We start from the raw sequence: 144,179 nt of genomic DNA on the forward strand, positions 1-144,179 counted from the left end.
CCTAGAAATGGGCTAATAACAACCCTCCAGAATGTGGCACTATCATGTATATTGCACATGCTCCTTTATTGCTCACAGGCCTCATCCTTTAAGGACTCTTTCCTTTCTTCAGTAGCTGTCTTACACTGTCTACGTAAAAGTCTCACCCCCACTCCATTTCTAGGGATAAATTAAAGAGCCTTCTTTAAATCTTTAAATCACAATGGGCTTTACAGCATGCCTAATCAAAGCAATGCTCTACCCTGGGGTGGTATGATCTCTACTGGGGGCAGTAAGGACATCCCTCACAGCTGCAGGTCAGTAAATGCCTTCAGCACATCTTTGGGCTTGGAGTCAAAGCTTAAACATGCATTCCAACTCACTACTCTGCTGACAACACTAGGTTCTAAGAAATTCCTCTGGGATTACTTTTGACCATTTCAGCCACCTACCTTGATCAGTGGGGTGAGATGTCAAGAGGCAGGCGCTTGTAATGGCCGCTTCTGGTGTTAAACTCTTTTCAATCAACCATTTGTAGAGTGCGCTACATACCCGTGAGGGTCTCAAGGCGCTGGGGGGGGAGGGGGGGCTGCTACTGGTCGAAAAGCCAGATTTTGAGAAGTCTTCTGAAGGCCAGCAGGTCCTGGGTCTGTCGTAGGCCGATAGGGAGAGTGTTCCAGGTCTTAGCGGCGAGGTAGGAGAAGGATCTGCCGCCGCCGGTGGTTTTCCTGATGCGTGGAAGTTTGGCGAGGGTGAGGTTGGCTGAGCGGAGGCTGAGGGTGGGGGTGTATAAGCTGAGTTGACCGCTGAGGTATGCATGTCCGACGTTGTGTAGGGCTTTGTGTGCGTGGATGAGGAGTTTGAAGGTGATCCTCTTGTTTACGGGGAGCCAATGCAGGCCTCTCAGGTGGGGTGTGATGTGGCTGCGTCGGGAGAATGTCGAGGACCAATTGTGCCGAGGGGTTCTGGATGCGTTGCAGCCGTCTCAGGAGCTTGGTTGTTGTTCCTGCATAGAGGCGTTCCCGTAGTCCAGTCTGCTGGTGACGAGGGCCTGGGTGATGGTTTTTCTCGTGTCAGAGGGGATCCACTTGAAGATCCTGTGGAGCATTTGGAGGGTGTTGCAGCAGGAAGTGGAGACGGCGTTGACCTGCTTGGTCATGGAGAGGGCGGAGTCCAGGATGACCCCCAGGTTGCGTGCGTGGTCGGTGGGTTCTGGGGCTGTTCCTAGCAATGTTGGCCACCTAGAGTCATCCCAGGCTGAGGGGGTGGAGCTGAGGATGAGGACCTCCTTCTTGTCTGAATTCAGCTTCAACCTGCTGTCCTTCATCCATTCGGCAACGGCCTTCATTCCTCTGTGGAGGTTGGCTTTGGCGGTGCGGGGGTCTTCGGCAGGGCCGGGCTGAGAACCAAATTCCGCCCTGGCAAAGTGCTCGGTTTGCCCCCTGGGGGTGCGACCGAGCTCTTTGCTGGGGCTGGTTTTCGGCCGATTTTGTTACAGGGCCGATTTTGCAGCTGTGCTGCAGAAATGGCCCTGTAATAAAAAAGGCCCCCAGGGCCCAAAACCTACCCGCACCCTTGCGGCGCACCGGGGTATAGCCCGGTGCCCGCAACGGCCAGTCCGTGGAGCATGTACGCAAAAGGACGGAGACTTGAGAGACTCACTTTTCAGCCACCTTGGTATTACAGGGCAGTCTTACCAGAGATGATAATACTGTACCCAAACTGGAGGCCAAGGGAGGTGGTCTTGCCTCTTCCTGGTGCTTACAGGCACGTCCTTTCCCGGCTTTCACCAGAGCACGGCCTGCGAGCGTCCCGCGCAGCGGGCAGTGTTAGTGCTTTATATCTTCTCCAGGGGAGGGTGGCAATCTCCTCTCCTGCTTCAGGTGCAAGCGGGTTTGGCCTTTGGGCACTCAGTGGCTCCATAACACAAGTTTTTACATTTTAACTGCAATGATTTTTGATAATCAAGCAATAAAGAATTAATCACTTGATAACAGTGATTTATGCCCCTAAGACAGAGGGGCTGTGTGGGTGCTTTATATGGCTGAAGGGGCATGTGGCAATATCCTCCCCGTGCTTCCGGTGAAAGGTATTTTGGGACTCGAAGTCACCCGCAGCACTAGGCAACTCCAAAATAGTGATTTTTCATGTAAGTGGTCATGGTTATAGTAGTATTTTACTAATCGTTTCAAGGTAGTGTACTTCTTGGTTGGTTGGAAAGAGTAGGAATTTGGTAGCTAAGACCACATACATTTGGTCAGTTTGTTCAATGTGTAATTGTTGTACAAGGGCTTGCTTTTCGCACAGCTCATGGTAGCTACAGCCTTTTAAAAAATGTCCCTGATTTGGTGTAGAGTAGAGTTGCTCTTCCAAGAGTGCCTCTGTAGTACCTCAAACTCTCAGGGAAATCACTACAGGTTGACGGTGGAGTGCCTCTGGCAAGATGGAAGCTCTGTGTCTGACTGGACACAACATTCTGTAACGTGTTGATGTGAAGCATGTAACATACTTTTTGTCTATCTCTTCTACACAGTCTCAGGTGAGCCTTTGCTGCTGTCTTCCTCACAAATGTGACAAAGTGACTTTTCCGAAGCCTTCTCAGCACTGTAGGTGTCTTTTTATAAGTTCTAAAGCTGTGTTTCATCACTCTCCTTTGTTCCATGCTGTATGAAATTGCAATTACCCTTTCTCCCTGTTTGTTTAATCCTGTATAAATTGTTGTTATGTATTAGTTTTTATCGCGACCTTAAAATAAAGTAAAACATTTTTAAAGAAAAGAAATTGCAATTACCTGCTGTACGCAATGCCGGTGGAGTAGGTTGAGGCTGGTGGGTGCAGGCCTGTTTCCTGGAGACCAACCATTGTCTACTTGATAACTAGTATAACAAATAATGTATAGCTGATTTCATCCTCCTCGGGATCCTCCAGTTCATATGCTCTGAATCCAAATGGAACACCAAATAGCGCTGAGAAGCCTTGTGATATGCCTCTACTGTTTGCAGTGGGTGGTCAGCGAACTAGACTTCTGATGATGGTCAATCAGCAGCTCAGCCAGAGAGCCCCTCCTGCTGCTATTCTTCTTGCAGATTCCCGAAAGATTCTGAGTAGGGTGACTTTTGCACCTCCACTCACTAATCCTCTACCCCATTTGGGTGAGCCAAAGGTTGGGAATCAAGGAATTCTGGATAGAGGGATTGCGACCAAACTTTGCATTCGTTGTCGACATGATTCATGGAAGAACGGATATTTGGTTGATTAAATTAATGAAAGAAAGCAGGATTAATGAATTAACGAAGGATTGCATGAATGACAGAGCTGGTTGATGCATAGATGGTGAACAGGTGTGTGGTTAATGAATGAATGACTTGATAGGTGCCTTGCTGGTTGTATGAATCAATTACATGCTGGTTGGATGGTGGCCTGAATAAATTAATTGATATCAAGTTTGTCAGCGCTTATACATTGCACAAGGCTCATCAATTACTTGGCCGCTTGACACTTTTGTTTCTTTACCTGCAGGCTGGAGGGCGCAATTTGTGACTGATGGAAGAAGCGTCGGGTGGGTACATGCAATTGAGCATGATATGACTGGTGCTGATGAATGAAGGAATCAAAAGAAAAATATTCCTCGTCTAGAGGTTCTTTTTGACTGAAAGTGTAGATTGAGTTTTAATAAAATCCTTATTTTGAGGTTGATTTCAGCGCAGATGTTACAAAAAGAGACCACTACGTAGCTGATGGCAAACATCTGCTGGTGGAATATTTCTGGGTCACTTCAAGGCTTCTCTATATGTGTGTGGGGTGTAGTACTGTTAGAAATGGGGGTCTCTAGTTGGCAATGGTTTGCAGCTTTGTCCAAATAGGGACCCTTGCTTCTAGCTTCCCCTGGGCTGCAGTAAGGAACAGGTGCGCCACCTCCCCCGAAGCAAAGAACTGATGCTTCGCCTTCCCTGCACTACACTTCTAAAATGACCCCTGCTTACCCCCTTGGTAGCTTGGCACAAGCAGACAGGCCTATCTCAGAGGCAGTGTGTAAAGCATTTGTGAACACATACAGTAACACAGTGAAAACACTACAAAAGGACACCACACCAGTTTAGAAACATAAATAATCTTTATCTAAACAAGACCAAACGGCATAAATCCACAATACAGTATCAAAAATAGGCTCTTCAATGGTAGAAATAATTCAGTTCAATGCAAGTTGTAAATGCAACACTTTTCCAACAAAATACCTTATATGCGTCACGCATAACAAACAAAAGGGTCGCAGGGAAGGCGAAGCCTCAGTTCTTTGCTTCGGGGGAGGCGGCACACCTGTTCCTTACTGCAGCCTAGGGAGTCGATGCTTCAGTTCCTTACCGGAGAGGAGGGGATGAGTCAGTTTCTTACTGCGTTCTGGTTACAATGTGACAAGATAGCACCTCGAGGTGATGCGACGATTCAGTGTGATGCGATAAAATAGTGACTTGGTGCAATGCAACGATACAGTCCGATGCATGAACTTTTGCAGCTGCATGGCAGCCGCTGCAACAATGTTCTCTGTGATGCGTCGGGACTCAGTGTAGATGCGGCACACTTCTTCCCCAAGGCTCGGCGATGCGTTGGGTCTCGGTGCAGATGCATCACACTTCTGCGTTGTTGCATCGGGCTTCCAGCTCCTAGCAACAAATAGTCTCTGGAGGTCCTGAACAGCAGCAGGCACCTCTCTACAGGTTAGAATACCCAGCAAGAAAATTCAGGGGAGCTGGTGGTGAAGTCTTTGTGTTCCTGTGACTTCAGACAGTAGGTAAGCTCAATTTCAAGCTCTTGGAGATCTCCCTCAAGATGACAAAGCAAACAGCAAAGTCCTTTTCTCCTTTCCTTGGCAACAAGTAACCACTGCAGGCCAACCCCCATTCAGCACAGGGGCAGCAATCTTCCTTCAGCTTCTCCGGTTTCTTATCCTTGGCAAAGGTTCCGCTTGCTTTCCCAAAAGTGATCTAAAGTTCTAGGGTCTGGGTCCCCCTTTATATACACACAAATCCTTTGTCTCTGAAGGCAGAGAGTGTCTGTACCCAGCCCAAACCAGTTCTGTCCTCACTGGTGCAGCTTCCTGGCAGGAGGTGGAGACAGCAGTGTTGAACGCAGACCTGGCCCAGGCAGGTGAAAGGAAATTTCCTCCACTACTCTTAATTCAACCCAGGTCCCATTCAGCCCATCCCTGACTCATCAGACTGCTGGAGCTGCAGCCCTCTCACAGATCCTGTCACTCACAAGCCAGACATGCAATACACAAACCTAGCAGAGGTATACTGGATGGTTAGGCAAGAAAATACCTACTTTCTAAAAAAGGTATTTTCAAACACAGAATGTTAACATCACCCACACGAAAAAATTCATTTTAAAGTTCAGGCATACTAAACTTTATTTTCCTATCTGGTTCCCTGGGTCAGTTATGTTTATAAGATGTTATAATCAAACTGCCCATTCTGGCCTATGGAAACTGATAGCCTTGCAATAGTGAAAAACGAAATTGGCAGTATTTCACTATCGGACATGCCACACACATCAGGGCATGTCCTACCTTTCACATACAATGCACCCTGCTCACAGGGGTACCTTGGACCTACCTTAGGGGTGACTAACATGCAGAAAAGGGAAGGTTTAAGAACTGGCAAGTGTGTCGACATGGCAGTCCCAGACTGCACACAGGCTCTACAATGGCAGGCTTGAGCCACATTTTACAAGCTGCTTCTGTGGGTGGCACAATCAGTACTGCAAGCCCACCAGCAGCATTTGATTTACAGGCTCTTGGCACACATGGTGCACTGTACTAGGGTCTGACAAGTAAATCAAATAACCAATCATGGAATCACTCATCCATACAACAATTTACAATAGGGAGCACTTGCACTTTGGCATTGAAAAGCAGTGGCAAAGTGCGCAAAGCATCTAGACCAGCAAAAACAGCGGCGGCAACAGCAAAAAGTGGAAGGGAGACTCACGCCAATGGTGCCAAGTCTAACACTTACTTATGGCTTCTTTATGGGACACATTGTAGGCTTTGTTATCTCATGGTGAGAAGCAGAGAAAAGCATATGAAATGAGCTCCGAATTGCTGCGAGACCTGCACTTCATCGCTACTGTGGGGTATGAGCAGTGAAGAAACCAAGCCAGGGTGTCTTGGAGCTGTGACAGGAAGCAGGGGTGATGCTGAGCAGTACAGAGACAGCACAGCAAACCCACGCAGCCTCTAGATTAGTCTGACCCTATGGCGCCCTTCCCAAGTGAGGCAGGTGTGGCAGAACCAGGGCAATGCTGCAGCAGAGAAATAGACCGGAAATGAAAGGAAAACAAATATAATCTACTGACATTCGGACAACATGAATATCTGTGTCGTCATATTGCTCACACATTGCAGACATGCATAATGGTGCAAAGAACAGGCTCCTTTGTATTTTATGGTCCTTGGCCTAATAACTCGAATCTTCTCTTTCTTGCCATAGGCCACCCCCAAGAGACTACTGGTATTTGCACTCACTGGGATTAGTCAACCAGTCCTGAAAGCACTGGCCTGCAAACACCTTTCAAAGCACACTTAATACAGACAACTCTGGCAGCCAGGGATTAGTGGCTGGTCAGAGATATGCTACAACATCGGAAAAAAGCCACTGCCATGCTTGGCTCCAGGTCCATGGATTGTAAGTTAACCACATGGATGTCCCCTCTCCACAAGAGAGAGGCGTGTGGTATGCATGTGATGATGAGGCCTCATCTGAGCCTTTCTACAGCAAAGGTATCAAACATAATAACCTCATTATTCAAGTAATCTTCCTCTAAGAGCAGGAGATGCAGAAGAGAAAAGAGTGATGCATTTTTAGGTATACCTGCATTTAAAATGCATGTGTTAAACCTAGCATCCTTGGCATGGTACTCCAGCAAACCGTTTGAGTTCACTTGGCTTGTTTTTATTGGCATTAGGACTCTGTGCACTTTATCCCTGATAACCGGTGCTAAATTGTTTGTGTCTCTCTTTAATACATGGTAAAAATGGACTACACCTAGTGAATGGTAATACATGTACTCAGGGCCTGTAAATTTAATGCTGCTTCTGGGTTGCAGCACTCATTGTGCCACCCACCTAAGTACCCTTTTAAAACATCTCCGGCCTACCACTGTAGTGCAGTTTTAAACTGCCATTTCAACACGGCTAAATAAATCTTTTGCAAGGCCTAAACCTCCATTTTCATTACTTATAAGCTGCCCTTAAAGTAGGCCCTTACGGCTCATAAGGCAGGGTGCATGATATATAAAATGTTGGACATGTGTAGTTAAGTTTTCCTTATCCTGACAGTGAAAAGCTCCTAAAGTTGCTTTTCACTTTTTTAAAGCCACAGATTAACACTGGTTTACCTTATTTCAGTTAATAATTGCTAACTTCAGATTGGGGCAAAAAGAACAGTTGATGGACGGAATGCCAAACAATGTCAACCATTCACCCCAGTGCAGAGAGTTGGGCCTAAAGTCATCGTTTTTTTGCTCACCACGCCACACAGTTTAGACCAGCCATATGCAAATCAGTCTTGACCCTGCTCTCGACAGTCCAGCCTGAACTGACAGGCCAGGTCCTCCCTGGACTGGAAGCAAGCATCCTAGGATTGGTTTCAGGATATCACCTCTCATGATAGCTTGGCTCCATTGGCATGGCAAGCACAGGACCCATGTCTGGGCACAACGATCCCACTTAGGGAGACAAATGGAAAAAGAGCTAAATCTGTTATCTAAATATCTGATGTCACTTTGAAGCGTGGGTTCTGTGTTCCTAAGAATGTTTTTATACAAATCTGTATCCCTACCGTGCCCGACCCCTTAATGGTTTGCAGGGTGAAGACAGAGGGCCTGATTCTGATGCGGTTGGGAATGGTTTCCAACCGAATCGGATTGGGAGAGTCCAACTGACTGAGTACGATGCATCCGGATGCTTCCAGATACGATTTGGTTGGATTCCCATTGACTTCAATGGGAGCCTATGTTCCTAACCGCATCATAATCGGAACCTATGTGGGAATGCTTTCCTAACTGCATCGTAATCGGGCACTTGGTTGGAAAGACACGTTCCCGATCCAATTTGGATGGAGCAAATACCGTTAGGAGGCCTTCCTAACCGAATCGGAATCAGACCCAGAGTCTTTTTTCAGCTTTTGGCAACTACACAGGTCGTGTCTGAGAGATACCTTCTCCACAAGGCTTGATAGCTGGAAATATTCCTCCCCCACCATTTGGCCATGGGGTAGACATATGCCAAGTTGAGGTCTAACCTGATTGGCAAGTAGTTGTAGTAGCAGTCGGATAATGATTATCTCAACTCATAATTTCGCCTCAGTGTGATACACTGTGAAATTGTTGTTACAAACAGAATGTTGAAAGAAACACAGAAAACAATTGATGCCCCTTTCTGGCATGATACTAGTTGCTCTATCCAACTGGTTGACTGGACCCTAACTACACTGCATCAGTAACATGGCTTAAAACACAATGCAATTTAAGAACCACTTTATAGAGACCTATTGTTTTGGCATCAGAGAACTAACTGGTGCAATTTAAACACGTTGGCTGTTACTTAATAATACTTGGATGATTAGGGTGATGTTCTCGATACAGAATTAGTAAAATAACACTGCCAATTTCTACACAGCTACATTGTGCTGTCATTTTACATGTTGCTTAAGTAGAAGTAAATAGAACACAATTTGCCATACCTGTTTCCACCCAGAATCCCCAGTTACTTTCCACATCACACCAATAAATCACATATTTCAATCTAAGTGAGATAACTTATTTGCTGAGTTCCTGCTGACAGTGAGTGAAAAGAGTGACAGGCGCAGATGATATTGGCTAGGGGATAATAGACATTAAAAAGTATAGAAGATACAGAGGAACCCTATGGAAAGTTTGGGCACACACAGGCGATTGTACAGGATTTAGACACAACTAGACATAACGCCAGAGTTTGGCTTTCCCCCCGAGAGAAAGGAGCTGAACGACTGCCTGAACCCAACAAACCTGCTAACAGATCAATAAAAAAGGAGTTATTCAATTGTAGCTCTTAGCTTTTCAAATTCAATAAAATACTGACCAAAAATAGCTTCTAAAACACTGATTTTTTTTCAAGAGTGTATTTGTTATTCCATTTTCCCCAAGTAGGAGAATGTTGCTCATGCATGACAAGATCAGCAAGCAGTAATCTCTCATGGAATGGAGGGAGTGTATATCTATTGGTACAGGAGACACGTGCACATGTGCTGACATAAGTGCTGCTGATATAGAAGGAAGATTTGGGATATTCATGTTTAGCAAAGCACACAGCTTGTTTTAACAACCTTACCATCAATTGCCAGGATGGTGTTTCCGTACATGCTGGGGAAACCCAGGTCCAAAACACTGGAGATGCAAATGGCCTTAGCGGAGATGAATTAGATGTCCTCATTTTACATCCTAAAACTGAGTGGTTTGCCCTCCATATTGTATTAGAATATATGTATTTGGGAACTGGGCAAGAAATCAAAGAACACTAGCTTAGTTCAACAAAAGATAGGTTTTCACTACTTTCTAAAGTAGAAGAATAGGTTCTCGGCAAATTGTTCTGAGAAGCCCATTCCACAGGCTCGCCATTGCCCAAGAAAGATCCTTACCTCCAGCAATTCATTTCTTGAAATGAGGTAACTTGAGCGCCATTGAATTTATAGCTCTTAAGCAAGTAGATTAAAAATGCTTTGGGCGACAGCTAAGCTCACATCCATCTGGTCAGCTAATGTGCATGTATGGGGCTCTGTTGCCTTGACATACACATCCCAATTTGGTCAACATCACAACACCGCATACTTTCTAAATATTTCATTTTAGCACAATTTCAAAACTCTTCAAAAAGTATTGTAATTACAAACTAGAATGCTTTTCAATATTACAGCAATTTAAACAACAAAAACACTACACAAGCTCTAACTCCTGTAGCCTTCGCTGGTCTCCAACTAGAAAATTATGACAGCTCAAAATTCAAGTCCACTAAAACCTCCATGTAACTGCCCAAAATACATTCACAATAGTGCAAATCCACAGCCAGCAGTAGCACATTATAAACTAGATAAGAGTTGGGTCAGCAAAAGGTAAGGGCCTTGCGGTTATAACCTGTACAATGAAATATTTCAATCATTAGGACTTTAAGCAAGCATATAAGATACCCCAAATATTACTGAACATCCATTATCTAAGAATAGCATCGAGACCTCCAGTTGTGAACATGCACTCTACATATGTGCCTGTTACGATCTGTTATAAGACATGCAAACAAAGCTTCAACTCAGAAAAGTCTTGAAAACATGTCTATCTGTAGTATACTGGTATTTAGTGTATTGCACTTTTTCTGCTTCTCTGCCTTGCTGCTCAGCCAGTGTGGATGTTTTTGGAATGTTGGTATGTGTGGTGAGGTAATAGAATGCTGGTATGACTGTGTGTGGAGTGTCAGTTGAGAGGATGGGCTGAGCAGCAAGGAAACTGCTCCTGGGGGTGCTCGCTCTGTAGAGAAGACATACTCTACATCTAATTCTGTACTACTCCATGTTGTGACTCCGGATCTACAATATCTGCAATACACCTACATGGAAATCCAACTGGTCTCAGTTCCATTCACTTATTACATTTGGCGACATTCCGGAAAGAACCTGCCTTGCCACCTGATGGTCTACAAAATTTTTGAAAACCAGGAATCAACTCTAAGGTATGAGTTTCCTACAACTACGCATTTAAAAGGCATACTGGCACCCGGTGAGCCCCACCAGTGACCTTCCATCGGTCGCCCTCAATCTTAGGATGCCAGTTCCTGCCTGCACACAACTGAAGTGTGCCAGTTCCTGCCTGCAGACAACTGAAGTGTGCCAGTTCTTGCCTGCACACAACTGAAGTGTGACAGTTCCTGTCTGCACACAACTGAAGTGTGACAGTTCCTGCCTTCCTCTACTTTAATCTACCTGTTTACTCTGCTGCCTACTTGCCCTGTATCGGTCTGTTCAATCTACATTACGCTTCTCCGTGCCTGCTGTAACCTGCCCGGGGAGAGTACAACCCATTTCCGTGGGAATAGCGTCAAGAGTTAATACAATTTATGAGCTTCTTCTCTTGAAGTTTGAAGCCCATAACTCTACAGTGCCAGGCTTCCTCCTTTTCTGTTTTTTTCCTGTTATTACACTATCCTAACACATAGTGCAACAACTCACCCACCAAAAACCTTCAGCCATTAACAAATCACGCTTTGCCTCCATGCTGTCTAAGAAACAACACACCTGGTAGATCGTTCTCAACATCCAACTAGCAAAGCCTTATTAAACTTTGGTAAAAAGGTGCTGCACAATAATTCTGAATGAATGATAACATACGTTCCTATAGTAAACCTACTTTCATGCAGTATTGGCTTCTGAGTCACGAATATTCAGTCTGTTACCCCGTTCATTCAATTGGAAGTCATTTAGGCTCCATGAAACAGCTGGTTATAAGATTTGTCTCTCTGTGCTTGGCAGTGTAGTTCTCACTTGAATTCAGAAGGCTTGCTAGTACTTACACTGTGCACACATGGTGTATCACTCAGTTATAAAGCACCACCGGAGTCTCTGAGTGCACCCTGTACCTTGGGGAGAGGGTGGCGAGGGATCATTCGAGCACAGTATCTCTCTAGGACAAAACATCATCTAAGCTGATAATTATTTTGAAAGTTGTTTTATTTAACAAAGCAGTGTAAATATTGATAAAGTACATGCTTATTTATATTTTATTCCGCATATGTTGTATTTAAAGAAGAAATCCTGATACCAGGGATTGAATCACGATATATATATTGTCAGGTGTGGGAGTTTTAGCCCCTTCCATTGTTGTATTCTTTTGTTCTTCTATCTCCATCACCCCCACATCCTACATACACGTGTTAGAGTTTACCTAAAAACCATAAACAAACTGGTTATCTTGCTTGGTTTGTGTACATTCATTTGACAGGCGTCTTGTGGATAAGTGACATCTAGTCTGCCTAACTTCCGGCAGAGAGTAGATTAGCATACCATGATTGTCACTAAAATCGTCCCCTACCCACTAGGAGAATAATCTCAGCACATGTTTTTGGAAAACATATTAGATCCCCACTTCGGTAGACAATCTTTAAAATGTCATAACACTTTCTCATGGGCTGGCTGTCGCTGTTTATTTGTCTATATAATCAAGAGGGGGGAGAAAGAAGAAACTGTGATCCTTTCAGCTTCCTTTTTATTGTACCAAAAAATCAAGTGGGAAATGGATCACTTGTCCTGCGTAACCAGGGTTTTCTTACGTTTTTGGTGTAGTATACTGATAAAAAACCCTCATTCACGTACAGAGGATGGTGGCGGAGAACCAAGATATACCGCCACCACTATCCTCTGTACGTGAATGAGGGTTTTTTTATCGGTATACAACACCAAAAACTTAAGAAAACCCTGGTTACGCAGGACAAGTGATCCATTCCCCTCTTGATTTTGTGGCTGTTTATTTGTCACCAAAGCAACTTCTGACATGTTCTAGTGTAGGAGTCTCTCATTTCTCAGTGTCAAAGTTTTACTTTCCCTATTGTTTAAGGGTGTCGCTACACAGCTCTCAATTTTCCCATTCCCAGTGTGGACCACTCTCCTGTTCCAGTGCTGATTTCTGCCTGTCGCAGTGTTGTACTACTTTCTGAAGGGCATCTGTTTCATCTATTCCAACATAGGTGCTTCCTGACCCCGTTGTCACTGATTTTCTACCCAAGCAGCAGCTCACGATCGCCAGCTTACCATTGGCGAGTGCAAGTGGGGAAAAAACTCCACTGCACTATGCGATGCGTAGTTTTCTGCACTCCACGAGCTCCATGGAGTGTGAAGTGCAAAAAACTCTGCAAACTCTGCGAATCGAGAGGAGTTCACTGCCCAGGCCCAGTGCAAATAGTGTAAGACCTGAATGCGCCTGCAAGTAAATATCATTAGTTGAGACTAATGAAAGAGTCCCATTCAACATCTTTTTGTATTTTCTCATTGTATGCATCTCCCTGTCCCAATGTGATTTTTAGTCTGCTCCAGTGTTCTTCCGGGCCCCAGTCTCAAAGTCTACCCTGTACCAGTAAGATGGCCTTGCATGTCCCAGGAATGGAGTCTCACCTGTTCAATTGCAAGGAAACTAAGAGACTTTTTGTGGTGTCTAATTCATTTGTTGGCGAAACTCCCAATAGTTTGTCCTAAGAGTTAAGCAGAATTCCAAAGTTGCTGTTTAATTTATTTTCTGAGGTACACATTTTTGATTTTCTGGGCATCAAGGTGGTCTCAAAATAAACAAGATAAATTAAGTTAGGTGGTGTCATGCTCAGGGTCTAGTAAGCCCTGATCAGACCCGAATTTTACAAATAGGTCATGTCAATTACAAAGAGTGTGAATCTGATTGCTCAATGGAGATGATAGCCATGCTGTCCGACATTACATATTTTTAGAGTTTTGCTCTCTAAGGTATGGAGATCGGACTTACCTGAGGTAGCATAATATCACAACCCCAACTGCATGACTCGATTTTCTTTCTGCATCTATTTTTGGAGTGGCTATATTTCATCTACATCATGGGCAGGGTGACGTTGTGCCATACTTCAGTGTGTTAGTGCATTCACAAGTGAATCAGTTGCCACACGGCTTCCATGAGCAACAATGTCCTGTATGGACACGAACGGCCGCTCCCCTTGCCTCCTCCTGCGCAGACGTGGTATTGTAGCGCCTGACTCTGCTGCCCTTTCACCATCACGCTGATTTTGTAGCGCCTGTCTCTGCAATTCGGATCGTAGCGCTTGCATGCAAACTATCTCACCGCTAGCAGCGATTGTGTGCTCTGCGTGTAAAAACTGATATTGCCTGCATTGTGCTCTGTGTGTACAAATTGATATTGCCTGCATAGTCATAGTCCTTGAGATCGCTAGCGCGCACTTCCTGGTTGTGCTTGCTACAGAGTTGAAATATTAAAAGCGCCTCCGTTTACTCTGCTGCATACCTTGTTGTTGTTTCTGCCATTTTGTGTAGCAGCCCCTGGCCCTTCCCCCACCTCGCTCCCGCCTCCCGGCTGACCCTCCCACCCACGGAAACCACAAGCCAACCTCGCACCCTCCTTGGAGCTGTGACCGTCCTGTCCTGGACACGAACGGCCGCTCCCCTTGCCTCCTCCTGCGCAGACGTGGTATTGTAGCGCCTGACTCTGCTGCCCTTTCACCATCACGCTGATTTTGTAGCGCCTGTCTCTGCAATTCGGATCGTAGCACTTGCATGCAAACTATCTCACCGCTAGCAGCGATTGTGTGCTCTGCGTGTAAAAACTGATATTGCCTGCATTGTGCTCTGTGTGTACAAATTGATATTGCCTGCATAGTCATAGTCCTTGAGATCGCTAGCGCGCACTTCCTGGTTGTGCTTGCTACAGAGTTGAAATATTAAAAGCGCCTCCGTTTACTCTGCTGCATACCTTGTTGTTGTTTCTGCCATTTTGTGTAGCAGCCCCTGGCCCTTCCCCCACCTCACTCCCGCCTCCCGGCTGACCCTCCCACGCTCCGCCCCCCCTTCACTCTCCATTTATGTTGGATGTCCCAACGCGCAGCGTCCATGCGCTACGGCCGCGCCAAAGGTAAGCCCGTCTACGCCCGTCCGCGCCAAGCCCGCGCCCAGCGCCAGACCCCCTGGCTCCCGCAATGCCCAGCCCACTCGCATCACCTACGATGCCACCACCCTCCTAGCCCTTAACCCCGGCCGTTCCCCCAACTGCGTCCAAGCCGCTCCTGAACACACCCATGGACCCTTCTCTTGCAACTCCTGCAAGTTCGACGGCACCAAAACCAACTCCTCATCCACCAACACCAAACAGAGACCTGACACCAACCACCTAAAATGCATCCTGCTCAACACCCGCTCGATCCACAGACATGCCATCGACCTATGGAATCTACTAGACACCATCTCACCGGACGTCGCCTTCCTAACAGAAACATGGATGAATGCCTCTTCAGCCCCAGACATCACCATTGCCATCCCGGAAGGATACAAGATCATCCGTAAGGACCGCATCAAGCAAACAGGAGGAGGCATCGCGATCGTCCATAAGAACTCCATCCACATCTCAACCAGCTCAGACGTCAACCTCGCCAGCGCCGAACACCTCCACTTCCAGATCCACACCGACCCCAAGACCACACTCAGAGGCACCCTCCTCTACCGGCCTCCAGGACCCCGTGCACAATTCAGTGACGACATCACTGACTTTATCACCCCACACGCCCTCCCCTCCGAGGACTACATTCTATTGGGAGACCTCAATTTTCACCTAGAAAAGAGCAATGACAGCAGCACCACCACCCTTCTGGACAATCTCGCCAACCTCGGACTCAAACAACTTGTCACTACCCCCACCCACATTGCAGGTCACACACTCGACCCTATCTTCACCTCCAGCAAACATGTCTCATTCAGTCACACCACAGCTCTTCATTGGACGGACCACAGCTGCGTTCACTTTATCTACAATAAGACCACAATCCACAACCATCCTCAACTCACCCTGCGAAGAAACTGGAACAAAATCACCATCGACCAGATCTCCTCATCGCTTCTTCTAAACCCCCCCGCCCACTCCTCAAACCCCGACCAAGCAGCCATTAACCTCACCCAATGGCTATCCAACAGCGCCGACATCCTAGCACCGTTGAAAAAACGTCAAAACAAACTAGGCAGTAAAAACGCCTCCTGGTTCAACGATGATCTTAGGAAATCGAAGAAACTCTGTCGCTCCCTCGAGAAGGCCTGGAAAAAAGACCCAAACACCAGCACCAGGGACGCCTTCAAAAACGCCACCCGCATACACCACCAACTAATCCGGTCTGCCAAGAAAGCCGCATTCAAAGACCGACTAGATAACAACGCCCACAACAGCAAGGAATTATTCAACATCGTCAAAGAATTTACTAACCCATCAGCCAACTCCAACGACATCACCCCCTCCCAAGCCCTCTGCGACTACCTAGCTTCCTTCTTCCACAACAAAATCACAGACATCTGAAGGACTGGGTTCTTTTGGACCCAGCGGTGCCAGGGCACAACACCTGAAACCTTCGTGGGTAACCTGCTCCGGCGTACAAGTCACAGAGACACGGGACACTTCCTTCGGCGTCAAAGAGTCAAGGTTTATTTACTGCAGGGAACACAGGAATCACGACAAGCACACCACGTGTAACTTGGGGAGACTGCTTCAAATTGGTTTTGTGGATCGCTCCTTTTATACAGTTTTTACCCATAGGCTAACATTAAACACAAAGGTTTACAACTCAGTTCCCACATCGAGCTCCCAGAGGGGTCGCTTTGAAACATACAAGGTCCGGAACATAAGTGCGGAAACATTTGGCGGTTCCCAACTGTAAAAACCCATCTTCCCACCATTAGCAAATTCCAATCAGCAATAAAGTGGATTGAAACAGGAACGAAGACAGGTGCAGAGGAAGACGGAGACAGTGGGGAGATCGGAAAGGGTGTAAAAGGGGGGGTGCCGGGAAGCACGAGATACAGGCATCAAAGGGACGTGCCTAATGAGATGCACGGCTGAGACAATAAGTCCGTGTGGCAAGATGAGCCTCAAGCGGCGCCACCTGCCTTACAGTAGCAACCCCCTCGTCATAAAGACACTTTCAAAGGACATGTGTCTTCCGCAAATATCTTGGGAGTCCCAGGGTCGCGAAGCGGACAGCGTCCGTTCGCTGACTACTTGAGGGCAAGAGACAAAATGGATGCCGTATCTAAGATGGAACCCGTGGGTACAGATGAAAAGCCCACATAACAAACGAACGGCTTAAGTTAGCACAGCGAAACTGCGCACACTTACTAAACTCGTCATTTGCGGTTCATAGATACTAGACTCGACCATATTCGTGCGAGTCGAAAACACCACTTACAATTGTCACGGAACCTCAGACGCTCCTTTTGCCCTCATGTAGGCAAGCACTAGTCGGAATCATATTCGATATTCATCAGACCATCAAGATGTCGTTGTAGCATAGATCTGTCCGACCGAGTCCCCTTGGTAACAGGTGGTTGTCTCATACACGTTGTAGCACAGAGGCCACATAAGGCAGGACCACACTGCACACAAAGGCAACACGTGAACAGGAACACTACCACAACCCCGATGATCGTCAGAATCTTCCAACCCCAAGTCGACATCAGGCCCCAAAACCAACCGAGTAGCGTCCAATCCCCTACATCCACGTGTATGGATTCGGAGATCTTATGCAACTTCGAGATGGCTTGATAGACAGTAGGAGCATTATCAGGTATGAAAATGCAACAGCTCGAATGGATCACTTTACATACCCCACCACGATCTGCCAAGACGACATCTAAAACCATACGGTTTTGTAACGTCATAAGTCTCTCCGCCTGAAGTTCTGTGGTGATATTACCAAGGGCACTGGCAGTAACATTAGCTGTCGATTCCACCACTCGAGTCAAATGTCTCAGGTTCCTACTATTAACCATAGGTCCCCAAAACGGGAGGAAACCCTTGAAAAAGTCTCCTGCCTCTTGACCGGCAGTATCCTCTTCGCTAATTACGCCTCGTACAACTCTAGTCTTATGGTAATCGGCATCTACAGTAAACGTCGGAGGCAACAGATTTGCAACAAAACATGAGCCCATAAAGTCTGAGGGCAACCATGTATATGCACGATCATGACAGATGAAGTACGTACCCTTGGCAGCCAGAAGCACAGGGATCGGGGACATTGACAGAACGTAACTTTCAGTGCAAGCACTTACTCCAAGTGAGGCTTGCGAACCACGACCCACGATACAAAAATTACCAGTGTGGGGTACGACCCATATCGGAGGCGAGCTTTTAAGCTGCTTTTCATTAGTGAACGTACTATATTCCCCTCTATCCGGTGCCCTATAGGCTTGTACCTCTGCCTTAGGGATGAGAAAAGCATCATAGATCTCATCTTCCAAATCCTGTATTATCATCGATACCACCCACTGCCACGAGGTAGGACCCGGTTTGGGGGAACGTTCTGGAGAGGGGTGGAAACCTAGTGCGCTTCGAAGCATTGTTTGGTATGCTCGAGCTGACCCTTGGGAACTATACGGTAACACCAGATATGGAATTCCCTTACCCGTAGTATGTGGCATCAACCCACACACCCAACAATTAGTAGTGTTAACCACTAACTGATGCTGATGGAGGAGCTGGATAAAGGAATTGTTGCGGAATTCTACACGTCTAGCCTGTTCGTGTTCCGGTAGAATATGAAAGGAATGGGGAGAAGCAGTAGTAGCAGTAGAAGTAACGTTAGAGCAAGGAATAGGAGCAGGGGTAGGAAGTAAAAAGTAAGACATAGCATAATACACCCCACCCGCCAAGAATGCAGAAGCAGTTAAAAACAGTACAAACAACTGGAATACAAAACATTTAGTACGACTAAGTTTCTGCAGTTTGACTCTATACGCCTGAGCTCCTTCCAAATCGTTCAGCTTCGAAAATGCCATTTCCCTACGACCGTCCGCAACGTTTCTTGACGCACTTCGTTCTGTGCAGCAATAGTCAATCCCCAGGAGTTCCTAGGAACCGACGGCCTTTAACCTAGCGTCAAGACCTACTGTCCAGAAGGAAGTACGCGCGCGGCCCTACGGCCCTCAATACACAATATGTATTTATTTAGCACAAAAAAATCAGCTGTGGAAGGAGAAAGATACAAAAATCTCAATATATGTACAAACAATTTTCAATCATACGAAATGTTCAAAGTTGATCAGGGGAAACGAGGATATTGCAGTTATCAGTTTCAGCAAAGCAAGAAAACAATTTTATTTGTCCTTAGTATGAGAACGCAAAGAATATCGATGTTTCCCGGGACGTGTCTGCTCGTCAAATAAAGGATCCGTTGAAGAGACAGCGTCCTGCTGATCAGTTTGTTGATTTGGTCTCGAGTCTTTTGCTGACAATGTTCCAACAGTGGCTTTCTGCTGCGCCGAGTGTTCACCAACAAGTTGTGCGTCGCTAAAAGGTACAAACGCCGGCAATGTCTCTGCTTCTGTTGACGCAATGCCTTTCCTCACCCACGGGTCTGCCGGCAAAGGAATAGGGACTCGCTTACAATGGGTAGCATGTACCCAGTTCTTCCGTCCCTCAAGACGAACGGCAGTCCTCGTGGCCAAGAGCACCTGGTGAGGTCCAACAAAGCGGGGGTCCAGATTCTTCTTGCGCGAAAAATTACGGGTGACAACCCAATCACCGGGCTGGAGCTGGTGGCCTGGACCCTCCGTCTGCGTCGGCAAGGCGTCGTAAACCTGTTGATGAATTAACCTCAGTTTAGCAGTCAAGTCATGTAAGTAGTCAATCAACATCGGATACTCAAGATCAACGAATATACCTGGCCTAGGAACCCCCCACACATTCGCAGGACGGCCGAACACTATTTCATAGGGACTAAGCCCTATTCGGGAGTGTACAGTCGCCCTAGTTGACAGTAATGCTAGAGGCAAAGCGTCAGGCCACGAAAGTCCAGTCGTAGCCTGAATCTTCGCTAATTTTAGCTTAAGGGTACCATTGTAACCTTCAACCAATCCAGCTGACTGGGGATGATTGGCGCTATGGAATTTTTGATTAATTCCAAGGCCCTTACACACACTCTTCATCACACTTCCAACAAACTCACTTCCGTTATCTGACCACACGACTCTAGGCATTCCATACCGAGGAAAGTATTCCTTCAGTAGGATTTTCGCAGTAGACAAAGCAGTGTTTTCTTTGAGGGGATAGGCCTCAATCCATCGGGAGAATGCGCAAACCACAACCAAAACGTATTTCAGGTTATTGCATCGCTCCATATGGATGAAGTCCAATTGGATCACCTCAAAGGGATACGAAGGAGGAGCAAAACTGCCAGGGGGAGTTGGGGTTCCTTTGCCAGGGTTGTACATTATACACACCATACAATTCTTCACCAGACGTTCAGCACACCTCGTAATACCATCATTCTTCCACACATCAGCCAACAACTTGCAAATGCCTTTCGCGCTAATATGTGCTAGCCCATGTGCCATTGTCACAACGGCTAGTACATACGCATCCGGCAACATCCATCTTTTCTGATCCGACAAATCAATCCAGCAACCATTCGCATCCAACCTTCCCGTACTTTCTTTCCATTTCGTTTTTTCAGTGTCGGTGGCCTCATTCTGTATTGCTTTCACGCTCTCTATAGTATTCTCACACATACTCGATTCTGTAGGCCACCTAACCGAACTCGTCACATACATTCGAGTGCTAAGGTTCCGGGCAGTCTCCTTAGCAATTTCATCTGCAAACGCGTTACCACGACCAACATCATCCGTCACCTTGCGATGCGCACTACACTTAACAATTGCAACTTGAGCAGGCAAAGTCAATGCATCCAAAAGATCGTTCACGAGCTGGCCATGCTGTATTTTCGTGCCATGCGACGTGAAGAAACCACGCTCTCGCCACAACCGTCCAAAGCTATGCGCTACACCGAAAGCATACTGACTATCGGTGTACACATTCACACGTTTATCTTTTGCTAATACACATGCTCTAGTAAGAGCAATCAGCTCTGCAGCTTGGGCAGAATTCTGATTCAATCTCGCAGTCTCAACAACAGTATTCAACGTCACAACAGCATAAGCAGTAGTCACATCGCCATTCGGCAATTTAAAACATGACCCATCCACATACAGGGTGCCGTCAGGGTCTTCCAATGGGGTGTTTTTAAGGTCCACTCGACCTTTTGTTTCCTCCTCTGTACGCAAGTAACAGTCATGTTCTGCTACTTCATCTGACTCTGCACTAATTGGTAACAAAGTTGCCGGATTTAGGACATTACAACGTTTTATCTGAATGTGGCTTGCCAAGAGCGTCAATTCGTACCCAGACAACCTTGCACTCGTCAAGTGCTGAGTTTTCGTTCGATTCAAAAGAGTATCGACTGCATGCGGAACCATCACCGTAAGCATATTATCCATGACCAATCCTGCTGATTGTCGGATGGAGACCGCAGCTGCCGCAGTTGCTCTCAAACAACTCGGCAATGCTCTAGCTACTGGGTCTAAGGTCGAGGAAAAATATGCACATGGACGTTGCTTACCACCAAAAGGTTGCGTTAAGACACTCAACGCACAACCTTCCCTCTCGTGAACATATAACGTGAACGGCTTGCTGTAATCAGGGGTGCCTAACACAGGAGCCGAACACAATGAATCACGTAATTCAGAAAAACTTTTCTGACATTCTTCCGTCCATGGTAAAGGAGTTGGAACATCCTTGCACGTAAGAGCCACCAATGGTTTCGCTAGCAATGAAAAATTTGGAATCCACTGCCTACAGTACGACGTGATACCTAGAAAGGCACGCACATCTCTTTGGGTTTGTGGCACAGCCATTCGCGCAATTGCTGCAATTCTCTCTGGGGTCAATCTCCTTCCCTCCTTTGACAATAAGTGACCCAGATAGGTTACTTCTTGACAACAATATTGGAGTTTAGAAGGTGACACCTTGTGATTTAAGTCACAGAGATGTTGCAGCAACGATACCGTAGCAAGTTTGCAAATGTCCTGAGTATCAGCAGCCACCAATAAGTCGTCGACATATTGGATTAAAGCCGCACCAGCCGGCAACCTAAACGCATCCAGTTGACCCTTCAAAGCTTGACTGTAAATCGATGGACTTTCACAGTAGCCCTGAGGAGCACGTTTGAACCGGAAGCTACGTCCACCAAGAGAGAAACCGAAAAGGTCTCTGCTCTCTTCGGCAATCGGGATGCTGAAAAACGCATTTTTCAAATCAATCACCGAAAACCATGAAGCAGTAGCTGGAATCAGAGTCAGTAGCGCCGTGATGTCAGGCACAACAGGGAATTGAGGAACCACAATTTTATTTACCTCCCGTAAATCGATAACAAAACGATAAACAGGCGGTTTGGTAGGATCAGTACGTTTAAGAATGGGCAGTACAGGGCTGTTGCACACGTTTCCCCGAGTCTCCTCAATAACATCTTTCTCGATCAAATCATAGATGATCGCTAACAAAGCTCGTTCACCATCAAGGGAGATACGGTACTGGGGAATACGTGGCAATCGCACATTCGATTTCAACTGAACAACATAAGGGGAGATATCAAGTAGGCCCACATCGTTTGGACCCGTCGCCCACAAAGACGCAGGAAGAGAATCCAATTCCGGTGGAAGCTTTTCGAGGGACAAATACATGGGAGAGACTACTTTCTCTCCGAACGTAAGCTTTACACCCGCAGGAGAACAATACAAAGTTGCATACAAACGTTTAAGCAAATCCAGACCCAAAAGATTTTCACCACAACCAGTGGTTAAAATCAACGGAGCTTCGAGCTCACGAGGCCCAATTTTAAGGGGCAAAGGGCGCGAAACTGGATTGCTAACAGGGGCGCCAGAGAATCCAACGGATACATTTGTTAAGCCAGACAAAGGTGCGCCAGGGAGTTTCGAATGCATGATAGAACTTTTCGCTGCACCAGTGTCCAACAGAAAAGGCTCAACGACGCCCGATGCAGCAACTGCGACGTAAGGCCCTCTCTGATCAACCGGAACTGATACCACTCCCTCTCCTTGTCTTTGGCTGTCCTAGTAATTACTGTCGTCAGTTCCCTGATCGACGTAATAATCGTCTACATTGTACTGCGCAGATCGTCCTTGCGATGATCCACGTTGATCGAAACAATTATTAGAATTTGATGAGTTGTCAGAGCGGTCGTTCTGAGCACCACGACCTCTACCACGTGATGCATTCTGCGAACCACCTCGGCCTCCTCTAGACGAATTACCACTATTACGATCATTTAAAGCAGGACAATCAAATTTAATGTGTCCCTCCTGTCTACAATAAGCACATTGATTGTACCCTAATGAAGATCTTTGGAAAGAGGAATCATTACGCGACTGTGATCGATTCGATTGCGACTGTGATCTATTCTGCTGAGACGCATTCTGATTAGAACGCGGCGGATATGCTTGTTGTAACAACACTTTAGTTTTCAGCTCTTTCGTCTTTTTATCAGCACGGTCAGTTTCCTCTTTTTCTCTATTTTCGTAATATTGTGCCGTAGCCAGAATCTGAGCTGAGGTAGAAACGGCCCACGCACTTTCTGAATTCTTCAATTTATTGCACAAGTCGGGCAATAAGTTCGATACAAATTTATCCACAAACAGCCTTTGTCCACCCTCAGTACCCATATCCTGTCCACTATGATCAACGAATGTTTCCTCAAACCTCGTAAAGAAGTCTGAAACACTCTCATCTTTCTTTTGCTTACAGGCCGACAACTTATCCCAATTTACCTTCATAGCTGGCATAAGCGTCTTCATTAATGTAATGATTCGCTGGGGAAGAAGTTCAATCAACTGATCGGGTTTAGTAGCAGCCGCTTGTCCAGCGTCTGCCGCTGTAATAGCATTCCAATCACCACCTAATTCATTTACGTGATCTTGGTGACGAATCTTAGCCCATACCGGTTGCGGTACGACATTGCCAAACAACATGTCGATATCGGCAAGATTCATTACCGTAGCATCTACGAGCTGCGACAATTCCTTATAATACCCAGCAGGATTTTTGCGAGGGTCGGGCAAAGTTTGTTTCACCTGAAGTACTTCCGATCGTTTCCAAGGGAGATGTATCCATATTCTCTGGAAATGCGCCGCTATTGGGTTATTAACATCGGTATTATCAGCAGGTACCCAAACCGGCGGAACTTCACGCATAGGATATTGGCCAGACTCAGCTTGTTGGCGTTCAAGATCCTCTACAAACAGTGCGTGAGGAATGGGAGCTAGACGGAAAGACAGCAACTGCTCGATAGCACGTCGGACATTAGTATCGACAATCAGTCCAGTTGCGAACTGAAGCCGAAGATTAGACAGGGCGGTCAGCACCTCGTCAGGCGCAACAGCCGCTATCTGATCATGTAAAAGTTTACACATTTCGTCAAACACATACCTCTGAGTCGGTATGTTGAATTGACTAAATGTTTCAAGAACAACACGGGGTGGATTTCTCTGCGGGTTGTCCATCCAACCCATCGCCATATTGTACAGTGCAGCGCGTTCTCTATTAGCAGGAAGCTGGCTACGTCTCTGAGGACCATCGGAACCAGCAGACCCAAAAACAGGTCCGAGCGACTGAAAGAAGCTAGCCGCAATGGGAGAATTACGATTACGAGTAGAGGGACAAGAGTAAGACACAGGACTAACAAGAGAAGGAGTAGAAACATTAGCAACGACAGGGGTTAACAACACAGGAGCAGTAGTGTGAGCAGGAGTATGTGGAAGCGGAGGAGCAGTAGGAATAGACACAGGCACAGGAGCAGGAACAGCCGGAAGAGCGGGTGCAGGTTGAGGAATAGGTGGAGGAATAACAAGTGGGAGAACAGGTACGGCAGGGACCACAGGAGCTGCGGCACCCTGTACGTACGGAGGTGGCGACTTCATAAGATAGGACATTAAAGGGTCCTCAACTGCCTCTTCCTTCTTATCCGACTCCGTAGGCAAAGCAGGATAGCATTTATCTATGGTCATACGTTGCAGCCTCTCAAACACTTCCCTATCCTTCTCCTCCCTATCACGCTGAAACTGCTCAGCTTTCTTTACAATAGTAGCAACATTATCTCGCTCACTACGTTTATTCTGTCTGATCTCTTTCTGTCGGGCTTCTTTGCGCCACAACCGAAAGGCATCAAACATGGCCGGCCTAGATTTACGTTCGAACAACTTAATTTCCAAATTATCTAAGATCGACGCTTCGAAGCTACCATGAGGTGGCCAACGAAGATCGCCGTCTTTCTTTGTATATTTTATCCAATAATCGTTAAAAGCAATCGGGCCTAGCCCATGTTTGCTATATAAGTCATAAGTAGGAGTTCCTACCGGAGGTATCGGACACGAGTCCTCCAGCAGGGAATCCGCACCACAAGGTCTAAAGCAACTGAACAAAGTACTGCGACCAGGCATCTTGCACGCTAGCCGAGTTTCACAAACTTCAAGGGTTACGGGATTTACCAAGTCCCAGCAAGAACAAAACCCTCGGTCTTTGGCGGCTGCAGTCGTCAAACAAATACAACAACAAAGGTACGCTAGCAAAGTGTCACCGACAAAAACACTCACACAGCGTGTACAACAACAACAAACCACTAGTGTTTACAACAAAGACACTCGCTAAAGTGTCTACAACCAAGGATTCTGGGAGCGACCCACAAATACTTAACTCAAAGATCAATGGCGTCCTCAGGAAGGCCCGTCAATCGTCTCGCTATACCAAGGTCTACGCCAGGCGCCAAAACAGGTCTACAGTCAGGGCAGCAGTCCGTCGCAGCCGTTAGGAGGCGGGAATCTTCGCGGGAAAAGTCTTCGGGCCACTTATTTCGACAACAGGATCGATGAAGCGGGGTGCACCTTCCCTCGGAGATTTCACACGAAGTTCCTCACGATCGTCGGGCTTGGACCGGTACCACTGATGAAGCCCCACGTTGGGCGCCAACTGAAGGACTGGGTTCTTTTGGACCCAGCGGTGCCAGGGCACAACACCTGAAACCTTCGTGGGTAACCTGCTCCGGCGTACAAGTCACAGAGACACGGGACACTTCCTTCGGCGTCAAAGAGTCAAGGTTTATTTACTGCAGGGAACACAGGAATCACGACAAGCACACCACGTGTAACTTGGGGAGACTGCTTCAAATTGGTTTTGTGGATCGCTCCTTTTATACAGTTTTTACCCATAGGCTAACATTAAACACAAAGGTTTACAACTCAGTTCCCACATCGAGCTCCCAGAGGGGTCGCTTTGAAACATACAAGGTCCGGAACATAAGTGCGGAAACATTTGGCGGTTCCCAACTGTAAAAACCCATCTTCCCACCATTAGCAAATTCCAATCAGCAATAAAGTGGATTGAAACAGGAACGAAGACAGGTGCAGAGGAAGACGGAGACAGTGGGGAGATCGGAAAGGGTGTAAAAGGGGGGGTGCCGGGAAGCACGAGATACAGGCATCAAAGGGACGTGCCTAATGAGATGCACGGCTGAGACAATAAGTCCGTGTGGCAAGATGAGCCTCAAGCGGCGCCACCTGCCTTACAGTAGCAACCCCCTCGTCATAAAGACACTTTCAAAGGACATGTGTCTTCCGCAAATATCTTGGGAGTCCCAGGGTCGCGAAGCGGACAGCGTCCGTTCGCTGACTACTTGAGGGCAAGAGACAAAATGGATGCCGTATCTAAGATGGAACCCGTGGGTACAGATGAAAAGCCCACATAACAAACGAACGGCTTAAGTTAGCACAGCGAAACTGCGCACACTTACTAAACTCGTCATTTGCGGTTCATAGATACTAGACTCGACCATATTCGTGCGAGTCGAAAACACCACTTACAATTGTCACGGAACCTCACATCCACAACAGCTTCGACAACCGACCCGGAGACCAACCCACCCAACCTTCTGCAGGACCTTCACCCCCCTTGAACATCCTTAACGACTGGAACCCAATCTCCACTGAGGACACCATCCGCCTGATGAACTCCATCCACTCAGGATCCCCAACTGACCCATGCCCTCACCACATCTTCAACAAAGCAGACTCCATCATAGCACCACACCTCCGAGATGTCATCAACTGCTTCCTCAACTCCGCCACCTTCCCGGAAAGCTGGAAACACGCAGAACTCAGCGCCCTTCTGAAAAAACCCACAGCCGACCCCACCAAACTCAAAAACTACCGCCCCATCTCGCTTCTTCCATTCCCGGCCAAAGTCATCGAGAAAGCTGTCAACAACCAACTCGCCACCTTCCTCGAAACCAACAAATCCCTCGACTCCTCACAGTCCGGCTTCCGAGCCAAACACAGCACTGAGACCGCACTTATCGCAGCAACAGACGACATTCGAACTCTACTGGACAACGGAGACACAGTCGCCCTCATCCTCCTCGACCTATCCGCTGCCTTCGACACAGTCTGTCATAGCACCCTTCTACAGCGCCTCAGAAACGTTGGAATCCAAGGAAAAGCACTGGAATGGATCACCTCGTTCCTCACCGGAAGAACCCAGAGAGTCCGCCTCCCACCATTCAAGTCAGAGGCCTCTGAAGTCATCTGCGGCGTGCCACAAGGATCGTCACTCAGCCCCACCCTCTTCAACGTATACATGAGCCCCCTTGCGGCCATCGCTCGCCAACACAATCTCAACATCATCTCCTACGCTGACGACACTCAACTGATCCTCTCACTCACCAAAGACCCTAACACCGCCAAAACCAACTTACACGAAGGAATGAAAGAAGTAGCCGAGTGGATGAAGCACAGCCGTCTGAAACTGAACTCAGACAAAACAGAAGTCCTCATCTTAGGCACCTCCCCCTTCGCCTGGGATGACTCTTGGTGGCCAGAGGCCCTTGGAAAAGCACCCATCCCGACGGACCACGCACGGAACCTGGGCGTCATCCTGGACTCCTCACTCTCGATGACCAGACAAGTCAACGCCGTTTCATCATCTTGCTTCAACATCCTTCGCATGCTCAAAAAAACATTTCGCTGGATCCCCACCGAAACTAGAAAAACGGTCACCCACGCACTGGTCACGAGCCGCCTGGACTACGGAAACACCCTATACGACGGTACCACCGCAAAACTCCAGAAAAAACTCCAACGCATCCAGAACGCTTCAGCCAGGCTCGTTCTAGACATCCCGCGTAAAGAACACATCTCCGGTCACCTGAAAAACCTCCACTGGCTCCCCGTAAATAAGAGGATTACTTTCCGCCTCCTAACCCACGCACACAAAGCACTTTACGAACTTGGACCCGAATGCCTCAACACTCGACTGCCCTTCTACACCCCCTCCCGTCAGCTACGATCCTCCAACCAAGCCCTTGCCACTGTACCCCGCATCAACAAAACCACCATGGGAGGTAGATCCTTCTCCTACCTGGCAGCTAAAACTTGGAACTCACTTCCCACTCACCTTCGCCTTACTCAGAACCACCTAGCATTCAGAAAGCAACTTAAAACTTGGATATTCGACAAGTAATTCCCCACCCTTCCTCAAGCGCCTTGAGACCCTATGGGTATGTAGCGCGCTATATAAATCTCTTGACTTGACTTGACCTGCTTTACGGTGATACGGTGAGGTGGTGTCATTGGAGGTAGTATAGTATATCCAAGTGTAGCAAGTTGTAATATTCTGTTATGTGCTGGGATGGGTTGGCTGGGATAGTCTAGTTAGAAGGAGGGTCAAAGGTTTTGCCTATAGGTCCTTCGAGGGCCTGATAGGAGTCATCAAGTATTTTTGCCTTTAGATTTTTGGTCACTTGCTTTGATACCTAATTAGGAATACACAGAAGTGGTTTCCTAAAAGGAAGGTTATGTAATTTGATATGTATGTGGTCATCTAACTGTGATGGGCCAACATGAGGCCAGTAAGAGCTGCATTTGTGGAATTTGAGGTAGAGCGAATACAGAGGGAAGAGTGAGCAGGTCATACTATGGGGACCCCAGAGTCAATGTCCATTCGAGGAAGTAAAGGAGAACAAAAAAGGATAGAAAGAGGAGGTAATAATATCAAAATGAGTTATCCTCAAAATGGGGCCGGTGATTAACTCAAGCTCAAGTCTGTTGAGGACAGAAAAAGATTAAAGAAAGTCTAAAAAAAGGAAGTATTTCTTTATCTGGATACAAGAGCATGTATATGATATTGACCTAAATATCACTAATGTTCAGAGAAGAGGCCATTGAAAGCATTAGGGGCTTGGGAAAATAGGGAATGAGTAGGGCAAAGCAATTGAGTTGAGTCCTGTGACTACCTCTAAATCATAGTAACGAGAAAAAAAACTCTACTGCAGAGAAAGCAGACCCTGTACGTGAAAGTGGAACCATCTCCCACTGACAGAGACAAGAGAGCAAAAAAAAGAAATTGATAAAGAGATTGAAAAAGGTAGGGCTGGCAATTGAATCTATCTTTAAGGTGGGGGAATGGGACGAATCAAACTAACAGGTTGAGGAAAAGAAGAACAGCAAAATAAAAGTTGAAAGGATAAGAGTGTTAAAGCGAGGTTCCTCCAACATCTTCCCAAAATAAACTGATTAACATCAAATTCAAACTGCATCACCTCCATGAAATTTAGCAAAGTCTGCAAACCATTCGCTCCATCTTTCTGCCATAAGCACCCTAACTGGAGAACCACTCTCTTAACCATTAGTACACCTTACATACCACACATACTCCAGAAGAGCACAAGACACATACCAAATTAAATTTTTAGAAGTATTCCTCCATCCACATTCCTCTAGATTATGCCACACTCCCAAAGAGTTATCAGGAATTCTCGAGGAACTATCTAAAGAAATCGCGGAGGTATCTACAGAGTTGGCTAATATGATGACAGAAGATGAATTATCAAAAACACTAGAAGATATCAAAGATCAAATGGACAGACATTCGAAAGACATCAATGATAGAAAGATACGAAAATACAAGAGAGACACTCTTGATTATAAACTTGGGGAGGTTTATACCTGGGCCGAAATTTATGCCCAAAAAAGAAGAAATCGTCCATACTCTCAACATACGGACACATCATCGTCCGGGAGTGAAACTTCATCAAGACCACGAAGAACCCAACCAACTACAGACACTCGAGATACTTCGCAAAATGAGCAACCAACCACCAGTGTAACCTCAGAGAAAACTCCTTTTTTAAACCAAGGCCAAGCCCAAAAAGGAGTCCCAGGCGGGGAAAAGGCAAAAGAAAAAGAGAAGGACAGAGAAGAACCGAACACCAGGAGCACAACCATGCCAAAAAAGGACAAAGAACCGAAGAAGAAAGTAGTACAGAACAATTAGTAATCAACATCAGCGAATATGAACTAAGCACATATGAAAGGGACCTCTTACAAAGAGGGACATCATTTGTACCAACAACCACTACTGATGCATTGGAACTGGAGGTACGTTTTTTTAAACTCATGCGGAAACTCAAGTTAAGACACTTCTTTGAGAATGTTCTACCAAAAAGTGACACCCAAGCACCAGATCAATTGTTGGGTTTGAGAACAACTAGTACTTTTCAAGCACCTAATAGCCATAAGACTTTGGATTTGTTTGAAAAACTTATAAAACAAGATCTATCAAAATTTAAATATGGGACACATACCAAAAAAAAACATCACACAAAAAGATTTGGACACTCTAAGAAAATTAGCGGCTAATGAGGGGATCGTATGCACAAAAGCAGATAAAGGCGGCGCGCTAGTTATTATGGATACCAAAATGTATGAAGAAAAAGTTCAAGAACATATATCGGACAAAAATACATATATGAAGTTGGATAACAATCTAACAATGGAATACATGAGAATCCTAAAAGAGATCATTGAGAAAGCGTAGAAATGGGAACAATTAATGACAAAACAAAAAACTTTCTAACAAAAAGCAACCCGAGGAGTCCGGTACTTTATATGACACCAAAAATCCATAAAGACTTGTGGAATCCACCTCTACGTCCAATTGTCTCCACGTGTGGGAGTCTGCATGAACCAGTTGGTCAACTACTAGATAGATATCTACAGCCAATAGTCAAAAATATGAAGACGTATGTCAAAGATACCACAGACTTGTTACTAAAATTGGAATACGTCTTCATAGAACCAGGTGAAAAACTGATTTTGTGCACTGCGGATGTGCGTTCACTTTATACATCAATACCGCATATTCTAGGAATTGAAGCAATTGAAAAAGCTTTACTCAACTCAGACTTAGATCCACCCTTTCAAATGTTCCTTATGGAATTGATGTTGTTTACGCTGTACCACAGCTACTTTCGGTATAAAGATGACTGGTATCAACAAATGATTGGAACTGTCATGGGCAATTCAGCGGCACCTGTATACGCGAATATGTTAATGTAGGAATATGAAGAGACACACATTTTCTCAAAAGTAGAATGGCAAGAAAATTTGAAACTCTTTATAAGATATATAGATGATATACTCATCATTTGGAAAAATTCAAAAGAGAATCCGCTGGAAAAACTTATTGAATTCAATAAAGCTGATGAATGCATACAACTAACATGGGACATTTCGGAAACAGAGGTTACATTTTTGGATGTAAAAATCTCATTTACCGGCGAGGGTTTTGAGACAGATATTTTCAAGAAAAACACGGATAGAAACAACATGTTACACTTTCAAAGTTTTCATAACCAAAGTTTAAAAAAACATCTACCGTTCTCTCAAATGGCTAGAGTCAAAAGGATTACTTCAGATGAATCTAAATTACAACTCAGAATAGATGAAATAGCAATGAGATTTTCAAAAAGAGGTTATCCAGATCACATCATTGAGGAATCTAAAGAACGAGTAAACTCAATTCAAAGACGTGAACTACTAAAAACCAAAAAAAAGACTGAAGAAACAAGAATTGTTGCAGTCTCAAAATTTTCCACATTAAGCGAACGTTTCAAAAAAACCATCATGAGACACTGGCCAGTTCTAAATCTTGAACCCGATTTCAATGGAATCTTTGAAAGAGTCCCGTTATTTGCATACACCAGAGCTAGGAATATAGGTGAAATGTTAAAAGAAAAACCTTCAAAAGAGGAAATATTCAGAGGAACGAAACCTTGTTTAAATTGCGGGAATTGCAATAGTATCATCAAGGGTAACAAAATCAACCATCCTATGAAAGATCATGAAATTGAACTCAGAACTAATGCCACCTGTGATTTAACTAATGTAATCTATGCACTAAAATATCCTTGTGGTAAAATGTATGTTGGAAAGACGGAAAGACGCATAAAGACTAGACTAATTGAACATAAGTCGAATATTCTAACAAAAAACATGAAATCTACAATAGCAGCGCATTTTGTGGAGGCGCAACATAACATTTCACAGTTACAATTCATTGTATTGGAAACGGTGATCAAAAAAGAGGGAAGAGATAACACGAAACATCTCCTACAAAGAGAAAACTTTTGGATGCAGAAATGATGTACTCTAAAGCCAAATGGGCTTAATGACCGCATAGAACTATCTTGCTACTTATGAAAAGATGAACATACCTTGGTGCTAACAATTTACTCTTGTGCTTCAGATAATTATTGTTGTGATTATGTTTCATGTACGATCTGTACTTAGTTTATGAAATCTTAGTTTCTAATATCCTTGTTTATAGCTCAGTTGTTAAGGTGTCCGAGAGACCTGTTTTGATACCACAGGGTTCGCGCCCCTTAGCTGCCGTTTTTTTCGTTCTAGTACCTATTTTGTTAGATAATTTCTGAAATGTACTACATTTTAATTAGAATATGTGTAATTATGATGAACCATATCGTGGAGATAAGGACTTATACATTCCATGCTCAATGAAGTTCGAATATTAAGTATGTTTTTCATTCTTTCATCACGTGATCGGAACTAAGACCAATGAGGGTGTTTTTGCATATAATTAAGATGGCCGCTAGGGAGAGGTTTAGGAAACTTGGTTTCTACACTCGAGTAAGCTCCATACGAGCGAGCGGAATACAGGTTAGTGGCGTCTTAGCATTTACAGCGACTAGTACGACGTGGTGGAAATGTAATTGCCACCAGCAGAACCTAGCTCTTTTAACGTTCTGGTAACGCGGTTGTTTTTCACTTTGTACAGTTTGTTACTCACTAGACGTAGATATACAGATGCGGCAGAACCGACATGTGAGTGGGCTATATAGCCGCCTTTATGTATTTGAATTGCACGTGGTATATAAGGTAACAGCGGGTGACAGATACAATCCACGACCTCGACATTTTTTTGGAGAGTATAATATCAGCAACTTTTAGTTTTAACATCACACTGTTTGCCTATAAGGGGAGATTATAAGTTTCATTACAGCATTTAATGATATGTAGAGTGAACAGATCGTACTATGTTTTGGTTTTGATTTTCTTTCATATTTCCTTTCTTTATAGTATTGTTCCCTGATGAAGGGCATGTTGTAATGCCCGAAATGCATTGGATGGATTAAAAATAATGTTGCATATTGTGAAATGAAATGAATGGATTACAAATGAACTATAACAGAACTTTATTTTGACTAAAAATACAAAAGACTTATGAACTAAAAATGACTGAATAAAAGTTTGAAAAACATTGAATAAATATTTTGATAAGAATCCTCATGTCACAGTGAGGAGTGTGAGGTGTGCCCCCAGTGATGTTTCTAGTGTCCCACTAGAAACACGTACTTTTTCTTGCTCAACTAAGCGCCTCAGGACGTCAGACGCCTCCTACGGAGCACCAAAATAAACAACAAAACATTCTCATGAGATTTATATAAGACTCAAGCAGTGCACGTGCCACAAATAGTTTCATTCAAAAACGTATTCAACATCGTTTGCAGCACGAGAGTTAACCCATTGTATCCATCTCGGATGTTAAGCCTTAGCCTTGGCAGGTGTAACGATCATTATGCGTTTTCCCTGCGCGAGAGCTCTCTCCTTTTGGTACTGCAGTTTGAACCGCTGTCAGAATTTTCTCTGTAGAAGGAAATTTCATTTCAGCTTGTGTGTACAAGTGTGATTTGTATGCTATTGGTACCTTTTCACCTTCATTAAAGGTTCGGTATGTGAATCTGCATCTCCCTGGGATGATTCGGATCACAAGGTTGCGCCCGTTTTAGCGTGTCTGTAATTGTGTTTTTGCTAACATGTCTGTTTGCACTGAATGCAAAATTTCTGTGTGATTTTGAGTCCAATTAGTTGGTTTGAAATCAGGTTTGATTAGTTTGTAGAGAGGTCTAACCCTTTCTGCGTAACTTAGAACATAAGTTCTACCGAAATTCAGGAAACCCAGAATTGACTGTACGTTTTTCAGCGTCTTTGGAGGTTGAAGCAGCGCACATTTTTCTAGAAAGTTGGCTGCCAGGCTTTTTCCTTCACTTGATAACTCGTATCCTAAGAATAGGACATTGAGGTGGGCTATTCGTGATTTCTGAAAATTTATTTTGTACCCTTCAGAAGCGAACCCAAGTATTATGGTGTTCACTCTTTTCAGGTGTACGTCCAAATCGTCATCTGTAAGATAGATGTCATCGACATAGATAATGCCTCATCATCATACGTTTGTATTAACTCTGTTACTCTGGCTGAAAATAAACCTGGACTATTCTTGAATCCCTGGGGGAGACAGCAAAATTGTCGCTGTGTCCCCATAATTGAGAAAGCGGTCATATACCTGCTTTCTGGTGAAATGTTTTGACAGAAAACATTTGAAATATCTAATGTGGTTTTATACTTTTTACGCACAATGTTATCCATCAGTGCTGCACTGTCTGCATTTTGCACTGCAAAAGTTTTGCAACAAGACTTTAGATGTCTGTAGTCCAAAACTAGACAATATGTATTGTCTGGCTTTGAGACAGGAAACAAAGGATTGCTCATAGATGAGGTGCATGTTTCAATCACCCCTTGGTATTCAAGTTGATCTAAGCTCTCCCTGACCTGTCGTTTAGCTTCTTGCTTAACTGGATACTGCTTTTGTGCAGTAGGTTGATTTGTTTTACTGGATTTTATGATAAGGAGAGTCCTCATCCCATCCTACATGATTTTTATATAATGCTGGAGCTTAGGCAACAGCCCATTTTCTGGCATAGGTATATTTTTTATTTTTATGAATTGGAATGTGATTTGAGAAGGCTAGTATAAATATTTCTTCGCCATGTGGACACTCCCTGACAAATTAAGGTGGCCAGTCTTGTCCAGTTAGAAGAATATCATAACCCTTAGATAGCTTCTCCCAAAAGAGTGCTTTTATTTTCCTCAGTATTTCCCCCTCCATTCGGAGAGTTATTTCATATAACTTGTGGGTACACTAATCCTGGTGTCGGCAGTTTCCACTTGAAGTCCACTGTCTCCAGATGATCCAACAAGATCTTGCGAGCTATGATTACCTCTGCTGCTCTGTCTAGCATTGTCTGTGCCCACTCCCCGTTCTTGAGTTGTCCTCAAGATCCTCGGCTTGTCTGATCTTTAGACTTGTTACCTTCTTTTTTGGAAATTGGCTTTTCTTATTTTTTGGAATGTGCTGTTCGTCTTTGGACTTCATGCGTTCTTCTATCTATTCTGATCGTCCTCTTCTTTTGGATTTCTGCGAGGAAGTCTGAAAGGTACAAGAGGAACGCGTATCAATGTCTTGATATCTATCAGGTTTTCTCAAATTATCCCCATTTCTAAGGTTATATCTTTTTTCAGAGGACTCCGGTTGAGGAGACCTTCCTCTGGACTGAGAGTGCTTCTCTCTAGGAAGCGTTTATTTGCTATTTTCCCACTTCTTTTTAGGAGTAGTGAGATTATTTTTAATAAAAACTTTTTCAGGATTTTCAGTTAGTTGGAGCTTTACTGGTTTCCCACCCAAACTATCTCTACCTAGTTCTTCATACAATTTTTCAATAATTCTGGCAAGCTCATATGGTTGCTCAGTAATATCTGTTTCTTTTAGCTTCTGGTGGATTGCCACAGATGCCGTTTCACCTTTAATGTTGGCTAACAATATAGCTGAGACATGTTTGAAATATTTCAGTAGCTTCATACCAAGATTTAAAGCAGGTTCTGGACCGTATTCATTTTGAATCTGTCTTAGAACGTCTGGTATTACCATCATAGATGGAACACCATGTGTTTTTGTGTAGATTGAAGCAAAGACTGTACCCCAAGTGTCACAGTCCTTCACATGTGGTGCTATCTCCATTGGTAAACAGATTGTCAGAATTCTGTGTTTCTTATGAGGTGTACTATCAGGGAATACTGCCTCTATTTGAGTAATTTTTTGGGCTAACCAGAATGGAATTCGTTCCCGTTTTGCAGGTAATTTACCAATGACTGACTGTATAGTCTGTGGTGTGATTTTGTTTGTGTTCCCCTGATGAGGGGTGTGCTGTGGAATCCTTACAGCTGGTTGGGCTGTTAAAGTCCACATGACATATTGAACCAATTGTCTCTTTATTTTAATTGTTTCAGCTGAGCTAACAGTTTTGGCCATGACATTCTGTCAATGTCAGGATATGGCGTATAGCTGGCTAATACTGGCCATGTTGCTCCTGGTCTACTTAGTGAACCCAACCTGGTAATGTGATTTTGATGTTGTAGGGCGCCATTAAACCACAGCTGATGCTCCGGGTAGGTTACTGGAATTTCAACGTCCTCGAAAGGAACGTATTCTACTGGAGGTTCCTCTAATTTGTAGTAGTGGAACCCGTGTGTTACTGGATTTGCTGTAGGAAACAGAATCCATGAATAGAATACCTCTGTCTGCCGATATTCATGTGCCTCTATTACGAAGATTACTTTACCTTCTCTCGATGATACTCCATTTGCTATAAGTTTTATAGTTGTGGTTTTCCTTATATTTACCGGGATGGGTACAGCATCGGGGTCATTTCGTTGGAGATTTGTGTCATCGAATACTGCCTGAGCTGCTGCTGTAGCTCTCTCCCTCTCGTCGTCACTCATTTTGTTGACCGAGAAATTGCAGAGCAATTTTCAAGGAAACAAAGATTAGCTGCACAATATTTTGGAACCCTGTATCCTTCAACGTTGAACAAAACAAAAACGAATACATAGGATTTTCGTCCTAGTCAGTTTTGGTGGATATTATCCTTTCACCCACTCCAGACGTCTATTGGAGTTTTCTACAGGAAAAGGGGTCTGTGTGAAAAGAACGACTGAGTTACTCTAGTATCTAGTGTTAAATTATCGCCTTACCAAACGTTGGGTGCCACGTAGTGTAGTTCCTATATTCCCAATAGGCTCTGCGCATTGGAATAATATATACTATAGATTTGACGTAGGACTGAGGTCTACTAGGTCTCGATTGAATATACTAGACTAAATTGTGAATGCCAGCTAGCTCAGAGGTCACTAGAAATGTTCTCGAATAAACAAGAAGGGATTAGTTTCTGACAACTGCCTAAACATGAATTGGGAGGTCCCCCTTCCGGGAGGAGAACAATCCGATGCACTGCGTAAAGACCGTGGTCTAATTCAATACACCAAATAATCCAGAATCTGTGAGTGTGTATTAACACTTTTAATCTTCATCAAGTAAATATTCAGGCATATTCAACTATATATCAACCAATCCAAAGTTTGTTGTTCAAACATGGTAATCCATTAACACAAGCTTCCCGATGCATTTCGGGCCTGAGCCCTTTGTCAAGGGAATGCTCTACAAGAAAAACAAACGTAACCACAATAAATACAGAGTAATCTAAGTCAAAAACCGATCGAATGCAGGGAAACATGAATCGTCTTTAAGGTGGCTAAACGGAAAGTGATAACAAGTAGCAGTATCTGAAGGTAATGGGACCAGGGATCCCGGGGGAGGTCACCGTGTGATGAGAGAAACTCTCAGTGCAAAGGATATGTAACGTCTAAAACCCTCGTGGACTAGAAAAGAAAATAGAAAGACACGCGAGCGTGCCACAATGCTAAGGAAAGTGCTCCCGGACTGACTAACGTAAAAAAGTTTCTAGTGAACATAAATTAAATCTAAAGATACGCGAGCATGCCACAATGTTACAAAAGGTGCTCCCGAACTAACTCACGTGAAATGGTTTCTCAGGTGCCTCACGGCGTGCCGGAGTGTTGATACGAGGACAGACAGGTTCGACATGAATATACAAACAAGTATCCAAAACAAAAGACGGGCTCAGTGTGTATGAATAATGAAAAGTGTGAAAGGACTACGGTTGTGAGAAATGAACGACAGAAAGAAACAGTGAAAACGGTCGCCATATTGAAAGAGATGAAAATAAAGTATAAGGGTGATAAAAAGGACAAGTATGAGGTATAGGGGTGATAAACAGGAGATAAAGACATGTGAAAACAAAACATGTTAAAGGTAACACAGAAATTCCATTCGATCGTTCAGCCCGTTGGGCGCCATCGTGGATAGGAGTCGGATCCAGTAGTTTTCACGTTTCAGTAAGGTGTTCTTATTGTTATGTGTTGTTGGTACTTGTTCCAAGATCTGGAACTTTAGTTGAGCCACAGTGTGTCTAGATTCGGCAAAGTGCGAAGCCACAGTGGATTTTAGATTGATGGTACAAATGTTACTTTTATGTTCTAAAATCCGTGTGCGGATTTTTCTTTCAGTGTGCCCCACATAGCATTTGCCGCACGGACATTTCAAAAGATAAATGACGTTGTTCGAGTTACATGTGGCGTTCACTTTGAGTTTAATAGGATACCCTTTCATGGGGTGGCTGATGACATTGCCAGTAATGCAGTTGTTGCAGTTAGAACAATTATAACAAGGTCTCAAACCTTTGTAGACCGTCTGCGTGTCTACTTTGTAAGGTTTAGAGATGATTTCTTTTAGGTTCTTACCCCGTGTAAATGCAAAGATGGGAGGTCTGTTGAACAAGCCCCTGAAGTCAGGTTCCAGGGTAAGTATGGACCAGTGTTTTCTAATGATAGCCTGGAAGCGATTAGATGTTTTGGAATATTTTGATACAACAATCAAACGTTCAGAACTGTCTTTAGGTTTATGTTGCAGCAATACCGATCTGCTTGTTTTGTCGCATCTTGTCTTGGCTAGATCTAGTATAGGGATAGGGTATCCTCTGGCTTTAAGTCTGTCAAGGGTGTTTTGGATTTGCCTCTTGCATTCATCTTTGTCAGAAACAATTCGTTTTATCCGCAAAAGTTGTGCATACGGTAAATTGTTTTTAAGGTTTGGACGATGGAAACTGCTGTAATGCAAAGTGGAATTTCTGTCTGTGGGCTTTCTGTACACAGTGGTGGACCATTCCCCTTGGTTCCTATGAATTTCCACATCCAAGTAGTGGATGAGTCTCTCATTATGTTCCCAAGTGAACTGAATTCTGTCATTGAATCGATTCCAGGATTCCAAAAAAGTATTCAAAGTGTCCGTGTTGCCTTCCCATAGAAGGAAGATGTCGTCGATGAACCGTAAGTACAGTCGACCGTGTGTTTGCCAACTGGGTTGGCACAAGAAGTGCATTTCCTCAAATTGCCGCATATAGATGTTAGCATAGCAAGGCGCTGCCGAATTTCCCATGGCGGTGCCATTCAGTTGAAGGATCCATTTGTCATTGATTGAAAAATAACTGTGGTATAATGTAAAGATTGTTAATTGCATCAAAAATAATTTGAAGTCTGTATCTAGATCAGATGAGGCCAGCGCCTCTTCAATAGATTCGATGCCTCCATCGTGAGGAATGGAGGTGTAAAGTGAACATACGTCCACCGTACACATGATGATCTGAGTATCTTTAAGCTCGTTCATGATGGGTTCAATTTTTTGTAAAAAATCAGTGGTATCTTTTACGTGTGATCTGGTGGCCAGAACAAAAGGTTGCAAATATTTATCCAAAAATTTGCCCACATTTTCATGTAGGCTACCTCTGGTCGACACGATAGGTCGGAAAGGAGGCTGTGTTGGATGCTTGTGCATCTTGGGAAGCATGTACAAGATAGGTGGTCTGGGATTATCAGGTGTCAAAAATCTTCGTGTCTTGTCGTTGATGGTCCCTTGATCAAATGCTCTCTTGACGATGGATGTCAGATCTTGCGAGTATTCCTTGGTAGGATCTCCAGCTAATACATCATAGGTGTTTTTGTCACTGATATGTAAGTTGACTTGTTGATTATAAAAAGTAGTGTCCATGACGACTAAAGCGCCGCCTTTGTCAGCATTCTGACAAGTGATAGTCGGGTCTTCGGCCAATTTCAGTAGGATGTTTCTTTCCTTCCGGTTGAGGTTTCCACGTTTGATCTTTGTCTGAAAAGGTAAATTCAATATTTCTTGCTTTATGAGATTTTCAAAAGCGTCGATGATCTTATGGCTTTGTGGTGCCATGAAAGTGCTGTGGGGTCTCAATCCCTTGAGCATGTCCTCTTCCGGTGATAACACTGGATTGATGTTGGAAAAGTAATGTTTTAAGCGTATGTTACGCATCAATTTGAAAACACTGACTTCCAGTTCCAAGGAATTGGTAGCGGTGGTGGGAACGAAAGATTGACCCTTTTGCAAGGTATTGATTTGATCTCGAGTTAAAGCCATGGAAGAAATGTTGATGACCAAATTTTCTGTAGGGTTCAACGTCTGCCCTTGGGTTTCTTCTTGGTTTGTGGAGGTGTTTTTTCTGCATCCTCTGCGGGTTTTTCCCCGCCGGGGTCTTTCTGTTGGTCCTGGCCCGACTCTAAAAAATGAACCGTGGAGTCTGTGGAGGTGCTTGGTGTCTGTGGGTCAACGGTAGATGTAGTTCGGGTTGGTCTGGATCTGTTGTCATCGTCAGAAGATGATGTCTCTGTGGTTGAGGCTGGATTATAGGGTTTATTAGAGCGTCGGCGGGCATACACCTCTGCCCAGGTGTATACCTCGCCGAGCTTGTAGTCAATGGTGTCCCTCTTAAACTTGCGCAGTTTCCTTTCTTTGGTCTCCCTGGTATGCTTCTCAAGTTGGACATTGATATCTTCCAACATTTTGTTCAGGTCCTCTGCTGTTAGGGTATCGGACAGCTCCTTTTTGATGTTGGTAATTTCCACTGTTAGTTCATCCAAAGATTTGGAAAGTTCCTCGACGATCAGCAAGATCAAGTCGAGGGAACACTTATTGAGTATGGCATACCAACGTTCAACAAACTTAACATTGTTTTTACATAAGAGTGGTTTAAGTGGGACACGGAGGCCCCGAGGGATCCGTTGTACACGATGGTACCTTATCAGGGTACTTGCATGTAATTTTTGGTTAGACTCCTTTTTCAGAATGTAGAGCAACTGTTTAAGATTACTTTCCGCGCTGCGGGTGTTGCCAGCAGCGGTAATTTCTTCTTGGATCAGACCGTAGATTTTATCAGCGTCTTCAGTGGTGTAGGCGAAGGTGGAAGCCTTTTGGTCAGTCATCCCTGAGACTGTATCGAAATTCATTGTTAATCGCGTGCTGAGGTCCGGGGGTAGAGAGGAATGAGAATCTATGTTGAGTGGGAACTCGCACAGCGTAGATGATCAATTTGTTAAATAATGGTAATGATTTGTAGCGTGCAATCGGATGATACACTGTCTAGCCCAACAGTGAGTGCACGAGGCTAATGAATTGGGAGGTCCCCCTTCCGGGAGAAGAACAATCCGATGCACTGCGTAAAGACCGTGGTCTAATTCAATACACCAAATAATCCAGAATCTGTGAGTGTGTATTAACACTTTTAATCTTCATCAAGTAAATATTCAGGCATATTCAACTATATATCAACCAATCCAAAGTTTGTTGTTCAAACATGGTAATCCATTAACACAAGCTTCCCGATGCATTTCGGGCCTGAGCCCTTTGTCAAGGGAATGCTCTACAAGAAAAACAAACGTAACCACAATAAATACAGAGTAATCTAAGTCAAAAACCGATCGAATGCAGGGAAACATGAATCGTCTTTAAGGTGGCTAAACGGAAAGTGATAACAAGTAGCAGTATCTGAAGGTAATGGGACCAGGGATCCCGGGGGAGGTCACCGTGTGATGAGAGAAACTCTCAGTGCAAAGGATATGTAACGTCTAAAACCCTTGTGGACTAGAAAAGAAAATAGAAAGACACGCGAGCGTGCCACAATGCTAAGGAAAGTGCTCCCGGACTGACTAACGTAAAAAAGTTTCTAGTGAACATAAATTAAATCTAAAGATACGCGAGCATGCCACAATGTTACAAAAGGTGCTCCCGAACTAACTCACGTGAAATGGTTTCTCAGGTGCCTCACGGCGTGCCGGAGTGTTGATACGAGGACAGACAGGTTCGACATGAATATACAAACAAGTATCCAAAACAAAAGACGGGCTCAGTGTGTATGAATAATGAAAAGTGTGAAAGGACTACGGTTGTGAGAAATGAACGACAGAAAGAAACAGTGAAAACGGTCGCCATATTGAAAGAGATGAAAATAAAGTATAAGGGTGATAAAAAGGACAAGTATGAGGTATAGGGGTGATAAACAGGAGATAAAGACATGTGAAAACAAAACATGTTAAAGGTAACACAGAAATTCCATTCGATCGTTCAGCCCGTTGGGCGCCATCGTGGATAGGAGTCGGATCCAGTAGTTTTCACGTTTCAGTAAGGTGTTCTTATTGTTATGTGTTGTTGGTACTTGTTCCAAGATCTGGAACTTTAGTTGAGCCACAGTGTGTCTAGATTCGGCAAAGTGCGAAGCCACAGTGGATTTTAGATTGATGGTACGAATGTTACTTTTATGTTCTAAAATCCGTGTGCGGATTTTTCTTTCAGTGTGCCCCACATAGCATTTGCCGCACGGACATTTCAAAAGATAAATGACGTTGTTCGAGTTACATGTGGCGTTCACTTTGAGTTTAATAGGATACCCTTTCATGGGGTGGCTGATGACATTTCCAGTAATGCAGTTGTTGCAGTTAGAACAATTATAACAAGGTCTCAAACCTTTGTAGACCGTCTGCGTGTCTTCTTTGTAAGGTTTAGAGATGATTTCTTTTAGGTTCTTACCCCGTGTAAATGCAAAGATGGGAGGTCTGTTGAACAAGCCCCTGAAGTCAGGTTCCAGGGTAAGTATGGACCAGTGTTTTCTAATGATAGCCTGGAAGCGATTAGATGTTTTGGAATATTTTGATACAACAATCAAACGTTCAGAACTGTCTTTAGGTTTATGTTGCAGCAATACCGATCTGCTTGTTTTGTCGCATCTTGTCTTGGCTAGATCTAGTATAGGGATAGGGTATCCTCTGGCTTTAAGTCTGTCAAGGGTGTTTTGGATTTGCCTCTTGCATTCATCTTTGTCAGAAACAATTCGTTTTATCCGCAAAAGTTGTGCATACGGTAAATTGTTTTTAAGGTTTGGACGATGGAAACTGCTGTAATGCAAAGTGGAATTTCTGTCTGTGGGCTTTCTGTACACAGTGGTGGACCATTCCCCTTGGTTCCTATGAATTTCCACATCCAAGTAGTGGATGAGTCTCTCATTATGTTCCCAAGTGAACTGAATTCTGTCATTGAATCGATTCCAAAAAAGTATTCAAAGTGTCCGTGTTGCCTTCCCATAGAAGGAAGATGTCGTCGATGAACCGTAAGTACAGTCGACCGTGTGTTTGCCAACTGGGTTGGCACAAGATGTGCATTTCCTCAAATTGCCGCATATAGATGTTAGCATAGCAAGGCGCTGCCGAATTTCCCATGGCGGTGCCATTCAGTTGAAGGATCCATTTGTCATTGATTGAAAAATAACTGTGGTATAATGTAAAGATTGTTAATTGCATCAAAAATAATTTGAAGTCTGTATCTAGATCAGATGAGGCCAGCGCCTCTTCAATAGATTCGATGCCTCCATCGTGAGGAATGGAGGTGTAAAGTGAACATACGTCCACCGTACACATGATGATCTGAGTATCTTTAAGCTCGTTCATGATGGGTTCAATTTTTTGTAAAAAATCAGTGGTATCTTTTACGTGTGATCTGGTGGCCAGAACAAATCCGAATCTAGACACACTGTGGCTCAACTAAAGTTCCAGATCTTGGAACAAGTACCAACAACACATAACAATAAGAACACCTTACTGAAACGTGAAAACTACTGGATCCGACTCCTATCCACGATGGCGCCCAACGGGCTGAACGATCGAATGGAATTTCTGTGTTACCTTTAACATGTTTTGTTTTCACATGTCTTTATCTCCTGTTTATCACCCCTATACCTCATACTTGTCCTTTTTATCACCCTTATACTTTATTTTCATCTCTTTCAATATGGCGACCGTTTTCACTGTTTCTTTCTGTCGTTCATTTCTCACAACCGTAGTCCTTTCACACTTTTCATTATTCATACACACTGAGCCCGTCTTTTGTTTTGGATACTTGTTTGTATATTCATGTCGAACCTGTCTGTCCTCGTATCAACACTCCGGCACGCCGTGAGGCACCTGAGAAACCATTTCACGTGAGTTAGTTCGGGAGCACCTTTTGTAACATTGTGGCATGCTCGCGTATCTTTAGATTTAATTTATGTTCACTAGAAACTTTTTTACGTTAGTCAGTCCGGGAGCACTTTCCTTAGCATTGTGGCACGCTCGCGTGTCTTTCTATTTTCTTTTCTAGTCCACGAGGGTTTTAGACGTTACATATCCTTTGCACTGAGAGTTTCTCTCATCACACGGTGACCTCCCCCGGGATCCCTGGTCCCATTACCTTCAGATACTGCTACTTGTTATCACTTTCCGTTTAGCCACCTTAAAGACGATTCATGTTTCCCTGCATTCGATCGGTTTTTGACTTAGATTACTCTGTATTTATTGTGGTTACGTTTGTTTTTCTTGTAGAGCATTCCCTTGACAAAGGGCTCAGGCCCGAAATGCATCGGGAAGCTTGTGGTAATGGATTACCATGTTTGAACAACAAACTTTGGATTGGTTGATATATAGTTGAATATGCCTGAATATTTACTTGATGAAGATTAAAAGTGTTAATACACACTCACAGATTCTGGATTATTTGGTGTATTGAATTAGACCACGGTCTTTACGCAGTGCATCGGATTGTTCTCCTCCCGGAAGGGGGACCTCCCAATTCATTAGCCTCGTGCACTCACTGTTGGGCTAGACAGTGTATCATCCGATTGCACGCTACAAATCATTACCATTATTTAACAAATTGATCATCTACGCTGTGCGAGTTCCCACTCAACATAAACTGCCTAAACATGACAACTTTGTTTCCCAAGAATAAGAAATCAATATCTAGAGTCGCGGAAACAATAGACAGTTATTTCACTCAGTCAATCGTGCATGCTTCGTTTCGCCAGAGGTGCAGAGAAATAGGGAGATGGGCATTTTCAATAAAAGGGTATTTATTGAACAGTCTTCTTTCTCAAGCATAAGAAATGAACTGCTACAATCGTAATACTGGTTTTAAAGTACAATGCGTACAGTACGAAGAGTATTATAAAATAATACTGTAAAAGTATGATATGGTTTCTAAGCCATAAAATACATACAAATACATACTAAAGACTAAAAGTACTCAACTGGTGCTTCTAAAATATGGCTACCCCGGTGTACCTTACCTAGGTCTAGTACAAGGGAAGAAATAAGTGAGGTGTAGCTTAAGTTTAGTATTCTTTTTGCCAAGAATCTGTTCAAAGAATTCTCTAAGGGTTTAATCAGCTCCGTACTTTGGTTTAGAATGAAGGAGGTCTTGTATCTCTCTCTCAGGACTCGATTTCCCAGCAACCTGCAAGGGCAGCCTGGAAACACTGGAGCTGGATTTCTCGGCAAGAGAAAAGACAGCGTCTCTCTCAGTGCGTCAGCTGAAGGGTCGGCTTCCTTCAGAACTTGCTGCAGCGGGGCGTCGGGCAACTAGATAGTCGAACTACTCCAAACCATCGTGTGCTTGCCTGAGCAAGTGTGAGCATATTTATACCTTGAAGGGGCCTTCTTTGACGTAAGGTTGGACATAATAATGTCATCAAAGACTCAGTTCTTTGAAAACTCCATGAGTTCTTGGATAAATCAATATTCAAGCAAGGGGAAGTCCCTGACTGCTGAAGGCGGGTTTTTCCAAGAAATCGTTGTGGATTTTCAGAACTAGTGGAAGTAGCCATGCCGTATTTGGACTGCATAGGCTAAGTCTAAATATAGTTAGGATTTCCATGCCTATGTAAGGATAGGGTGATTTATACCTATATATGGGCATGAATCTGGAAAATTACACTAGGGTCCTAAAACTACTACACAGCACTGCTCACTCTCTACTACTCTCTACTCTCTGCTACTCTCTACTACTCACTCTCTACTACTCTCTACTCCTCACTCTCTATTACTCTCTACTACTCACTCTCTACTTCTCACTCTCTACTACTTTCTACTCTCTGCTCTCTACTACACTCTACTCTCTACTACTCACTCTCTACTCCTCACTCTCTATTACTCTCTAGTACTCTCTACTACTCACTAGTACTCTCTACTACTCACTCTCTACTACTCACTGTCTACTATTTACTCTCTACTACTCTCTACTCTCTACTACTCACTCTCCACTACTCACTCTCTACTACTCACTATCTACTACTCTCTACTCTCCACTACTTACTCTTTACTACTCTCTACTCTCTACTACTCACTCTCTACTACTCTCCACTCTCTACTACTCTCTACTACTCACTCTCTACTACTCACTCGCTACTACTCACTACTCTCTACTACTCTCTACTACTTACTCTCTACTACTCACTCTCTACTACTCTACTACTCTCTACTACTCTCTCTCTACTACTCACTCTCTACTACTCTCTACTACTCACTCTCTACTACTCACGCTCTACTACTCTCTACTACTCTCTCTCCACAACTCTCTACTACTCACTCTCTACTACTCTCTACTACTCAAGGGAAGTTTCTAATATCAATAAACCCACAGTTGTAACCTCCTCCCCCGCCTTTGTCCCTGCTGCCCTCCTCAATGCGTCCACAGGCATTCTATACCTAAGCGCTGCAGAAGGAATATATACTGTTACTACGCATGCGAATACCTCGTATGCTATTATAACACACTCGTTAGAATGACCGCCTTGTTACCACGTATAAAATCACATCACAAGTCATTACTACAATTTGCTGTAGGATGTGCCCTGGACTTAGGAATAGTATTACTTACTATTTCTACTCCAGTTTGTGCAACAGTAGGGAAGGTGTTGGATTCTAAATCCAACACCATTGCGTCCCCTACAGCAAGTCGTAGTAATTACTTGTGATGTGAATGTATGCGTGGTAACAACGGGGTCATTGTAACGACAGCGTTGTAATGGTACCGCGTTGTGAAGATAGCATTGTAAACGCTGTTTCCCCTGCAGAACAGGGGGCACAATGTCATTTAGTTAAATTCACATATATTGACTAAAACTGAGCCCATTAAATGACACCCCAAAAAAGGTACTGACAAAAGTTCGCTGCATTTCAAAAAACGCCCATTCAGTCCTGGTCTGAATTGCATACATTAATAACCCTGATAATTTTGTTTAGCCAACCTTGAAACAGGGTGCTTTAAGATTTCCAATAATATGTAATTAGTGACTTGGCCACAGTCATAGATTAACTTAAAACCATTTGCTTTCCTAATGGTATTGTATAGCAAAGCAAATGGCTTTAACTTAATGAAAGACAAGACCTATTGAATTTTCAATGCTTGTTTTTTCAGGCCCTTATGTTTCTGCCGCTTACCTCTAAAATGCATTAATGTATACTATTAATTCCTTATTTCCCTGCTTTAATTCTAGCAGTTCTCGGTCGGCTGAAAAGGAAGCACCCCTACGGTCGAGCACGGTTTCAAATTCCTTCCTGAACTCATCCCAGTCATACACGAGGGGGTCATCACGGAGTACGAAGGGTACAGCCCACTGAGCAGCATCCCCCGTCAGGTATGAAATCATAAAGGCTACCTTTGCCTGAGTTGTAGGAAAGTCCTTAGGTCTACAGGAAAAATATAACAAGATCTGGGCCGTTAAGACCAGTACCTTGGAGGCGTTCCTGTGGAATCGTTCAGGGGCTGCCAAGGGTATAGGTGTGAGTACTTCTACAGTAAGGGGTGTTGGAAAAGAGGAACTCCCAAACTGCCATGGGCTCCCTCCTCCACTTCGTCCAGGCTGGACATCAAAAGTTTTTTTTTTTAAGCCTATCTACTGTGTCTTGTAAAGCTGCTGTTTCTGCCCTAGATGCGCCATCCTCCTGCTGTAAAGCAACTACAGTTGTTAACACATCTTCTGGAGTGGCCATGGTCACAACAAACCGACCAGGAGAGGTATATTATAAATTAGGCAGATTATTCTGTCATGTGTCCTTCGAAGGCCTCTCAGGATCGGCTCGTTGCTCAAATGGGTCCACCTATTGACAACCTCAATTCCGAAAATGCTGTCATGGCACAGAAGATTAAGGGGGTCAATCTGGGGAAGGAAAGGATGGGAACAGCGGAGAAGGAGATATGTAAAGAGAGAGCACAATTTATATAAATACTCTTCAGTAAACACCTTAACACTTCTGTACACTACACTGGGATTACTGTCTACTGATATGATATACCTGTAAAATAAGATAACAAGATCTTGTAAAGGTTCATTTAAAGGATGATTAGGTTTTCATCAAGGGCCTTCGAAGAGATACCATCACATCTGTGATTATGGTTGGCTTAACCCCAGGTTTTTAGACATAAGATACTGCGAAATGGAAACATATACTTATGCCATGTACAATAACATACACACCCTTAAACATGGTTCTCTTTTTGTTTTTTGAGTACTTACTACCCACCAATATTGATGTGAACTCACACTTCACAAGGGAGGAAGGGTAGTCTTAGGCAGCAACCTCTCTCTGTTACCCCTGCTATAAACGAACGAAGGACACATGAGTTTCAACACACATATGGCTGTGTCATTCGGGCACAATGGACATCCTCCCAAAAGAAAATGCGGGTTAAACAACACCCTGTACATAGGGGTATGTCCACTGTAAAGTTCTCCGAAACACAAGGAAATGTTTGGTCAGATTATATAACACCTATGCGCTATAAACACAACGCTTCTGTATTCAGTACTGTGCTGTGCTATTTAGGACAGGTTCGTAACCCCACATACAATCAGGGTCTTTGGTTTAGCAGAAAAGGCAAGATGCGGTAAATACCAGATTTAAGTTGTGACTGCAAAAGAACAGGAGCGGTAGTGCCAAAGACACCCTACCCCACCGGATACTATAGATACACGATCCTCCGTCCTGGCATATATGAACTCCAAACTGGAATAATTTGTGGCATCTTCTCGTCAAGAACTGACTTTTCAAGCCTTCTGGGAACTCTACTCATGCCACATCCGGTGTGCGCGTGACGCACCGCACGGGCTCATGGGTGTAGTAGTTCCGGAGACTGCTGTGATGGTTCACGTTCCAGGCATCGCAGGACATGGGATTCTCTGATTGCATCCGTGTACAAGCCGCTTGCAAAACCCGATAAACTGAGGTGCCCTGCTCCCAAAACACCTTCTGCCCCATCTGGCTTGGTGAGTAATGAGCGGTCGGTTCCTAACATGAAACACCTTGAGCTTCAGCCTGGTCAGAAAGTTTGGGTCATGGCCCCAGTGGAGCCTTGTGCACTCCAAGATAAGATGACCAGACCATTTGAGGTGGTGGCTGCAAAAGTGATGTCACCTACTTGGTGTACTTGCGATATCCCAGGAACCCTTTGCGGGTCCTTCATGTCAATGGCCTAAAGCCCCACTTATAAAAGGTCCGAAGTGGGCATGCTCCTAGCGACAGATGCTGGAATGGAGGAGGAGACTGAGCCTTTTCCTGACCTCCTGTCTGCAACAGAACAAGATGGGTCAGTGGATGGAGTGACCCTCTCTTCCACCCTGACCCCTGAGCAGCAGGGTGATTGTCACCAACTGTTAGGACAATTCCCAGATTTTTCCCTGGTTCCTGGTGTCACTGAGTGGTTCATCCATGATGTAGACACTGGAGAAAGTCCTCCTGTTAAGCACAAGGCTTACAGAGTGACTGACACGGTCAGAGCTTACATCAAGGAGGAGGTCTCCAAGAAGTTTGCCTTAGGGGTGATTGAGTCCTCTAACAGCCCTTGGGCCAGCCCAGTGGTCTTGGTCTCAAAGGCTGCCACGCCTGGTGCCACACCCGAACTCTGGTTCTGTCTGGACTACCAAGGATCAATTCAGTCACCAAGGGTGGCGTGCACCCCATCCCCAGAGCTGATAAGCTCATTGATCGGTTAGGTGCTGCACCGTACCTCAGCACGTTTGATTTGACATCTGGGTACTGGCAGATCGCCTTTACTGATGGGGCCAAAGAGAGGTCAAATGAAAGAATGGGTGGTGCACTGCGTAGATTCAATGAGAAGTGTTAGTTTTTAAACAAAGTTCTGGGTGCGCTGCCAGGGTGGTGTTATCCGTCCAAACACCGTTCTGTCATGAGATGGGTAGTGTATGCAGGAGTCTGCCAATACATCCCCTGATTAGGCACTCCGGGGGCGATCAATAATTTGATTCATAACATGATTGAACGTTTGATGCTTTTATTCAGCAAATGTATTCAGTTTGATATTAGTTGCATATCAAATGACGGCGTAGATCCATACAGGTAATTCTATGAACATTAATCTCCAATGCATTTCGGGCGGGGATGCCCTTGGTCACGGAGCGCTGTGGAGGAAGGCAGAGTGGACTGGGTCAGCGAGTGTGCAACGAGTCGGAGTTCCAGTCTTAATAGTGCTATAAGTGAGGTAGTGTGACACCGGGTAGTACAGGTGAAGTAACTAGTGCTCGGTATGCTACGTGAGGGTGGGGGTTGTGAACCACCTCTATTTGCTCACACCAGAAGTAGGAATATCAAAGAGATCCTCTCTAAACCAACGGAAACTACCACACAACATCGTGGAACTCAACCTTGTCTCAATTGCAACCATTGCAATAGTGTCATCAAAGGCAATAATATCCAGCATCCTATGAAAGGCCATAATATAAAGCTTCAAGTTGACGCTACCTGCGATTCCATGAACTTGATTTACGCACTGAAATGTCCCTGCGGGAAGTTGTACATTGGTAAAACTGAACGCAAAATAAAAACTCGCCTCAACGAGCATAAGTCCAACATCAGGTTGAAAGTTGAGAAATCCAATGTCGCTATGCATTTTGCTGAGTCACGCCATACTATTGCACAACTGAAATTCATTGTACTTGAAATCCTAACTAAACGTGAAGGCATTGACAATCACAAACTTTTGTTAAAAAGAGAATTAGAATGGATCTATCGGTTACAGACTTTGAAGCCACACGGCCTTAATGACCGTATTGAATATAGTTGTTACCTGTAACGCCTATAAATGACTTATTGTTTTGATTATACTTCTGTTTAAGTAATGCAGTAACTGTTTTTTACTATTTGCTCCCCTCCATTTAACCCTTGCTATATTCCGCGCGTCACTTTCACCACACTCCAAGATGGCCACCCCTGTACCGTCCCGGTATTAATCCCTTGTCTATTTTTAGTGATCTATCCCGCGTCATACCAACGCGTTACATTAACCAGCTCTCACTCACTCACACTCCCTGCAGCGTCTTCTATTACCGCATGGACGGCAAGCTTTGCCACCCGATACTATGAAGTAAGTCCCCGCTCTTGCGCCTTCACCCAACCTAGCTCGCTGCTGAGATGCGCGTCACTTGTAACCGCACACGTTAATTTTCCATTCACAACCCCCACCCTCACGTAGCATACCGAGCACTAGTTACTTCACCTGTACTACCCGGTGTCACACTACCTCACTTATAGCACTATTAAGACTGGAACTCCGACTCGTTGCACACTCGCTGACCTAGTCCACTCTGCCTTCCTCCACAGCGCTCCGTGACCAAGGGCATCCCCGCCCGAAATGCATTGGAGATTAATGTTCATAGAATTACCCGTATGGATCTACGCCGTCATTTGATATGCAACTAATATCAAACTGAATACATTTGCTGAATAAAAGCATCAAACGTTCAATCATGTTATGAATCAAATTATTGATCGCCCCCGGAGTGCCTAATCAGGGGATGTATTGGCAGACTCCTGCATACACTACCCATCTCATGACAGAACGGTGTTTGGACGGATAACACCACCCTGGCAGCGCACCCAGAACTTTGTTTAAAAACTAACACTTCTCATTGAATCTACGCAGTGCACCACCCATTCTTTCATTTGCGTCTACTATTCTCCGCCCCCAGGTGGATTGCACGCCTTGAAACATGCAATTTGAGGAAATTAGTAAAAGCACGGAAGCCAGAGCCCACACATTGGCTTATGATGAATCTGAAAACCAACGCATTTATTCGCTGATTGAGGAAGACATCACCCCCACCACCACCAGTCGCAATAAGGAGCAATGCATTAAACAGTTACTTTACTTATCCAAACGTCACATCAACCAAAAGCTCCATGCGAGCACATTACTTCGATACCACCGGGCACTCAGAATCCCACGTGGATTACGCATAGCGTTGAAGCCGTCTCTCTGCAAAAATTCGAAAACTTTTCTTGAAAAATGGAACGGAATATTGAACAAATGTAGTCTTGACCTAATATTATTGACCGTTGAAGAACTGGCTGGAATACTTAACCCTTTCGATGCTGATGACGAGCTCAGCTCGTCATCACCCACGGGTGTCGTGTGCTGATGACGAGCTGAGCTCGTCATGGTGCCACTAAAATGGCATTTTCCAGCACAGGGGGGGGGGAAACGCCCAGCAGCCATGTGGTTAAAGATTTGGAAGTTGAGATCAAAGAAATTGATAACGAAATGAAAAAGTTGCTCACACCTGAGGAAATGACTTCAACCCTAGATGATATCAAAAACACACTCGACAGACATCAAAAAGAAATCAATGAGCGCAAAATTAGAAAGTTCCGTCGGGACACGCTTGACTACAAGCTTGATGAAGTTTATTCCTGGGCTGATGTCTACGCCCAAAGACGACGCAACAAACCATTCAACACCCAGACTGACACATCGTCTTCAGACTCCGACACTACCAGCCGCACATCTAGAAAACCCACCACTGGTACTAGACCAACACCCAATACTGAAAGAGCCAGTACGCCAGCAACCAGCCAAGAACAAACCCCAACGAGTCATTTTTTAGAGGTGAACATGGACGAACTCGAAGACTCAGGCGGAGCCAGGCAAAAAAAAAAAGAAAAGAGCCCACCCAACACCCGGAGCACGGTCGCCAAGAAGGACCTGAAACCAAAAAAGACAGTCTAGTGATTAATATTTCAGACACTCACATCTCTACCTACGAAATGAACCTACTTGAACGAGGCACATCGTTCATCCCGACTACCACCACTAACTTGTTGGAACTCGAAGTTAGCACTTTCAAGTTCACTAGAAAGTTAAGACTACGGCATTTCTTTGACAACGTATTACCCGTCACAACCAGCACAAGAGAGGATGAACTCAAAGGTTTACGACCTCCCAGCTCTTATCAAGATCCGAGCAGCCACACATGTATTGACCTTTTCGAAACCCTAGTGCGCAATGACTTACAGAAGATCAACTATAAAGCACCAAGGAGAGCCTTCAACCTTACCAACAAAGATCGTGATACGCTCAAATCTCTGGCTAACAACCCAAAAATAAAATGTGCCAAGGCCGATAAGGGAGGCGCGTTAGTAATTTTGAACGCTAGTATGTACACACAAAAACTATTGGAACACATACAGGACACCACAACCTATATGGCACTTGACAAAAATCCCACTTTGGAGTTTCAGAACATCCTCAAAGAGATTGTCAATCGAGCTCACCAAGCTGGTACTATCGAAGAACGAACCAAAAACTACCTGCTATTTTAACATCCAAGAAGCCCCACTATTCACATGTGTCCCAAGATACATAAGAACCTTATGGACCCACCCTTTAGACCGATCGTGTCTACGAAGGGATCAATACACGAGACCACAGGCAAATTGCTTGATAAGTATCTGCAACCTCTCATTGTCAAAACAGCAAGCTATATCAAAGACACCACTGAATTCCTAGTGAAACTATCAGCCATTGAAGTCCACAATTCACAACCATTGATTCTCTGCACCGCAGACGTGAGCTCACTCTACACGTCGATACCACACCTTGGTGGCATTGAAGCTATTGAACAGATCCTGCTCAACAGCGAGATAAACACACCCATGCAGGCCTTTCTTATGGAACTTATGATTTTCATTCTCTACCACAGTTACTTTAAGCTAGACAACCAATGGTTCTTACAGCTATCCGGAATGGCGATGGGAAACTGCGCTGCCCCAACGTATGCGAATGTATACATGGAGAACTTTGAAAAACAATACGTATACACCAATTCCAAGTTTAAAGACCATGCCAAAATGTACGTCAGGTACATAGATGATCTGTTCTTTATGTGGTCCGACACTAAAGATTCACTGAACCAACTACTTACAGAAGTCAACACGAAGGATCCACGAATAAAACTCACATGGCAAATCAGCGACACTGAGATTTCTTTTCTTGATGTCCACATTAAGATCACACCAGAGGGGCTAATTACTGATCTACACAGGAAAAGCACAGATCGCAATAATACCTTGCACTTTTCTGGCTTCCACCAAGGGTCCTTGAAGCAACACCTGCCATTTTCACAAATGCTGCGTGTTAAACGCATTGTCTCTGATGAACTTACATATGCTATGCGCATTAATGAAATGCGTGAACGATTCCACAACAGAGGATATCCTGAGCACACCTTGTGTGAAGCCCAAACCCGAGTTGATCAAATCACCAGAAAAGACAGCCTTTTGAAATCAGATAAGGAGAAAGAACAACGTATGGTGTTAATCTCCAAATTCTCCACTGCTAGCCCTGCATACAAAAAGATCATATGGAGACACTGGCCCATCTTACAAATGGAACCTGATTTCCGGGGTATCTTTGAAAAACCACCTCTATTTGCTCACACCAGAAGTAGGAATATCAAAGAGATCCTCTCTAAACCAACGGAAACTACCACACAACATCGTGGAACTCAACCTTGTCTCAATTGCAACCATTGCAATAGTGTCATCAAAGGCAATAATATCCAGCATCCTATGAAAGGCCATAATATAAAGCTTCAAGTTGACGCTACCTGCGATTCCATGAACTTGATTTACGCACTGAAATGTCCCTGCGGGAAGTTGTACATTGGTAAAACTGAACGCAAAATAAAAACTCGCCTCAACGAGCATAAGTCCAACATCAGGTTGAAAGTTGAGAAATCCAATGTCGCTATGCATTTTGCTGAGTCACGCCATACTATTGCACAACTGAAATTCATTGTACTTGAAATCCTAACTAAACGTGAAGGCATTGACAATCACAAACTTTTGTTAAAAAGAGAATTAGAATGGATCTATCGGTTACAGACTTTGAAGCCACACGGCCTTAATGACAGTATTGAATATAGTTGTTACCTGTAACGCCTATAAATGACTTATTGTTTTGATTATACTTCTGTTTAAGTAATGCAGTAACTGTTTTTTACTATTTGCTCCCCTCCATTTAACCCTTGCTATATTCCGCGCGTCACTTTCACCACACTCCAAGATGGCCGCCCCTGTACCGTCCCGGTATTAGTCCCTTGTCTATTTTTAGTGATCTATCCCGCGTCATACCAACGCGTTACATTAACCAGCTCTCACTCACTCACACTCCCTGCAGCGTCTTCTATTACCGCATGGACGGCAAGCTTTGCCACCCGATACTATGAAGTAAGTCCCCGCTCTTGCGCCTTCACCCAACCTAGCTCGCTGCTGAGATGCGCGTCACTTGTAACCGCACACGTTAATTTTCCATTCACAACCCCCACCCTCACGTAGCATACCGAGCACTAGTTACTTCACCTGTACTACCCGGTGTCACACTACCTCACTTATAGCACTATTAAGACTGGAACTCCGATTCGTTGCACACTCGCTGACCCAGTCCACTCTGCCTTCCTCCACAGCGCTCCGTGACCAAGCGCATCCCCGCCCGAAATGCATTGGAGATTAATGTTCATAGAATTACCTGTATGGATCTACGCCGTCATTTGATATGCAACTAATATCAAACTGAATACATTTGCTGAATAAAAGCATCAAACGTTCAATCATGTTATGAATCAAATTATTGATCGCCCCCGGAGTGCCAAAGAGAGGTCAGCATTTTTCGCTCTAGATGGGCACTACCAATTCCGGGTTATGTCCTTTGGGACGAAGAATGCCCCTGCCACTTTTCAGAGGTTGGGCAATCAGGTGTTGGCTGGACTAGAAGATTTCAGTGCCACCTACATGGATGACATTGCAGTGTTCAGTGCCAGTTGGGAAGAACATGTGCACCACCTCTGAGAAGTGTTGATGGCACTGCGCAGAGTATGCCTCACAATCAAGGTAAATGTCAGATCGGGCAGGGATCCGTGGTGTACTTGGGGCACCAGGTAGAAAGCAGGCAGGTGGAGCCCCTACAACCCAAGATTGATACCATCCTGGCATTGGAACCCCCAAACCCCAGACACTGGTGAGAGTCTTTTTAGGACTCACAGGGTACTACAGGAGGTTTTGTCAAGAGGTATGGCAATATTGTTGCACCCTTGACGGAGCTGACTTCGAGGAAGCAGCCCAAGAAAGTGAACTGTCAGAAATCTTTTGATGCCCTGAAGACTGCCATGTGCACAGCACCCGTGCTTCGTGCTTCAAAGGAATTCATTGTCCAAACAGTCTCTTCAGAGCATGGTGTGGTTTATGTTCTTTCACAGCTAAATGAGGAGGGCCTAGATGAACCTGTAGCCTTCATCAGTAGGAGGTTACTTCCATGTGAACAGAGGTGGAGTGCAATTGAGCGTGAGGCATTTGCTGTGGTCTGGGCACTGAAGAAGGTGGGACCATACTTGTTTGGGACTCACTTCCGGGTTCAGGCAGACCACAGGCCCCTCAGATGGTTGATGCAGATGAGGGGTGAGAATCCAAAATTGTTGAGGTGGTCCATTTCCCTACGGGGGATGGACATCACGGTGGAACACCGCCCTGGTACAGGACACGCCAATGCTGATGTTCTGTCCAGAATTTTCTGCCTTAGTGAAGAGGACTCCCAAGAAGTTGGGTAGTTCTCCCCTCATTTCATTTGGACGGGACTCGTGTTAGACCTGGTACCATTGGTGTGAGTCTCCATTCCGTTTTTCGCTGTTGTCTCCTCTGTTTTTTATATATGTTTTTGCTGGTTAGATGCTTTGGGCACTGTGCCACTGCCATTCAGTGCCACACTGCAAGTGCTCCCTATTATAAATTACTTAATGGATTAGTGACTCCATGATTGGCTTATTTGATTTACTTGTCAGACCCTAGTACAGTGCACCATGTGTGCCCAGGGCCTGTAGATCAAATGCTGTTAGTGGGCTTGCAGCACTGATTGTGCCACCCACAGAAGCAGCTTGTAAAGTGTGTCTCAGGACTGCCATTGCAGAGCCTGTGTTCAGTCTAGTACTGCCATTTCGGCTTGGTACGTGCACCTTCTTCCCAGTCCCTAAACCTTCCCTTTTCTACATGTTAGCCACCCCTAAGGTAGGCCGTAGAGCAGGGTGCATTGTATGTGAAAGGTAGGACATGCCCTGATGTGTGTAGCATGTCCTGATAGTGAATTACAGCCAATTTCGTTTTTCACAATTGCAAGGCTACCTGTCCCTATAGGTCAGAATGGGCAGTTTGATTATAACATCTTATAATTTTACTGACCCAGGGAACATGGTAGAAAAACGAATTTAGTATGCCTGAACTCGGAATGATAAAATAATTTGTTAGTAAAGTTGGTTTTAACATTCTGTGTTTGAAAATAACACTTTTAGAAAGTATGTATTTTCTTGCCTAACCATCCAAGCCTGCCTCTGCTAGGTTGTGCATTACATGTCAGGTTTGTGAATGACAGGGGCTGAGGGGGCTCCAGGAGGCAGGGTGAGTCAGCATAAGACTGAATAGACCTATCTGCATTGGGAGTGGTGGGAGGAGTAGCACCTGGGCCTGAATAGGGCTGTCCCTGCCTTCCACAATGCTGGCTCCACCTCCTGTTGCGCACCTGAGGACTCTGACCCACACTTACAAAGGAAGAAGTTTTGCACTGGCAGAATGCACCCATAACTGGTTTGAACTAGGTACAGACACTCTCTGCCTTGAGAGCCAAAGGATTTATGTGACCCCAGAACTTTAGATCACTACTGGATATCAAGACAGACCTTTTGCCAAGGAGAAGAACCAGAGAATCTGCAGGGGTTTTTGACTGCCCCTGTGCCAATTGTAATTGCTGGGGTTGGCCTGCGGTGGTTTCTTTATTGGCAAGGAAAGGATAAAGACTTTTATTTGCAACTTTCATCATCTTGAAGAAGAATCTCCAAGGGCTTGAACTATGCTTGCCTTCTGCTGACCTCTCAGGAATACAAAACTTCACCACCAGCTCCCCCCTGACCTTCCTTGCTGGAATTTCTGTCTGCAGAAGCATGCGTGTTGTTGGGAGCTGGAAGCGCAATCTCAATGAGACGAAGCGTGTCGCATCCGCAGCTGTTGTCCTCGCATCATCGGAGAAGAATGTCGCCACCGCAAGGGTTGCAGTCACATCACCGGTGAAGCGTGTTTCCGTCGCAGCTGTGTGTCATCACATCATCGAAGAAGCGTGTCGCAACCGTTGCCATCGCATCACCAGAGAAGCGCATCGCAGGGCCTGTCGCAGCTCTAAAATTACAGAGTCACTGCACAGCTGCTGGGCTTGCACGCATCATCTTCACATCATTGCATCGCCTCAGGGGCACCATCTTCTCGCATCGCACTGGATCGTCCCATCGCAGCAAGGCGCCATTTTGTCGCATCACAACCAGGACGCACTCGAGATCATCGCATCACCTCCTCTCCGGTAAGTAGCAGACGCATCGCCTACTTTGCACAAGCACTGAGGAACAGAGGCATCGCCTCCCCCAAAGCAAGGAACGGACGCATCGTTCTCCCTGTGAACCTTTTGTTTATCTTGTGTGACGCATCCAAAGGTACTCTGTGAGAAGCGTGTTGCATTTACCATCTAACGTGAACTGAGTTATTTCTACCATCTTAAACTCACCTTCTTAATACTGTATTGTGGATTGGGTCTTGTGGTAAGTCTATATAAAGAATACTTATTTTTATAAAACCTGTCTTGTGTCCATCTGTAGTGATTTCACTGTATTACTGTATGTGTTCACAAATGCTTTATACACTGGCTCTGAGCTAAGCCTTTGTGCTCATGCAAGCTACCACAGGGTTGAGCAGGGGTTATTTTTTAAGTGTAAACCCCTTACTCTGACTAGAAGAAAGTGTCTCTATTTGAACAAAGTTGCAAGCCATTACAAACTAAGGACCCCCAGTTCCCAAAAAATTCATATGCATGCTGGATTTGTTTTTTATCACATTTCTGTTGCAGGTGGAAGAATCACATTTGTTAATTATAATAATGTCTTTGTTTTAGGAGTTAGGCTTAGGGAGAAGAAGATACATAAAGCGTTGATACTGATAATGGAGAACAGTTGTACTTTCCCATCGGAGCAAGCCTGGGAATCAAGGTCATCTTGCCAAAGCTTGGAAGCATCGCTGCCTAATGGAAAGTTACCTACGAGAAGGTGGCCTGACTGGATGGGGTGATGTTGCAAAGCACCATGGGATACTACCTGTGGTATTGATGTATCGTTACAAGGGAAAGTGTCCAGAGACTTCTGCCTTACAGTGAGAGAGAGCATCTTAGAACGAGCTCTGTAGCCTTATGCTACTTGACCCAACCGATGTGAAGAGACTTCTTAGGAAGACTATACAGGCTGACACCTTAACTGATCTTGCCCTGAGAAATGCTATATAGGGATGTCACAGTAGTGCTAGTGTAGGGCAGACTAATGCTTTATACCCACGAACTTCCATTGAAGGGGATTCTGGATGTCTCCTTGAGAATCTTTTGTATCCTGCTTCTTGAACTAATTGTCTTGTGCATGTTGGACCTCCTTAACTTCATCCATAGATTTGGCTTTGTATTAGTTCAAATGTATTTCTAAAACCTCACTTTGAGGTGCTTGTATATCCAGTTGTTTGTGACTTTGTAATAAGCCAACCAAACTTAATTGGGGGTCTGTGATCCTTAAGAGTCATAGTAAATTGGAATTGAAGTGAAATGATTGATCTGCTAGCAATTTCTCTCCCCGTACGCTTTCATGTTGATTGAAAAAAACATGGACCTGAGGTTCCAGAGCAGATCTAGAATATGGAACCCGGCTCCTTCAGTTACAACACTAATTACATGTGTTAGTTTTAAAAAGAAAACATCAGTTACAAAATGTTAGCGTATTAAATTGCTCTGTCTATTGTGATTTTTAGATACATAGTTGTAACAGGTACTGGAATTAGGAAACATTTATTATGGTAGCCACCAATCTTTAGCATAGAGAGTAAGTGTAAGAAAGGGGTTGAGTCAAGTGTAGAGCATAGAGTCATGATGAAGAATGGTAGTAGTAGTAGGCAGAAGCAGAGTTTATTGCAGATATTGCCTGCCCCACAGGTCACATGTTAGAATTATGGTAAAATAGTTCATTGTGTTACTCACTAGCTGTGGATTTGTTGAGCTCACTTTCTTTCTGTTATGCGATTGGCACAATTCCTTCTGTTGGGTAGTAATTAACACTTACAGTACGGGGTTGTTTGGTTCTTACTTAGCCTGTGGTCACCTCATGGGGTTCTCGACTGTTTAGGACATTAAATTATATCAGTAGGTCAGTTTTTATATACACATAGATGAGTAAAATGCTAAACTGTATTTTTCTTTTTTAAATACTTTGCAAATGTATAGTAATGTCAAATTGAAGATTAAAATTAAATGGTTATCCTTAGTTTGATTTGACAGAGCAGAGCTAGTACAGAAAACAGGAATATGAACAATTGGTAGTCTGAATTGAAGCTCAACTGCACTGAAAAAATGAGAGGGTGCATTAGGAGCTATAAGAACCAAAGTGATATGCTAAAGTTTTGTATATCGCTTTGTCTTCTAGGAATAAAACCACATTTTTATAAAACTCCAATCTTCCCATTCAAATTTAGATTTTCATATATATATTTTCATTTGTGAATTAGAGAAAATATTTTATAATAGGTGCATTTTTTATGCATCTTGTTTCTGTAGGTGTGTGTATTTTTGTGAGGTTCAAATCGCATAAATTGCTTAGGCGGGAGTCCCCAGATTTCAATAGACATTCAGTGGTTGTCCACAAATGTCAAAAAGATAAGAATCACTTTTAGAGTGTGGTGTATGCAGAACGTCTGCCATAACAAACAGATGTACCACATCTGTGACATTTAGAGATTTTGTAACCAGTGGATTTCTCATGGCAAAGGCTTGGTTCCACAGTCGGAATCTCCTCTGCAGTGACATATCACCTCACAAGGCTGCAGACTTTTCCATGTTGGAATCCCTCCCTACTCTCCCTCTTTTGAGAAGTGTGAGAAATGGGGTTTCTGGTTGGCTAATGTATACACCCATGCCAGGCAGAACCCACCACTTTAGCCAGGGTAAGCTAAATATACAACCAAGATAACCTGTGCTCACCCTCTGGTAGCATGGCACAGAGCCGTCAGAATTATCTAAAGAGGCAATATGTAAAGTATTTGTGCAACACACACTCACAGTAACACAATGAATACACCACGAAAAGACTACAAACAGGTTTCTAAAAATAGGTTATTGTATTATGAACAGAACAAGACATAAACAACAAAAACCTGATAAATAGTTTTCAAGTTATAAGTGTTTTCAAATGCATGTAAAACACACTCCTTTCTATTATGTGCCTTATGGTAATTTTCATGCGATTTCAGTGAACCCTGTCGGGTGGCAGGGGGGGCTGCAAATGGATTTTCCAACTGTCAGAGGAGGGAAAGCAAGTCTCCAAAAAGTTTTTAAATGGCAAGGTTCGGTTGCACAAGTAAGTGAAAAGCCAGTGCCCAACAGTTACTGAAATGAGAGTTTTACACCGGTCCCTTGAGACCGTGTGTATGCAGATACAGCCACCTGAGAGACCCCAGGCTGATACAGGGACCTCACAGGTCCGATCATGTATAATACCGTTCTTGGGTGAGGCCAGAGGGTTAGGGTCGGACAGCCAGCATCTGCAATCTTGGGGACGGTGTTTCAGGTTCAGCGATCTCCTCCCTCAGGTCACAATGATTGTAGCAAGCTGCCACAGTGAATCCAGAGTTGCAGGTGGGGCCTGTTATTGCGATGTATTTACACTCGTATGCAGTCATCAGAAACTGTTGTTCAGCAGTACGCCCCTGTGGCTTGCCAAAGAGATGCGGGTTCTTCACCACAACAAAGTTGTTAAGAGGTGATAGAGTAGGTTCAGGCCTTCTCACTGCAAGAGGCAGTAGGCCAGCACTTTAGAGCAAGTTTCAAATTGACAGTACCTCCTGGCAGCACAGCATTCAACAGGCAGCAGGCCAACACACCAGAGCAGTTAGCAAAGTTGTCAGTCCCTCCTGGCAGCATAGCTCCTCTTCTTGGCAGAGTCTCCTCTGGCCCCAAATGTGAACTGATTTTGGGGTGTCAGTGGTTCCATAACTATACCCAAATGAGCCTTTGAAGTGGTAGAGACAGCAAAGAGAGCTTGAAGAGGGTTTGAACCTCTCAAGGTCCCTGCTCTTCCTTCACTGGCTCCAGACGCATACAGGGGAGGATGCAACTCTTTGTGTGGGGACAAATGTAAAAAGAACAGATGATGGACGGAATGCTGAATAAATCAAACATTTTTCGGTCCTAGGATGCTTGTTTCCGGTCCAGGTAAGGCCTGGCTTGGCATTTTGGGCTGGACTGTTTCCATGAGGCTGGGTCTGAACTGAGGTGGCGAAGTGAGCTAGAGAAAGAAGGTGGATTCAACCCAGATCTGTGTTTAGGGGTTTGTCTGAAATGTTTCAGCACTCTGTCCGACATCTCCTTGTGTCTGCTTTGTGTCGGGACAGACACAGCTCTAATCAAGTGCAAGTGTCAGCTCCTCCCTCCCAATCTACCTCAGAAAGGCTCATCAGATGTGATGGGCCATCAGGATGCAAATGTCACATCCCAGCTACCTTTGTGTGATTCTCCAAATGGATGCACAAAGCCCAGCTTTCACCCTAACCCAGGCGTGTATTCAGAGAGAGACAGAGGCACAGAATAGTTAAAGTAAGAAAATGCCAAATTTCCAAAATTGGCATTTTTAGGCTTACAGTTTAAAATTCAACTTCACCATAAGATGTGATTTAAAATAGTGAGTCCGGGGAGACAAACCCCCAAATGTCTATCAGCTCCAAATGGGAAATTACACGTTTATATAATCTCCATGTTAGCCTTTGGGAGAGATAGGCTTTGCAGTAGTGAAAAACAAATATTGAGAATTTCACTACCAGGACCTACAAAACTTAAAAGCATGTCTCACTTTTTAAATATACTCCATCCACACTCAACCTATGGCCTACTTTTGGGGTGACTTATATTTAATAAAAGAGGAAGGTTTGGGTCTGGCAAGTAGGTTAACTTGCCAGGTCTAAATGACAGATTAAAACTGCACTCACAGGCTCTGCAATGGCAAGCCAGAGCCATGTTTAAAGGACTACTTAAAGGGAGGCACAATCAGTGCTGCAGGCCCACTAGTAGCGTTTAATTTACAGGCCCGGGGCACATATAGTGCACTTTAATAGGAACATAAAAGTAAATTAAATATGCCAGTTGTGGATGAGCCAATGTGACCATGTTTAGAGTACAGAGCTTATGAACTTTAGCACTGGTTAGCAGAGGTAAAGTGCCCAGAATCCTAAAGCCAGCGAAAAAATGTCAGCAAAACAGGTCAGAAGCCAAAATGTCAGGAAAAACATGACAAGTTTGCCAGGTATAGCAGGAAGGCTTAATGATGCTGCTTCCTGTTGGGAAAAGGGGCTCCTTTGGAGCGTGTCCAATATGATACTGTACTTAGGGCAAGTACATTGTTATCCTCATTAATGCCCAATTCCAGTCATAATGAACTAATGGAGTACCCGGCCCCCAGTGTAATAGCCACTTCAAAAACTATGACCGAAACTTTGATACACTCTCCCCAAAGCTAGGCTTCATATGTATTTGCTACTACAACCTTCACCGAGGGAAACAGCTGACAATCAATCCTTTCTTTACAGTGCATTAAGTGTGCACAATGGTTTCCTCTTCTGCTGTATCCCGAATTGTCTTGTAGCCAAACAAATGTCCATATCAATGAAGTAAGCTACCTGTTCATGTGTTTTGTTGAAAACTGAGAACGATCTCTTCAGCAAAAACCACGGTTTAAGAATCATGTATATAGTTTTCTGAACCTTAATTAACCAATTCTTTCTGGGGATTATATGTTTCAAAGCACTTAAGTAGGTGATGTATGGCTAATTTTCTTAATGACAGAAGTGTCACATGTTCCGACAACAATACATGGCAATATTTTGCCAAACACAATTGGACTATCAAATTTGAAAATCTCTAAAGAATCTCTCCCATCATTCAAAAATCACTTGAAAAGAAACATAGCCAACACACTCTGTATTCCAGTTTATAGGGGCATTCTCTGTGCACTCTTCAGCTTTGCTGCAAAGTACTTTCACAGTTGTCTTGGTATGTAGAGTCTGCAGAGCCAATAAACTTAGTCTTGTAAGAAATTGATGTTAAATCACAGTTCTCGGAGTGAGCCTACCCCTAGTTATGATTAATTGTAGATTTTGCCAAAGCCAGCCAGCGGGGAAATAGGTACGTAGTTCACTAGATTCAGATTGGAAGAGCTCTTTCTCTTATGGATCAGGATAATTGTCGTGTCCATGATCTAGGACTGCTGAACAGGGAATTACAATCTCTACAAATTCTACAAAAAAGGAAGATTTTGTGCAAAACAGGCATTGGAGCGCCTTTGCTTCCAAAATGGGTAGTTTGTCACTAACAGTCTGAAGATTGCCTGGGGGTTTCCCAGCACAACATGGAAAGTGTTCTCAGGTCTAGTTTAACAGCGTTTTATCTCCAATTTCATGGCACCACAACATACAGGATTGATTCAATTACTTTTGATTTTTGATTTTGTGAAGGGTGTGACTACCTGGGGTATTCTGGCTCTGTAATCTGTAAATTAAAGAAGGATGCCTAAACATCTATTGGCTGATGTACATTTGCAAGGTTTTACTTAATCTCAGTAAGTGTGCCAGGGAACGTATTTCTCGAGAAAAAGTATTTTAGACTTTAGCAGTATTATTCCCTGCGGAAGAACTCCCCCCAAGAGGATCTATACGGTTCTTGGGGACAGAAGCTGGTAGGGAGTAGTACAGAGCAGAAGTCTAACAGGCATATAGCTCGAAATGAATGAAGAAATATATTTCTAATGGGAGGTGGAGTAAACTGCCATGTGGCATTAACACAGTGTCTTGAAGAGGCATATTTTCTGCATAGGAAGCCTATGAAGTGATTTAAGATACATTTTAAAACCCATTTTTAACTAATTGAACATTGGCACATGCAGGCAAGCGGTGATACGTTGGTTGGAAGGATCCTCTATAATCTTGGCTTGCCGGGGAGTAAAATATCTGGCAAAAGTAAGAACACTTTTAAGGCAAGCCGATTTAGAAGAAGACAAAAAAGCATGAATAAGGTCGGCATGGGCTTCGTCCAAGCATGGCAGCAATTCTCAAACACAGGCAATAAGCGGACCTAAAGCCTAACCAAGCATGGGATAATTTGAATAACTGAAAAAAGTAGTTGATCAAATTTTACTGTAAAGTGCAGCATCTTTTATAGGCACATTTTAGCTCGATGGAACCGGGTTAATTCATTTTTGAACAATGCAGTTACCCGAGATCCTGGAAAAATCAGAATAACATGAACTTTGAAAGTTTGTTAAAACTGTTAGTAACATCTCATTTGCATTATTAATGTGGTTCGGATTTTTAAAATTGCTCAGCCCTCTTAAGTCGAAAAATTTTATATTGTAAATTGTAACGATTTTAAGTAATTATATACAACTAGCAGCCCGTCCCGACCTTGTCTGGGAGCAACAGGCTTCCCCGACCCCCGCCCGCCCCAACATTGTCCAGCAGCCCGGGCCCCCGCCCGGCCCGTCCCCCGCCTGCCCCGACCCCCCCTGCCCCGACCCCTGCCTGCATTCTCTTTTCTCCTGCAGCCCGGGCCCCAGCCCAGCCCGTCCCCCGCCCTGCCCGTCCCCGCCTGCCCCAATATGGGTTCCCTTACCTCAGCCGCCGCTCCTCCCGCCTGTCCGCTGCTCGCACCGCCGCTGGCCTGTCCGCTGCTCCTCACGTCACCTCTCCTCCCCCGCGCCATGTTCGTCGCTCCCTTACCTCAGCCGCCGCTCCTCCAGCCTGCCGCTGCTCGCACCGCCGCTGGCCTGTCCGCTGCTCCTCACGTCACCGCTCCTCCCCCGCGCCATGTCCGCTGCTCCTCGTCACGCTCCTGGACGCCGCTCCTCCCCGCGCTCCTGACGTGAGCACGCACGTCTCGGCCGGCGCTACTTCGGAAGGACTACTTTTTTTTTTACTGTAAATTTTTTAAATAACTTTTTTTTTTACATTTATATAGCCTATAACCATCTACACACCCTGACGATTCCAACGGTGTATCGGGTGTGTGGATTGGCGCTGTGGTTTCCGAGTTAACCCGCCTCAAAGGCTGAAAGTTCTTCCTTTATTATAGTAGTATAGATAAACTAGTAACTTGACTTGACTTGATACATTGAGATACTTAGATGTTTAGAAATTATCTCCCCTAATCGCGCTGCCACATTTTGAATGGTTGGATGCTTACATGACAAATATAGGTGGAGACCAACATAAATGTCATTACAGTAGTTAAATCTACTCAAGACCAGTGACTGGATCAACTGTTGTCAAACTCTTGGGGATGAACAGAAGCATCTTTTTCAGTAACTTCATAATCAAAAATCAAGTTCAAAATGACCTTCTGAATGTGTGCCTCAAAGGAGAGTGTGAGATCAAAATAAACAACATAGCAGGATGCACAATATAAAATTAACGGCACAATGATTGAGGTTTGTATCAGCCCCAGTAGGAGGCTGGCTTGGTATATGGTGCACACTTATTGAAGTGCAGCAACCTGCACCAATCCAGAAAACTGTTATGGTGTTTTTAGTGGTTTAAACAACCTTAGAAAGCTCTCTAAGTGGCAGCTCTGGATAGCAGCCTTCATGCTTTCACCAGTATCTAATCTTATAGTGCACATTAAGTGAAAAAGAACCACACAGTGTAGTTATGAAAATAGTTATTTATTAGAGACACTTAATAACCCAATGCAATATCTCCTACCTGGGGATATAATTACAATACCCACAATACTTTGATAATGAAACAGGTAAGTAACACGAAAATACTGTGGGCTCCTGGGGGAGACCAAACCATTTACAAAAATAGTGGAATGCGACTAACGACCGATGTCCAGAGTGGACCCAGAAGACTTAGCAGTGCTGGGGAACCAATGAACCACCCAAGGTAAGGGCCCACGAACCCCACAGATGTCATGTGCTAAATGAATACACAACCACGTGTTCAAGGTATGTCAATGGGGTAGTCATGGTTGCAATTCTTAGGAAAAGGACCCTTCCCATAGGACTTAGAAAACACCCAGTGGAAGAAGGGCAGTTTTAGAGTAACCACAAGTACCTGCAACCAGAGGGGACAGAGTCTATGTCACTCAGGAGTGACCAGGGGGCACAGGTGTTGAGTGCCCACCAATTTCGACTGTTGCAGGAAAGTTGACAGTGCCCTTGTCTCTGCAGCTACATGGACCAAGTAATGTTGAGGACAATCAGGAACGGTGTACGAGCTGTCCCACGCCGGATGTTGCTATCCAGGGGGGGGCGGTGCTCGGCGGGAGCACCAACAGGCCTTGGCAACAGTAAATCGTGGGAGAAGACAAAAAGGAAATGTGTCGGGACCAGCTAGGTCCAAGAGGCTCTCCACGTTCCAGTTAGTCAGGTAGGCCCTGAGCAAGCAGGGGACCATACTAGAATCATAGAAGACCCTCGACAGGGCCCGAAGATCTCTGGAGATGAGAATCGCCCAGCCTTAGCACAGGCCAGCCGACACTGTGACCAGGGACTCAGTTCCGGTGGGGATCCTAGCCTCAGACTTGGTCTGAAGACTGTGCGGGCCACGAAGAAGTTGCAAAACCACCTCCTGTGTTACTGAACCAGTTGGAGTCCATAGGAGCCCAGGATCAGCAAATCGGTCAGCTACGCTGTGGTGCCTGCAGATGCAGGAGAGTGACTCCTTCACTCCAAGGAAGATTCCTTTGGGTGGCTTTGGATGTCCACAGACTCTGGATGAAACCCATATGGAGCACACACACTGAAGGTGCAGCGGGCTTGCAGAACGAAGAGATCAGGAGCAGATAAAGTCTTCCCGGTTGTAGTCTAGGTTCCCAAAGCGAAGTCTGGTGCAGTCAGTCTGACACAGTCAGTACGACTTGGTCAGTATGTCCAGTCGGTTGAAGAGGATGCAGAGTTAGATCTGAATTAAATCCCATGACGTATCTAGGGACCCACCCTCAGGTAAGCCCTTAAGTACCCTAAAGAAAGGGTTTGGAAGATTCAGGGGCCGGTTTCGTTGTCGCTCGACGTCGGGTTCTTTTGGTAGCACTGAAACCCACTTCCATGAGCTGGAGTTGGCACCACTTGGCAAGTAGGGCTCTCTGGAGAAAAGCCCAGGTGGTACTCTGCACCTCTGCAAGGAACCGACGCCTCACTTGCTTCAGTGACTCCTCACCTCCTATGTACAATGCACTGTCCTCAAGTGCTGACATGCCAATAGCAGTGAGGAGCCAACACTGCACTTCCTCCCCGATACCTCATTTCTCCTGCATCTTTCACCGTCTCTGATTTCCGATGCCTACAAGGTACTGTACAGGGGGCCATGTGTCTCCTAACACCAGCCCTTGCTCCATTGTGGTCGGCCTGACTTTGTGGGGTCGTCGAAATCAAGCATCACCAGATAGCCATGTTGGAGCCAGCCGAGTTATAACACTTCCCCCAATATGGCGCTACCTACCCAGTATGCATGAAGGGGGAATTGCGTCACCAAAACAAGCTGACAGGGCCGGACTGGGAACTGAAAGCAGCCCTGGCAAATTTTGGCAGACTAGCCCCCACCCAGCGCGTTTAGCGAGCGAGCGTAGCGAGCGAGCACGACCACTAATAGGGGGGTTTGGGGGGTTCTCCCCCCACGAAAATTTTAGAAAAAGACAGACCAAAATGGTGTATTTTACAGCACATTTTTCATTGCATATTCAATTGTATCAACTTTCAAATCACAGTAAATAGTAGATGATGACCTTAAAGAGCACCAGGCTACCCACCCAGTCATATGTACCCATAGACAGTCTTTCAGAGAGCACCAAAATAGACACAAGTAATGAATCAGAGAGAACAAAGTAAAAGTGAGACCAACTCCCACTACTAGGGGGAGTTTGGGGGCTTGTCCCCCAAAGAAAATTTTGGAGACAGAAAGGCCAAAACAAAGCATTTTCAACACATTTTTCATTGAATGTTTACTACAGGAGAGAGTTTACGAGTGTATATTCTTTAAAGTTCTTTTAAACTATTCTGAGTGTTATGTGACGCAGATTAGAAGATACGCATATCCATTTACTTCGAGGAGTTAATAATTGGCATAGCACTCCATCACTAGCAGCAATGAAAGTCCCTGATGTGCGCTACATGCACCAAAGAAAGTACAAACTGCTCCCAGTTAAATGGGAGGCCTCAGTCAGACCACAAATTTTTTACCATGGATCGGGGATATGTCCACAAGGATTTCAGACGCCTGCATGGGATGGTACCGGACTTCACGACTGATATAATTTTCTATGGATTGATGTGTACACTAGCATCCATTCTGGGTCACCCAGATGCCATGCTAGTGTAAACATCACCGCTGCTGCTCCGGTTCTCATATGATAGCCTAGAGCCAGGCCAGCTAATAGTCAAGTATCCTTATAAAAAGTTGACAGGGGACTCCTTAATATTGTAAACTGGTACTACAGTCAATTCATAAAGGGTATATCATAACCTGTTCAAACTAGAATACACTGCTTGCACTTTTATCATAAACAGCTCAATATATGACTGGATTTGCCCCGCCATACTGGCAAAATGACCAGGAAAGACATTAGATAATTTCAGACACAGCACTACTTGTGCGGTGTCGGTCTGAATTATAGGCAAGACAAAAGATTTCATAGGGTAATCTAATATTTGACCGAGCTTGTCCTGGACCTTTTAAGCTCTCAGAGGTCTTAAATGCTTTGAAATTCCAAAAGACCATACTTTGTAGTCACCAAAATTGTGCAAAAACTTAGTTTTCAATCTGCTGGTTGGGATCAGCGAATTATGGGGTAAACCTAGGAGACATAGGACAGATGAGTGAGACAGACATATGTTGAGTTAGCGTGTTCACTTAATGTGCAGGTTTCAATCTACTTTCCACAGGTTTCAGTCTATACTGTGTTGTAACACACTAAGGAGCTGGCACTTGGGTCAGTCGCAGGTGGACATCACTTGCAGCTCCAAGTCTATGTATCCTCAGATACCCATTTGAGGAGGGTGAAGTTAGAAGAGGGTGAAGAGGAGATGGGATTTAGAGAGTGTATGGCAGCATGTTAGAAATGTTTGTGCATTGAAAGGAGACTTTACATACCAGGGTTTCTGGTATGGCTCGATATTTGTACATACCGAGATGATGTGTATTTGGCCTGACAGTGGTGCTGGACATACCTGGGCAATATGTTTAGCATTAGATCATGAAAAAATGGAGAAAGCGGAAATTCCACTTGCAGGTGGAGGTGTGCACATCTATGCCATGACCTGGGTGGTCTAATAACAAACTTTTTACGATTTCCATTAATAAGATCCTTAGCATTAGATCATGTCAGCATGCACTACTATTTTGATTTTTTGTATGAAAGGAATCTCCACAAATAATGGCTGCTTTCATAAAATTGTATCTTAAAGCTGAACGATTATTGACCGCAAACAGTCAAACAAATGTGACCTAAGGATGGCCCCACAGTGACTTTTTTTTACCAGGGCACAATTGGAACTTTAGTGATGCTAAAGGAAACTTTTAAAATCTGATTTTAATTTCAGTAGAATTAAGATCTTTTAACGTTTTTATCTGTGTAATATTCCATGTTTTTTATTAACTGAAATAAATGTATCTATCTATCTAAAAAAAAATACCTGGGCAAGAGGGAGCCAGGAAGGATTGTCCAATGGCTGAGAATGATCAATTCTGCTTCAACAATGCTTCACACACCAGAGGAATCTGGTTTCTGGTATGATTTCTATATCTGCACATTTTGTTTTATGTCATGACAATGGTGATTTACAGTTTTAAAATGTTATGATAGTATGTCCTTGTCATACTATGGGAAAGTGGGCACTGTCACTTGGATGTATATGCAATCTGATGAGCAAGTGAGCCCTGAGATATACTAATGATTAAACCTTGCCAGTTGCACCACCCTGAACAGGAGCGCTAGTAGCTTAATCTGCCACTGACTCTGTGAGCTTTCTCACTTCACAATTAGCAGCACTTGCCGCTTTGAGGATCAGTGATCACCTTCACAAGCTGAGAGTATGAGAAGTTCTCTGTCATGCAGGAATAATAACCCTAGCAGCCTAAAAGAATTTTGGATGGTGTGTTTAGTGGCAGAGGAACAGTGATGGACAGTATATTCTGACATACACTTTTGTTCTTGGAGCTTGTGATTTTTATTCCCCTTTTATTTGGAGGGGACATTGCCTGAGATAGGCACTGCTTCGCCTGTAGCAACCACAATATTCTGATTTCCATCCATTTTTTTCTGCAACAAAATTTCTTTATGGGCATATCCGTGTTCGCTTTGAAGAGATTTTGCTACTCGGTGGTCTGCTACACCTAGAACTATTGGGATATTTTATTATTTCTCTTTTCAAAACAGTTTTTAAAACATTTTGCTTTTCAACAGCTTATTAGACAAGCATTGGCATAGCCAGTAGGTCTCGCCTTTGGGAACTTGTATGCATTTAGCCATGCAGCACATTATCCTGGGTGCTACAACACCTACTGATACTTCACGTGCCACTGGAGCCTGAGCTGCATGCCAATAAAGGCCTGGCTTGTATGGGACACAAGGGGTGAACAAGTTGTCAGGTACTACACTATGGAAGACATATAAACAATCTGAAAGCTTGGCAGTTATGCTCATGAAAACGGTGTAAATGTACGCTGAACTCACTCCCAAGGTATCTGAGGGGATATTAACCTCAAAAGAGTATATCAATTATATCTTCTACCAACCCAAGGATCACAAAATACACATTGGGTTGCACACTCCCAAAGGTGGAAGCACTAACAGTGCTTGTGGAGAATGGGTCACTAACACTGTCTCCAAACATCCATAACCAAGCAACACCAGCTCTCAGTGCATGAAGCATTTCAAGGCGTCCTGTGGCACCGTGATCTCCTGGGAAACTGAGGTGAAAAGCAGATACAGCCTGGGAGCCATGTTTGGAGCAAAGATGGGCACGGATTACTGTGATGATAACAGTGCAATAGTGGTAAAAGTGAAGACTAAACGGATATCAGATACCATAGTATCAGCTCCCTGTAGGAGAGTAGGGTCTGCTATCCTATGGTCACCCCAAATTTTTGCTTTTTGCTTCACTGGTTTCTGACTTAATGTGGCTGTGGGCCTGCTAATCAGACCCACAGCCTGCTGTTCTCTCTCTAAATTGATGCCAATGCACTTTAGGTGCATTACGAATTGGAACTGGTTCACCTTATGAGCCCCTGTAATAGTGCACCCTAGGTGCCCAGGGCATAGGTGTATCCAAGGCCTACCAGGGGCTGCAGCACGTATGGTGCCACCCCTGACCTGGCCTCCATATTTGACACAACTGGCTGATCACTCAGCTGGGGTAAGTCGGTGTAACCACCTCTTACTTAGGTACAGTATGTCTGTGCCTAACCCTAAACTGGACACATATGTTCCTATCAGCCACTCCTATGGAAGGCCTCATCAATCCTGGAGGCAGAGTGCGTGGAAATATGTGAGATGGTGCTCTGGCATGAGCTGAGCCTGTCTGCAGCTGTCGGGAACAACTCCCTAAGCTGTTCCGGGATATTGCCATACCATATAATCTTAAATGCATTATAATCCTCGCGGTTAAATGCTATCTTTGGTTTGGCTTTATCAAAACATGTCGAGTAAGGTGTCATACGAATTGGAATACTATCCCCTCGCCAATTCTGGCGACGGGGATAGCATTCCACCCTTCTAGAGGGACACGACATGTGCGTAGCCTTAACCCCGGTTAAAGTTAAACAGAGCCTCAGCTTCACAAAATGGACGCTGCCACCACAGACACAAGTCTGGCCTCCTGCTGCTGACCGAAACTCGGCAGATGGTGGCCCGGACAAAGGGTTTCCTGCCTTGGGAGGTGCGAGCACCACCCCAGACAGGATTTGTGTATTGGGTAGGACAGGGCTGAATAGAATCAGACATGCCCGGGGCACACAAGGTGTCCCCATGCATAGGCCAGTCCAAACCGGTTCTGGGGCCTTCCAGCCCCAGTCCTGGCACGGAGCTGGACAAAGGAAAGGGGGTGTAACCGCCCCCCTTCCTGGTTCCTCCCAGAGGAGGGACCTAGTAGGTGATCCACCCCCAGTTTGGGAATAAGAGGGGGAGCAGTGCCATTGCACAGCAGATCATCCCGAAATCAACTTTAAACAAGAAGAAGACTGGACTTCGACATTCTGCTGCACAGAAGACTGAAGAGAATCTCCCTTGTGGCCTAGGAGTGGCCACCCTGTGAACACAGGTACCAACCAGCAACTCGACGTCTGCTTTGCCGCCGCCTCCCGCCGGAGACCGAGCCCAGAGCCCAACAAGAACCAGACTCCCAGACCTCTCAGAGCCCGATCCACAGTCCCTGCGAAGAAGGGACCCGTGGAGGCACCGAGTGACGTGGGACCGGACCTCTTGAAAGACACTCGAAAAGCTGACTGCGCAGCTTCTGAGGCATCCTCGACGTTGTGCTTTGGGGATTGAGAACCCCCACCACCGAGCAGCCCTTGCACCGAAGATCAGCCCTCCAGCATCTCCACGATCTGCGTGGGGCCCTTTTGCATTGTGCCACTCGACGCGCCATCCCGGCCACTAGCCACGCGGCCAGCGGCCATCTTGGCGACGAACCCGAAGATTTACACAGCAGGTCTGGTTGCTCCAGACCTACCCAAGCTCCTGTGAAAAGGAGCACCCGCTCTGACCTTGATGGTCCGAGTGAACAGCATCTTTCAACTTCTGCGTGGCTTGCATTTGCCAAGGCCTGTTTGCTCCGATCAGGTCGCCGACACCGCCAACAGCGAGAAGCCTACGTGGGACAGCTCGTGACCGACTCCTGGATGTCCTCAACCCCGGGTATCCACGTGGCTGCAGAAAGAAGCTACCTGACAACGCCTGTTTGCACCCGACATCGCCTGGTTCCAATCTGGTTCCACGGTAGTCACTGGCTAGTGACTTTGAACACTGTCCCCTCTGCTTTCAGGTCTTCACCTCTTCAGATCCACCCTTGGATCCACCGGAACTCTTCTCATCGAGCCGCCTGCAGCATCTCCAGCTCCAAGCACCATCGACCAGCGTGACGAAACCCGACACAACTTCGACCCTGTGCACCCGCTTCCTGTGGGTGAGGTAACTCAGCTCCGCCGGTGCTCCTGCACTGGTACACATCCCAAGGGCCTGTGTTTTAAGTTTCAGCTCCGTAGGTCACTCGGAAGGTTCCTAACTTTCTAACTTTGTGCTTTTTACGCACCATAGACTTTGTATTGAGAAGTGCGTGCACTTTGAACACTGCACCCGAGTCCCGTGGGCCTTTCCCGACTTAGTTAACTCCAGTCTCGAATAGCTCCAGCGATTCCCAAGGCCCTAGGCCTCTTCACTTTCCTCTTGGTATCTCTTATACCACTTTCTTAGTATATGGTTTAGGTGGCCCCTAGGGCTCATCCATATTGTGCAACTTTTGTGTATTTTAAACTGTCTTGTGATTTAACGCTTGTGCTTCTGTGCTCATAAAGAGTCCAGGGGATTTTAATAGTTAATAAATCAATATATATTTTCAATATATATCTGTGTGGTGTCCCTTTCATTTGGTATTCAAGGGGGTTGTGTATGGTATAACAGCTGGCTTCACATGCCTTTCAGAGTTTAGCCTAAGACTGCTTTGTCCACGTTACCACTAGGATAACTGGTCTACAAGGTTGAATTACAACCATCATCATAAGGGTTGCTTGGCATGATACAAAGTGATCACTAAGAATTGGTGAGCATTATATATCAGGCCAACTTCTCACATTGGTGAGCAGCGGATTGGGATCTGAGCTTGCTGTTGTTTTACCATTACAATCTTTGAGATTATCATTTGAAAGATCACACAGGTACCTGCTAGGTACATATAAAACAAGACTAGTATACATAAGTTCTACTGAACTTAGTTGTTGTAGAGTAAAGGGAGTAGCACACCCTAGCTACAACTACTAGATAGGTTTAGTAGGTAAACACCAGTGTAGGTAGATTGCAACATATCCACCCACACTAGAGCAATGTCTGGAACAGAGGGGTCCAGTGGACTTACTCCTGTTGAGAGTGACCCTCAAAGGGCACCATCCCAGTTTGCTATTTTTCCCTTTAAGGAATTAAGACAGCTTTGTGTCTTAAGGGGTCTGAAGACAGGGCCTTCCCCTACTACAGACCACCTAAGAGAGCTCTTGGATCAGTCTGAAGCTCTAAAGACCTCTAAAGCAACCCCCAAAGGGAATGCTGAAGGAGGCCATCCTTCAGAGGATGACACTGTAGACCCCCCTGCCCCTATCATCCTGGTAGATGAGGAAGCCTCCACCACTGGAGCTCCTCAGGTAGATGAAGAGGAAGAAGAAGAGGAGGAGGAGGTGGAAAGCAGTGAGTCAGATGATGACAGAGATAGTCAGGTGCTGGTCAGTAGACTGAACCAGGCTAACTTAAGTCAACTTGGGAATGAATCAGGTAACAACCCATTCAGACCCCCAGGTGGACTTAACCAGGAGCCTAGGAGGAGAAGGATTCACTCAGGTGACTCTGACAACTCCTATGCTTCTAGAGGTTCTCATGGTCACTCCAGAAGGAGGATGACTAGCCCTCAGAGAAGGGAACATGAGACCAAATTGAGAGAATCTCAAATTAGAGAGGCTGAATTGAGAGTCCAGAGACAAGAGTTAGAGATTGCCCTGGCCCAAGAGAAACTTGCTAGAGCAAGACAGCCTAGAGAGAGTGGGGTAATAGAACCCACTGGTGGCAGCAATATCCACAAGGATAAAGACAGGTCTTTTGATAATAGAAACCTGAGTAAGATTGTGCCCCCCTACAAAGCTGGGGATGATATCCATAAATGGATTACTGCAATGGAGAGAGCCTGCAGAGTACAGCAGATCCCTCAGGAGCAGTGGGCAGCAATCTTGTGGCTCTCCTTTGAAGGAAGAGGCCGAGACAGACTCCTCACAGTTAGTGATGGGGATTCTAGAAACTACCTGGTCCTGAAGAGTGCTCTGATTGATGGGTTAGGCTTAACCACTGAACAGTACAGGTTAATGTTCAGAGATACCCAGAAGACACAGACTCAAGACTGGTCTGAATTTGTTGAGTGTGCCACTAAGGCTCTGGAGGGATGGTTGCTGGGAAGCAAGGTTACAGACTATGAAGGATTGTATAATTTGCTGATGAGAGAACAAATTTTAAATAATTGTCAGAACCAGCAGTTGCATCAACATTTGGTTGACTCAGATTTGACCTCTCCCCAAGAATTGGGGAAAAGGGCAGATAAATGGGTAAGAACCAGAGTTAAGCAAAAGAACCAGAACCAGAACCAGGGTGGTGACCAGAAGAAAACAGACCAGAAGGGTGGGGAGCAGAAAGCTAAAGACCAGAAGTCTTCAACAGGGCCCCAAACTGAGACAGAGGGTGGGTCCCAAACTTCCAAGAAGAAGAAGAAAGAAGGTCAGAAGAAACCCTGGTGTAAAACTTGTAAGAACACCTCTCACTGGACAAGTGAGTGTAAAAAGGGTGGAGCCCCCAGCACTGCAGCCCCTAAGGCACCTGCACCCACTAGTACAGTTAGCAGTGTTGGTCCTCAAGCCAAGGGATTAGTGGGAATCACTTTGGGAACTGAAGGAGATTCTGACCTAGTCAGAACTCTTACACAGGCTGTTCTGGTTTGTGAAGGGGACATAGATTTGACCCCTGACATAAGTCCCAGTAACCTGGGCAAATACAGACAGACACATTTGATTAACAACAAAGTGGCTCAAGCTTACAGGGACACATGTGCCAGTGTCACTATGGTGACACCTAACTTTGTGGGCCCTGGACAATACATGCCAGGCGATGATTACCTGGTGACCAATGCCAGCAATGTCACTACTACACATAGTGTGGCACTTGTTAACTTTTCCTGGGGAGAGGTAACTGGCCTAAAGAAAGTTGTGGTTAGTTAACCTGTCCTTCTCTTGAACCCCTCAGACAGCAGGCTGCTGCTGAGGCTGCTGGGAATGCTCAAGGTGCCCATAAAGTATATTGGGACGATGGACTCCTTTATTCAGAGGCTAGAGACCCCAAGCCTGGTGCTACCAGGAGGTTGGTTATACCTCTGCAATTTAGGGGCTTCCTACTCACCTTGGCCCATGATATTCCTTTAGCAGGACACCTAGGCCAGAACAAGACTTGGGACAGGCTTGTCCCTCACTTTCACTGGCCTCACATGTCTGAAGACACCAAGGAGTTTTGTCGCTCCTGTGAAACCTGCCAAGCCAGTGGTAAAGCAGGTGGAACAACAAAGGCCCCCCTGATACCACTACCTGTGGTGGGGGTTCCCTTTGAGAGAGTGGGGATTGATATTGTTGGTCCAATGGATCCCCCTACAGCATCTGGGCACAGATTCATACTGGTGGTAGTGGATCATGCCACCAGGTACCCAGAGGCAATTCCCCTTAGGACCACAACAGCTCCTGTTGTGGCCAGGGCCTTACTTGGAGTTTTCTCCAGAGTGGGGTTTCCTAAGGAGGTGATATCAGATAGAGATACCAACTTCATGTCTGGCTATTTGACAGCTATGTGGAAGGAATGTGGTGTAAACTACAAGTTCACCACTCCTTATCACCCACAATGCAATGGGCTTGTTGAGAGATTTAACAAGACCCTAAAGGGCATGATTAAAGGATTACCTGAAAAGCTCAGGCGAAGATGGGACATCCTTCTGCCCTGCCTTTTGTTCGCTTACAGAGAGGTCCCTCAAAAGGGGGTTGGCTTCAGCCCCTTTGAATTGTTGTTTGGGCACCCTGTAAGAGGACTCCTGTGTCTTGTGAAGGAAGGATGGGAGTTACCTCTCAAAAAGCCTAAACAGGACATAGTGGACTATGTACTTGGTCTCCGCTCCAGGATGGCAGAGTACATGGAAAAGGCTTCCAAAAACCTTGAGGCTAGCCAAGAATTACAAAAAGCTTGGCATGACCAAAAGGCTGTCCTTGTTGAATTTCAGCCTGGACAGAAGGTATGGGTGTTGGAGCCAGTGGCCCCAGCAGCACTCCAAGACAAATGGTCTGGACCCCATACAATTCTGGAAAAGAAGGGAGAGGTTACCTACTTGGTGGACCTAGGAACTCCCAGGAGCCCCCACAGGGTGCTCCATGTGAACAGATTGAAGGCATATGTCAGCAGGGCAGACATGGGCTTGCTCATGGCTACAGATGAGGGACAGGAGGAAGAGAGTGACCCTCTCCCAGACCTGCTCACTCAGAACCCTGAGGATGGCTCAGTTGATGGTGTGGCCTTAGGTGGCAGCCTCACTGAACATCAACAACATGACTGCAGACAAGTTCTACAGGCATACAGGCATATGTTCTCATTGACACCCAGTCAGACTAACTGGTGTACACATGTGGTGGACACTGGTGACAGTCTTCCTGTAAAGAGCAAAATTTACAGGCAACCTGACCACGTCAGGGACTGTATAAAGACTGAGGTGCAAAAGATGCTGGAATTAGGTGTCATTGAGCCTTCAGAGAGCCCCTGGGCTAGCCCAGTGGTTCTGGTCCCCAAACCTCACACCAAAGATGGCAAGAGAGAGATGAGGTTCTGTGTGGATTACAGAGGACTCAATGCTGTCACCAGGACAGATGCACACCCTATTCCAAGGGCAGATGAGCTCATTGACAAGTTGGTTTCTGCCAAATATTTGAGCACATTTGACTTGACAGCTGGCTACTGGCAAATCAGGTTAGCTGAGGAGTCTAAAGCCAAAACAGCATTTTCTACCCCTAGTGGGCATTATCAGTTTGTGGTGATGCCCTTTGGTTTGAAAAATGCACCTGCCACCTTCCAAAGGTTGGTGAACCAAGTCCTCACTGGGTTGGATGACTTTTGTGCAGCTTATCTGGACGATATTGCTGTCTTTAGCTCCACCTGGGAGGATCACCTGATCCACCTGAAGGAAGTGCTTGAGGCTCTGCAGAAGGCAGGCCTCACTATCAAGGCAACAAAGTGCCAGATAGGGCAGAGCAAGGTTGTATACCTGGGCCACCTTGTAGGTGGAGGCCAAGTTCAACCACTGGAGAGTAAGATCCAGACCATCAAGGACTGGTCCCCTCCAACTACCCAGACTCAGGTCAGAGCTTTCTTGGGCCTGACTGGGTACTACAGGAAGTTTGTTAAGAACTATGGGTCCATTGTGACTCCTCTTAATGATCTGACATCTAAGAAGATGCCCAAAAAGGATCAGTGGACAGAAATCTGTCAAAAGGCATTTGATGACCTGAAGAAGGCCATGTGCTCTGCACCTATCCTGAAGAGTCCTGACTACTCAAGAGAGTTCATTGTCCAAACAGATGCTTCTGAGTTGGGAGTGGGAGCAGTGCTTTCACAGCTTAATGTAGATGGCCAGGACCAGCCCATTGCTTTCATTAGCAGAAGGCTGACCCCCAGAGAGAAACGTTGGTCAGCTATAGAGAGGGAGGCCTTTGCTGTGGTGTGGGCCCTGAAGAAGTTGAGACCATACTTATTTGGCACTCACTTCAAGATTCAGACCGACCATAAGCCCCTCCTATGGCTTAATCAGATGAAGGGTGAAAACCCCAAGCTACTCAGGTGGTCCATTTCCCTACAGGGGATGGACTTTACAGTGGAGCACCGCCCAGGGACTGACCATGGCAACGCAGATGGTCTCTCCAGGTACTTCCACTTAGAACATGAAGACACAACTGGTCAAGGTTAGTCTAATGTCCCTGCGTTTGGGGGGGGGGTTATGTAGGAGAGTAGGGTCTGCTATCCTATGGTCACCCCAAATTTTTGCTTTTTGCTTCACTGGTTTCTGACTTAATGTGGCTGTGGGCCTGCTAATCAGACCCACAGCCTGCTGTTCTCTCTCTAAATTGATGCCAATGCACTTTAGGTGCATTACGAATTGGAACTGGTTCACCTTATGAGCCCCTGTAATAGTGCACCCTAGGTGCCCAGGGCATAGGTGTATCCAAGGCCTACCAGGGGCTGCAGCACGTATGGTGCCACCCCTGACCTGGCCTCCATATTTGACACAACTGGCTGATCACTCAGCTGGGGTAAGTCGGTGTAACCACCTCTTACTTAGGTACAGTATGTCTGTGCCTAACCCTAAACTGGACACATATGTTCCTATCAGCCACTCCTATGGAAGGCCTCATCAATCCTGGAGGCAGAGTGCGTGGAAATATGTGAGATGGTGCTCTGGCATGAGCTGAGCCTGTCTGCAGCTGTCGGGAACAACTCCCTAAGCTGTTCCGGGATATTGCCATACCATATACTCTTAAGTGCATTATAATCCTCGCGGTTAAATGCTATCTTTGGTTTGGCTTTATCAAAACATGTCGAGTAAGGTGTCATACGAATTGGAATACTATCCCCTCGCCAATTCTGGCGACGGGGATAGCATTCCACCCTTCTAGAGGGACACGACATGTGCGTAGCCTTAACCCCGGGTAAAGTTAAACAGAGCCTCAGCTTCACAAAATGGACGCTGCCACCACAGACACAAGTCTGGCCTCCTGCTGCTGACCGAAACTCGGCAGATGGTGGCCTGGACAAAGGGTTTCCTGCCTTGGGAGGTGCGAGCACCACCCCAGACAGGATTTTGTGTATTGGGTAGGACAGGGCTGAATAGAATCAGACATGCCCGGGGCACACAAGGTGTCCCCGTGCATAGGCCAGTCCAAACCGGTTCTGGGGCCTTCCAGCCCCAGTCCTGGCGCGGAGCTGGACAAAGGAAAGGGGGTGTAACCGCCCCCCTTCCTGGTTCCTCCCAGAGGAGGGACCTAGTAGGTGATCCACCCCCAGTTTTGGAATAAGAGGGGGAGCAGTGCCATTGCACAGCAGATCATCCCGAAATCAACTTTAAACAAGAAGAAGACTGGACTTCGACATTCTGCTGCACAGAAGACTGAAGAGAATCTCCCTTGTGGCCTAGGAGTGGCCACCCTGTGAACACAGGTACCAACCAGCAACTCGACGTCTGCTTTGCCGCCGCCTCCCGCCGGAGACCGAGCCCAGAGCCCGACAAGAACCAGACTCCCAGACCTCTCAGAGCCCGATCCACAGTCCCTGCGAAGAAGGGACCCGTGGAGGCATCGAGTGACGTGGGACCGGACCTCTTGAAAGACACTCGAAAATCTGACTGCGCAGCTTCTGAGGCATCCTCGACGTTGTGCTTTGGGGATTGAGAACCCCCACCACCGAGCAGCCCTTGCACCGAAGATCAGCCCTCCAGCATCTCCACGATCTGCGTGGGGCCCTTTTGCATTGTGCCACTCGACACGCCATCCCGGCCACTAGCCACGCGGCCAGCGGCCATCTTGGCGACGAACCCGAAGATTTACACAGCAGGTCTGGTTGCTCCAGACCTACCCAAGCTCCTGTGAAAAGGAGCACCCGCTCTGACCTTGCTGGTCCGAGTGAACAGCATCTTTCAACTTCTGCGTGGCTTGCATTTGCCAAGGCCTGTTTGCTCCGATCAGGTCGCCGACACCGCCAACAGTGAGAAGCCTACGTGGGACAGCTCGTGATCGACTCCTGGACGTCCTCGACCCCGGGTATCCACGTGGCTGCAGAAAGAAGCTACCCGACAACGCCTGTTTGCGCCCGACATCGCCTGGTTCCAATCTGGTTCCACGGTAGTCACTGGCTAGTGACTTTGAACACTGTCCCCTCTGCTTTCAGGTCTTCACCTCTTCAGATCCACCCTTGGATCCACCGGAACTCTTCTCATCGAGCCGCCTGCAGCATCTCCAGCTCCAAGCACCATCGACCAGCGTGACGAAACCCGACACAACTTCGACCCTGTGCACCCGCTTCCTGTGGGTGAGGTAACTCAGCTCCGCCGGTGCTCCTGCACTGGAACACATCCCAAGGGCCTGTGTTTTAAGTTTCAGCTCCGTAGGTCACTCGGAAGGTTCCTAACTTTCTAACTTTGTGCTTTTTACGCACCATAGACTTTGTATTGAGAAGTGCGTGCACTTTGAACACTGCACCCGAGTCCCGTGGGCCTTTCCCGACTTAGTTAACTCCAGTCTCGAATAGCTCCAGCGATTCCCAAGGCCCTAGGCCTCTTCACTTTCCTCTTGGTATCTCTTATACCACTTTCTTAGTATATGGTTTAGGTGGCCCCTAGGGCTCATCCATATTGTGCAACTTTTGTGTATTTTAAACTGTCTTGTGATTTAACGCTTGTGCTTCTGTGCTCATAAAGAGTCCAGGGGATTTTAATAGTTAATAAATCAATATATATTTTCAATATATATCTGTGTGGTGTCCCTTTCATTTGGTATTCAAGGGGGTTGTGTATGGTATAACAGCTGGCTTCACATGCCTTTCAGAGTTTAGCCTAAGACTGCTTTGTCCACGTTACCACTAGGATAACTGGTCTACAAGGTTGAATTACAACCATCATCATAAGGGTTGCTTGGCATGATACAAAGTGATCACTAAGAATTGGTGAGCATTATATATCAGGCCAACTTCTCACACTCCCCGTGTCAAAAACAGATAAAAGTTAATGAACTCTCACCCTAGATGTATTTCAAAATATTGCTAATAATACTTCGCCGTATCTCAACCTCAGAATTTGTTATTGCAGACAGCAGTGGACGACGGAAGCCTGCTTTTAATTTGCATTTATTCAAGCAAGCTTTGCTGCATCCAAAAAGTTGTCAATCTAAATTGGCGTTTTTGTAATTACTTGTTGCATTGTTTGCTGTTGGATGGAACTGCATCTTTTGAAACAATTGTTATTTCTGCTTTACCGAAAAGGAAAGAAATGCAAGTTACAGCTTTAACTTCTGCGCTGTGCGCATTGAATGTGATACATCTGTGCTACTCACGGCATTCAACAGTAATCTTTTACGCACAGAATGCACCAGAAATGCTATTACAATTGCCTGCTTCCCCTGGGTGACAATAGGTAAAATACAGTTGAAGTCATCAGGTAGCAGATACAATTCTGCAAGAAGGGCACAGAGGATATTTATTCTTCTAATTTGATAATCGGATGTCCGAGTGCTAATATATGCTATTTAGACCTGTCAAGTGTACCGTACCACCTTCAGCATGTCCTCGCTGTGCACTTTTTAGGTTGTGGCTTTTGCTAGCGAAGGGAGTAAAACCATGTGCGTGCACAGACAGGCATTCCAAGGGTGCCTGTTCCGAGCACTTTCCTTTTCTCTTATTTGATGGGCCATTACTCATGTCTTCTGTTTCCTGCCCTCGCTGGTATACAACCTTTACAACAAAACTTTTACCACGCACTACCATTACAATGCAGTCATTACAACGCAAACCACTACAACGCATTGCGCCGGGGGGCGCTCTAGGATAGGGAATAAGTTTAATTTACTATCCAACACCTTCCCTAGTGTCCACGTGGACTGGAGTTGGAATAGTAAATTAAACTTTTCACTATCCAGCACCCCAAAGCGCTATGCGTTGTAAAGGCATGCGTTGTAAAAACTGCGTTGTAAAGGCATGCGTGGTAAAAGTATGCTTTGTAACGTTACCAGGGCCGAACTGACTACCGGGCATTTAGGCATTCTGCAGAGCTGGGGGCTGATGTCACTGCGGTGAGGGCTAATTTCGTAGATGGAGACATGCGTGTGCTTCGAAATCAACAATGCAAAACGAATTTTGTTTTGCTCACGCAGGTCCCCATCAACAAAATCAGACCCCAGCTTGGCAGCATGACAAAACGCCCGGGAGCCAGTCTGGCCCTGCTCGCTACTCTACCCCCCACCCCACTCTCTCTGCAGTTCCTCCCCTCCAGTGCTGTGTGGGGCGCAACGGCGACAGATTGTTTAAGCAAAGTAGTAGAAGGCTGTTTTTAAACATTGAAAAGTGCACACCAGACTTAAGCATTACAGAAAAACTCCAATGCGACTATTAAAGGGCAGACAACTCCACCAGCACGAATGCATAGTTTCTTGGTAAAAATCACATGGATAACCAGTGGGAACAGCCTGCAACATAGGGTCTTTTAAAAGTCACGCCCATTTTAATTTAACATGGTCATGAAATCGGGAGCTGTGGCAATTCTTGTTTTTCTCTGTCATTCCTTCTTCATTCTCAACCCCATGCCTCACAGACACTGTTTGTGCTGCAGTGCTTGGAAGCAGCTTCTCAGCACCGAGCACTATACAAAATACGAATACATCATTTGATGGATTGGAATCTTAATGTCAAAATAAAATTTTGCACATGTGGATGCGTAAGAAAGCAGAAGACCAAAGTGACACCTTTCTCATGAGCGGTAAACACATGTAACCTACACTAGTGCCGTGAAAAACACAGTATTCTCTGAAGCACTATAGAAGACTCCCAGAAATGAAACTCTCTTTACAGCAGGAGTGCGCAGGGAGGAGGGTACACCCAAGGGCAGAGAGCCTCAGACACAGCGTTTACGAGCCCTGGCAAAAAAAAACCAATTTGAAGTCATGTTTCACCAAATACACTCACACCCTTTGCAGCACGGAGGAAGCTTCCAGGTGCGGTTCACACAAGAGAGAGAGGTGCTCCCTGCATTCCTCCGCGGCGGCGGCGGCAATAGGCGATATGTGTCAGTGGCCATCAGCGTCTTTGGGAGGGAGGGCGAGGGGTGGGAGAAAAGTAGACCAAAATTGTTTGGGGGTGAAAAAGGCCGCTTTATTAGGAAACAGGTGCACATTACAAATATAAAACCTTGGCAACGCCTTACAAAACTATACCTCACTAAATAAATAATTAACTACAAACCCCGCCCCCCACCCCCTCCCCTAAAATTCTTTGGCCCCTCGCCCACCCAACAATACAGCATTAAAACATTACAACAACATTATAAACATCACCTCATCAATAAAACATTACGTCATTAATCAAATCATTACGTCATCATTTAAACCCTTTATTCATCAAACCCCAATCACATATTGAAAGCCAGGCCCTCTATAACCATAAACCCTGCCTGACCCTTCACTCCTGCCAATACCCCCCCAAAACCTGAACGGTCAAACAATGACCAACTTCCCCTGAACCTGTCAATCAAAGAATCAATCCAATACTCATCAAACAATCTACCATAAACCGCACCGATACAACCAAAAACCCCGCACAGCTCCTGTTCCTAGCGACAATACAAATCACAAGAAAAAACCCTGCACACCTATAACTAAGAAAACAGCCTTTAATCAAGAATTAAAAATATAAAATAAAAGAAGAGAAAAAACCCTAACTTATCAAAAAATGAAGGGAGAAAAAACCCCAGAAAAAGGAAATAATAAATGGGAGGGAGGGTGGGACAAAAACGCTAACAGCCCTCCTAGCCACCAGGTCACCAAACCTAAAATGGTGGCTAGGAGGCGGGGACAGGGGGATTTATAATTGGGCTGGCCAGTCCTACTAGGCCAGCCCAATGCCAGAACATTCTGGCAACTTCCAGGCGAAAACCCCTCGCAGCCCTCCCAAACCGCCCGGGGGAGGAGACCTCCCTGTGGTCAGCTCCCTCCCCCAAGCCCCCCTTGGGAGGGAGGGCGAGGGGTGGGAGAAAAGTAGACCAAAATTGTTTGGGTGTGAAAAAGGCCGCTTTATTAGGAAACAGGTGCACATTACAAATATAAAACCTTGGCAACGCCTTACAAAACTATACCTCACTAAATAAATAATTAACTACAAACCCCGCCCCCCACCCCCTCCCCTAAAATTCTTTGGCCCCTCCCCCACCCAACAATACAGCATTAAAACATTACAACAACATTATAAACATCACCTCATCAATAAAACATTATGTCATTAATCAAATCATTACGTCATCATTTAAACCCTTTATTCATCAAACCCCAATCACATATTGAAAGCCAGGCCCTCTATAACCATAAACCCTGCCTGACCCTTCACTCCTGCCAATACCCCCCCAAAACCTGAACGGTCAAACAATGACCAACTTCCCCTGAACCTGTCAATCAAAGAATCAATCCAATACTCATCAAACAATCTACCATAAACCGCACCGATACAACCAAAAACCCCGCCACCCAGAAAGGTAGGAGGGGGAGAGAAACTACACCACCTCCCTTTCTGCCCCCCCAACCAGTAAACTAGAAACAGAACCGAACCAATATCAACGCTGCATAGCTAGCGAACGCGCCAAAACCTCACGTAACTCTAATAAGTATAGGTCCATTCCCACTCTGGACAGGTGAACACCATCATCTCTGAAAAATTCCACTGTCTCAAATTTAATTTCCCTATGGGAAATTCTGCTAAAACCAAGACCACGGCATCAGCGAGAAACTTCAGAGTTTACTTTCTTCCTGGCCCTGTCAACAGCCCTGGGATTGACTGCTCCTCTCCAGATCCTAAGCGGTATCAATTCAGTCCAAAAGACATGGCACCCAGCCCAAAGCTCTTTAATAAGGCCCAAATCCCTCTTAATAGCTCGAAGTAACACCACACCTTTGGTAGCACAGAGATCGTTCTCCCCCAGATGGATGACCAGAATATCAGGACATAGCCCGCCCACCATATTGTTGTTAAGACAAGGGATTAACTCTCTCCAGAGCATCCCACCTTTCCCCTTCCAAACCACATTAAACATACGAGCGTTAAAACCCAGAAGTTTTCCAAAGTAACTCTGTGCCGCCTGGACTCGGGCCCACTTCACGAAGGAATGCCCAACTATCCAGACTGTCACCACAGGAGAACGAGGCCCAGCAACCGATCCTACAAAAGAAAACAGAGTTAGAGCTCATGGGAAGGAAGATGACGCATGCGCCTCCTCCGCTGTACTCCTCACGTAGCGCTGAAAGCAGTTTGAAGACCAACTCCCCAATCTCATGATATCTCTTTGAGTCCAACCTCTGTTGAAGGCTTCAGTTGCAGCACCAATCCTGAAAGAATGTGTCCCATATAAGTTCCCATCCAGGCCTAAGTGCTGCAAAGCCTTGCGCAAAACCATGCGGAACTGGTATGTTGTAACAGGGGTGCCATCAATATGCTGAAAAACAAGCGCATCATCAGCACCCCCACACAGTGAACGCCAGCGCCGCGCCAACAGTAAAGGGCAAGTAAGCCTTGGAGCGCGCGCCTGCAACCACACACCCTTCCCTTTCCTCGTCTGATCAGTTTTGGAGCTGGCCAACCATATATGCACCCGCTCATCAGAACAAAAAACATCACGCCAAAATAGGCCACACTTGTATTTTGAACCCAACAACTCCGAAACCCTGAAAGCTCCAAAAAACATGAATGCCATTAACATGGAAAATAAACATGACTCAAAGTCATCTGAACAAACAGAAGGTAGAATAGTTATCAACCGAGCCAGGATCTGTTAAGATAAAGGAGCCCTGAGTCTACTAGTATGCCCTTGCTCTCTGGCCCAACCCTCGAGCATCCTCGTGCCAATCTCCCCCGCTGTCGGAGAATAACCCCACAACAACTTACCCATGAAAGCTATCCCTGCCAATTTACCTGCAATGGTTACCTTGGTCAACCCTCTATCCATGAGGTCTAAAATGAAGTTTACCACATCCTCAGAACGACGCCAAACTTCCTCATGCCTAGAAGCACCGGACTCCAGAAACTCCCTCCAGGCCAGAGAATAAGCAGAACGCGTAGACACAGACAAAGAACCTACCACCAGTTGTACGACCCGACATTGCCTACGTGCCACAGATGAATCGGTATCGGGGTCGGTGTTCTGTCTGCTTCCCTCGCCAGTCCACGGAATCTCCCCCACTGTGAACGAGACAGAGCATCCGCAATGTCATTGTCCACACCAGGGATGTGCAAAGCACGAAAGTGAATGTCGTGTTTCAAACAACCCAGCACGAAGACTCTCATGAGCTTCAATACCTGTTCATCCCTGGCAGACTGTCGGTTAACGATCTCCACTACAGCCATGTTATCCACACGAAAAAGCACCTTCTTGTGTGCCAATTCCTCCCCCCAAAGGGTCAAAGCCACCAGCAAAGGGAAAAGCTCCAAAAAGGTAATGCTGCGACCGCCATACAACCACTCATCCGGCCAACGTTCAGCACACCATCTTCCATTCCAATACAGCCCAAAACCATCACTGCCAGCAGCATCTGAGAACATTTGCACATCCCACTGGAAGTCAACGTCCCGTACCAAAGGAACACCATTAAAAGAAGAGAGAAAAAATTTCCACATTCTCAAGTCCTCCTTGACACCAGCAGCCAAGCGAACACGATGGTGAGGCAAATGTTGACCTGCAAGAGCCCTACCTAATCTGCGACAAAAAGTCCTGCCTGCTCTCACCACCCTACAGGCAAAATTGAGATGGCCTAGTAGCACCTGAACATCTTTCACCAACACTTTCCTTTTCGATAACATGGCTTCAAGTAACTCCAACATTTTCACTTTTTTATCCTCAGGCAGGCGAGCACACATTGCCACAGAATCAATTTCAATACCTAAAAAGGACAAAACAGTTGCAGGACCCATCGTTTTCTCGGGAGCCAAAGGAACTCCCAGATCCTCCATGAGCCCTTGGAAAGTGTCCAGAGCAGCCTGGCACTCCGTGGAGCCCGGGGACCCGACAAAGAAAAAGTCATCTAGGTAGTGCGTTACCAGTGAGTGACAGGACTGATGAGTAAAGTACCATTGTAGAAAAGTACTAAAACACTCAAAAAGAGCACATGAAATGGAGCAACCCATCGGCAGAGCCTTGTCCACATGCCATTGTCCTGAAAAATGTATACCCAGGAGACACCAATCATCCGGGTGGACAGGCAACAGCCGGAAGGCAGGCTTTATATCACACCTGGCCATCTCAGCAGCTGCGCCCGCGGTCACAACAAGTGACATGGCCACGTCAACTGAGGAATAAGAGACTGAAACAGCCTCGGGGTCAATAAAATCATTGACAGACGACCCTTCTGGCCATGATAAGTGTTGAATAAGCCTGAATTGTCCCGGATCTTTCTTCGGGACCACTCCAACAGGTGATATAATTAAATTAACGATCGGCCAATCATGAAAAGGGCCAGCCATCCTTCTTTCATGTACTTCTTTATTTAGCTTGTCTTGCACCACTGCGCCATGCTCAGATGCTGATTTTAAATTAGCAGACCATCTCCTCTCCCTTGAGCCCATGTAACCCAGCCGGAAACCAAATTCAAAACCATCCAACAATTTTTTCCTTACTGCTTCATCCTCATAGTCTTGAAGCGCAAGGCGCAACATCTCCAACTTAACCGGTGTATGAGCCCTCGGACCCAACACCCTTAGAACCTCTGGATCCCCTTCCCCCTGAAAACTGTGGGGGCGTCCCTGAACCACCTGCACTCGCCTGTTTCCCCTATTGGCTTCCTGCTGGCTGGTTATCCCAGCATCTGGAAAATGGGTGTCTCCTACCACAGCCAGAGCATTCGTGTTTAAACTTACAATATTCTCTGGTACCAGATCCCTTGTTAAACTCCCAGCATGCGCCAATTCCCGACTGTGTGGTTGAAGTAGCTCCCACCCCTCCCCGGGTGGGCTTGCCCTGAAAGGGCCGGTAAACTAAAGGGAAGCCACTCGCTGTAAAAATAGTCTTCCCCCCTGAGGCAGATCCCATGGTATGCTGCCATAAGTCAAGATCTAGCTCCCCCCACTTGGCCTCCGGATCCCAAGCCATCCTGGCCCTGAACTCCTCATCATATTGGGACCAATCAAACCCCCCTCCAGTAATCTGCGCCTTGCGTATAACATCCATGTATTTAAAAAGAGACACGCTGCGCTCTGGAAACTTTTCACAGTATAAACTCGCATAAATAAGGAATGCAGCTGTCCAGTTTTCAATGTTTAAAGGGACTCTAGGACGTTTCGCCAACTCAAACTCCTCTTCCTTAGACCCCTCTTTGGACCGGACTTCCCGGTGTAGCAGCTTAAGAAGTTCAACATACTCACCGTTCCAAATACGTTCTTTTGTAGTCAACATCAAATGAGCACCCAAAGGCTTTGTTACCCCCATATAAGGTAACTTTTTAATTTTCAATTCCTTACTGGCCAGTGGCTCTTTAACCGTACTGGAAGCACCAGTGCTAGTACCACTCTCCACTTTACCCGTGACTTCCACAACATCATCAGTGCCCACAGCAGTGTCCTTAACGTAACGTCCTTTCAACAACCTCCCCTCACCAACAACAACATCGCTTTCCCCTCCTGTGCCCTCAGACACCATAGTAGGTTTGGCCTGTGCAGCTAACTGCTCACCTGGCAACAGAGAGACCACTCTCGAAGGCTCCGCCTGTGGCGCTGAAGTCAATGTGTCCTGTCTGCGAGGCGCCCTGACCGATGGGCCGTGCTCTCTTTTTACTTGCACTTGACTTTGTACCACTGGAGCCTGAAAAACACTACCAGACACATGAGAGGGCACTCCCCCCTCCACATCCCGTAATTCACCTTCCTCGGGACTATCATCGTCATAATCCAGTACCACTGAATCTAAACCAATAGGCAACACATCAGTACGGGTCTTACCTAACCCGGTATCAACAATAGTACATTTTAATGTTTTCGAAGAACCTCCAGGGGGGGAGCAGACTGTACCCGCCTGTAACTCCCCTTGCGTTGACTCTGTGGCTCCATAGCCGCCGGCAAGGTAGGCAACCTATACCTGCTACTCGTTGGGGCCAGCGGGGTCACGCTGGACCCTTGTGTGCTGACCGCGGCGGGTTCCCTCGGTGGAACAGAGAGGGCCGCGCTAGGCATTCTCCTCGCTTCACCTTGGCGAAATCGGACTGGACCGCGCCCTGCCAAGTCTGGACCGCCGCACCTATCCCTATCCTGAAAAGAAAAAGTTTGGACTGGTGTGCTAGGGTCCCTGAATACAACACCTAAAACAGACCCTGTCCTCTGCAAATTAGCATCAACAACCGTCCCTTGAAACCTATCCAAAGAGCGCCCTCTAATACAGCCCCTCAAAGGCACTCCCCTGACAGGAGAGTCGCCTATCACCTCTTCATCATCACTCTCATCTAAGTTATCCACCGCTGAAGAAGAAGCCCGAAGAGGGGCCCCTGCACCCCAAACCTGACCCTCACCATCCTTCTGTAAACCACGCTGCGCCAAACCTGCAGCACCAAAATGCTCCCACCCAGGAGTAAGCATGGGCGGAAAATCCGTTTCGCTCGCGGATTTTGCGGATTTTCGGTAAATTCGCAATCCGCGAGATTCGCGAATCTCCCGCAAAATCCGCAAATCCGCGAGCAGCGGATTTTATGGCTTGCTCGCACTGTTCGCGTGAGTTCGCGGCTTCCCAGTACAACTTTGCGCCCCGCGAATAAGCGCTACATTGCAGAAATACGATCTTAGCAAAACTGAAACTACTTACCAGGTTCAAAAGTTCATGCTCATCATTAGTAGCCATTTCCTGTAGTGCTTCCTGAGGGGCCCCTCCAGAGTTCAGTTGCCAGTTGCAACTATTATGTGACCCTGCTCTGAACCTCAGAATAGTTACACATATGCCACAAAGGTCCTGAATTACAGCTAAGGGAGACAAGCAGGAGCCAGGCTGGAAGTTCAAATCCATTAATCAGCCCCTAATTCATTATTGTCAGTTGGGGCAGGGCAGGTGTTGTAACTAATTTTGCAACAATGAAAGCACTTAGCAAGTGCAAAAGATCACTAATCAGGAAGCACTAAGGAAGCAGGTGCCAGCTAAAAAAATATTCTGTGACACATTAATCAGCCCCAAATTAATTCAGGTCACTTGAGGCAGGGAAGGTGTGCTTTGCTTTGCCACAATAATGTACACTGACTGGACAACCAGAGGGTGCTGTGATGAAACAGAGGGTGGCATGGGTGGGCCAGAGGGTGGCATGAGTAGTCAGAGAGTGGCAGTGGTGACAGAGAGTGGCAGTGATGAAGAAGAGTGTCCCAAACAGGCTGGACACGTAGAAACAACAAGTTCGCAAAACTTGCGACCCGATAGGTAAGTTCGCGTTTGCGAAATTGTACAAAACCCTCGCGAACTGGCAGAAACCCGCGCGAACACAAAAAAAAAATCCGCAAATTCGCGAGAATTCGCGGATTTTGCGGATTGCCAGTTCGCAAATCCGCAAAATTCGCGAACGCGAGATTCGCAAAATTTGCCCATGCTTACCCAGGAGAACCAAACATGAAAGAGGGGCCTCTCGCACTCCCAGACCAATATGGAACCGCCTCCTTAAAGCCCTGCACAGGCCCACCACTTACTTGTGTGAAAGCCCTGTCAGGTCCTGTTGCCTTGTCAAAGAAACCAACACCCCCCACACTCCTCAAAAAAGGTTGACATTCCCCTGCAGCATGAATCACCCCTGCCCCTCCAATCTTAGGATCATAAGAAAAAGTTCTCTGGCCTAACTGTGACTGACCCCTACCCTCCCTTTGAGACCGGTCATCCACATCCAAGAGACCAAAAGATCCTGTAGGCACCGGCCGTGAAACATCCAAATCCAAAGGAGCCCCAGAAACAGAACCCCCCCTCCCATTTGAGCCCATTCCTCCTCCCCCCTGGAACCCTCTCCCCCCACCGACAAAGCAGCACCCACAGAAGAACCAGGCGTAGAAAACAGCAAAGGACTCCCCACATTACCTTCCAATCCCTGGAGAACCATACCTGTATGAGCCTCAGATAAAAACTGGCCCACCTGAAGACCCAAACCCCCAACACCTTCTGACCCACCTGAAGAAATTCTGCATGTAATATTCCCTGCAACAACAGGCCTCTGTGCCACAACATGCCTTGAAGGGGTTAAGAAGGACCCTTCTTCACAGCCAACTAAACCTTGAGTTTCTGAAACAACATGTCCTGGAGGGGTTAATGGCTGCCCCTCCGAATCCCTCAACTGCTGACATGACCCTTGATACTCCACAAACTGAAGGGAGCCTCTTCGCGCTCCACGCACCGCCTGTCCCTTCACCCGCTCTCACCTCTTATCAAAAACCGGGTCAGAGGCGGAGTGCTTCCCACTCGCTCTCCGCCCCCCCCTCTTGCTTTGCCTAGCGCGCCATTTCTGCAGGCGGGCGGGGCTCGTATTTTGCACAGTTTTGAACCGGCAGTACCGCCTACTGGAAAGCCGGCTTTCCAGTAGGCGGTACTGCCGGTTCAAAACTGTGCAAAATACGAGCCCCGCCCGCCTGCAGAAATGGCGCGCTAGGCAAAGCGCCTCCCTCTGAAGCCCGGCGGAGGCACCAGATACCGCCGGAGCTTCCCCCACTGCAAGCGCCCCTCCCGCTGAGGCAGAAGGGGCCGGGTGCACTAAAACCGCACCAGACACAAGAGCGCCAGATAACGCTGGCGCTTCCCCCGCCCCCACCACTGCACGCGCCTGACTCGGAGGGGCCGGTTTCTTCGTACGAGACCGGCCCCTCTCACTCACCTGCCCAGAGCGCCTCCTCTTCGGCGATGAACACGCCAGGACAGCAGCAGACATGCCAGCGGAGGCCTGGCGCTGGGGGCGCGCCGGCCCCCCTCCCACCAATAGATCCATTTGACCTGCTTCCGACAGCAGCCTCATGGCCTCTAAGACACGATAGTCCTCCATGAAAGCAATAGGAAACGCCAGAGGAAACACTAACTAAAGTACCTCAAAGCACCAAATAATACACAATACCACAAAAACGCTAACAGCCCTCCTAGCCACCAGGTCACCAAACCTAAAATGGTGGCTAGGAGGCGGGGACAGGGGGATTTATAATTGGGCTGGCCAGTCCTACTAGGCCAGCCCAATGCCAGAACATTCTGGCAACTTCCAGGCGAAAACCCCTCGCAGTCCTCCCAAACCGCCCGGGGGAGGAAACCTCCCTGCGGTCAGCTCCCTCCCCCAAGCCCCCCTTGTTAGCTGCCACAGACCACCCATCTCACCACAGACCGACAGGGTCCTGCAGCCTCGCTCTCAGAGGCCCTTGACAGTTCTGGTGGTAAGAGTGAGGCCCCTCTTCTAATGCCCGTGTCACCTGGACGAACCGGGAACAGACTGACCCACGTGGAAGCATAAAAACATGTCTCACAAAAACCTAAACTTCAAAATAACGGCTGCCAAACTCTCGCCCTTGCATTAAAAAAAACATAAACGTCGACCGTTATCTAATTCCTGAATCCAGGTCACTACATTAGGAGAGGGTTAGTTTCTTCATCTGACACCACTGCTCACTGAGCCCTTCCAGATCGGAGGGAAGGGAGGCTTACCCGTGGGGAATTCAAGCAGCTTTGGGCAGCGCTAAAGACAACTATCAGAGATAGGCCTCCATTTTACCCTCCACACTAAGTTTCTTTTTCATTTTTTTCTTCACTCCTTTTCATTTGTTCGTTCCTTCCATTTTATTGTACATTATTCAATTATCCCTCATTCCTTCGTCTTCCTTCCTTTCATGTCTTTTCTCCTCATTCCTTCCTCTCCTTACCTGTATTTCTTTTATCTTTTCTTCCTCCCTTTTTTTACTTCCTTCGTATTTTACTTAACTTTTCCTCCTTTCTCCACCTTACTTTATACCTGCCCACTTTCTACCTTCCTTCTTCTTTCTTTCCTTTCTTTCTCACTTTTGTCATTCTTCACTCTTTTCATTTGTACATTTATACCATTTTGCCATACTTTCACCTCTTCCTCCTTCATTTCTGTCAACATTTCATAATTATCCTCCTACTTCCTCTCTTCATTAGTTGATCTTTTGCTTCGTTTCTATTTTCCTTAACCATTCCATCTCCATCTTTCTACTCCTTCCATCTGCTCCCATTCCTTTCAGCCATACTTCCTTCTTCCCCTTATTTTCTCTTTTATATATATCTTGTTCCTTCATTCACTTCCTTCATTTCTACTGTCCTGTCTTCTAATTTGAGTTTATTGCCCCATCGGCCATCGCCATTCCTCACACTTATTTCATCTCCCCCCCCTCTATTCCATCCTCGCTTTCATTCTTCCTGCTCCACTAACCATCCTTTTGTTCCTTTTCTTATTCCTTTCTTCACTCCCCCTCCCTCCCTTGCTCATCTGCACTCCCCTTCCTATGCACTTTCCTTTCCTTCCTTTCATGGTTAGTGTTCTGCTTTTCTCCCTTCCCGCTCCCTTTCTTCCTTTTTTCCCATTCTTCCTTTTTTCCCTCCTTTCATTCTACACTCTTTCCTTTCTTTCCTTAGCGCACCTCCCTCACCTTTCTTCCCCTAGCCTTCCTTTTTAACTCCTTTGCTTTTGTTTGTCTTTCCTTCTTTCCTTTCTACCTCCATCCCTCCTTCCATTCTTCACGCTTTCCTTCCGTCACTTAGCTCATGCCTGTCCCCCTCCCTCCACGCAGTCCTTTACCTCTTCCCTTGAAACCCAGGGAGGGCGGCAGCTGCCCTCTCATCGAACGTACCTTCTAATTTTGCACCCAATCGCACCTGCAGCGCTGCGAAGGCCCATTTTCCTGAGCAAAAAAATACATAATTGCCTCGAAAGCAGTGAAAAGAGGCAACCTGTTGGCGCTGTTGTTCGATTAATCATTGTGTTCCAGCCTGTGCCACGCGCCGGCCTGCCCTGCTTGTTAATGTAAGCTACCAGTGCGTTTCATGCCGGAAATGCTGTTTATTTTGGGGCCTAGCCTTTTGCTCTTAATTCCGGCCCGGCCTGCCCCTCAGTGCTGTAATCAGGGATTGCATATTTTCATGCAAAGTACTGGACTCACCTGCGGGCGGCAGACAGGGGGTCTAGATGTAATAAATTACAGAGTGCATCTCCTCAGCGTCGACTCGTATGTCTGGCCTCTCAGTTCATGAGATGCCTGCCTCCTCCTAAGTCCCCTCTTAAGTCACATGCACTGTTTGAAAAGATGATCATGCGCATTGGGGCTGCGCGAGCCCCAATGCGCATGATCATCATCACCAGACCCACCCCAGCTAAGGGTGAACTGTAAAACAGCGGCGCGCAGATTCGGCGGGGGCAGGAGACATCTGAACGTTGCGAGCAGCATGTAAAATGTGCAGCTGCAGGCGGAGCAAAGAGAGACACGGCAGAGCACTAGTTTGACTGTATTCCAACACAGTCAGACTAGTACGGTCGGACGGGTGGCCTGTCAGTCGCTCTAAGGGTCCAAACCGGCCCCCCGCACAAAAACCGGCCCCCTGTCCCAAAACCGGCCCCCACCCCCTCCAGCCTACCGGGGGATTGCCCGGTGCCCGACATTATCAGTCCGGGCCTGCAAGCTGAGAATACCAAAGAAACTTACTGAAGAAAAGACACAAAACAATCACTGGAAACGACAAAAGGGAAAGAGGGAAGGATCTCCGGAATGAAACGGGAAGACCAGGACTCAGACTAATGAAGATTACCGGTGAGTAACTGGGCATTTCCTACTCGTATGTCTTCCTGTCCCATTCCTTAACAATTAGCCCATACATAAGTGCATGGTGATTGAAACACAAAGACCACAAGGATGCACCAAGTCAAGAGGTCCTTTTAATAAGAAGGAAAGCAGTGCAAATCATAATCCATGTACAGCAGACAAAATATGAGTGCCAAAAGCATCTGAGGCTGCCATCCCTAACTGAAGGCGGTAAGGGAAAATTAAGGTATGGGGAGAGACCCACGTAGCAGCATTACATTTTCACATAAGGCAACACCCTTAAACATGGCTCAGGAAGAGGAAACCCCCCTAAGTGGACCTGATTTGGACAAAGGAAGGAAGAGGACTGTGAGCAGCCTCCTAGGACAAAAGAACAGCACCCTTCATCCATCGAGTCAAAGTGGACTAGGAAGGCCTGAGACCTTCCCCGAGAGACCGTACATACAAATAAGGAGCCCACCTTCCGAAAAGCATGGTTCCCATTCAGATAGATGCAGAGTGCCATCAACACATCCAAAGAATGGAGAACTTCCTCCTCTGTAGAAGATGGGTCAGGAATAAATACAGGAAGGACAATATCCTCCTGACAGTGGAAGGAAGACAAAACCTTGGGCATGAAAAACTGACACAAAATCACTTTCTCAGAGCAAAACCGTAGGAAAGGGGGAGAAGCCAGCAAAGCCCCAAGCTCACCAACCTGCTGCCCAGAGAAAATGGCCACCAAAAAAAGAACTTTGGCAGAAAGAAATTCAAGGTCAAGAGAAATCAAGGGTTCAAAACGAGTACCAGTTAACACCTGCAGGACGAAGGAAAGATCCCAGGCTAGAACAGGAGAGCGTGAATAGGACGCTGAAGCAAAAAAAGGCTTCAAAAGGTGAGCCACCAAGGGAGAGACAGAAGTAACAGCAGTAGCATGAAGGCAAGAATTGCAGCCCACTGAGCCTGGAGAGTGGAGATAGCCAGACCCATGCAAAACCCATCACACAAAAAGGCCAATGGCTGGACCGGATTACATGAGGAAGAAGACAGACCCTTACCATGACACTAGGAATCAAAGTTCCTCCAATGCTGACCATAAGACCTCAGGGTAAACGGCCAGCGAGAAAATGTGTTGCTCTAAGCCACCTCAAGAGAACAACCCTGACCCAACTAACATAACCTCTCAAGTGCCAAACCCCCAGCCGGAAGCGAAGCAGAGAGGACATGGTGAGGAGAGGAGGATGCAGTAAAGGGATACAGGGAAAACCGCCAATGGGGACACACTGAAAAATGCAGAAAAAGGGGAAACCTAGGCTGCTGGGACCACTCTACAACAACCAAAAGAACCTCTGCCCGATCCACATGAATCTTCCTGAGGACCCTGGGAATCAAGGAAACGGACAGGTAAGGCGAACAGGAGCCCCTGGGACCACGGGATGGAGAAAGCATCTATCGTCCATGCCCACTGTGATGGAAACAGGATGCAAAAACATGTTAGATGGGCTGTGTCGTCTGAGGCAAAGTGATCCAGCTAGGAAAGGCCAAACTGGGAAAGAATCTGCTGAAACAGAAGGGGTGGACAGACACATGATCACAAAGGTTGGAAACACCCAGCTCAAATAGTCCACAGGCCCATTCTCCCTCCCTGGTAGATAGACTGCCAAGAGAGAAAGGAGATTTCTCTCAGCCCTCAGACCAATCTTCCTGGAAATGAGAAACAGAGACCAGGGCATCCCCCCCTGCCAATTGACATAAGCATGAACCACCTCGTTGTTGGTCTTAACACAAACGGCACAGCCCAGGAGGGGAGCAAACCAAAGAAGGGCCAACCAAACAGCCTTCAACTCCTGCCAGTTTGATGACTCTCTCTACATAGATCCATCTGTCCTGGGCCTTGGAAACCCCAGAACTGCATCAGTCAGGGGGAGCCTCCATGACAAGAGGAGGAAGAAGATCAAAACCCCTGGAGAGATTCAGAGGGGATAAACACCACTGAAGGAAAGCGCGAATCTCCGAAGACACAGGAATAAGGGTCTTGAGATGCAGGATCCAGTGGCTCAGAATGTGATTCAAGAGGGGATACAAATGAAGACGGGCCTAAGGGAGGAGATGTAGGGTAGAGGCCATCTTCCCTTGACACTGCAACCAGAGCCAGGCAAACACCTGAGATGAGACAGCACCCAAGAAAGATGTTTGAACAGAGTCAATTGTTTTCCTGGGACAGGAACACCATCCCCAGATCCATCCGGAAGAGAGACCCCGAGGAATTTCAGAGTCAGGGAGGGCTGAAGGGAGGTTTTTCTGTGATTGATGAGGAACCCATAAGACTCCAGCAGACGACAGACCTGAGCTACATCCTCCCTAGCCTGGGAGAAAGAAGGAGAAACAATCAACCAATCATCAAGGTGTGCAAAATCCTGAATGCCTCGGGAACGGGGAACACCAACCAGGGGGGCCAAGAGCTTCGTGAAAACCCTTGGTACTGATGAAAGGCCAAAAGGAAACACCTGGAACAAGAGGTGCTAGGCGCCCACCACAAAGGTCAGAAACCTCTGGTACGCCGAATGGATGAAAACATGCAGGTAGGCATCCAGCAGGTTGAGGGACGCAAGGAAGCAACCCTGGTGCACCAGCTGTGGGATAGACTACAAAGTTACCATCTTGAAAGGACAATGAGGAACATAGAGATTCATCGCTTTCTGATCCGAAACAGGGCACATGTCCATGGTATCCCTCTTGGAGACCAGAAAGAGGATGGAATAACCACAGAAACCCCCTTTCCAGAGGTGGAACCCCCACTATCAGAGGTCACAATCCAAACTGCCCAGGCATCGGAAAGACCCAGCCAGCGATGACAAAAGAAGCGAAGGCAAACCCCAACTGGAAAAGGCGGATAGTCATTGCTTTGGAGATGGAGTGGAGGCAGAACCACTGGACCTTGATTGGCACTTGTCACCTCCAGAGGCTCCCCGCCATGACACCTGCCAGGAAAGGGCTGCTGAGTACCCCAGGCTGAAGGAAAGGCAAGAGCACGAAGATAACCAAACCACCGAGAAGTAAGTCGAACGGGAGCCACAAGCTTACGATTCTCATTCGACTGCTTGGCCAAGTCCTCCAGCTGGAACCATCGAACAGCAATTTGGGCAGGACAGATTTCTGAGAGGACTCCGCCTTCCGAGTCTGCATCCAAATATGACAACGTGCAGCAATGGAAGCCCCTGAAGCAGCTGCTGCCTCACACAAATTATCAGAGGAAATGTCCAAAAAGTACGGCAGCTGGAGTTCCATGAGAGCCAACAGAGAGGAGGCATCCTCCCCCTCATTCAACTGAAGAGCCAGAACCTGGAAATCCTTCAACAGGGATTGGACCATATAGTTGGAATACACAGTAGCCCAAACTGAAAAGTTGGAAGCGGCATATGACCATTTCACAGCACCCTTAACCTTCTTAATGACTGGGTTGGAAGGAAGGGCATCATCTGACAGAACCATGCCCTGAGAGGAAAGGCTAGTCATCAAATTATCAACCTTGACTGATTGAGGGAACTCCACAGAAAAACCCTCCAAACGATAATGTTCACCCAAAAAGCGAGGAAAAACAGACTTGTCAATTTCCCGCCAGTCATGGGTCAGCACTTTGCGAACAGCTCTGTGAAAAGGCAAAGGGTAAGGGTAAAATTGGTGATACTGTGTGAAACCCTTATCCTCCAGGCCATCAACCACAGGTGGAGGAAACCCGAAATTACTCCTGACATGGCTTTATATGTCAGAGAGCTCAGCTCCTTGAACAAAGTGACCCCTCACAACCTCCTGCTCTTCAGGATCCACCTCATCATGCAAGGTAACAGGGCGAGGCACCTTTGCAGGATGACAATCTGCCTCCCAGGCCCTGAAGGTAGCCTCCACAGCTTCATTGATTGAGAGGCAGAGGGCTTCCATTGTATGCACAGCAGAGCAAGAAGCAGCCTGCTCCATGACTGAATCCACCAAAAGACGGGTGCTTCCTGCAACAGACTCGCTACTAAGCAACAAAGTCCTGTGACCCCGACCTCTCACATGAGTCAACATCAAGCAGGAAACAGCTGGAATCACAAAAAGAAGGCAGTCGGTGGGCGAACCCTGTAGAGGAGGAGGGAGACCCAGGGATCAACAGGCAAATTGATGCATAGCGCCACAACACCCGCTGGAGCAGGGGGTGAGTAAAAAAGCAAAAGAAGCACGGCTGCTAAAGCAAACCAAAGACATGACATAGAAAACAAGTAAGAGAAAGCAATGGTAATGAATGGGACAGGAAGATGGACAACTAGGTAATGCCGAGTTAAAACACTTCCCCCAATATGGCGGTACCTACCCAGTATGCATAAAGGGGGAATTGCGTGACCAATACAAGCTGAGAATACCAAAGAAACTTACTGAAGAAAAGACATAAAACAATCACCGGAAACGACAAAAGGGAAAGAGGGAAGGATATCAGGAATGAAACGGCAAGACCAGGACTCAGACTAATGAAGATTACTGGTGAGTAACTGGGCATTTCCTACTCGTATGTCTTCCTGTCCCATTCCTTAACAATTAGCCCATACATAAGTGCATGGTGATTGAAACAAAAAGACCACAAGGATGCACCAAGTCAAGAGGTCCTTTTAATAAGAACGAAAGCAGTACAAATCATAAACCATGTACAGCAGACAAAATATGAGTGCCAAAAGCATCTGAGGCTGCTATCCCTAACTGAAGACGGTAAGGGAAAATTAAGGTATGGGGAGAGACCCACGTAGCAGCATTACATTTTCACATAAGGAAACACCCTTAAACATGGCTCAGGAAGAGGAAACCCCCCTGAGTGGACCTGATCTGGACAAAGGAAGGAAGAGGACTGTGAGCAGCCTCCTAGGACAAAAGAACAGCACTCTTCTTCCATTGAGTCAAAGTGGACTAGGAAGGCCTGAGACCTTCCACGAGAGACCGTACATAACAAATAAGGAGTCCACCTTCCGGAAAGCATGGTTCCCATTCAGATAGATGCAGAGTGCCATCAACACATCCAAAGAATGGAGAACTTTCTCCTCTGTAGAAGATGGGTCAGGAATAAATACAGGAAGGACAATATCCTCCTGACAGTAGAAGGAAGACAAAACCTTGGGCATGAAAAACTGACACAAAACCACTTTCTCAGAGCAAAACCGTAGGAAAGGGGGAGAAGCCAGCAAAGCCCCAAGCTCACCAACCTGCTGCCCACAGAAAATGGCCACCAAAAAAAGAACTTTGGCAGAAAGAAATTCAAGGTCAAGAGAAATCAAGGGTTCAAAACGAGTACCATTTAACACCTGCAGGATGAAGGAAAGATCCCAGGCTAGAACAGGAGAGCGTGAATAGGACGCTGAAGCAAAGAAAGGCTTCAAAAGGTGAGCCACCAAGGGAGACAGAAGTAACAGCAGTAGCATGAAGGCAAGAATTGCAGCCCACTGAGCCTGGAGAGTGGAGATAGCCAGACCCAGGCAAAACCCATCACACAAAATGGAATATGGCTGGACAGGATTACATGAGGAAGAAGACAGACCCTTACCATGACACTAGGAATCAAAGTTCCTCCAATGCTGACCATAAGACCTCAGGGTAAACGGCCAGCTAGAAAATTTGTTGCTCTAAGCCACCTCAAGAGAACAACCCTGACCCAACTAACATAACCTCTCAAGTGCCAAACCCCCAGCCGGAAGCGAAGCAGAGAGGACATGGTGAGGAGAGGAGGATGCAGTGAAGGGATACAGGAAAAACCGCCAATGGGGACACACTGAAAAATCCAGAAGAAGGGGAAACCAAGGCTGCTGGGACCACTCTACAACAACCAAAAGAACCTCTGCCCGATCCACACGAATCTTCCTGAGGACCCTGGGAATCAAGGAAACGGACAGGTAAGGCGAACAGGAGCCCCTGGGACCACGGGATGGAGAAAGGATCTATCGTTCATGCCCACTGTGATGGAAACAGGATGCAAAAACATGTTAGATGGGCTGTGTCATCCGAGGCAAAGTGATCCAGCTAGGGAAGGCAAACTGGGAGAGAATCTGCTGAAACAGAAGGGGTGGACAAACACATGATCACAAAAGTTGGAAACACCCAGCTCAAAGAGTCCACAGGCCCATTCTCCCTCCCTGGTAGATAGACTGCCAAGAGAGAAAGGAGATTTCTCTCAGCCCACAGACCGATCTTCCTGGAAATGAGAAACAGAGACCAGCGCATTCCCCCCCTGCCAGTTGACATAAGAATGAACAACCTTGTTGTTGGTCTTAACACAAACAGCACAGCCCAGGAGGGGAGCAAACCAAAGAAGGGCCAACCAAACAGCCTTCAACTCCTGCCAGTTTGATGACTCTCTCTACATAGGACCATCTGCCCTGGGCCTTGGAAACCCCAGAACTGCATCAGGCAGGGGGAGCCTCCATGACAAGAGGAGGAAGAAGATCAAAACCCCTGGAGAGATTCAGAGGGGATAAACACCACTGAAGGAAAGCGCGAATCTCCGAAGACACAGGAATAAGGGCCTTGAGATGCAGGATCCAGTGGCTCAGAATGTGATTCAAGAGGGGATACAAATGAAGACGGGCCTAAGGGAGGAGATGCAGGGTGGAGGCCATCTTCCCTTGACACTGCAACCAGAGCCAGGCAAACACCTGAGATGAGACAGCACCCAAGAAAGATGTTTGAACAGAGTCAATTGTTTTCCTGGACAGGAACATCATCCCCAGATCCATCCGGAAGAGAGCTCCCGAGGAACTTCAGAGTCTGGGAGGGCTGATGGGAGGTTTTTCTGTGATTGATGAGAAACCCATAAGACTCCAGCAGACGACAGACCTGAGCTGCATCCTCCCTAGCCTGGGAGAAAGCAGGAGAAACAATCAACCAATCATCAAGGTGTGTAAAATCCTGAATGCCTCGGGAACGGGGAACACCCACCAGGGGGGCCAAGAGCTTCGTGAAAACCCTTGGCACTGATGAAAGGCCAAAAGGAAACACCTGGAACTAGAGGTGCTAGGCGCCCACCGCAAAGGTCAGAAACCTCTGGTACGCCGAATGGATGAAAACATGCAGGTAGGCATCCAGCACGTTGAGGGACGCAAGGAAGCAACCCTGGTGCACCAGCTGTGAGATAGACTACAAAGTTACCATCTTGAAAGGACAATGAGGAACATAAAGATTCATCGCTTTCTGATCCGAAACAGGGCACATGTCCATGGTATCCTTCTTGGAGACCAGAAAGAGGATGGAATAACCACCCAACCCCCTTTCCAGAGGTGTAACCCCCACTATCAGAGGTCACAATCCAAACTGCCCAGGCATCGGAAAGACCCAGCCAGCGATGACAAAAGAAGCGAAGGCGACCCCTAACTAGAAAAGGCGGATAGTCATTGCTTTGGAGAAGGAGTGGAGGCAGAACCACTGGACCTTGACTGGCACTTGTCACCTCCAGGGGCTCCCCGCCATGACACCTGCCAGGAAAGGGCTGCTGAGTACCCCAGGCTGAAGGAAAGGCAAAAGCACGAAGATAACCAAACCACCGAGAAGTAAGTCGAACGGGAGCCACAAGCTTACGATTCTCATTCGACTACTTGACCAAGTCCTCCAGCTGGAACCATCGAACAGCAATTTGGGCAGGACAGATTTCTGAGAGGACTCCGCCTTCTGAGTCTGCATCCAAATATGACAACGTGCAGCAATGGAAGCCCCTGAAGCAGCTGCTGCCTCACACAAATTATCAAAGGAAATGTCCAAAAAGTACGGCAGCTGGAGTTCCATGAGAGCCAACAGAGAGGAGGCATCCTCCCCCTCATTCAACTGAAGAGCCAGAACCTGGAAATCTTTCAACAGGGATTGGACCATATAGTTGGAATAAACAGTAGCCCAAACTGAAAAGTTGGAAGCAGCATATGACCATTTCACAGCACTCTTAACCTTCTTAATGACTGGGTTGGAAGGAAGGGCATCATCTGACAAAACTAAGCATGGGCGAATTTTGCGAATCTGGCATTCGCGAATTTGCGTATTTGCAAACTCGCAATCCGCAAAATCCGCGAATTCTCACAAATTTGCGGATTTTTTTGTTTTTATAGTGTTCGCAAGGATTTCTGCCAGTTCGCGAGGATTTTGTACCAGTTTGCTATTGCGAACTTACTTGTCGGCACGCAATGGTCGCGACTATGTTGTTTCTACGTCTGGTTCATCATCACAAGTTCACAGCACCCTCTGTTTCAACACTGCCACCCTCTGTTTCACCCATGCCGCCCTCTGGTACATCAATGCCACCCTCTGGTTCATCATCATCACTGTAGATTATGGGGGGAAAAAGCAAGCACACCTGCCCTGCTTCAACTGACATGAATTAATTTAGGGTTGATTTATTAATGTGTCACTGTTTTAAAATTCCAGTCTGGCACCTGCTTCCTTATCTGTAATTTGCTTTCTGTTGCAGTGCAATTTTTTTTTCCAGGACCTTTGTGGCCTACTTGTAGCTATTCTATGATCCGGCAGTGAGGGTCAGAGCAGGGTCATACAATTGTTGCAACTAGCAACTGAACTCTGGAGGGGCCCCAGTCAGGAAGCACTACAGGGAATGGTTACTAATGATGAATTTGAACTTTTGCACCTGCTGCTGAGTGCTTTCAGTTTAGCAAAACTCGTTTTTCTGCAGAACAGCAAATGTAATGCCCCCAAAAAAACTTACTTGTGAAAGTTTATTTCTAATCCTAAAGTGATCCAAAGAAAGTCAAAAGGCCTCAAATCCAAAAAAGGGCAGGCAAATGTCAACCTGAGGAGTTATTCTGATAAAAAAATTATTATTTTCAGAAGGTCTATGCTGCTTGCTAGTGGATTTCTTGTGCAGAATTGCAAATTTTGTAATTTCGCGAGTGCGAGATTGTTGCTGCCCGCCGCACCTACAAGTTCGCAATTGCGAACTTACACCGCATGCTGCAAAATTGTATCACCAAGAAAAAAAAATCCGCTGCGTGCGAATTTGCGGATTTTCGGTATATTCGCGAGCGTTCGCGGATCGCGAATTTACCGAAAATCCGCAAAATCCGCGAGCGTAACGGATTTTCCGCCCATGTTTAGACAGAACCATGCCCTGAGAGGAAAGGCCAGTCATCAAATTATCAACCTTGACTGATTGAGGGAACTCCACAGAAAAACTCTCCAAACGATAACGTTCACCCAAAAAGCGAGGAAAAACAGTCTTGTCAATATCCCGCCATTCATGGGTCAGCACTTTGCGAACAGCTCTGTGAAAAGGCAAAGCGTAAGGGTAAGATTGGTGATACTGTGTGAAACAATTATCCTCCAGGCCATCAACCACAGGGGGAGGAAACCCGAAATTACTCCTGACATGGCTTTATAAGTCAGAGAGCTCAGCTCCTTGAACAAATTGACCCCTCACACCATCCTGCTCTTCAGGATCCACCTCATCATGCAAGGTAACAGGGCGAGGCACCTTTGCAGGATGACAATCTGCCTCCCAGGCCCTGAAAGTAGCCTCCACAGCTTCATTGATTGAGAGGCGGAGGGCATCCATTGTATGCACAGCAGAGCAAGAAACAGCCTGCTCCATGACTGAATCCACCAAAAGACGGGTGCTTCCTGCAACAGACTTATTACTAAGCAAAGTTCCTGTGACCCCCAATCTCTCACATGAGTCAACATCAAGCAGGAAACAGCTGCAATCACAAAAGGAAGGTAGTCGGTGGGCGAACCCTGTAGAAGAGGAGGGAGAACCAGGGCTCAACAGTCAAATGGACGTTTAACGCCACAACACCCGCTGGAGCAGGGGGTGAGAAAGAAAGCAAAAGAAACACGGCTGCTAAAGCAAACCAAAGACATGACATAGAAAACAAGTAAGGGAAAGCAATGTTAATGAATGGGTCAGGAAGATGGACACCGAGGTAATGCCCGGCTACTCACCGGTAATCTTCATTACTCTGAATCCTGGTCTTCCCGTTCCATTCCTGAGCCTTTCCCTCCCTTCCTGTTGTTGTTTCGGATGTTCGTTTTGTATCTTTTCTTCAGTGAGTTGCTTTGGTATTCCCAGGTTCTTTTGGTGATGCACTTCCCCCTTTATGTATACCGTGTAGTCAGCGTAATATTGGGAGAAGTGTTTAAGCTCTGCTAGGTATAAGGATTTCTGAGGAGCAGACAAGCTGCTCATTTTTAAGGAATGGAACAGGATGCCCAGGACTTGGAGTAAGGAAGATTTCAGGTGAGTAACCGGGCAGTACTTTAAATTATGGTATTTAATACCTTTTTCATAGTATTTAGATGTTTTTGTTTGTATATATATATTGTTATTAATAATGTAAAACGTAATATGCAATGTTACTACTTTAATGTTTCTTTTTAGAGAATAGGGCTATTTCCAGCTGATAAAATATAAGTAAAAAATGTTTATAAATTTAATCAATTGAATTCACTCATCCTATACCTACTCAACCGGGTGTACAGCTCTATTATGACTAGGGTGGTCAGACCACCATTGCACGGCCACAACCACCAGGGATCAGAGATCGCTGGCAGTGGCGAGGCTGTCTTGAGCAAACACAAGGAGATGATGGACGGAGTGCTGAAACTTTTCAGACACTCACCCCCAGTCACAGATCTGAGTTTAATCCATCATCGTTCTTTAGCTCACTTCGCCACCCCATTTCAGTCACAGCTATATGCAAATGGCCACCACAGTTCAGACACAGCTTTATGCAGCAGTCGTGAGGCCACAATATGCTTGGCGGGACCATCGTGGCCCCACCAACCATATTACAAGTTTCTTCTCTACAGCGGTTTTCATGGTGGTTCCTCCTCCATGAAAACTGTGGCAGAGAGTAAACAAATGGGGCATTTGCGCAACACTTCCAGTCTGGGAGGAGGAGGAGGAACTTCTTACCCGCTCCCCTACAAAAGACTGATGTGTATGCAGTCGCGCAGACACTCTGGTAAGATTGCCGGATGGGTGCGTGTACATTTTTGTGACGTTATTAACAGAATCATTTTAAAAACATAAACCTGTATTGTTGCTGATTGCTTTTTAAATAATCTTTACGCTGCCTAAACTGTGACTGTTGCATTAGCTTTGTTCTGCTTATTTTGCACAGACTGCTATTTTGTGCAGTCTTTTTACTTTGAGCCTGCTCCAGTCCATCCCAGCTAAGTGCTGTTGTGTGGAGGGCATGGCAGATCTTGCTGAGAGCATTTGCGCAACACTTCTGGTCTGGGAGGTGGAGGAGGAGGAACTTCCCTCCCACTCCCCTACAAAAGACCGATGTGTATGCGGCCGCGCAGCGGATGCGTGCAGCGGGCATGTCAAAGTCAAGCCCATCTGCGCCCGTCCGTGCCCAACCGGGCCCAGGCACCAGGACCCCTAGCCCTTGGTGGTTACAAGAGAGGATTAAGTACTCAGCAGAGGAGCTATTTAGACTACCAGAACCCATTGACAAATCATGCGAACACAATAAAAATGTAGATAGTAAGGTACTAAAATGTGGGCACTGTCATGAGATCTTAATGTCTAAAACCCATACCAGGAACAATCAGGGCAAGCTGCACTTAGCTCTATTAAATTTCAGGTCATTAGCTAAACACAAATACGAGATTCATGACTTACTGAGGGAAAGATCATTGGATGCACTATTCCTGACTGAGACCTGGCTTAACGAGAGCTCCACCCCAGATGTTCTGGATGGGATCCCACGTGAATATATGCTAGTAAGGCAGGATCGAAACGGCCAAATAGGTGGCAAAATCGCTGTAATTCATAAATCCACAATGAAGTGCGGGATTAAACAAGCTAACCTAGATAACTGTGAGGCATTCTTATTTAGTGTATCAGCTGCAGAAAATAATACCATAGCTGGCTTTCTAATTTACTGCCCACCAGGTCCAGTAACACAATTTATGGTGAGCCTGGAGGAGAAAGTAGTGCACCCAGCTCTCTGCTATAAAGATTTCCAGGGGCTAGGCGATCTGAACATACACTTTGATAACAAGCAGAACCAAGAAGCTCGTACAATATGCAAGGACGTACTGACACTAAATGTAGCACAAAAAGTAGAGACACAAACACACCAAGGGGGTCACATTGTAGATCCAATTGTCTCCAATTTTACAGAAACATAGGTGGGAAAACCATGGCCAATTCCTTGGTCAGATCACTATGTAGTCCCTTTTACTTTGCCTTCTCACAGAAAGAGATCAGAACAACCAACTAAGAAAGTCACATTAAGGAAGTGCAATCATTTCAATTCCATTTCTTTCACCCAGGCACTGATGGAAAAAAACTAATACTAGATAAAGATATTAACTTAGCCAATAAGCAACTTGAAACATGGATTACAGAGGCATTATATGAGATAAGACCATGGAGCACCAGGACACCTTATAGACAAAATGCAACAGCGCCTTGGTTTAATGAGGCAGTGATTAAGGCCAGAAAAAAGTGTAAGAAGCACAAGCGAGCATGGAGGAAAGAATATTGTAGTAGGGCCAAAGACAATTACAAAAAGGAATTAAAATCAAGATGTGAATTTTATACGGAGAGAACTGAAAGGGCCAGTAACTCCACCAAAGAAATGTTCACCATACTGAAGTCTCAAAACACATGATAATATACAAAATGCAACTACCTCTGTAGAGAGCTGTAATAAAGTAGCAGAATTCTTTGCTAACAAAGTGACAAAAATCTATGACATATTTCCGGTAGTAGTCCAACAAGGGACGAGCTTATTATGTGGAAGTCAGACCGATTTTGCAGGGGTGACTTTGAATGAATTTAAGATCCGGGAATTAGAAGAACTCACAGCCAGAGCAAAATTGATAAAATCCGGCTCCCCTTGAGATCCAGCACGACTGGAGAAAGTAATGGAGGGAGCAAACCTGATCATGCCATATATCTCTGAGCTCATCTCACTCTCCTTTCAGAATGGTGTGGTCCCAACTAAATGGAAACAAGCAATTGTTTGGCCAATCAAAGAGAAACCGTCATTAGAGCAAACGGTATTAGAAAATGTACATCCTATCTCACTGTTACCATTTGTGGCCAAGATTGCAAAGAAAGTAACCAATAAACAACTGGTAGACCACATCAACAGGAATGATCCATTGTACCCCTCTCAATCAGGTTTTAGAATGGCCCACTCCACAGAGTCAGCACTACTCTTGGCCACAGCAACACTGAGAAAATATGCAGACAAGGACAGATGGCCACCCTGATCCTGTTGGATCTCAGTGTGGCGTTTGACACTGTATCCATCAAGCTGCTCCTCCAAAGATTAGGGGCCTGTGGCATCAGCCGAAGTGCTCTGCGTTGGATGACATAATTTCTCTCCGCACGGAGCTTCCAAGTTGTACACAGACATACTTATCCGAGAGTATCCCCCTGCCTCAGGGGGTCCAACAGGGATCAATTTTGAGGCCTACTCTATTAACCTGTACGTGGGACCAGTGGCTGATCGAGTGGAAGAACATAAGGTCTATTGTTTCCTACGCTGATGACATGCAGCTAATTGTGATGCTATCTCTAGACAGGGAACAGGCAGCTATCCGTTTCTCCAAATGTTTGGAAGAGGTGGCTGACTGGATATCGAAACATTGCCTCAAGTTAAACGGGAGTAAAATGGAGGTAATGGTTGTAGGCAAGGCGCCAAGCATATGGTCGTCAGTGTGGTGGCCTAATTCACTAGGCCAACTACCTAACCCATAAGAAGAAGTGAAAATCCTTGGAATTTGTTTTGATTACAAACTGGCATTAGACAGCCAGATTCGGAAGGTAGCAGGCACATGCTACGAGCCATGAAAGTCATTAGGAAAGACCTTGATCTTTTGCCACCTAATGCCAGGAAAACCATAGTACATGGGGTGATAAACTCCAAAATGGACCACAGGAATGTGCTATATCTTGGCGCTACAAAATAAGGACTATCAAACTACAGAGGGTGCAGAATGTGGCAGCTCGACAGGTACTCCAGAGAAGAGCTAACATGAAGAAAGCCCTGACAGTACTGCACTGGCTGCCAGTGGAAAAGAGAGTTGTGTTTAAGGCAAAGTGCCATTGTCACTGTATTCTATCAAAGAGAGGCCCAAGGTACCTTCAGCCACTGCTAACCCAGTACACACCAGGGCAGAGTTTAAGATCTATGGGGAAGGCACTGTTGACTGTACCGAGAATATTTAGAGCAAGAATGGGGCCACACTACTTTAGGAACCTCGCAGCAAAAATGTGGAACACCCTACTGATAGTCCTAAGAACAGACCCATGTGAAAGTAGATTCCGCAAACAGCTAAAGACCTGGCTGTTCGTAAACACATAATATAGGTAATATCTCAGATAGTCTGGCGAACTCGTTGGGACATGCAGATTGCAGTCACATCGTTTCAGAGTGCCTGTCTCAGCACGGGGACAAACTGGTGGAGTAACCATGTGCCCTATAAATGGATAAATAAATAAACATGTCCCCCTGTTGCCTCTGGGTCATGGGTGCATGCAGGGGGGCACATGTTGTGCCCCCCTGTGTGCATTCACCCCACTACCTGCGCAGCATGGACTGCACCAGTCCATGCTGTGTAGGTACAGCCTTTGACGTTCCCATTGCAGTGTCTATTTCAGAGGCACCACCGTAGGATGCCAAAGAACCGCCTGCCATGACTGAAAAAGTCATAATCTTGCAGGCGGTGTACACAGAGGTTTGGCGGTGTGGTGGCTGGGCATTCCCACTCCTGTACCACCAAGCTCGTAATCAGGCCCTAAGTGTGGATGCTGTGAGAATATGACAATGCATGGAATGTTGGTATCTGAAAGATGAGGGAAGCCTGGGAGTTGGTTACAGTTGAAGGGAGGATGGAGCACTAATAACACTAACAGGCAGTGTGTGTAACCGAATGGCCTATTGTGGACTAAAGAACTTACTTTCTAAAGAAATGGTTCCTGACACCTGTATGATAACCTTACCTCCAATTACAATATTGTAGTGACAAGTTGCAATAAAAACCTGCCTAGTGATGCAGTAGAACTCTGACGGCCATTGGGAACTGGTCCTGAGAGAGGAGGAGACTTGTCTAAAGATGCAGAGTGGCCCCATAACCATACAGTGATAGTCTGTGGCCGCCACCCTCCAATCCACCAGCAAGTGGTGTCAGCATTGCTCCAGGGCAGTCGAAGCCCAGTGAGGAAGGCAGCCAAGTACTAGGAGGATTGGACAAGAATCCAGCTGAGTGAGGGGAAAACTGTTATAATGTCTTTCATTGAAGAGGCATCATCAAAAGCATATGGTCTGTACTGTGAGGTAGTAAGAAGAATTGGCGGGCATGTCATAGTGAGCAGTACAAATAAGTATTGTGCTTTTTTATAGAAGGAACTGAATGTTAGGTGTTCAGCAATGGTTGCAGTCGCTCAGATGAGTAAAAGAAAGGAGAAAAATGCAGAGCTTGTGTCACTTTAGTGGAGAAATCACCATTGTGGCATTGTTTGGTGTGTGTTGCCTATTGGAGTGACAGTCACGCTGTTTAAGTATTTGCTTCATGCACTCACAAACTGCATAATCTGTGGTGTGAGGTGGGAGCTCTCTCTACGTCACCATTTTTATGAGTGGAATGTCTATGCTTATTAGCAAACTGTCCTAAGAAGGTCAAAGCAGGTGTTCTGCTAATTATGTGAGCCGTCAGAACCTGGCTTCTAAACACTCTAGTGAGAAAGTGTTCTATTAGTTAGGGTGGATTGAGGTCTGCAACAAAAAATAGCATCTCTGTTTTGTTAGGTCCAGTTAAAAGTTTCAGTAATTTAAACCTGAATTCAACCCCTGATGGCTATGGCACAAGCAGCCAATTTTAAATTAGAGAACCTTTGAAATCATTTAAAAATACCAAAACAGTTAAAAGGTCAAGAACGAAAACACAATACATATTCCACTCCAATAAAAAAAAATGGAGTATAATTTATTGAACAAAATGACACCACACTGACAAACATCCAATAAGGGGAACTGGGGATATGATTTTTTAAAGATTTAAGGGATAAATAGCACAAAAAAGCGCACAGCTCCAATGGAAGTCAATGGTTGCAGTGGACCAGGACATAGGTGCGATTTCAGGTTCACCGTGATGGAGCACCGGTCAAATATATTAACCAGGTTCGACCTGCTCGTAGTTTTTCCATTGGGACTTAGGGCTTGATTAGGAGTCTAGTGGTCTTTGACCACCAGACTCATCAGGCTTATGTCACAGTGGCACAGCAGTGGCAGTCCTACAGCTGCCGTTTTATGTGGCGGCCATTTGAACAACCACCGCTGCTCTGGCTGCACCAAGGAACCACCGTTCCCTGGCGGTGGCGCAATGAGGTATACAATATGCAAGGCAGGATCGCCGCGGTCCACTGAATGAATTACGAGTTTCCCCATCACCAGCCTTTTCATACAGTGAGCCCACCGTGAAAAGGCTGGCAGTGTGGAAACAAAGGGTGCCTGCCCCACTGCCATTGGGGTGCATTCAAGGGGGCACAACACATGCCCCCCTGTTTCCATGCACCCCACGTTCCAGCATGGCATGGAATTCACAGTCCATGCTGTGCTGGAACTGCTTTTGTGTTCCCATCGTGGTGCCCAATTTCAGGGCACCACCGTGGAAATGGCAAAAAAAAGCCTGCCAGACACAATTTGAACTCATACTCAGCAGGTGGACATGCATGGCATGGCATGGCATGGCATGCATGGCTTTGGCGGTAATCGTAATCAGGCCCTAAGTCTTTTTCTGGGAGTGAAAATCCTTCAGCAGGGCAAGGTAGCAGGCTGTATTCAAGGAAGTCTTCAAAATGTGTGACAGGCGTTAAATGAGAGCACCGCCAAATCTGTTTGTTTTGGCGGGAAAAGCTCTGAGCGGATGAAAATCAAATTTCACACCCAAGGAAGTCCTCTGACCCGTCGGACACTTTTGGCACATTCATCTGGCTAAGATAATTACCTTTGGACGTAGTATCTTTTTTGGGGCTTGGTCTACATCAAAGGGGAAAGGCTGTGGCAATATCTGACATTGAGCTCCATGAGGCCTAATACCTTCTCACCAAGGGTTCACTGAATTGGATTTGCTGCTGCGGAGAAGCTCTGAGCAGGAGAAACTTGTTTTCTTAGTTCAGCAAGGTCACTCTTGGTCAGGCAGGCTGGGGTGATTTGTCCATCTCCACTGGAGAACTAGAAGTCAAGGGTCCCAGGACCTCAAAAACAGTCCTGGGGGGGTGGGGGGGGGGGGGTCAGGACTTACTCTAGCAGAGGCCTCCTGCAGGTCCAAGTTCAAGTCAAGTTGATATTAATTAGCTAGGTACTTTAGGAAAAAGGCCTTTTGCAGGTTTTGGTAGCCTTGCACCCACAAAGGAGGTTGCAGTTCCAGTCTGCCACAGCTCCTCTTGGGTAAAAGACAGCAGGTTAAGTCCTCTACTTTTCTTCCTCAGGTCCAGTAACAGTTCTAAAGAGAGTGACTAGGGATGTCACATTTTATGCCTTGCACTAGGTAGTGAGTAGAGGTGACTCCTGTCTTCTCCCTACCCAATGGGGTAAACATTCCCTGAGGTAACCCTACCCACTTTTACAGCAGTACCAGGTTTCTCTACTGAAAACAATCCCATAGTGTTCCACATTCTCAAAATCCAAGATGGAAAAACACGCCCCCCTTGTGTGCAGACTGTGTGCGGACCAAGAGGTGTAGCCAGGATAATGAGCTGTGCACTCCACCTTGGTCGCTTCAAACCAGTTCTGGGGCAACTGTCCCACCACTCTTTAGTGCCTGGCTGACTGGAAAGACAAAAGATGGGGTCTTTCCAGTTGTCACCTAGCATTTGCTTGTGAGATGGAAGTCCCCTTTGAAATAAATTAAGTTCCTGGACCCACCCCAACTTGTCTTCCTGACAAGGGAACAAAAACACCTATTCATACCCAACCCTTTCCTCTTTTCTGGGAACAGTTTTCACACCTCATCAGAAGTCTATTCAGTGACTCAGTTAAAGTACGAGGGCAAATGAAAATTAGCCTTCAGGAACTTCAGTCAGAGAAAAGGTAACTTTAACTTTCAAACTTAATTTTCATTAATATTTATTAAACATCTGACTTCATCATTAAGAAGGGCATTTGATATTAGTAAAATTGTTGCTTAATCATTTATTTAACTGGTCCCTAACCAGAGAAAGCAGAATTAATATTTAACATTGCTTCCCAGTGTTTCCCAATGGGTCAGCCAGCCTTGCTACAGTAAAAATATCTTTAGGTGATAGTCCCTGCAAATTCCTACATGTCCTACTTGTAAATACCATGCACTCTCCCTTGTGGACTATAATCCCGACATAGAAGTGACCTCTTCATTTTTAAGGGAAAGGTTTTCTCCTGCCATAAAGGGTTATTTTGACAGGTATGGATGCAGCTTTTAAACTCCAACAGCCAGGCTACACTGGTAGGCCTGGACTCATGTTTGCCTGGTCATGCTAGTGGATGGCACAGTAATGATGTTTTCCATAGGTGACATTTAACTTTCTATGCCATTGGGTATATTTTGTGCACCATGTGCTATGGTCTTATAGGAAAGGCAAATATGCCAATTAGGAGTTAGCCTTTGACTTGTTTTAGGGGCCATGGATCATACATTGGGCCTGCTTACCAATGTTTCAGTGACCATGGCCGTGAAATCAGCAACCTCGGTCCACAAGAAATCGGAATGACCACACAAAGGGAAGCATATTCTCACAGTCTTCATTTGATGGCTCTCGGCACAGCTAACCTCTTAAACCAGTGTGTAGGTGCTGGGTGTTCATTTGTTCTGCCTCCCAGTGCCAGTGAAGTTAAAAGGAGGTAAAGTGGCACGTGCTTACATTGGCTGTATGTCTGAGGCACCCAGTGGCAGATTACCAGGCCTATGAACACTCATGTGGAATCACTCAATGTACAGACATGGTGAAAAGTTTCTCTCCAAAGTTAGTGAGTCAGAATTCCTTGAGGTGGACACAGCAGGAGCAATAAATAGCCAATAAGGATCACTGTCTTGGATTTATTTTACCCAGCATCATGACAAAATTAGAAGGTGGACTTTAATAGCAGTGTTTTTGAGCAATATCATGGATGATGATGGGCTACAGGTAAAGACAAAGGGGGATTGTTGAACAGGGTATTTTTAGTTTTGTAGTAATAAATGAAAGTAGTGACACATTTTCTTTTCAGCTTTGTGTAGGGAGGTCAAATTAAGGATTGTTCTTTACATTTAGTGGATGCATTTAATGTGTAGGGAAATGTTATTCTTATGTCTCTGTGATCAATGGCTTAGTTCACTTAGCTGAAAGTGACTTTGTATTTGAGATGTGTATCAGAAATCACTGAGCTATGGTTTAGGAACATTTACAAAGTTAACATTTGTGTAAACTGGGATGTTTATGCTAAATGAGGTGGCAATGAGTCTTGATGTCATGTTTTTGCTGGATACTCTATTTTCACTTTGCATTTTTATGAACATTTATAGTTTATGGAGAATTGGACTTTAGTGGTGTGAAGTTGTACGTTGTGCATTACAGGTGGAGTCTGGGTGACAGATTCTGGCAACGGTATTTAGCTCTCAACTGTGTGTTTCAGATTCACATACTTAATGTGTGGACTCTTGAATGTGAAGACAAGAAAGGGGAGTACTCTGCATCCATGTGTGGTGTATGGTGTTACCAGCATGTGCTTATGGAGGAAATGGATGTGTGGTGTGAAACTAGGAATAGAGTGGTACTGTAGTTATCAGTTTAGCAAAAAGAGTAGAACCCTGTCACAGGAGGATGCATGGGAGAGTACCCTGTAGAATTTAAAATTGGAGAAGAGTAGTACTATGTCAAGTGAGTATAAAGGGGGTAGTACCCCATGGTGTACAAAAGTGCCGAAGAGTAGTACCTTTTCATCAGAGGAAATGTGGGGATATGTAATACCCTTTGTGTTGTGGTTTAAGCCTCAAGTGCAGCATGAGTGTGCGCTGGGATTAGTTGTCACTGTGTATGAACGAGAAGTTTCACCAGATATGTGGTACTGTAGGAAGAGGACATCAGTTTGATGCATAGTGTGTCTTTGTTTTCTGTTGTGTTTGTTTCCACTATATGTGCCCTGGAACAGTTGACATTTTGTACTAATGGGATTATTTTGAGAGATGGGTTCTACTGACGGCAGAGTATTGTGGTTATAGTCTTGTTTGTGCCTGGGATTATGTGCATTGAAATCTAACGGGTGTTTTGATTATGTGTTTTCAAAAGTTTCAGTTTGCGCGTACTGGAGGCAGTGATCATTGTGTGCGGGAGATGTACCTGCACAAAACTGCACAGCTTCCAGAGGGTGTGATACTGGTGCTTTCTACCATCTCAAGTATTGTTATGTTGGCTTCTCCAGCTAGTGTGTTTAGGTGTTGGGTGTGTTGAAGTGCTGTGCTGCACTTTTTTGAGTGTGGGCGAGAGTGTGGTGGGTTACATTGTCTTTGTGGGCAAGTGTGTGCTGCTTGTAAAAGATGGAGAAGATGTGTCAATTTGTCTTGTTGTCTCTGGGTTATTGGTGCATTTGTCTGATGTTAGTCCTATGTGTGAAAAGAAGATGATATAGTAACATGGCTTATCTGGTTTGCCCTGTGTGTAAGGAAAGGTGATGATGTAGTGATGAGATGTGCCTTCTTATCCATGGACTGAGTGTGCATGCAGTAGAATGTTGAGTGCGGTTAAAAAAAATGGATGTCTGTGTGATGGGAGAAGCCTAGGAGCTGATTACAGGTGGAGTGAGAATGGAGCCCTATCAGGGGCTAGCAGGCTGTGTTTGTAATCTAAGGGCCTGGCCTGAAATAAATAAACATCTCCTTCCCACTGTACATCAGGTAGTAAGTCAAATATTCCATAATGTCTGCTATTTAGCTAGCAGCTGGAAAAATAGTGCTAGCTGAATAGCAGATATCATGTGCTGTAGGGAAAGTTGGTGCAAAAACAGACACTTCCTTTTCAAATATTTTTCAGTATTACATGTGCCCGACTTATTTTGACATTTACTGGCTTTTGTCAGAGATTGCTAACCTTTGGAGACGCCAGCATAGATATTTTAAAGGATTTTCCTTTAGATTAGTCCGCCTCTGACATTTTGCTAATCAAAAACAAGACAAGGTCAACCAATGATATGATTTTATTATTCACATCAGTGCAAAGATCAGACCAGGCTAATCAAAACGTTCATTTCAGACCAGAGACAAAAGGTCACGCAGCCGTGTATTGAGCCCAGGTGCCATCATCACGTGCCCCCACGTGCCCAGAGGGCGCGTCCTGTGATCCTCTGCTGAGGTTGTAATTATTGGGTGTTGCTCCCACCAAGGCCCATGACACAGCCCAGCTTTACCAGCCCAGCACGTACCACCTCTTTAATTCCAACACCACTATCCCCGGGGCCACATTTCTGATGAATTACTATATTTGCCTCTTGCAGCCATCAGTTTGCTCAGCTTGGGGATTCGCGAGGCAAGGCAAGGCGGCAATTACCTCAAACTCCGAGATCGCTGGATTCGCTTTAATGAAGGAGTCGAGGCTGTCTGTGGGCTACTTAAGGCTGGTACGTGGAGCTGCAGACACCTCTCCCACGGCATACCTGCCACCAGCAAGAGACCGGTGCTGTCCAGATTGGACTGAGCTGTCGGCCGCTCACAGATAGTTGTGCAAAGCTGCGTCGCATATTACTGCGTGCCTGCTATGAGACATGGAGGGGCCTTCCGTCTCCGAGAATGGCTGCTAGTCAGTGTTGTGATGGAGCTCATAGCTGTGGCGGCGGGGCCTAGAATGTGCGCAGTGAACTGCGCCAGCTGTGCTGTCACCAGAACCTCCGAAAACGGCGTCTTTAATGCCCGGATTAAGAGTGCAGCAGTAACCCCAGCTGAGCAGCATCCTGGTCCACGGTCAGACAGGCCGTCTCCCCATTGTGCTTTACCAGTGAGTACCGTCCCGAGACAAAGTCCTTGCTTTCCAATAGTAACCTTGCTTACGTATTTTACACGTAGAATTTGACACGGTGCCTCATATGAGATATTTAATACCACTGTTTCCAAATGCTGCATTTTGTGCATGACGAAGGACAACGTGCCGCAGTGCTGTTTCTTTGACGCACACAAGGAAACATTCACGACGTAGCTCAGAGAGAAGCTAATTAAACAAAGTAGACAGAGCAGGCCAGGGGCTGGGGTGAGTAACACGTGCTCCTACTCTGGGTCCTCAATGGAAGTGACTGCACAGGGAGACAAGAGGTGACCTCCGTTTGGGAGTAGAAAGAAATACGGACGACGATGCTTCCTCTAAGGCAGAGGTCTTCAAACTTTTGGATGCCGAGACGCCCCTGTCAACATTTTCAAGCGTAAGGACCCCCTCCTGACAAAAAATTCTAAACCTCTAGGTTATGAGGAAGGTGAGGACCAAATTATGCGACAGGCTTCACTAAATTGTGTGAGTAGAAAATGTAAATAATGTTCTGTGATGCTGCGTATTTTGGGGTAGTATTGCTTTATTATTTAGAATGTTTTTAAACACAGTAATACTGAGGAAAGATTTCACCCCATCAGTACCAGTTTATAACCAAAATACAGCAATTAACATCAGAAAGATGTCTAGTCAACCTCTGTGAAGGGCCTCCCAATCCGCAGGAATACGCGCTACCACATTAGAAGCTCACCTGGCCATGGCCGGGAGCAGCAAGGGTGCATTCAAACCGTGGTGGTCTTGTGCAGAGTTAAGCAGTTTACCCATGCCCCTTTCCTCTCACCCCCTTCCTTCCATCCCTCTCTTCTCTCCTCTCCCAACCCCGGATCCCTCTCTCACATTGCAGGCAGATGGTTATTAGCCCCAGGACACCTTTTAGTGACAGTAGCACACTACAAATGTAAATAATAGGGAGAAGCAGGGGATCCACTTCGGGGAGCGGGGGCGGGGTTAACACTCCCAGCCAGGGCTTGTCCAAGCACTGGTCGCACACAGTGCAACAGTCTTTCCACCTTCTCCATGAATTCCCTCACTACCACTCACCAACAATACATCTCATCTCTCTATAGCACATGTCTGACAAACATTTTATTTTTTTTATAGCGCTACTCATAGTTTACTCACAATCAGTTCTGTGATGTGCATGGTACATCTTCTTTGTACCAGGCACTTTAACCTTCTGCACTGTGTGGGTGACAAGAGTGCCCATGTGACGGCACGGTGAGCAATGCAACAGTGTGAGAGTATGGTAAAAGGAGTGACTGCAGGGTGAGTGAGGTGACCATATGAATTTAGGTTCGGCTGTAAGTGCAGAGTGGGACAAATTAGTGCATGGTTAGTGATGGCCTTGTTTGAGTGAGCTACAGGTTGAGCAGTAAGGGGGGGACAGGTGAGTGGAGTGTCACATGAGTGCAGGGTGAGAAGTGTGCTCGTGTGACTGCAGGGTGAGGTACAGAGTGAACAATGCAAGCAAATTTTTAGTGCAGAGTGATCACTGTGAGAGCAGGGTGAGCGGTGAATGTTGTGAGTGCATGGTGATCAGTGTGAGCAAACTACGGTCTGGAAGAAAAAGTTAGGTATGAGGAAGCTTCCAAAAAACTCCGGAAAGCCATCAGGAAAAGTAAAAAGCGCTTCTATGCGGACTCGATTCTTCAGGCAGAACAGTCTAGCAAACAAGTCTTCAAAGTGGTACAGTCATTCTTCAAACCAAAGTGCATTGAAAGAGAGGTGGTACCCACAGCTACGCTATGCGAGCAAATCTCAGAGTTCTTTGATCATAAAATTAAAAAAGTGTACGACTCTTTTGGTCCAGTAGTAAAAACAGTGAAGCAGGACCTAGCGAATAATGGCGAGCTAGGAGAGACCCTCACCCAGTTCACGCATATCCCCCTGAACGAGGTAAGGCAAGAACTTAGCCGCTGCAAATCCGGCTCCCCTGATGACCCCTGTTCAGCTAAACTATGGAATGCCATAGCGGACTCGGTAGCCCCCACGCTTCAAGGTATCTGGAACTCTTCCATCACTTCGGGCATTTTCCCGGACGTCTGGAAGCACGCTACTCTCCTACCCCTAAAGAAAAAACCCAATGGAGACCCAGATGACCTTACGAATCTTCGACCAATATCCCTGTTGGCTGCCCCGGGAAAAATGCTGGAAAAAGTTATACAGCGCCAACTGAGCAAATTCGTGGAAACCAACAATATTCTACATGAAACTCAATCTGGTTTCCGTCCCGGCTTTAGCACAGAAACAACACTCATAGAGGTAGCCGAGTCAGTGAGGTGGTCGATGGATGCAGGAAACTCAGCAATGCTGGTACTCCTGGATCTGTCGGCCGCCTTCGATACGGTGGACCATGCCAGACTACTCAGCCGGCTGGCAGCGATAGGTATTCAGGACAGTGCGCTGGGGTGGATAAACTCCTACCTATCTCTGAGAACGCAGAAGGTGGCACTCGGGACAATTTCTTCCACACCCAAATCCCCCAGCTGTGGAGTCCCGCAGGGATCGGCCCTCAGCCCCCTTTTTTTCAACATCTATCTGGCACCTCTCTTTGCGCTAATTGCCAACTGGGGTGTCAAGGCAATCTCGTATGCTGACGACACCCAGTTGGTATTTCCGTACTCAGATATGACGCAGGATTCTTTCTCAAATTTCAAAGGCTGTCTCCAGGACATAGCACACTGGATGAACACTAATAAACTAAAACTAAATGCCAATAAAACCGAAGTCATCTTCTTCGGGAAGGGTCCCACCCCCGCCCCAGAACTCTGGTGGCCTACGGAGATGGGCCCACCTCCTTCACCCAGCCACTCGGCAAAAAATCTTGGAGTGAGATGGGATAATAATATGTCCTTTACATCCCATATCCAACAAGTGGCCGGATGCTGCCTGAGCAAGCTAAGAAACCTCCGTAAAATTCTAAAACTTCTACCGGTGGGCTGCAGAAAAACGGTTGTCCACGCAACTGTCACCTCACGACTGGATTATGCCAATGGCTTGTACCTTGGCCTCCCTAAATACCTGACTCACAAGCTTCAGGTAGTTCAGAATGCGGCTGCGAGACTGCTACTGCGAATCCCGTTTAAGCAGTCAGTCTCTCCGCATCTTCGAACCCTGCATTGGCTACCAGTTGCCAACAGAACAAAATTCAAAGCTCTGACGCTTGCGTTCAGATCTTTGCATGGCTCCTGCCCACAATACCTGAAAAACCGTCTCCCAAGATACTCCCAAAGCCGCGCACTACGGTCCAATGACCGCGTTCTACTGGCTGTCCCATGTGCAAAGAGGGCCCGACTAGGCGGTCGGACCTTTTCAGCGAATGTTTCCGCTTTATGGAACTCCCTACCACAAGCAATTCAACAGGCACCAACCGAACCCTGCTTTAAGAAACTGCTAAATACCTGGCTTTTCACCCAGCCACGCTAGCTCCCCTATCTTTGGCCCAGGTTATCTGTGAACTACTAGCGCCGGGACACCTCCTTGTGAGGTAGCTGTTCGCGCTGTATAAAATCCAGTATTATTATTATTATTATGGTGATCAGTGTGAGTGCAGGGTGAGCGGGTTATCAGTGTTAGTACATTGTGATCAGTGTGAGTGCATTGTGATCGCTATGAGTGCATGGTGATCAGTGTGAGTGCATTGTGATCGCTGGGAGTGCAGGGTGAACGTGAAAGTGAAGGCGAGAATGAGAAGTGAGTAGTTTGAAAGCAGGGTGCAAGCCCAGAAACTTGAAGCGTAGGGTTTCAGGTATAAGTTAAACTATTGCTATAATGGCATTAATCAGGGTTCGAGGGTGAAGGAAATAAATATTGTGCTGATCCTGCAACAAACTTCCAGTCTAATGATTATGGTTACCAGCTCATTATTTTGATGGCCCAGAAATAAGCAGTCACCTACAGCTGTATTTTTTGCACTTATCTGTGAATACTTAGAACAGCAAATATAAATAGGAAGCACTTTTAATTGTGTTCTAGGGCTGCCTCAATGATCCATGACTAATAATTAAAGAAAATAAAGACAGAAAAGTCACATCACTAATTAATACATACTTTTGTATTTATAACTCAATTTAGTGTCAAGAGCAGGTCTCTGCAGGATCTTTAAACAACACATAGCAGGCATGTTTCTTTTGGCAACCGAACTTTATATTTCTTTTCATTAAATGCATTTTCACACTACAGCAGTAAGTGTAAAAATACAAATGTAAGGAATAGGCAGAGTGGGGGCCCAGGGGGTACTGGAACCATAAAAAAAACTAAGCTTTGGTAATCAGTTAACAAAGGCATGTAAATATGCTAATGGTCTTTAAAGACCTGTGAAAAACTCGGGCCGGAGATAAGACTCCAAACACTGCCCAGCCGAGGCCCCAGGAGCGCGAGCTGCACTGCAGCAGCCTGGGCTGAGACACAGGATGGGGGAGGAGGGGGGCTGAACTTGAAGCTGTGACACTGTGAAGGCGCGACCCCCTTTGCATCGCTCCACGGCCCCCCTGGGGGTCGCGCCCCACAGTTTGAAGACCCCTGCTCTAAGGAGTATTGACACAGGACTGTTCACCCTGCTGTTACATTTGTGCTGGATAAGTGCTCCTCATCTTAGGGCCTGGAGTGGGAAAGAGGATGGCATGTGGGCTGAGCAGGGTACCGGCAATAAGGGAGTTGTGCAATAAAAGCAATAACAATGCCATTTGCAAAGTTCTCTCTATATACACACAATCATTAAAAAAAAACATGGACTATGAAAGAACACTCCTTTATTTACTGCCCCTAAACAGAAAAACAGCAACTATATGCACAGCTGGGCAGTCTAAGCCTGATGATACATAGTAAGAGGACATGACGTCCTGAAAGGGAGATGTATGTTGTCGGGTTTGGGGCACCAGTAAGAAAAGCAGGTCATGCAGAGGTTCTTGCTGGTGAGAGCATGGCTGCCTTGCCCAGCTCGGTGACAGATGAGTAGGGGCGAAGTTCTCTGCATTCTGTGGTTTGGTTCTTCATGTTGTTGGTGATGTTCACAAGTAGATTTTGTTCAGGGGCAGACGGGAAACCAAAAGCAGCCATGAAAATGTTGTCCGACCAGCCCACATACTGCACAAATCAAGTAAGAACGGCGAACAAGCTTAAATGAAACAGATAGTTAGGGGGACTCCTTACCACCCCAAGACTTTTTTTACTTAAAAAAATGATGCATTTTACAACTTATTTGTGATTGTTTATTCATATAGAATAACTTTTGAATCTGTATTTATCCATGTTTATTTTTTGTTAATTTTATCTATATTTATCCATATTAATGTTGTATGTGGTATTATCTGGAAAATAATGTGCGCCTAGTACATTTCTACATTTATATAACATGTATATAGACATTCACATTCATATGCCTGACAGGTTTTAGTGCAGCAGGAAGCCATACACTGCTAAAACAAATGCATTGGAGTATAAACACATGAACATCTGCAACTGTTAACAAGCATTTGCAATGCAATAGGTCTCACATTATTAAAGTTTGAGCTATTGGCATTGCTAAATGATACAACACCAATAGCTCAAACTTTAATAATGAGTGACCTATTGCATTGCAAATGCTTGCTTACTGTGGCAATGCTGGGTCATCCATTTGGTGAGTACAGAGTTACACACAGAACCTGGAAGACTGCAACCAAAGTGGGTCATCCAAGTTATCAAACAACTTGTCAAATCACACCTAATTTGATTATAAGTTTGAAACTAATGTGATAAGTTACAGTGCGCAACTTTAGCAAAGTTGCCACTAATACTTTTAATTCAGTGCCCATACTGGTCACACAGGGCCATGTCGCCGAGAGAGCTGTCTCCCTTCCTACGGAGACAAACCAAATACACCCAAGAAAAGATTCAATAGGCGCCTGCTCTATAAGGGGTCATCTTACCTCCTGCAGGAAGCCACAGTGTTGGCCCAAAAGTCATGCTACAAGGGAAAAGCAGTCTTCGCAGGGCAAATAAGTGACACTTGGGAAAGTGGCTGCTCCAAGTCAAGTCAATGCAAAGTGTATTGTATAGATTACTTAAAACCATGACAATATAAAACATTTAAAAGAAGGAAAAAAAACATAACATACAAAATGACAAAGAGAATGGTAATTCCTTGCACATCCCTACAAGAGGACTAATGCATAGTACCCAAGAAAATGAAAAGCTCAAAATATACAAGCAGCTTAGTTTAATTTCGGATAGTTTTACTATTTGCAGACTGTTATAATTGATCCAATTTGAGTTTTTTTTTATAAAACATAAAATACCTTACCAAGTCCATCTCATACAGTGCAAAATGTCCATGGTACAAAATCCAGGAGTTATCGGTTCACGGTCATCTCAATGTTTTGTTGTGAGTTAACAAAATGTGTCTATTCTTGCCAATTCGAGGGGCACCATAATGCTAAAAATCCTGTTCATTGCTTGGGAGAGTGGCTGCTAAATTTTTCAAGCAGACAGTCAGGATCTTAGGACAAGAGATGGGAAACTAGTTGCTCAACTGATTTTCTAGGTGCATGTAGCCCCCTTGGTAGCCACACCTCTGGGTTGAGCTGCGGAGCGCCACATACCAGGAGAGGAAACCAGACGTACCGGAAGTGGTTGGAATGGTGCGTCCTAGGACGCTCAGATGCCACACTCCACATGAAATGGCCACCAGATAGGAGGGAACCTGGCTACCAACTGCAACCCCGACGGAGCGGTACGGAGGATCAATAAGGGAGTGTGTACCAGCGGTAATTGGCCGTCTGAGAAACTGCACCTCTGATGCCAAGCTCATGGGGCTCTATCACCAAAACAAATAGACCAAATTTGGTTATTTTTTTATGTAAGGGCTCATTCAAGCCTTCAAAACAAACAGACTAGCCAATTTTTGCTAGCCTGTTTTAGGAAAGTAGGCATATGACACATAGATTTATCATTTTTTCCAGAGTGTAGTAGGGATCAACATAGGTCCTGATGACTAAAGCAGTGGGGACTGCTTACGAAACATGTCGACCAAGTAGGGTATAGTAAATATCCCTACCACAACCCCATTTTAACATTATCAGCTAGAGAAGTGAATACATAGTTTTTTCTACTAGCCGGGAAATTTTTTAACATCTTAATTCTTTCACATATTTTCACCCCATACCACTCACTTTTTTCACAACACACACAGCCTGACTCCATAAACAACAAGTGCTCCCACGTAGTTCGCAGGTAGAAGCATGCCCCGCCCCATAGACGGACGGGAAAACCCCCATGATGAAGCATGACACTATGGGATTTATAGTGTGTGAGGGGTATTTTAAAAACACATAGTGCTTCCCTTGTCATCAACAAGGCTTAGCAATATCACTGTCTTTTCACCATTTATTTAATTTAAAAAACCAAAACAATTGATAGAATCTTATTGATTATAAATACCAAGTGCATCCTGCCAGAGGACATTTTCTGAGAATAAGTAGAGCACCCCAAACTCAGATCTCGACTGGACAGGAAGAAGGACCAAAGAGCAGTCCTGCTGCATTGTGGAAATAGCATATAAAGGTTGCACCAGTATGGCTTGCGCCTGGTGGCATTTAAAGAGGGACTGTACCTGCAAGGTCCAGCTCAGGCAAAAGACGTCCCCAGAGCCTGGCCGACACCAAGATCTTTAAAGGGTGAGCTGATTTTTCATCTGCACTGGGACACAACAGCTGGAGAAGCCTGCGGGAGCAAGTTGGGCCTGTCTTCAACCTGCTGTGGTGCAGCACCAGGGACCAAGACCCGACATATGAAGTTTCACCTGAGTTCACGGAGCCAGTGAGTTGTGACTGATACTGGGCGAAGAGTAGTCCAGTGGCAGCTGGAATTCAGCCAGCACAGAGAGGACTTCGATGGATGTTGACCCAGTGACCAGGATCGCCTCACCCCCATCGCACACAACCCTTTTTGCGACACAGTCAGTCCAGCTCTCAAACAAATTACAACATATACCACCCAACCCTTTGAACCGCCCAAAACATTCTGACTTGATCCATTTTCTACATCTAACTACTCCCTGAACACCAGGGGGGTCATTAGGATGACGGGCGGACTTTGTCCGCCCGCCATCCTGTTGGTATGCGGGACTGCCCGCCATAAGGGCGGGGGTCCCGGGGGTAGTATTAGGATGTGCCCGCCACAGTGGCGGGCACATCCTGCATGTAAAGCATTGTGGTGGGCGGTGCTCTCAGCACAGCCCGCCACAATGCGTAAAAAACACTTTTACATTTACATAATCAAAGCGGCAGGCACTGCGTGGTTCCTGCCGCTTTGATTATGCAAATGCAGGGGGGTACCACAGGTACCCCCGTGTGCACCCTCCTACTCTCCTTCACTCTGGGGGCCCGCACGGGGCCCCCCAAAGTGAAGTCCGCCTGCCTTCCCCACGGAAAGGCATTGCCTAAAGCACATCATATTATAGCTGGCGGTGTCTGATAGACACTGCCACCATATTATTCCTTTTCCACCCCGGCCGCAAGGTGACCGGGGCGGAAAAGTGGCTGCCGGTGTTTTTCTCCGCTGCGGTCCCCCCCCCCGCAATTGTAATATGGCGGGGGGGGGGAATTCAGGGAAGGATGTCGGGTGGATTACCCCCGCCAGGCTGACGGTGGCTACTGCCAGCGTGGGGCAATCCGCCCGACATCCTAATGGGCCCCAAAGTCTTTAAACTATATGTGGAGTGATGCATAGGTAGATGTATATTTATACAACCCAACGCCCAATCCTGTATCACTAAACCAACATATGTGATTCTAGAATGTCCCTAGAATGTAAATGTAAATGTAGTGTATTTTGTAAAGCGCACAGCTGCCCCAACGGGGCATCCCAGCGCTGTATAACGCTGTGGAACCCTTCCTGGCTCTCCCTGTGAGATGCCCCGCCTGGGCACCCCCAAGGTGAAGCCAGGCATCCCAGTGTTGTAGGGGCCGTTGTGGAGATTAAGCAAGCTATTGCCCAGAGTTGCAGCGTGGGACCCATGATTAGAGTAGGCGCCGAGGCGAGAATTATAGAGTCCGTGGACATTGAGCCCAAGACCCTGCCGCGTCGGGACTTGAACCCTGGTCCCGGGCCTGATCTCTGCTTCAGAGTCTGTCGCTCTAACCAGTGATCCACACTTCTCCACTAAGTATAATTAAGTTTGCTTGGGTTTTGAGAGATTAGGCAGGACCACAGGAATTACACGTCAGGGAAGGATCAATTAAAGCAGCAGGGTTGACTAAATTATTCAGCAGGATTTATGTGGCATAATGCTGCACAATTTGTAATATTACATTACTGCCATCTTTAAAAATGGTAACAGTCTGGGCAAAGATTTCCCCATATTAGCACCAGCTTGACACCCAAACACAGCACTAAGCACTTGGAAGACAACTTTTCAACCTTTGGGAAGGGTCTCCCACTACGTGTTAACTCTTATTTCGGTTTTTAGTAACTCCTGATACATTTGAGATAGAAACTATGTACTGTTAAACTCTTGCGATGGATTTTGTGGCCAATGCAGTAAATCAATAATTTTATGCATAAAACCCGGTAGTTGCCGAACAGCACAATTCCAGTGGCCCTTGGCGTTAGGGCATTTTTCGCCAGGCGGCTCATAGTGGTGATGTTTCGATATTGCTGCCAGGTTGCATTTGAAGTTAAGGGGTGTTTGGGGCTAAAATAAAAATAAGTAAATCAACAAATTTGCGTTTCCCCTTCACAACTGAATGTTACAGGCACTTGTGCAAGCTGCCCTCACAATCTGAAGAGGAACATGCAGGAGCAGTGCAAGCTTCCCCAACACAAAAGGGTATAGTTGGTGCAGAAGTAGTTCTTCTCACACAAAATTAGGGACAGCAACACAAAGCTTACCTCACAGAAAGAACATGAGCAGGAGAAATTCCAGCCTACGGGCATGGCCTACTATGGAGGCCTCCTGTTCAAATGGTGCAGGCAAGTGAGAGGGCACAACGGGCCTCCCTGGAAGCCCTTCGGCACCCCAGAGATTGGGGATTGCAAGGAGGGTCTACTCTGAGTCTTCCTTATTGAATATTGTATAGGGGAGTGAAACAGCTGTTTTGAGTGCCATCACCCCCCACACACACCCCCAGTTGAGCATCTTGTACTTTCCGGTGGTTCCTTTAAGTCCCTCACTCTACACTCAATTATCTCCTGCACGCCTACAAGGCCCCCCCACAATGCTTGACCTACATACCTCAAGCGCTGCCTCTCCTAAACGCCCACCAGACATCTAATTTCAACAGGCCCTGCCCACCATCCCATCGGTTCGCAAGACCTCGGCTGGAGACCTGGAACTCCATGCCTCTACATCTCAGGCAATCAGTCACTGCCCCAATTCGGTGAGGACTTCAAGACATTGCTCTGTAACTGAACCTCAGATTCTACCCCCTCTCATGCAGGAACCAAACATGTTAGTCGCACTTAACAAGAAACCTCATTTCTTTCATCAACTGCCCACGTCATCTTAGCTTGCCCTTAGTAATGAATGCGGTACCTCAGTGGCTCTACCAAATTTGGCACCATACTTAAAGACCCCACCCCCAACGTACCAACCTGTGTAGATGCTTGCCCACCCTAAGATTCCAACCTACTCCCAAGCCACCAACAGATCTTCTAGCCTTGGGACACCCTCAGCCAGCCGCTGAACAGGTCTCACGAACCAACAATCATCACCTACCAGGAACCATCTGCAGGCAATACCAAACCTTCAGACAACCTCTGCTGGAACTCAGAATCCATCAAACCCCACAGTGCTCGGCCCCTTCCTGTCCAAAGCTACAATTTGTCACCATCTGCTGAGCAGACAATGACCAGAGAAACTAAAATGGCTTGGACCATCCATATCAAACTACAAGAAGCAGGCCAGGAATCGCTCACTGCAGCCTGGCACTCAGACCCAGCCCAACGCTTCCAGCCGCCAGCGCATTTGACGCCTGCCGGGTCAGATACTCAACCTTAAAAAGCACCTCGCCTGGCCACCGTCACGCTCTACTAGCCTTCACAGCCCCTAGGTGCTGCTCTAGCTATGAGATCCTCATTGTGATCCTAGGAGCCCACCAGACTCGCTGGTAGCCCTTGTACTTCCTCCTCTACAATAGGCCCAGAACCCTTTTCCGAGCCCTCGCAGGCTTACCGCCCGGTCCTCCGCGTGCCAGGCACCCGCATCCAGGGTGCTGGAGTAATGTGCAGCAGCTGGTTAATGCACATGCTTTGGGTGGCACACCAGCAGATCGGGGCTTCATTTACTAACGCTGACTAAAGTTACGCCATCTAGGTAAACATGTAATAGCACATACAATGGCTTGTCATATAAATGGTCACTTATGATAGGAAGGCATATACGCCTGAGATAGCCCATTCTCAAGTTCTTCTGCCAGCCTCGCACCTTCTTCATACTCTATCATATTCGTCATTTCCTCGCCCCTTCTGGGGGAGAGAGGCACACATTACTCCTTCAAGGAATGCTGTATGCATGGCTGCCATTTGTGGACTGCACTATCCCACCCCTTTTTAAGACCCAGGGACTGGCTGCATTTAAGAGCTGGGACTTTGGCTGGGGTGCTTTCTCTATCTTTTCAGAGCCAAAAAAGTAACTCAGTCAACATGGTACCAGGGTGCACCGCCCTGCCCCTTCTTGAACAGGAGGACCCCCACCTCCGCACTTACACAATGATAAATCTGCCCCCGAGACCTCTTCAATGACACCACTTAATTAGAGTACAGATATCACTAACAGCAGTGGTCTTCAAACGTCTTACCCCCACCCCCTTGTAAATAAAAAAAGCCACACACCCCTCAATTATCCTATTACATTGGCAATGTTTAAATAGGTCTAAATATATTTAAACATTGCAGTTCTGTTCTCCCTTTTACCCACTCCCAGTCAGGACACAAAAGTTGTTAGTGATGGACCATTATAAAGTGTCTTAAAGCCACTTTGTTTATCCTTTAAAATGAAAGCATGGTGCTTCTCTTGTCCAGAGCCCGCTGCCTTCCTCATGGAATACTTAAGCCCCCAGTTTGAAGAACTCTGGCCCTGGGTTACTATGTCACGCAGACCATTTAACACCTCCTAGACAACTCCGCCAGTAGCCCCTTCTAAGAGCCCCCGCCCCTCCTCCCAGCAGTGACTGCACCAATCCCTTAATCATTGAAAATTGATGCTTAAAGAAGTCAACGTTGCTGCCATTAAGCCAAGTCTGTACCTAGCTTCTTGTTCTTGGAAAAGCACAACATTCTGTATTGGTTGGGCAGCTCCTCAGGTGGGTCCGGGGCAGCCAGGCCTGGATGGTGTGCAGGGTTTGAGGCTTTGGATGTCTGAAGCAGAAGAAACTTTTAAGCCCAGTTGCGACTTGTGTGCATAGAGGCGAAACTTGAAATTACCTGAATGGAGACCATGTGGCTCCATGCCGATGCTGAAGATGAGACCACACCGAACGTGTGGGAGGTTCTGCAGGTGATAGGCAGTTGAGTAATGAAACTTGAGGTGGCACCACTGCAACTTACATGAAGGAGCCCCCTCAGGACTTTCTCTCAGGACAGGGTACTGTGCTGCAGGGGGGATGCCCACCTTTCTTACACCACTGGCGATACAGATCTTTTGGGATATGAAGGTACCCATGTGCACAGAACAGGTAACAGTTGGAATAGCAGGAACATCGCCGGTAAAGGACATGGATGAATCCCATTCTATGGTTATGATCATGGGTTGGTCAACTGTGTCAAAAGGCAGCTGAGAGGTCCTGCAAAGTCCCCTCAGATGTCCCACAGCATTGGGGGGTGGGGGGTGTAAACAGTTCACCTTCCTGTATCTAGCCACAGTGTAAACAAAACAAAGTGGCGATTTTGTAGTGTGTTCCGCGCCCACCTCTAAACTATTCCCAACATTCAACAATCCGATACCAGGGCCAACAAATGAACAACCCCCCTACAGTCAAACTCTACGAGGGGTGATATTCAGTACCTCAGGACACCAAACTGGGAAAACAGATCATTCTGGTTCTGACAGGGTTTCCCCTCACAAAAATATTTTACTATGGGGATTTTAAACAGAGCCCTATGCAATCAATTACGTTGTTCAGATTCAAAAGCGCTTGAGGTCAAAGAAACACCCAGTTCTCTTAGGGGAATAAAGGGGCCGGTATCTCTGGAAAACCTCGCGAGCCTTCGCTTGCCACTCGAGTCACTTCCACGCATCTGCTTGTGGGGTATTTCTGGGTTATCGATAATAAAGGTTAGGCCTCGGGCGGAAGAGATAGGGCGCACCTAGAAACAAGCATTGCGGCACGGACGCTTTACTTTGAATGTTAAAAGTGAAGCGCGGGTGCCGCGATGACACTAAAAGTAAAGAAATAGATGTTTTTTTCTATTTCTTTACTTTTGGTATAATTGCGGCACCCGCTCTTTACTTATAACATTAAAAGTAAAGCGCGGGTGCCGCGATTATACCAAAAGTAAATAAATAGAAAAAAAAATCTATTTCTTTACTTTTGGTATAACCGCAAGACCTACGCTTTACTTTGAATGTTAGAAGTAAAGCGCGGGTGCCGCAATTCAACAACTAGTGGTGCACGCGCACCACAGAGGAGCCGTGGGGGAGGGAGCGCGGCAGGCACACCACAGAGGAGCGGGGGCAAAGGCACACACATTCTCACCGGTGGCCAGCACGCGTGCTGCTGCGCGTGCTGGCCACCGATGGGAATGGGCAGAGCAAAGGCTAGACATTTGCCCGCCTTTCCCCAATTGCGTTCTGTTTTAAAAAAAAGAAAAAACGTGAAAGCCAATTTCAAACGGGCAAAGCAAACCCACATGCATGAGCATGTGGGTAGCTTTCTGAAGCCCTTTCAAGGGGTCTCATGCTGCGTGAGCACTGCTGCGCTCTGCAACGCTCGACGCGAGACCTAAAAAAATAGTTAGAGAAACTTGTCCAATTTTTAAGCTCGCCAGCCTAGAAGCTATTTGTTGGACTTGGCCCTTTTTGCAGGGTCATTCCTGATTTATTGGGCTTCCTCCAAGCCTTTTCTCTGACATGGTGTTGGTGGTTTTAGGGCTCTGGGCAGTTTAGCACTGCTGTCCAGTGTAAAGTGTGTGTGCTCTCTGTGGTAGACATAGTAGGATTGGTCTACACCTGTTTGGCATATTTAATTTACCTGTTAGTCCCTTGTAAAGTGGTATCTCAGATACCCAGGGCCAGTAAATTAAATATTACTAGTGGGCTTGCAGCGCTGATTGCGCCACCCACCAAAGTAGCCTTTCCAACCTGTCTCGAGCTTATGCCATTGCAAGGCCTGTACGAGCAGTGCTACTGCTGCTGTGACATGACACCTAAAGTGTGTGCCACGTCTGTGACCCCCTTTTACTGCATGTCAGCGACCCCTAAGGTAGGCCCTAGCTAGCCCTATGGGCAGGGTACATTGTAGGTAATGGGTAGGACATATACCTTAGGTGTGTGACATGTCCTGGTAATGACAAACAGCCATTTTGGTTTCTCACTGCTGTGAGGCTGCCCTCTCATAGGAATACATTGGCGATTCCCTGAAAAGTGTTTCAGTGGTAATTCCTGATATGAGAGAAGCAGCGTGGTCAAGTTTGGTATGTTTGGAATAGTAATAATAAATGCTGCGCAATGGTGTGCGCAGATTTATTATCACTGCTTTGGAAATGCCACTTTTAGACGTTGGCATTTCTGTGTGCTATTTGTCTGCCTGCCTGATGTGCATTGCATGTCTGGCTCTGGAGTGACAGGGGCTGGTGAGGTGTGTGGCTCCAGAGAAGGTTGAGACAGGGCTAGGCTGATTGGAAGATCTGCATTTGGAGTAGTGGGAGGCGTAGTCCCCTGCCCCTGAATAGGTCTGTGCCTGCCTAGGTGAATGCTGACTCCACCCCCCCTGTGGTGTGTCTAAGGACTGAGCCCCATCTGACAAAGGAGGGTGGAAGCCTGGTAAACAGAGTGCTTCAACACTCCCCAGAACCAGTTGACACTGGTTACCCAAGCCCTGTTACAGGGCAGAACAAAGGGAAAATGTTGTATACATTTTGGGGCTATGACCCTCAAAATGTCCACGGACTCGATAATTCTCACCTCGGTGCCTACTCGAATCGTGGGTTCACACTCTGCAACTCTGGGCAATAGCTTGCTTAATCTCCACAACGTTCCCACCACGATGGGATGCCTGGTCTTCACCTTGGAGATGCCCAGTAGGGGTAATCTCACAGGGAAAGGCCAGGACGGGTTCCCAAAGCAAGCGCCTTGAGACCTTAGGGTGAAAGGTGCTATATAAGAACGTATGATTTACGATTTACCCTATGAGTGTGTGCTTCATTGTACTGCTGTGGGAGCTACTTGTGCCTGCTGGGCTCCAGGAGGAACCGTCACAAGGGACTGCCTCTCTGCTGGAGGGCCCTGTGAGCTGGCCTGCTTGGGCCCAGCTTCTACTTTGTGAGAATCTGGTCCTAGCGCCTCATGAGTGCTCCATCTTTGCTGCCGGAGTCCCAGAGAGGGGGACTTCATCCTTGCCAGAAGGAGAGAGAAGCATCTTGAACCCTCAGCGCTGGGCTGCGAAGTACCCGGAGGAAATCCCGACATGAGGATTCTCCTGCATTGCCAGAGTACAGCGGGAGCCTACCCCTCATTTTGGTTGAGCGGGAGCCTACCCCGCTGTTGTGTGCCCAGAATCCTGGGTGCCGTCCCGAGACCATGGGCGGAAGTCAGGCAAGTTGCCTAGTTGTAGGCTGGGCCTGGAAACAGGCAAGAAGAAACAAGGCCAAAGAGGAAGTCAGGCCTGAGGAAGGCGGGTCCTCGTGTGCCGGTGGGAGCCTGGCAGGTTGTCCAAAGCACCCGAGCCTTGCCGGGCCAATTGCTCGCCTCCCCCGTCTCACGGAGATAGAGAGGCGGGTTCACTGAGATCGCCGGTGACCGCAGGAAGACAGGAGAGGTCCCATGAGCAGGGCATGGCGAGGCACGCTGGCGGTGCCTGAAGTCTTGCCTTCACCTTAAGACTGGAGGAGTCAAGCAGAGCCCCGGTGAGTGCGGGCTGAGCGCGAAGCAGTGTTGGTGCTCAAATTGGGCATGGTTGATGCAGAGGCTTCATTTCCAGAGTTGCACTGCACAAGAGTGGGGAGCTGCAACGTAGGAGAAATGTGGCTCCCTGAGGGGGACTTGAGAGGCACGGTAGTGCCAGCGGTTGTCTTTCAAAGCTGCACTGCAAGAGCGCAGGCAGCTGCAACAACGGGGCATTTCTTTTAATTATTGAGAAAGAAGGAGTGAGATACACTCCTCCGCCCCAGTGCATTACACACATTGTTCTTGCTCCCAAGGCTGCCAGAGGGCCAGTTGGAAGGCCCCAGTTAGAGCCCTGACATTTGGGACAAAGGGTATTTGGGCCCCAGAGAAAGGCCGGTTGGCTTTGGGTCATTTTGAGTACCTATGTGTACTGGTAGGGCACAAGGTCCTAAAGGAATACATAATGCGGTTATTCTTTAGGTGATGTATGCACCTGGGGAGTATTACTATGGTGCACTCCTAAATGTGAGTATTACATATTGTGTTTATGCCTAATGTGATGCAGACATAATGCATTTATGTTGCTTGTAATAATGCTGAATACAGTATTTTGCCAATAGTTACTGGTTGTGTTATTTTTACAACTTGTGCTTTCTAATGTTTCTGACCATGGCCCTATTGGCCCGGTCATGTATATAATCCCCTGTAAATTATTGTGTTTTGGATAATACAAAGGCTATTTTTTATATAACCTTGTGTGGAGTTTCTTTTGTGGTGTGCCTAGTGTGCTGCTGTGTGTATGTGCTGTCAAATGCTTTCGACATTACCTCTGGGATATGCCTGACTGCTCGTGCCAAGCTACCAAGGGGGTGAGCAGGGGTTATCTTCAGCGTGTAACTCCCTTGCCCTGACTAGAGTGGTGGTTTTTGCCTGGTTAGGACCATGCACTAGTCAACCAGAAATCCAATTTCTAACACTATTGTGTTGGCAATCATGATCTATAGCATCAAGGATCACTCAAAAAATGACATTTTATGTTTTTTTTGCACAGCTGAAATAAATACATAGCAATAGATGATTTTCTGCCTACATTCATCTGTAAAACCCAGTAAAAATGAAGTTGGAGCCTTAATTAAAAGATAAGAGGTGTATTTCAAAGAACTAAGTCTGGGTCATCCCTGATTTCTATGGAGGCATGGCCTTTTCCAAATGAGGTTTAGTCTTTACCAATGCCCCAGAGCTGTATTATTGATGCAGGTACGAGGTCAAAGAGACTCTCAGGTGGTGTGCTATTGCATCAACTATGAAGTGGCGCACAATTAGGGCATCCCTCAGTGGTGCCCTTGTAGGTGGAGCTGGCATAGCTAGAGCCATGAACGCAGTCCTCATTTTCCCATGGGGTGTTCGGTCATTTAGTACATGCCTTCCAAGAGGTTCATGGCCCCTCTCCAAAAGGCAATTGGAAATCTTCACTGCATCTTTCAATGCTGAGTTCTCTCCAGCACAAGTGCATACACCCCAAGCTTGTGCACAGAGAAGATTAACTAAGAGCAGGCCTATACTGGCCATTGTGTCAGTCTGGCATTTTTCTAGTTGACTATAGGATAGATGATCAGCAGCTAGGGCCTCATTGTAGACGCTGCATCTGCGAAGTGGGGTTGGCTTGAGGCTTGTATATTTGAGTGCAACTAGCTGTTTTTCTGTTTTGACACTTTCTAAAAGTGGCGTTTCTAAAACAGTAATGTTAAATCCAACTTCACCAGTAAGGAGAATGTATCATTTCCATTTCAAACATATCAACCATAAAAAATCTACTCCTCTCTTATCAGGAATTACACCTTAAAAGTATATTAAAGAATCCCCAATGCTGGCCAATGAGAGGGGTAGGTCTCACAGTAGTGAAAAACAAAATTGGCTGTTTGTCACAATCATGACATGCAAAACATAAAGGTACTTGTCATTTTACTTTCAGTGCACCCTGCCCTTAGGGTTACTTAGGACCTACCTTAGGCATGCATTATATATAATAAAAACAAAGTTTAAGGCTTGGCAAGTAGTTTTAAATGCCTAGTTGAGGAAGCAGTAAACTGCACACACAGGCCCTGCAGTGGCAGGCCTGAGACAGTTTTGAAAGCTTCTTCTATGGGTAGCACAATCAATGCTGCAGCCCACTAGTAGCATTTGAAGTATAGGCCCTAGTTATATGGTACATCACTTTACAAGGGACTTACCAGCACAACAAATATGCCAATCTGGTGTACACCAATGTCCTCATGTTTAGGGGAGAAGCACATGCACTTTAGCACTGGTTAACAGTGGTAATGTGGTCAGAGTCCTACGGTCAACAAAACAAATAATCAAAAATGAGAGGCAAATGGCAAAAAGTTGGGGAAAGCTACCCTAAGTATGACAGGTCTAATAATTCCTTTTACAGAACCTTGTGTTAGGATGTTTTATGATTTTTAGTGGTGCACATTTTATGTGTAACTGGGCTATTCTCTGTCATGTTCTATTAATTTCTGACCTAGAAAACTGATGTAGTTGACAGACCTGAATGAGTATGGACCGGGCTGCCAAAGATTTTTAGTGTGTGTGTGTTCATATCCGAGTGTCAAGGGACCCTCAGTCAACTGACTCTAAGGGAAAGGTGAAAGGGTGATTGTAGAATTGCCATCACACATTACATATTTAAAGGGGTACCTATGTGGGGTTGGAAATCATAGCAAAATCTGGGAGTAAATCAGTGAAAATGGAGGGATCGTCCCTGTGTTGCCAACTTCCCTCCCTTAGGTCTAACTAAAAGGCAAAGGGTAAGACTCAACACTAGGACGTCTTAAGGTCTAGCATGTTCACCGGGAACTGAAAAGTCTCCGAATTTTGACCACCCGGACTGCCCATAGAAGGAAATCCCGCGAGCTCCATGAAGACTGTTGACGGTGGGACCAGAACTAGAACTGGAGGCCGGATGTGACCGGTGGTGTGTCTCTTCATGCTGGGGAGCCGACTCAAAAGGTGGGTGCCCCCACCCCCGCCCACTGTTGGCAAACAGTGCCTGCACTATTCAAGGCACAGTCAGCAAAAACTAAGCAGGCCAGCGAGATGGTGGCTGACAATAAGACTGCCGCCAAACCTTTCCTGACTGGAAATCTCTCACTGCATCAGGAAGCAACAGCCCAGGTCACATCTCCAAATTCTGTCTATGGAACAGAGGTGAGTGTTGGGGGCCTTGGCAGGAGGCGCTCAGAGAGTGGGGAAATCCCTGATATGAAAGTGGGACCGCATGCTGGAGTGGGTACAATATCATTGACCCCCCCAAAATACCGGTAAGGAAGTTGAATGCCCGCAAAATTACCAGCAAGAGAAGGAGGCTGGGGAGGTGTGGCTTGGACGCCGAATGAAATGGCGGCGTGAACCCGGAGCTCCGCGCCTATTCCCCACGATAATCCTGACTAACGGAGCAAGGAGCCCAGGAAAGCCCCGGAGACGAGGGGACATAGTAAGGGGGCTTGAGGAGCGCACGTGGAACCGCCGATGGCGCTGACTGCCTGAGTGCAGCCGCCAAAGACCGGAGTTGCCAGAGCCAGAGCACAGAGGAATCCGAAATGGCGGCCGCGAGGAGAGGCCGATTGCACTGAGGTTAGCCCAGCCTTCCACCGGGGCGCAGCCCTGCGGCCGGACACTGCCGCCGGCTGAGGAGTGGTCACCAGGCAGTGTCCCCCGGGAGCTGGGGGACCAACGGGAATCTCGCCCGCTGCTTCGGGAGACGGCTGGACCGAATAGCGGAGTGACCCAGGAGGCTGCGCCGTGAAGAGGGGGCCGCCCGAGTGCGCCCGACACTGAAGCCGGAGCGGAGATCGGACCGGCGAGGCCGGGACTCAAGAGACGAAGTCTGCCCCGAGCCCTCCCCCACTGGAGAAACGGTGAGAGGAGGGACCGAGCATTGGGCCGGCGGCGGGAAGGGACAGACGAGAGCTTCCTGCGGCCCGGCGAAGCCTGGGTGTTTCCCAGCGCTAAGCGGTCGGCTGGAGGGGGAGAGAGCCGATACGGAGGCAGGGACTACTACCAATAGACGCCACGAGAAGTGACATTGGCCCGCCTGAGAGTTGCGGGGGAGCCCAAACACTACACAGGGGCAGTTGTCTGAGGCTGGATTGCTCACGCCGAGCGGCCTATGGAGAACGGCGGACAGTGAACGGTCGCCGGAGCTCGGGGGAAGGAAGGGATAGGCGGGATTCCCCCGATAACCCCAGTTAAGAGCAGCAGAGACCGCGGCTGAAACCGCGGCGTTCACACAGCGGGACCTCACCATCTGCTGGGGGGCCCACGGGACGGCAGGAGGCCTGCAGGGAGACCGGACGCTGGACTGGTGCTTGAGGCGAGACGCTGAGCAGCATGGGGAAACCAAGAGGTAAACCGGAGGGAACGGCGACCTCAGATGCAGCGGAAGGTGACCCTGTTGAACCCACTGACCTCCAGCGGCTACAAGATCGCATTCTGGAGGCCATAACGGCCACGTGGGACACGTTGCAAAATGACATTGTGCAGGTGGCGTTGGGGCTGGGCATACTCCGAGCGGACCATGATAAGCTGAAAGATAGGGTTAAGGAAGCTGAGATCACCCTAAAGGACCTGGCTCCCGCTCATAAAACTTTGGAGAGTAAACTTACAGATGCCCTGGACCGAATCCAAGCCTTAGAAAGGCGGGCTGAGGATGCAGAAAACAGAAGCCGATGCAGCAACGTTCGAATAGTAGGTGTACCGGAAAAAGAGGAAGGAAAGGACATGGTGAACTTTCTTGATAATTGGCTTAAAACTGTGGTGGCACCAGAGGGCCTGTCGCCCTTCTTCACCTTGGAACGAGCACACTGAGTCCCGTCGGGACGCCTAAACCAGGGCTGCCGCCAAGACCGATCATAGCCAAGCTACTACATTATAAGGACAGGGACCTGCTGCTACAAAGAGCCCGGGACGCTGGCCCATTTCAAATTGCGAACAGCAAAGTCACGCTATTTCCTGACTTCACCTTTGAAACACAAAGACTGTGGGCCTCCTTCTTAACGCTAAAAAAGGAGTTGCAAACTGAGGGCATCTCGTACTCCTTGCTATTCCCAGCTAGACTCCGGATAGTGGTGGATGAAAAAATGCTTTTCTTCAGTACGGCAGCGGACGCTTGGGACTGGTAGGAAACATATAAGGCGGGAACGGACGGCGCCAAGGTCAGGGAAGAAAGGGAAAAGGAACGTGAGCGAGCACCGGCGGACCAGCGGAAGTCGCAGAGACTGCGCAAACGAAGACATGGGACACGAAAACCAACGGCCTCACAAACCAAAGCTGAACGGAAGGCTGCGCTACAGGGAGTGGAAACGAAAGCACGGGCCGGGGACTCCCAATCCAAACAGGGCACGGACACGGAAACGCATGCTTCGGCCTCAGGCTCGGAATCGGACCTGTCTGGGATCCATAATGCCAAAGGCCCGTTGGTGACGCCGCAGACGTCGGAGGAGATCCTGAATATTTGACTTGCACCTAGCGGGTAAAGGGAGGGGTAACTGATGAGAATCCCCCGACTAGCAGGTATGAGGAACCGGGGCTGGACACTGGGCGCACAGCTAGATACTATCATGGGAGACCGGAAGAAGGGTGTGGGGATGGGCCACGTGGCTCCCTTCTAGGCAAGTCCACGCTCCATAGGCCCTTAAGGCACCCACGGTTACGGCCGTGTATTAGCAACCTGGGTCGGACAGGTGCGGGAGTTTGAATGGGAACTGATATTTTGGTATTGGGGCCTGTTCTGGGGGGGGGGGTTGCACTGTTGGGGACTGTTTGCATTTTTTGAAACCGCAGACCCCGGAACTGCTGGGGGTTGGACAGTTGGGAGTTCATGGTTTGTTTTGGGGGGGGACCACCATCTGCAAGGGATTGAGAATGGGGGGAAGACACCGCTTTGACCTAAGGGACAATGGCTAATGTGAATGTGTTGAAATGCATAACCTGGAACGTGAGGGGGCTACACACGATGCAGCTCTGACATAAAGTGCACGCCTATTTACTGCGGAGGGGGTACATATTGCGCTCCTACAGGAAACACACATCACGAAGCAGGAAGGAGCGGCACTGCAGAGGAGATGGAGGGGGCAGATCTTTCATACTTGTTACTCAGCATATGCTAGGGGCGCCTTGATATGGGTCAGAGCAGGAACACCTTTTCAACCAACACGGCAGTTGATAGACCCGGAGGGGAGGTACGTGGTGGTAGAGGGTAAGCTGAGGGGCAGAGACATTGTCCTGGGTAGTGTGTATGCCCCGAATATAGAGCAGTTGGCTTTCTTTGCAGGACTGTCCGGGACACTGGCACATTTCCTAGCGGGCCCGATCCTACTGGGGGGGGGACTTTAACTCCATAGCGGACATAACTCTGGATAGATCTCACCCGCCATTAAGGGACTCCCCTGTACACCGACTCACAAAGGGTAGGCTGGAGTGGCAGGAGAGTTGGGGGTTGACCGATGCATGGAAAGCACAACATCCAACCGACCGCGACTACTCGTTCTTCTCCGGGTTACATGATGTCCACGTCCGACTGGACGCGATACTATGCTCTCAAGGCGTATTGCCGGCCGTAACCTGGTCCGAGTATTTATCAAGAACAATCTCGGACCACAATCCGCTCCTGCTTCATTTAGCCTGGGTGAACGAGACGTCCCGAGTGCCGACCTGGAAACATAGGCCAGAAACTTTGGAGGACCCGCTATTTGGTGCGGCCCTGGAGGAGGGTATGATCCAGTACTTTACTGACAACGAGGGGACAACGGCCTCTAGGGCAACGGAATGGGATGCTTTTAAGGTGGTGATGAGGGGCCAATGTATAACAAAGTACGTGGGCATGAGGAGGGTGTTGTTGGAGGACCTGGGCAGGGCAGACACTAAATTGCGGGACGCAGAAAAGGAACGACCTGGCCGCCCTGATCTCCAGGAGGCAGTCAGCTCAGCTCAGTGCTGGAACCGTTCGCAGCGGCACGCGGGAGTACGGCGCCCATACGTCCCGGAAATACCGCTGGGCATGTTGACGGCGTTGACGCACGGGGCGATTGGACGCGACTACAGTAATGGGAGGAGGCGGGCATACAGGTCGTAGGAGACCTTTATGAAAACAGGGCGCTCCTCCCGTTCCAAGACCTTCAGGAACGCTTCGACCTCGCACGGGGGGGTTACCTCCTTCACACGGCTGTGATAGGTGCGATTCAGACGCATTGGGGAACAGGGTTGGCGGAGCCTGAGATGTCTACGTCTTGTCAATATACTATGATGGCAGCGGGAACATTCAAGGCGGTGACATGCCTGTATAATAGGATGCTTCGCGAACATCTGCCACCCCTTGCGACGCTAAAGTCTAAGTGGGAAACTGACTTGGGCAAAGACATCCCTGAAACGACGTGGGCACAGCTCGTGTGCCGGGCCCGTAATAGCACGAGAAATGCGAGATTTCAGATCATCCACTACTACATACTGCACATGGCATATATGACCCCTGGGAGGATTAAGAGGTATTTTGGAGCGGTAGAGGCGGCGTGCCCTCGTTGTACAGAGGAGGGAGCTGAGCTAGTGCATATGTTGTGGTCTTGCCCGGCCCTTCGGGACTATTGACAGGCCATAGGGGAGACCCTGAATGAGGTGACAGAAAGAACCATCGACTTCGACCCGGCGGTGTGTATACTGCATTGGTTCCCTCATACCCCCAAAAACAAACTTTCAAGCAAATTCATTGACATGGGATTGATGGTAGCCAAACGGGAGATAACCAGACACTGGAAGGCGAAAACAAGCCCGACTCACAGGCGGTGGTACAACAAATTTTTGAAATGGGCGGTCTGCGATAGCACACACAGGTACCAGATGGCGCAGGACTCCTAATCCAAGGGCGTTGGTTGTGGCGACAGCCTGGGAGGTACTAGTACAGGCCCTCAGGGATAGCGGGGTGGTAGAGGAAGAGGAGACCCTCAGCGCAAACAGGGATAGCACTTTAAACTAATTGAGAGAAAATAGAGCCATTAGTCGCAGGAGACCCGAGGTTACGCCCTAGGCGGATATACCAAGAGACCCTAAGAGACCCTTTGAGCAGATAGTGGAGGAGGAGGGGGGGAGGGAGGGGGTGTTCCACTAGTTAGGGGGGGTTATGGGGGGGCTGTATAGGTCAGATAAGAGAGGGAAGAAAAGTAGTCATGCACACACTACTGCGGAACGTTATTCCTGCAACATCATCTTCAGGCATAGGGGAGCTGAGAGATTGCTGCCGCCCGGCCCCCGGGATGTGGGCACGCAGGCTGTGTATAATAGGATAAGAAATTATATGAAGCAGCACCCTGATTAATATTGTACTTGTATGAGCAATGGCTTGAGCAATGTGTGGCTACAATAAAAATTACTTTAAAAAAAAAGAGAGAAGGAGGCTGGTGACAGATCTCGAGGTGGTAGATCTAGGGGGAGAGTTAAAACGGGGGCAGAAATCCCTTATTGGGAGATAAAGATGGAGACTTGGATACCTCAGGACCCGTAAAGGAGGGTGACTATGGGGAAAAGTTTTTTTTCGATGTCCTACCATTCTAATTTCTCTGGAGATGAGAACTTGGGGAGGGACTGCGCCTAGGAATTTAGTCATGGCAATGAGAGCAACATAAGCACTTCATATGTGGATGAGGGTAATTCTACAGATGCTCCATTAATGGTTCGCTAGCTGAAAGAGCACAGCAAGATCTCTGTAGCAAAGACTGAGGAGCCCATCGGGTCATTAGTATGGGATTAATAATTTTCCCCCAATTTAGGAGAAAGCAGGGATGAGGCTACTGGAGATATAGCCACGGGACTACGATGTTGGAAAATCCGGAAGACATTTTGCTCTCTAATTTCTATCAGAGTATCATGGCCAATCGGTAGAAGACTCAGGTAGAGAGCTCAAGGACCCAAGGCGCCTGTTGAAAGTTACAGAACTCTATACACAGAGTTACGAAATGCTATTCGGAGTTTGTAGGAAGCATTGGGGAGGCAGAAGCCCGGATTTCAACACTGGAGAACGAACTCGCCGCTCAAAGAAACCTCACAGATTCTCTCAAAGCACAAAAATACTACACTATCTGGAAGCTAACCAACTTGGAAAATCACGCAAGAAAGAATAACCTTCGAGTCCTGGGTGTTCCAGAAGGTGTGGAGGGAAAGGATGTCCGGAACTTCATGATCAAATTATTTAAAGAAGCATTCCCAGAACTCACGCAATGGGACTGGAAGGTGGAGAAACAGATGGACCATAGATTCCTCTTCAATCTGTCAAGTCTTTTTCATGGCTACCGAAGCTAACCTGATATGTGGAGTGAAGGTGGGATGTTCCTTCCTCTTAGCCTTCAGCATAACAAGATAATATCAGCTTCAAGGCCAACAACCCAGCATGGTCGGCCACCTGTGGACCTCTTCACTCCCCCTCGTTTCCGCTTCTGGAGCACTGAAGCCAACGTTATGTGTGAGGTGCAG

This window comes from Lissotriton vulgaris, chromosome 5, assembly GCF_964263255.1.
Source record: "Lissotriton vulgaris chromosome 5, aLisVul1.2, whole genome shotgun sequence".
Classification (NCBI taxonomy): domain Eukaryota; kingdom Metazoa; phylum Chordata; class Amphibia; order Caudata; family Salamandridae; genus Lissotriton; species Lissotriton vulgaris.